Here is a 107,423-nt window from a genome sequence, read left to right on the forward strand (position 1 = left end):
CTGCCTCCTGCCCCCTCATTGCAGAAATGACCCCCAACGGAGGGGTGAGGGCACCTCTCTGAGCCTCAGTTTGCTCACCTGAAAAATGGATACTAACTAAGATTAGTGGCTGTATGGGGATTCCGGGTAGGGAATGACTTCTCCGAGGGATCCAGGACTAAGAGGCCACCAGAGGAAGCTCTCTGGCAGCTGTCTCTCCACTCTTGCATCGCTGGCCATCAGTGGCTTTGTTTCTTCTCCAAGTGGAGGAGGATGGCAGCTGGTCTGGCTGTGGAAGGCAGCAGGGACCAGGGGCCTGCTCGCTAGTCAAGGGAACTTTGTAAGTTTCCATCATTGAACCCTTTCCCTCATCCTCTGGATTTTCTCCTTTTTCTAGTCCCCCTCTCCCCCAAAATGAAAAAAACTTCATTATCTTTCATGATTATTAATATTTACATGTAAAAAAAAATGCAAACACACAAAGAGAAAAAAGTAAAAAGATATTTGCCGGGGCGCCTGGGTGGCGCAGTCGGTTAAGCGTCCGACTTCAGCCAGGTCACGATCTCGCGGTCCGTGAGTTCGAGCCCCGCGTCAGGCTCTGGGCTGATGGCTCGGAGCCTGGAGCCTGTTTCCGATTCTGTGTCTCCCTCTCTCTCTGCCCCTCCCCCGTTCATGCTCTGTCTCTCTCTGTCCCAAAAATAAATTAAAAAAAAAAAAAAAAAAAAAGATATTTGCCATTATCTCACCATGGACAGATGATCACGCCCGACATTTTTTTAATCTCCCTTTTTCACTTAACTATTGCAGACATGGTTCATGTTAATGAACTTAAGTCAAGGTCATCATCATGTGTACCATGGACTAAACAGCACAGACTTGGCAGAGAAAGACAAATATCCTACGACTTCACTCATATGAGGACTTTAAGACACAAAACAGATGAACATAAGGGAAGGGAAGAAAAAGAATTTAAAAACAGGGAGGGGGACAAAACAGAAGAGACTCTTAAATATAGAGAACAAACTGAGGGTTACGGGAGGGGTTGTGGGAGGGGGGGATGGGCTCAATGGGGGAGGGGCGCTAAGGAATCTACTCCTGAAATCACTGTTGCACTAGATGCTAACTAACTTGGATGTAAATTAAAAAATAATAATAAATTTAAAAAAAAAAACAGCATAGACTTGAGACCCAGTCAGCCTATGTCTAAAGTCCTTCTCCTCTATGCAATCTTCACCCTTCTATACCTGCTTCCTCAGCTGTAAGAGGGGAATGATCGCAGCGGCTGCCTCATAGGGTTGTCGTGGTGACCAAGTGAGTTATTACCTGGCACGCTGTTGCCAACCACTTTCTGTTCGCTGCACTTACTCTGCACTACGGTGATATGGATGGACTGTGATGGTCTTAACCCGTCTCTAAATCTGAGCACTTTTCATTAAGATACACAAGCTGTCTTTGCACCTCTGCCCGAGTGTTTTCTCACAGTCAATTACTCGAGGTAAACTTGTTGGTCCAAGGGTATGCAATTTTTCAAATTTCGTCCCCAAGAAACTCTGTGCGAATTTACATTCTCGCCAAAAACATGAGGAGTGTCCATTTCTCCTCATCCCCGCTCACACCGAGCACTATCATTTTTGGGTTTTGTTTTTTACTTGATCCAGTGGAGTGTCAATGTTTCCTGGGCTTTTAAAATTACTCGTCCGCATCAAGCTGCCCGTAGCTCCCCTGGCCACCTTGCTAGCTGACCTTCAGCTCCGTTCGTTCACTCAACAAATATTGATTGAGTACCTACCACGTGCCAGACCCAGTTAGAGAGCTGGGCTGCAGCAGAGAATGACAAATCACCTACCTCATGAGATGGCCAAGGAGTAGGCGAGCCACTGCATGCTAAGTGTTTAGCAACTGCCTGCTTTAGCACCCGGGAAGCTATACTATATAAGTGAGACCTTTATAAATAAACACAGAATAGACATTTTGTAAATGTATAAATGATATTGCATCACTGTATATATAACATTCATTATCATTATACATAAAACGATAATATCAAGTATTATCATTATCATGTTTAGCCACAGGACCTAAGAAGTCACTTCTCTCTCTCCCTCAGTCTGCTCATCTATAAATGTCTGCCCAAGAGAATTTTAAATGGTCGTTTTGGGGTTTTGGTTTATTTATTTTGAGCGAGAGAGGGGCGCAGGGTGCGCAGGGGAGAGGCAGAGAGAGAGGGGGAAAGAGAAAATCCCAAACAGGCTCCACACTCTCAGCACAGAACCCGACTCACAAACCGTGAGATCAAGACCTGAGCTGGAATCAGGAGTTGGATGCTTAACTAACTGAGCCACCCAAGTGCCCCCAAAACAGTTGTTTAAACACATACTTGCATACAAATGTGAAAAGCAGGGGTTCTTAAACTTGTGTGCCTATCTTAATCAACTGGAGAGATTATGAAAACACAGAATGCTGGGCCCAGCCCCAGAGTTGCTGATTCAGTGAGGTCTGGTGGAACCTGAGCCTCTGCATTTCTAACAAGTGTCCATGGGCTCTCGATGCCTCCGTCCAGCAGTCATGCTCTGACGGCCACTCTCTGGGAGCTCTAAGGATGAAGGAGAGAGTGAATATTGATGAGCTAGTAGCCGTTCCCATCACAGATGGGAAGGGGCCCTGATCTGTGTCCCACGAAGGACCGCTCACAGCATTAAGACCTTCCAAGGCTTTGCCTTTGCAAACTTCCTCCACATCCTCTATATAAATATATGAAAATGCATCTGCATATCATGGAAAATTAAACTCTTTGCTATAAAATAAAATTTGGAAGGGTGTTTTATGATGGTGCTTCTGAAATCATTTGGCCATAGGTGAGTCCCTCAACCTCTGACTGATTTCTAAGCAATCAGCATTCATCTTACTTTATGGGAAATCCTTACAAAGTGAGAAAATCTAAGCCCCATGTTTTCCACTGTCCTGAAAATTGTATGGACATTAGATTTAATGATGAAGAGGTTGAGTCTAATGTTACACTTTGTGGACCTTTAATTAAACATTTATTGGGGCACCTGGATGGCTCAGTCAGTTGAGCGTCGACTTCGGCTCAGGTCATGATCTCATGGTTCGTGGCTTCGAGCCCTGCGTCGGGCTCTGTGCTGACAGCTTGCTCAGAGCCTGGGGCCTGCTTCAGATTCTGTGTCTCCTTCTCTCTCTGCCCCTCCCCTGCTAGCTCTCTGTCTCTCTCTCTGTCTCTCAAAAATAAATAAACATTTTTAAAAAATTAATAAAAACACATTTATTAATATTGGTTTTGCAGGGCTTTAAAAAATGTTTTGGATGCAATTAAAAAAAAAAATTAGGTCTTGGGGCGCCTGGGTGGCTCAATCGGTTGAGCATCAGACTTCAGCTCAGGGCAGGATCCCGCAGTTCAGGGGTTCAAGCCCCACAAGGGACTCGCTGCTGTCAGCACAGAGTCTGCTTGGATCCTCTGTCCCCCGTTTCTCTGGCCCTCCCCTGCTCTCTCACTCTCTCTCTTAAAAATAAATAAACATAAAAAAATCTAGGTCTCAAATATAAATGAAGGCCCTTGAAATAGTCCTAATCCTTAGGCTTGGTGCCAAAGAAGTTTGCCAAACAAAGTGGAAGCTCTCCTGAAGATCCTGGACATGGACCCTGGAGAGGCTCCCCCACCTGGAAATCACTGCAGGGCTGTCACAGGGGAGGGAGCAGCTCGAAACGGAGTCAGGGCAGGAACTGCCAGGAAACTGGTTTCTCGTCTCAGCCTCAGGAAGCTGGTGAGAGCTGCCAGCACAGGGCCTGTCCTGACCGGGGGAGGAGCCACTGGGAATGGCAACAGAGACACCTCTGTAGGTTAGGATGGGCTGGGTTCTGCTGCAGCAACAAATGATCTCCAAATCATCATTGGTCATATCAACAAAGAGTTCTTTCTGATGCCATGTGTCCACCGTGGGTCATCTAGAAGCTCTAATCCACATGGCCCACACTCCTGCCAGCCTGAAGCCACAACCCCCACGCGGGCCACTGTCCCCCTCCCAGCGGAGAGAAAAAAGAGATCTGTCGCTAATCGTGCATCAACCGTTACCGCTTCCGCTGGGAAATAGCATGTGTCACTTCTCCTCACGTTGGACAAAGGTACTCTCCTTGACGAAGTTCTCCTCAGGCTCCTCTGAGTTCTCTTTTGACTAGGGCATGACTTTTGGATTTCTGTGCTCCTCTTTGCATTGTCCAATTTGGGCAAGGATCTTGCTGATTCAGTCTAGCCAGAATCCGCCCTCCTCCCATCACCTCCTTATCTTAAGGGAGTTCCTCAAAGTCCTCCACCGTCATCCAGGGGTGTCTCATCACCTTGGCCCGTCTCCGGCTAAAATCTCATTTGACCAGAATCCCCTCCTGACATTTCTTTTCCTAATTTTTCATCCACTAGCCCCACCCTACTCCTTGGTTATAAATCTAACTTTTCTGAGTTCTGAGTTGAGCCCAGTTTCCCTCCCCCACTGCAAAACCCCACTGCAGTGGTCCCTATACTTACCCTGATTGACCCTCTTTTTTTTTTATTTATTTTTGAGAGACAGAGAAAGAGCATGAGTGGAGGTGGAACAGAGAGAGGGAGACACAGAATCCGAAGCAGGCTCCAGGCTCTGAGCCTGACGTGGGGCTCGAACTCATGAACCCAGGAACCCACCAACCGGGAGATCATGACCTGGGCGGAAGTCAGATGCTTAACCGACTGAGCCACCCAGGCGCCCCCTGATTGGCCCTCTTGACTAAAGCCCACCTTACCACTCTTAAACAACCATCAGAATGAGTCGTTTTCCCATTGGCCAGAGGAGGTCACGTGACCAATCCTGCCCTGCATAGAAGGGGAGGAGAGTTCTCCAGCAAGTAGCTCTGTTCCCTTGTGAATAATAATGCCATCCACCACTTTCCTTTGGAAGGGGAACCTGGGACAACCATCTGTAAAGCAGACCCCATCCAGACAGTGGTCTTGTCCACTGTTAATGTAAGATATTCTTGTTTAAAGAGGTGCATGCTTAAGTATTTAGAGGTGAAAAGTTACAAGACCACAGGAGTGGGTTTCAGGTGAGGACTGACCATCAAACTCACTGTGCCCAACGGCTCACCCAGCCCCTCAGTTTCTTAGAAAGGACATGGAACAGGAAAAGTGGACTTCACAAACAGCTTTCTTTTGTCCTTAATTTTTGCAATGGGGCATGTTCTAGCTGTAGGCAACTTCAACAAAGGGAAGCCACTGGCTCTGGGGTCCCTTGCTAGTCAAGTTGCCCTGTAAAGGTTAAGAGGCTCCTTCCTATTCTTCGGTAAAGCTACAGTCAATTACACGTTATGCCAGGAATAACCCTACAAGACAAGTACAGCAAGTGAGGAGCATTCTTGGGTCCGTTTACCAGCACAGGACAGGTCCTGCAGGAACGCCGTCTACGTGCAGACCAAAAATCCATTCTTTTTTTTTTTTTTTTTAATTTTCTTTTAACGTTTATTCATTTTTGAGACAGAGCATGAGCCGGTAAGGGGCAGAGAGAGAGAGAGAGAGAGAGAGAGAGAGAGAGAGGGAGACACAGAATCTGAAGCAGGCTCCAGGCTCTGAGCTGTCAGCACAGAGGCCGACGCGGGGCTTGAACTCACGAACTGCGAGATCATGACCTGAGCCGAAGTGGGACGCTCAACTGACTGGGCCACCCAGGGGCTCCCCAAAAATCCATTCTTGAGGCTGGAGGAGGGAGTCCCAGTTCAGCTTTGACAGCTTTCCCTCTAGCCATGATCTCTGCGCCTTCTTTTGAAGTGCTTTGGCCAAAAAGTTAAATAGGACAAACTGGGAACTACTGTTGAATCCAGGGAATGAGAAAGTGCTAACCAAGCTGTTCTTCCAATGGGTCTACGGTTGAAAATTTTCATTGCAGGAAACAGAAAAAGTAAAATCTAAAATGGAGAAATTCACCTCTTGCTTGTTTCCTGTGTGGTTTACTTGTCAATTAATTCTGCCTGTTTAAGTCTTCCTGCTCTCACATCACAGCACGGATCTCCCCTTTAGTGAAGTCGCCCTCGGGCTCCCGACTGTTGATTGGATCCTAGGATCCAACCCTCCCGGCAATCCAAATGCTAATTCTTCCGGAAGCACATGCCATCGGACCCTTTCTGTTGGCTTCCTTCAGTTGCAGGGCACACAAAACACCACCCACCCACACACACACACACACACACACACACACACACACACACACACACACTACCTTCAACCCGCCCCCTCCCTCCCCAAAGGGAAACTTTCCCACATAAGCAAATTGTCCTAGATTCTACTTCAGTCAAGTTTTGCGCCAGAGACCAGATGAGTCCAGGCCCCCATTTTTCTCTCCCCACCACTCGCTTTTCATCCGTAGTGTTGCTTCCACTCGTAGACAGCTCATCAGACGGTGGTTAACAGCTTCTGGAGCTGTCTCCTTCCAGAAAGACATTCAGCAGCCTCTGCGCTCGCATTCGCCGCCAAAGTCCCAGGCTCACTCTGATTGGACAGGCTCGGTCACAGTCCCACCCCCTGAGCCAATCAGTTAAGCCAGGGAATATTAGCCCTGATTGGCCTACCCTGAGTCACATGCCCCACACCTGGATCTAGGGTGGAGTCAGCAGGGGCAAAGAGCCCTAGGAATGGAGGCTTGGGAGGGGACGACTGGGTGTGGCTGGATTCTGGAAGGTGGGGTTAGAGGCAGCTGTGGGAGATGAGAGTCGAGAGGGAGTTGACTTGGTGACCAGGTCCCAACCCACTTCAGAGGACATTTGGATCTTAGTTGGTTCTGAGTACTTCAACCTGTAAGTCCCCACAGTGATTTTTTTGGACACAGTGTGCGCTTGGCTGGTTGGCCGGATTTTTTTTTCTTCTCCCCCAAGTATTAATTAACCTGTTTTCCTCACGCTCAGCCCAGACCATGTCTGGAGCCAGCACTGGCTGGGTGTCGTAGTTCACAAAGTGACCACGAGGTGGAGATAGAGAGGCGAGAAACCTGTCGCTAGTCTTCGGTTTTTGTTTACTTCCTAGTGAAGTATAAAATACATATAGAAAAGTGCATCTTACAGATTCAGTTCAATGAATTCTCACAAACAGAGAAAATGAATGTAGCCAGCATTCAATCATCTCAAGAGGCAGAATAGAATATGATCAACACCTCCGGAGCCTCCCTCTTGCCGTCTGCCAACCCACTCCTCCCTCCGCGTGCAAAGATCACCACTGTCCTGACTCACAGAGCCCTCTGTTCATCAATCTTTCTTGTTTTGTCATTTACACCCAAACAGTCATACCGTGTGTGCTCCTTTGGGTCTGGCCTTTTCATTCAACATTCGTTTGTGAGCTTTATCCACATGTCATGTGTAGTTGTATTTTTTTTTAATGTTTATTTATTTTTGAGAGACAGGGTGTCAGTGGGGGAGGGCAGAAAGAGACAGAATCGGAAGCAGGCTCCAGGCTCTGAGCTGTCAGCGCAGAACCCGATCTGCACTTGAACTCAAGAACTGTGAGATCATGGCCTGAGCCAAAGTCAGACACTTAACCGACTGAGCCACCCGGGCGCCCCAGTTTTATTTTATTTTTTTTTTGTCAAGTAAATGCTACCCCCAAAGAGGGACTCCAAATCACAACCCCGAGATCAAGAGTCACATGCTCCACCGAGTGAGCCACCCAGACACCCCTGTAGTTGTATTTTTGAATGAACACAGTTCATTATGGTTCTGTAGTTCCCACATGGCTTGTCCTTTCTGTTGTTGATGGGCGTTTGGGTAATTTCCGGTTTGGGGCCATTAGGCGTAACGCTGTTATGAATCTTTCACTTCACGGAGACTATATGTATTTTTGTTGGGTGTATACCGGTGAATGAGATTGTTGGACCGTTGGTTATATAAATATTTGTTTAGCATTGGCAGCTACTGCCAAGCTGCCTCCAACACAGTTGAGCTGATTTACATGCCCATCCGTGGTGCAACAGTGTTCCAGTTACACAGGTATTTTCTGTCTTTTCCATTGTGGCCATTCAAATCCGTTAGGCTTTTTTTTTTTTTTTTTTTTACTTTATTTATTTACTTTAAGAGAAAGAGAGACAGCGAGGGAGGGGCAGGCACAGAGGGAGAGAAAGAGAATCCCAAGCAGGCTCTGCACTGTCAGCGCAGAACCCGGACACGGGGCTCGATCCCTCGAACCACAAAGATCAAAACCTAAGCCAAAATCAAGTCGGACACTTAACTGAGCCAACCGAGGCGCCCCTTAACAGCTTTATTAGGTATAGCTGATATACTGTAACGTTCACAAGTCAATGATCTTTGGTAAATTTGTGGAGTTGTGTAATCACCATCATGAACCAAGTATCGAAATTTCCTTCACTCCAAAAAAGATCTCTCATGTCCTTTTTAGCTTGGGTTTTAACCTCCTTGTTTTCAACAGCCTTTAGGCATTTCCTTGGTTCCAGGCACTTGGCTAAGCATATCAGTGATTTTAAAAATCAGTAAGAGATGGAAACCAATTTGACAATAAATTTCATGAAAAAATAAAAATAAAAAAAATAAATAAATAAAAAATAAAAATCAGTAAGACCTGGTCCTTGCAGCCTAGGGAGAGACAGACATGGAATCCAATTACTGTGATTCAGGGCAAGCACAGAGCACCATGGCATGTGTAGTGACCCAGAAAAGGTTGAGGGATCCCGATTGCACCTGGTGGGGATGACAGGGAAGGAGAATCAGCTTGGCCACCACCTGGGGGAAAATGTCCCTCCAAAGAGCTCAGCTTTCCGGGCCTTGCTTGGCGAACTTTCCCAACCAGGGGCTTGATTAGGGGACTCTGCCCTTTATACCCACAGCTTTCTGGGTTTCAGCTCAAGTCCACCTCCCCCACTAGACTGAGAACTCTTCAGGACGCGGGTCTTGGCTCACTCTTTCACTGTTGTCTTTAGGGCTTGACACAATGTCTAGCACATAGTAGGTGTTTGTATTAGCTTCGTGGGCTGCCATAACAAAATACCACAAACTGGGGGGCCTGAAACAACAGAAATTTATTCTTTTATGGTTCTGGAGGCTCAAAGTCAGAAGTCAAGGTGTGGGCAGGGTCCCTCTCCCTCTGAAGTCTCTAAGGCAGGATCCTTCTTGGCCTTTTTTTTTTTTTTTTTTTTTTTTTTTTTTTTTAACAACAACAACAAGAACAAGAAAATGATTTATGTGTAACACAGCCCAGTCTCCATCACTTGAGCAAGCATAGAGGTAGAAAAGAGTCACACTGAAGCATCATGTGGCTTAAGGCAGAACTTTATGCCTCCCCAAACAGCAAGCCCGTCTCCTCCCAGAGATCCATTCCAGAGCCAACCAAACACACAAACAGGCAAGCCCAGAATGAACTTGGGCCCGGGCCTCCACACGTCTCGCCTGCCCCACCGCCCTCCGAGCTTCCTTGGCTGCAGCCTTCCACCCTTCCAGCCCAACCAGGCCAGCCCCCAGCTCCTGTGACTGCTGGCAGTCCTCCGTTATCCTTGACTTGTAATGCATGTCTCCAACCTCCGCCTTGTCCTCAACATGGGAAACAAAGGCAAAAGAAAAAAAAATATGTGTACCATTTACAGCCCATTGACAAGCCCTTGAGACAGGCAGAGTGACCTTCCTCTGGGAGCTCAGCTGCCTCGATGATGACACTTTGCTAAGGGCAAAAGGCAATCCTAGCTTAACATTACCCTGACCTCCAGGATCCTATAGGTCTACTTTAACACATAAAAATTCCTTTGGTGGGGGGTCCCTAGGTGGCCCGGTCGGTTGGTCCTCTGATTCTTGAATTTGGCTCAGGTCATGCATGATCTCATGGTTTGTAGGATCCAGCCTCACGCCCGGCTCTGCGTTAACGGCGTGGAGCCTGGGATTCACTCTCTCCCCCTCACTCTGCCTCCCCTCTACTTGTGCACGTGCACTCTGTCTCCCGACCTCTCTCTCTAAATAAATAAATAAATAAGCATTTAAAAAATTCCTCTGGGGGGCACCTGGGTGGCTCAGTACTTGAGCGTCTGACTTTGGCTTGGATCCCCCAGCAAAGGATCCTCTGTCTCCCTTTCTCTCTGCACCTACCCCACTTATGCTTTCTCTCTCTCAAAATAAATAAATAAATAAACTTTAAACAATTTCATTTGGAAACTTCCTTTATCTCTACCCCCCGAGATATATGCTGGCAATCATCCGCCAAGCGTATGGCCCACTGATATCCGTCTGAAGGGTCTCATGACTAAGGCTGTATTAGACAGTAACGAACAACCTTTTCCTAACGACACCTGGGCCTCTCAAGGTCCCAGAAACCCTGCTTCCGAATTCCTTGGAGACTTAACGCTATCCCTAACCCCCTCCCAACTTAAAAGTGTATAATCAGTCTCTTCTCACAACCCCAGTGCCGCTCTTTCTGCCCACGGGTCCTGTCCCTGTTGCTTTAATAAAATCAGCTTTCTGTACTGAAGACGTTTCAAAAATTCTTTCTTTTCCATTTTCTCTGAACCCCAGCATTGCCACATCAGTCCTCACAAGGCATTTTCATGCTTGTGTCTTTGCATCCTTCTCTTGTTTTGAGGACACCAGCAATATTGACTTTAGGGCTCCCACCATCCCAGTATGACTTCATCTTAACTTAGAACACCTGTATTCTGAGGTTCCAGTTGGACATGAATGTGTGTGTGTGTGTGTGTGTGTGTGTGTGTGTGTGTGTGTAGGAGGGAGCACTATTCAACCCAATACAGCACTCAACAGGACTCTGCTGGAAATCCCATCCTGCGTGCTCTGAGCTGATGCTCCCCCAGGAACTTGCTGCTGACTCTGGTGTGACAGTCACTTTAGTGGGGTTGGGGAGGGGACTGTTCCAGGAATCTGTCAGACCATATGTCCTGCTCACAATGGTTTTCTGGGTGTTCAGTCTGTTTTCTCCTAGAATCATTCCCCCCAGTCCTGCTTCCAGACCAGCTCCCCATGGACGGCCAGGCCCTGGACGCAGTTACTACATCCCGCCTTCTGTCTCTCTCTCTTTTTTTTTTTTACTTCAAACATTAAAAAAAATATGCAAATAGTGCATGGTGATTTTTATAAACTAAAAAAACAATTGTTTTCCTTTTAACTCAAACATTTCGTTGTGTATTAAATAATACATGATGATATTTTTTAAACGTTTAGAAGTTTTTCATTTCTTTCCCTTTTCATTTCAAACATTTAAAAAATACACAAATTATTCACGGTGATGTTTTTTAACTTTTTCAAAAATTTATAGAATGCAGACAAATACCACAAAGAGTTAGCCAGCTGCTGACCTGGGTATCTGTCCTTCCCTTCTTTGTATTTAAAAAAAAATTTTTTTAATGTTGTTATTTATTTTTGAGAGAGAGAGACAGAGTGCCAGCAGGGGAGGGGCAGAGAGAGAGAGGGAGACACAGAATCTGAAGCAGGCTCCGGGCTCTGAGCTGTCAGCACAGACCCAACATAGGGCTCGAGGTCACGAACTATGAAGTGTGAACTGCGAGATCATGACCTGAGCTGAACTCAGAGGCCTCACTGACTGAGCCACCCAGGCGCCCCTGTCTTCCCCTTCTTAAATCTCCTGATTTTCAGCTGGTCAGCTGGTCACCTGAAAGAGAGACTACATTTCCCACTTTTCTGCTTCCCTGTGGCTAGGGTGGCCAATGGATGAGACATAAGTGTTACATGACAGTTTCTGGGAAGTTTTCTGAAAAGACAGCTCAAGGGTGCCCATCCTCGCTAACCCCCCCCCCCCCCCCCCCCCCGCCCCAAACACACACTTAGAAATGGGATGTGGAGGCGCCTGGGTGGCTCAGTCAGTTACACGTTTGACTTTGGCTCAGGTCATGATCTTGCAGCCTGTGGGTTTGAGCCCCACATTGGGCTCTGTGCTCAGAGCTTGGAGCCTGTTTCGGATTCTGTGTCTCCCTCTCTCTCTGCTCCTCCCCTGCTCTCTCTCTCTCTCAAAAATAAAGAAACATTAAAAAAAAATAAAAAAAAAATAGGATGTGGTGCTGGAGTGCCTTCTTGGAGCATGAGGACAGGGACATACCCTAGGGATGGGAAAACAGGAAGCTAAGTCAGCCTGAATCATCATTGTCTTTGGAGACACCATGGCAACCCTGGGCTGTCCACGCTCAGACTTATATGCATAAGAGAAACCAACTTCTTTCTTTCTTTTCTTTTTTTTTTTTTTTAAGATTTTATTTTTAAGCAATCTCTCCACCCAACCTGGGGCTCGAACTCACAACTCCGAGATCAAGTCACGTGCTCTACTGATGGAGCCAGCCAGGCACCCCACGGGTGTCCTCTTCTATCTTGTTCAAGCGTTTGTGTTTATTTCCTGTGGCCGCTGTAACAAATGGGTGGCTTAAAGCAACACGCATTTATCACCTCACAGTTTTGGAGGCTGGAAGCTTGAAATCAGTAGGGCTGGGCCAGAATCAAGGAGTCACCAGGGCCTCAGTCCCTCCAGAGGCTTTAAAGGAGAATTCGTTCCTCGTCTCTTCCGGGTTCCAGCCTTCCTCTGGTTGTGACTAGATCATCCCAATCTCTGCCTCCGTCTACACTGCCTTCTCTGTGTGCACGTCAACTCCCCCTCTGCTTCCTGGCCTACGAGGAGGAAATCCTTATCTCAAGACCCTTAACTTAATTACATTTGTGAAGACCCTTTCCCCGAATAAGGTAATACTTCCAAGGTTGGGGGGATTAAGACTTGATAGCTAGCGTTTGGGGGCCGTGGTCCGGCCAACTACGCCACTGTTATTCATGTCCCTAGTAGTTAGCACTGAAACAAAATCCTAGTAAACCGAGAAGGAGGCATGTGAAAGAGTGTTCTGGGCACCATTATTGGTTATAGCAAAAAAGATGGAAATGACTGCAGGGATCAGCTGATAACAGGAGAATGGACAAAGAAACTGCGGCCTGATATCATGGGATCTTACAGAGCAGTGAAGTAATGAAAGGCAGCTGCTGCTGCTACATTTATCAACATGGGTAAATCAGTCGCAGAAGTGTAGACTGAGCTCTGTGCTGGAGGTTGAGGGTCAAGAGAACACTGGACCGAGCCCTTCCCCATAGGAGTCTGCACTCCAGGGATGGACGGATCAAGAACTAATCATGGCAGCGCAGTGATTACACAATAGCAGCGTGCCCTGGGACCTCTGGTTGTGCTGCAGAAGAGTCAGCCCCAACTGGGAACTCAGGGAAAGCTTCACTGAGAAGGCTATTGAAGGATACCTAGGTTCGCGCCAGGTGGGCATGAGGGAAGGGCATTCAAAGCGGAGGGAGGGCCAAGTGCAAAGGCTTGGTGTATGAGAAGAGTGAAGGGAGAGAAGCCGTTGCAGTCAGGGTGCTGTCAGACTCAGGAGACAGGAATCCTGACAATAAAGGGGATTTATGGGATCAAGTGAAATGAGCTTCAGGAGGGGTTTGATCAAGCTCTGCCGTTTTGTCTGCTCTGCCCTTCTTCCTTACAATGGCTTCCTCCCTGACTGCCAGCAGTCACCAGGGCGACAACCTTCCTCATGCAATCTGGGGTGCAAAGGTGTTTCTGCAACCATGGGTAACGGTCCTGAGCTCAGCACCAAGTGGACTGCCTCCAAATCATCCCGGTGAGCAACTAATCTTTGTGTGCTGTGCACTTCCCTTCCCGACCCGTTCATTCTCCACCCTTCTCCCCGCATTGTTCTGAATCCTGGTAACTACATAGGTAAACACAGAAGCCAATGTGATCACATTTTTAGTGTGAAGCTGCCCTTCTTTTCGCATCTGATTTCTTTTATTATTTTTTTAATATTTATTTATTTATTTATTTTTAATTTTTTTAACGTTTTTATTTATTTTTGAGACAGGGAGAGACAGAGCATGAACAGGGGAGGGTCAGAGAGAGGGAGACACAGTATCCGAAACAGGCTCCAGGCTCTGAGCTGTCAGCACAGAGCCTGACGTGGGGCTCGAACTCACGGACCGCGAGATCATGACCTGAGCCGAAGTCGGCCGCCCAACCGACTGAGCCACCCAGGCGCCCCATAATGTTTATTTATTTTTGAGAGAGGGAGAGAGACAGAGCATGAGTGGGGGAGGGGCAGAGAGAGAGGGAGACACAGAATCGGAAGCAGGCTCCAGGCTCCGAGCTATCAGCACAGAGCCCAACATGGGGCTCAAACCCATGAACCATGAGATCATAACCTGAGCGAAAGTCAGACGCTTAACCAACTCAGCCACCCTGATGCCCCTTCGTATCCGATTTAAAAGACAACTACACAGGGGCACCTGGCTGGCTCAGTCAGAAGAGTGTGGAACTCATGATCTCAAGGTTGTGAGTTTGAGCCCCACGTCGGGTATAGAGGTTAGTAAAAAAGAAATAAATATTAAAAAAGACAACCACATAAAGCAATACTTACAAATCTATGTGGATGGGCACACAATGTATATTTACGTTGTGACAGTAACCGCGTAAAGAAGGGGAAGAATGGAGCTATATGGCAGCAAAGGTTTGGTGAACTATGTTTTGAAATGGACATTAACCTTGAAAGCATTATGTTAAGTGAAAGAAAACAGGCGCGGAAGGCAACATCATCTGTGATTTTCTTTCTTTTTTTTTTTTTTAATGTTTACTTTTGAGAGAGAGTGCCAGCAAGGGAGGGGCAGAGAGAGGGAGACAGAGGATCCAAAGCAGGCTCTGAGCTGATAGCAGTGATGCCGGCTCGAACTCGTGAACCGTGAGATCATGACCTGGACCTAAGTTGGGTGCTCAGCCGACTGAGCCACCCGGGTGCCCCTGTGATTTTCTTTGAGTCAAGAATCGGAGTAGGTGAATCTCTAGAAACAGCAAGTAGATCAGTGGTTACCAGAGGCGGAGGGGTGAGGAGAACGGGGCAGAGAGGGAAGGGGTGTGACTATTAACTCCTTTTGGGAGTGAAGAAAGTGCGCTGAAATTGGATGGGGGTGAGGGTGGCACAACCTTGTGAATTTACTAAAAACCACTGAACTGTACACATTAAAATAGTGAGCTTTAGGGGCACCTGGGCGGCCCAGTCGGTTCAGCATCCGACTTCGGCTCAAGTCATGATCTCACCCTTCGGGAGTTCGAACCCCCACATTGGGCTCTGTGCTGACAGCTCAGAGCCTCGAGCACAGATGCCGTGTCTCCCCCTCCCTCTGCCCCTTCCCCACTCACGCTCTGCCTCTCTCTCTCTCTCTCTCTCTCTCTCTCAAAAATAACCATTTAAAAAATAAAAAGTAAAATAAATAATTACAATAAAATAAAATAGCGAGTTTTATGGCAGGTGGGCTATATCTCAATTGAAAAAAAAAACAAACCACCCTCCTGTGTGCAGGAGTAGGAACGTACTCAGGGCGAGTGACAGAAAAAAACACAGACATCCGGCGTGGCTCACGCAAGGGTTGACCGTGAGTGCCGCTCAGAGCAGCAGCAAGGCGGCACAAAGTGAACTGTGTGAACAACGGTTGGAGGGTCAAGCTTTCTCGCAGATTCTGACTCTAAGGGTCTAGCCCAAGAAATCAGAATTTCTGTCGAGTTCCTCCGGCTGCTGGAGGTCCGGCCTCCTTCTGCAAGGTACTTCTGGTTATCTGTGGTTTCATGACAAAGCTTCATAAAACACAGAGGCATAAATCAATCTTTTAAACTGTCATGGTTCCGTGAGTTGATGGGGCTCAGCTGGGTGGTTTTCCCCTAGGATCTCGCCTATAGTTGCAGTCAGATGGTGGCTGGGGCTGGAATTTTCCAAAGGCTACTGGCTTTGGCTCACCTGTCCAGTATTTGGACCAGGATGGGCTCAACCCACCAGGGGCCGGTCAGGCCTTGACCTCTCTCCATGCAACCTTTCCTTGTGGCTAGCGTGGGCTTCCTTAGAGTAGCCTGACTTCTGATATTGGCCGCGGGCTCAGGGTGGGTGGGACAGGAAGGGGGAACCGCAAGATTCTTAAGGCCTGAGCCCAGAGACTGGCACATTATCATTTCTTGGTATTCTAGTGATCGAAGCAGCCACAGAGGCCACTCTAGTTCAAGGGAAGATAACATAACCCTAGTGAGACGGATTTTTAAAAGATCGGGGGCCATTTTTAATCCTCCAAAAATGTTCTGACAGATTCCCCAGGGAGGGCTCCCAGACACCCTAGTGAGCCTTCGTGAGAGTTTGAGTCCTTGTCACCAGTTTTGTTGTGGATCTAGTCGGTGAGATTTGGGTGGGCTTTCCTGGTTGAACTGTTTTTATGTAGGATTTGCGGATTTTGAAATACTATGCCATCACCCCCACCACCGTCATCCAAGACTCTTCCCTCTGGCTTTTAATTTGGATCTAATTTCTTCATTCCTGAGGTGATACAGGTCATGACCCAATGTGGGACCCGCAGGGCTCATAGAAACTGTAGGAATGTTCTGGCCAGTCAGGCCTTTTGCTGTATAACCTCAAGGGACTTGAACTTTCCAAGTTTCTTCCTTAGTGAACGCAAACACTCACTTTTGAGAAGATGCATTAAGCAACAGCAGGGGCGCCTGGGTGGCTCAGTCAGTTGAGCGTCTGACTTGATTTCCGCTCAGGTCGTGATCTTGTGGTTCCCGAGTTCGAGCCTGGGTTGGGCTTTGTGCTGACGGTGCAGAGCCTGCTTGGGATTCCCTCTCTCTGCCCCTCCTCCACATGAATGTGCTCTCTCTCTCTCTCTCTCAATCTCTCTCTCTCTCTCAAAATAAATAAACTTTTAAAAGAATAGATATTTAAAAAAATAAGACAGTTGCTGACAGCTTCAAGAGAAAAACAAACATTGGAGGCGTGTGTGTGTGTGTGTGTGTGTGTGTGTGTGTGTTGCAAGTCAAGCCAATCTTTCTACAGTGGTTGGTAATATTTAACCAGAGTTGTACAACTGTTATTTTCTTTGGCCTGGAATTTCCCCCTCTGGGAATAAATTCCAAGGAAATCTATTCCCAAAGGGAAAACATGTAATTTCTCGGCAGCTGTTTTTAATAGCACTATCCATGATAAGAAGTAACTAGGAAAAAAAAACAAACAAACCTGACTAATAAAAAAGAAAATCTTGAAAAAGCAGAGGAAGTGAGCAAGATAGCAACAGAAAATGGAAGTGTAGGAAGTCAAAGGGTCAGTCCTTCCACGGAAGCACTCATTCACCAAAAACTGACAGAATCAATTTTTTTGGGGGGGCGGGGGGACTCTGGAATCCAATCAGGAGCTTACAGCAACCAGGAAGTTCTAGTGAAGGAAAAAAATTATTAAGTTTTAGTAAGAAAGGATTGTGTCCATTGGTAGATGGATGGATAAAGAGGTTGTGGAATGCATATACAATGGAATATTATTCAGTGACAAAAAAAGAACAAAATCGTGCCATTTGCAACAACGTGGAGGCAGCTAGAGAATATTATGCTAAGTGGAATAAGTCAGAGACAAACACCATATGACTTTTATTTCATTCATATGCAGAATTTAAGAAACAAAACAAATGAACAAAGGGAGAAAAAGAGACAAACCAAGAAACAGATCTTTAAAAAAAATTTTTTTAACGTTTATTCATTTTTGAGAAACAGAGGCAAGTGAGGGAGGGGCAGGGAGGGATGTGTGTGTGTGTGGTGGGGGGGGGGGGGGGGGGCGGAGACACAGAATCCAAAGCAGGCTCCAGGCTCTGAGCTGTCAGCACAGAGCCCGATGCGGGACTTGAACCCATGAACCTGAGAACATGACCTGAGCTGAAGTCAGACACTCAACCGACTGAGCCACCCAGGGGCCCCGAGAAAGGTTTTTCTTCTTCTTTTTCTTGGCTCCAGGAAGTTATGGAAATCTTTGTCTACTGAGATAACAGAACACGGTGTTCAGTGATGATACATGGCAAGGAATACAGTTTTGGCAAAATATTTTGAAAAAATCTCTGTCTCTCTGTCTCTCTCTGTCTCTGTCTCTCTCTCTCTCTAGCACACACACACACACACACACACACAGAAAATATCATCCCTCGGCAATCAAGAACAACAAGCCCTGGAGAAAGGGGAAAATCTGATATTCAGAGTTACCATATTATAATATTCAAAATATCCAGTTTTCAACAAAAAATGACAAGGAATGCAAAGAAACAAAAATGTGTGTCCCATTCACAGGGAAAAAAATTAAGAGAAAACTGTCCAGATATTGAACTTATTAGACAAATACTTTAAAAAAAATTTTTTTAACGTTTATTTATTTTTGAGACAGAGAGAGACACAGCATGAACGGGGGAGGGGCAGAGAGAGAGGGAGACACAGAATCGGAAGCAGGCTCCAGGCTCTGAGCCATCAGCCCAGAGCCCGACGCGGGGCTCGAACTTGTGGACCGCGAGATCGTGACCTGAGCTGAAGTCGGACGCTCAACCGACTGAGCCACCCAGGCGCCCCAGAACTTATTAGACAAATACTTTAAATGAATTTTCTTAAGTATGCTCAAAAAGCTAAAGAAATCAAGGAGAACAATATTTGAACCAATAGAGAATATTAAGAAAAAGGTAGAAATGATAAAAAGGAGCCATATCAAATACTGGAACTAAAGAGTACAATAGTTGAAAAAAAAATATTCACTAGGGGGTTCAAAGGGAGAGTTGAGCAGGTAAAAGAAAGAATCCACAAACCTAAAGGTAGAACCATTCAAATTAGGGGTGCCTGGGTGGCTCAGTCGGTTGAGCATCTGACTTTGACTCAGGTCATGATCTCGCAGTTTGTGAGTTCGAGCCCCGCATCGGGCTCTGTGCTGACAGCATGAAGCCTGGAGCCTGCTTGGGATTCTGTGTCTCCTCTCTCTGCCCCTTCCCCACTCATGCTCTGTCTCTCTGTCTCTCAAAAATGAATAAACGTTAAAAAAAATTAAAAGAAAAAGTTCTAGAGAGTCAATATTCTCTCTCTCTCTTTTTTTTTTTTAAAGAACAATTCAAATTATCCAGTCTGAAGAACCGAGAAACAATGATGAAAGAGGGCTTAAGAGATGTGGGGGACATCACTTAATATACCAATATATGCATTATGAGAACCCCAGAAGAAAGAAAGAAAGGAAGAGGCAAAGGAATATTTGAAACAATTAAGGCCAAACACTTCCAATATCTGATGAAAACATAAGTCTGCATATTGAAACACTCGAAGAAGTACCAGTATTAAAAATCCAAAGAGATCCACAAAAAGATACGGTAATCAAATTTTCAAAAGACAAATACGAGGGAGAGGATTTGGGAGATATAGTGTAGTAACAAGCATCAAGCCTGTCTCCCCCCACCCCAGACAAGAATTGCACTGGCAGATTCACAAGATGTGTAACTCTTTTGGGACTTCAGAGTCTGCGGAAGGCTTGTAACTTCCGAGGAAAGGCTTGGACAGAAAAGAGTGATGGGGTGCCTGGGTGGCTCAGTTGGTTGAGCGTCTGACTTCAGCTCAGGTCATGATTTCGTAGTTCGTGAGTTCAAGCCCCACATGGGCTCTCTGCTGTTAGAGCGGAGCCTGCTTTAGCTGTTGTGTCACTCCCTCTTCCTGACCCTCCCCTGATCATGTGCTCTCTCTCAAAAATAAATACAATGTTTTAAAAAATTAAAAAATATATATACAAAAAGAAAAGAGTGATTAATCTCAGTCAAGTTTAGGTCTTAGCAGAGTAGTAGTACTCAGTCCCTGCCCATCAGCACCATGGCAGGCAGGATGCTGTAAGTCTGCTTTAATATATAAAAATTCACTTTGGGGGATGCGTGGATGGTTCAGTCAGTTAAGCATCTGACTCTTGATTTCGGCTCAGGTCATAATCTCACAGCTGTGGGATCGAGCCCTGCGTCGGGCTCTGTGCAGAGCACGGAGCCTGCTTGGGATTCTCTCCCTCTCCCTTTACTCCTCACACTCTCTTTCTCTCTCCCCAAAAAATAAATAAATAAACTTAAAAAAAAAGAATATTGATGCAAAAATTCCCAATAAAATACAAATACTAAAAAAGCAAATTCAGCAGCATATGAAAAGGATGCTACACCGTGACCATCAGGATTTATTTCTGACATGCAACGAGATCGACATACAGAAATTTATCCGTGTGATATACCACATCAGCAAAATGAAGGAAAACCCCACATGGTCATCTCAGTCGATGCAGAAAAAACATTTGACAAAACTAAGTACCTTTTCATTACAAAAAAGAAAACACACTAGGAAAACTAGGAAGAGAAGGAAACTCCCTCACCATAATAATGGGCATATTACGAAAGAGAATCTTGAAATAATAAGACAGTAGTGATGGATCCTATACAAGGGGTACCAATAAATTAACTGCTGATTTCTCCTAAGAAACATGGATGCCAAAAGGTGGCGGGAGAATATACTTAAAGTACTGAAAAGGGGAAAAAAATACCTTTCAACTAAGAAAACAATATCTGGCAAAATCACTCCTTAAAAATGAAGGAGAAATTAAGACATTTCTGCATAAACAAAATACAGGACTTTCATAAATTAATAGGTAAGTATAAAAACCAGTATTATGTTTTTGGTTTGCAACTCTTCTTTGGGTATCTCATATTATTCAATTTTTTTTAACATGTCTTTATTTTTGAGACAGACAGAGCATGAACGGGGGAAGGGCAGAGAGAGAGAGAGAGAGGGAGACAGAGAATCTGAAACAGACTCCAGGCTCTGAGCTGTCAGCACAGAGCCCGACACGGGGCTCAAACTCACGGACCACGACGTCATGACCTGAGCCGAAGTTGGACACTTAACCGACTGAGCCACCAAGGAGTCCCAGGTATCTCGTATTACTTAAAGGGTAAATGCCTCTAGGGGTCTGGGGGCGCAGTCAGTTGAGTGACTGACTTGATTTTGACTCAGGTCATGATCCCGGGGGCGGGGGGGGGGGGGGGGGATCTAGCCCTGTGTCAGTCTCCACGTTGGGCGTAGAGCCTACTTAAGATTCTCTCTCTCTCCCTCCCTCTCTGCCCCTCCCCCCTCAAAAAAATCTTAAAAGGTAAAAATAATGACGAATCTATGTTAATGAGCATCTCGTAAAAGATGCGACTTGTGGCAGTAACAACCTGAAAACGGTGAGACAGAGCTGTCTAGATCAGATGCAAAGCTTTTATATGCCACTGTTGCTAAGCTGATAACAATTCAAACTAGACTGTTATAAATGTAGGGTGTTACTGTAATGCCCAGGTAACCACGAAGCAAATAACTGCAAAGAAAATGAGGAGGGAATCAAAATGGTACATTAGGAAAAAAAACCAAATGCAAAAAAAAAAAAAAAAAAGGCAGGATTTGAGGATTTGAGACTTAAATATGACATAAACAGAAAATAGCATAGTGGCAAAAGTAAGTCCTTCTTGGGGTGCCTGGCTGGCTCAGTCAGTGGGGCATGTGACTCTTGATCTCGGGGTTGTGAATTTGAGCCCCATGCTGGGTGTAGACATTACTTAAAAGAAAATCATTTTAAAAAGATTTAAAGTAGATACTTCTTTAACAGTAATGTAAATGGATTAAATCTTTAAATGTAAATGGACTAACACAGCAATCAAAAAACAGGCTGGCAGAATAAATTTTTTATTCTTTATCTCATCTCATCTCATCTCATCTCATCTCATCTCATCTCATCTCTTCTCATCTTATCTTATCTTTGACAGACAGAGAGATAGTGAGCAGGGGAGAGGGGCAGAGGGAGAAAGAGAGAATCCTGAGCAGGCTTCATGCTCAGTCTCAATCCCACGACCCGAGCTGAAATCAAGAGTTGAATGCTCAGCCAACTGAGCCACCCAGAATAAATTTTTTAAAACATAATTCAACTCAATACCACCTATAGGAGACTTTAGGCTCAAAGACTCTGATAGGTTGAAAGTGGAAGGATAGAAAAAGAGATTCCGTGTAAGTAGTAACTAAAAGAGAGCTGAGGTAGCTATAAAAATACCAAGTAAATAAAGCCTATGAAAAAATTACCAGAAGAGACAAAAGGGAGTTATATAATAATAAAATGATTAATTCACTAGGAAGATATAACAACTACAAATATATATGCACCATCATCAGATCTTCAAAATATATGAACCAAACAATGAGAGAATCAAAGGGAGACACACACACAGAGCTCTCCAGGGGTGCCTGGGTGGCTCAGTCGGTTAAGCGTCTGACTTGGTTCAGGTCATGATCTCACAGATCATGAGTTCGAGCCCCCCATCGGGCCCTGTGCTGACAGCTCGGAGCCTAGAGCCTGTTTGAATTCTGTGTCTTCCTCTCTCTCTCTCTGCCCCTCCCCTGCTTGTGCTCTGTCTCTCTCTCAAAAATAAATAAAACATTAAAAAAAAAAAAAAGACAGCTCTCCAAAAATAGTTAGGTACTTGAACACACCCAACTTCCCATGATGGATAGAAAACCAAGACATAAGATCAATAAGGAAGTGGAGGACTTGAACAATTTTATAAACCAACTGGACCTAACAGACATACACAGGACACTCCCTCAACAAAAGCAGCAAATGTGTTCCTCTCAAGTTCAAAAAAATGACATTTTCCAGGACAGACCATATGATAAGCCTCAATATAGGCCTCAGTAGATTTTAAAAAAAAATTTTTAACATTTATTTTATTTTTGAGACAGAGAGAGACAGAGCATGAACAGGGGAGGGGCAGAGAGAGAGGGAGACACAGAATCTGAAACAGGCTCCAGGCTCTGAGCAGTCAGCACAGAGCCCGACGCGGGGCTTGAACTCATGGACCGTGACCTGAACCGAAGTTGGACGCTTAAGCGACTGAGCCACCCAGGCACCCCAGGCCTCAGTAGATTTAAACAGACTGCAATCATACAATGTATCTTTCCCAACCACAATACCAGAGCTAGAAATCAATCAGAGAAGAAAAACTGAAAAAGGCACAAATATGTAGAAATTCAAAAACACACTCCTAAACATGCAAGGGACCAAAGAAGAAAGCACAATGACTAGAAAATAGGGGCGTCTATTTGAGAGGCACCTGGGTGGCTCAGGCAGTTGAGCGCCGGACTCTTGATTTCAGCTCAGGTCATGATCCCAGGGTCGTGGGATTGAGCCCTGCCTCGGGCTCCGCACTGAGTATGGAGCCTACTTAGGATTCTCTCTCTCGCTCTCCCCACCACCCTCTCCCCCACTCTCTGTCTCCGTCTCTGTCTCTCTCTCTAAAAAAGAAAAAAAAAAGAAAAGAAAAGAAAATACTTTGAGAAGAAAGTTGAAAACACAACATAGCAAAACTTACGGCATGCAGTAAAGACAGTAATCAGAGGGCTATTTGTATCCGTAAAAGTCTTTATTAAAAAAGGGAAAAAGGTGGGTCTCCTGGGTGGCTCAGTTGGTTAAGCTTCCAACTTCAGCTCAGATCAAGATCTTACTGTTCTTGAGTTTGAGCCCCGCATCAGGCTCTGTGCTGACAGCTCAGAGCCGGGAGCCTGCTTCGGATTCTGTGTCTCCTTCTCTCTTTGCCGCTCCCCCACTCGTTCTCTCTCTCTCTCTCTCTCTCTCTCTCTCTCTCTCTCTTAAAAATAAATAAATAATACAAAGAGCGGAAGCCTAAGTCTCACAGAAAGAAGAAAATACACATTAGGAACATAAATAAAAATAAAAAACTGGAAAAGCAAGTGGATCAGTGAAACCAAAAGTTGGTTCTTTGAAAAGAGCACCGAAATTAACCAACCTTTAGCAAGATTGACCAAAAGAAAAGATGCAAATAAGTAAAATCGGAAATAAAAGTGAGGACATTACAAACATCCGTCCATCAATACAGTCAGTAGGAGAATACCACAAATATTATTGCAGCCAATAAACTAGGCAGCCTTGATGAATTGGGAAAAATTCCCAGAGACACACATATTAACAAAATTGACTGTAAAAATTGAAAATCTCAACAGACCGATAACTACTAAAGAGATTGAATCAGTAATCAAAAACCTCCCAACGATGAAAAGTCTGGGACCAAATGGCTTCACGGGTGCATTGTGCCAAACAGTTAAAGAATTAGCATTAAACATTTTTCAAACTCTTCCAAAATATAGAGGCGGAGGAAACGTTACCTAACTGATTCTATGAGGCCAGCATTTCCCCATCAAATCCAGTCGGATATACCCACAAACAAAAAACAAAAACACCAAAAGAAAACAAAAACCCCCACAAAAACCAAAACCAAAACCAAGACCAATCCCAAAAACAAAAAACCCTGAAAAAACTACAAAGCAAAATCCTGTGGCTGTAGATGCAAAACTTCTTGACAGAAAACTGGCAAACTGAATCCAACATCATGTGAAAATGACTACACACTATGAACCTGAGGGATTTAGCCCAAGAATACAATGGTGGTTCATCATAAGAAAATTAAGCGATGTGGGACACCGGGGGGGGGGGGGGGGGTTCAGTCGGTTAAGCGTCCGACTTCAGCTCAGGTCATCATCTCGCGGCTCGTGGGTTCGAGTCCCACATCAGACTCTGTGCTGACAGCTCAAAGCCTGGAGCCCACTTAAGATTCTGTGTCTCCCTCTCTCTTTGCCCCTCTCCCGGTCCCGCTCTCTCTCTCTTTCTCTCTCTCTTAAAAATAAATAAACTTGGGGTGCCTGGGTGGCTCAGTCGGTTAAGCGTCCAACTTCGGCTCAGGTCATGATCTCACGGTCCGTGAGTTCGAGCCCCGCGTCGGGCTCTGTGCTGACAGCTCAGAGCCCGGAGCCTGTTTCAGATTCTGTGTCTCCCTCTCTCTGACCCTCCCCCGTTCATGCTCTGTCTCTCTCTGTGTCAAAAATAAATAAACATTAAAAAAAAAATTAAAAAAAATTAAAATTAAAATTAAAAAATAAATAAATAAATAAAAATAAATAAATAAACTTAGGGGAAAAAAGGACTGAGGGGTGCCTGGCTCGCTCAGTCAATAGAATATGTGACTCTTGACCTCTGAGTTGTGAGTTTGAGCCCCGCATTGGGTGTAGATTACAAAAAAAAAAAAAAAAAAAAAAGGTGGAAGAGTGATTGCCAGAATTGGGCAGAGAGCAGAATGGAGAGTGTATTTTTTTTTCTTTTTTTTTTTTCTTGAGAGAGACAGTGCATGTGCACGCATAAGTGAGTAGGTGAGCAGAGGAGGGGACAGAAGGAGAGGGAGAGAGAAACCCTTAAGCAGGTTCCACTCCCAGTGAGGAGCCTGACACAGGGCTCTATCTCAGGGCCATGAGATCATGACCCGATGAGCCACCCAGGCGACCCAGAGAGTGTATTTTATTTATTTATTTACAATTTTTTTCAATGTTTTATTTATTTTTGAGAGAGCTCAAGCAGGGGAGGAGTAGAGAGAGGGGGACAGAGGATCGGAAGCAGGCTCTTCGCTAACAGCATCAGGGAGCCCGATGTGGGGCTTGAACTCACGAACCAAGAGGTCATGACCTGAGCGAAGGTCACCGCCTGACCAACTGAGCCACCCAGGCGCCCCAAAGAGAGTGTATTTTATAATTTAAAAAATGTATATTTGGTCCTTGTCTCCAGTTTCTGACGCAGGGTTCCTACCTCCCTTGGGATTTCATGGTGGTAGGAGCATCTTCGGTCCTATTGAGGCCACACTTGGTGGGTCCCCTGACAGCACTGGAATGGAGGCCGGTTCCCTGAAAAACCGAGGCATGATTAGAGGAAGGCTTTCGGCCTCAACCCCCAATCTCCACAGAGGCGAGAAGGGCTGGAGACCGAAGGACTCACCAAGGCCGGTGATTTCATCAGCGTAATGAAACCTCCATAGAAACCCGTAAACAACCCTCTTCGGAGAGTTGCTGAGGTGGTGACCACACAGATGTGCTGGAAGGGTGACATGGCCAGGGTGGGCACGGGAACTCCATGACGCCTCCCGCTCCTCGACCTGCACATCTCTTCTACTTGGCTGTTCCCGAATTACATCCTTCATCGTAAATGGGTACCAGTAAGTAAAGAGGCTCCCTAAGTCCTGTGAATCATTCCATCAAATTACTGGACTTGAGGTAAGGGCTGTGGGAACTCCTGGTTTACAGCCGGTTGGTCAGAAGGACAAGTGACATCCTGGAACTTGTGACTGGTGTCTCCAGTTGGGGGCGGTCTTCTAGGACGGAGCCCTCAACCTGTGGGGTCTGCACAAACTCCGGGCCGTGTCAGAATCGCAATAAATTGTAGGGTACCCAGTTGGTGGCTAGAGGGCTGGAGAATTGTTTGGTGTGGAGAAAACCCACACGTTTGGTGTCAGAAGTGGAGGGAATGGAAACATTTCAGGGGGAGTTAAGAGCTGCACAGTTTCAGTCTGGGACGTCACAAAAGGCCTGGAAATCTGTAGTGGGGACAGGTGCACAACAATATGAATGTATTTGATGGCACTAAATATACACTTAAAAAGGGTTAAAATGTTAATTTTGTGTTCTGCACGTTTTACCACAAGGAAAAAAGTATTTAGAAAATCTGAGTGTGATCGCGTATGAATGAAAAGGAAGAAAAGAGCGGCGGTGCAGTGAGGCAATCAGACGTCATCTGCACTGAGTCATCAAAATCAATGTCACTGATGAGAGACAGACGCGCATCATTCCCCTCCTGATGCAATGCCCCAAGAAGCACTCAACATCACTTACACAGGGCATTCTGGCAGAGAATGCTTAACCAGAACCTAATAATGAAAAAACAGACAGACACAAAACAAGGACAATTCTAATGAAAAAAAGAAAGAAGCGGGGGCACCTGGGTGGCTCGGTCGGTTGAGCGTCCGACTTCGGCTCAGGTCATGATCTCACCGCTCATCGGTTCGAGCCCCGTGTTGGGCTCTGTGCTGACAGCTGGGGGCCTGGAGCCTGCTTTGGATTCTGTGTCTTCCTCTTCTCTCTGCCCCTCCCCTGCCTACACTCTGCCTCTCTCTCTCTCTCAAAAATAAATAAACATTAAAAAAAAAAAAAAGAAAATTATAAGGAAGAGAAAATATATTTATAGTTCTGTACTGTATTTATTGAAAAAATATTTTTTAATTATTTTTAATTAATTAAAAAGCATGAGCCCATGCTGCTCAAACCCATATATTGTCAAGGGTCAAATATAAATATATATATATACATATATATATATGTATATATATAATTATCATATATTATAGTTCTATATTATTATAATTGTATTGTATATATTTATGTGGTTACATTATAAAACTATGTTTGGCTTTAATACATAATATACAATCATATATATTATATACTAGATTATATTAAATTAGTACAGGCATGTTATAGCTATATTATATATATTAAAGCTATAATATATAATTATATACATTATAATTATTTTATGTTATAATATGTTATTATTAAAGCTATAATATATAATTATATTATAATAATTATTAGATGTTATACTACATCAATATATATAATAGTATATATTATAGTTGTATTATTATGTATTAAAGCTAATGGGGCAAAATGTTAGCAATTTGAAATTATGGGTAAAGGAAAGGACACACAAATGTCCTATTATTCTGACTCTTGGAAATTTTCTGTAAATTAGAAATTATTTACAAATAAAATATTTTTATTTTTATTATGTACTTATTCATTTATTTACTTTTAAGTAAACTCTACCCCCAACATGGGGCTCAAACTCACCACCCCAAGATCAACAGTCACATGCGCTGCCAATTGAGCCATCCAGGTGCCCCTACAGATAAAATATTTTTCAATTATCTGTACACTGATACAGTTTTCATCACGGATTCATTCTGTCACTCCAACAGTAACTACTGAGTGTGTAGGCCCTGTGTCAGGCGCTAAGAATTCCGTTGAACAGTCCCAGCTCCTGCCTTGAGGAATGCCATATCTTAGCGGATATTAACAACACATTACATACCTAAGTATCCCAGTGGAATTATGGTACCCAGGTGGCTCCTAGTCTGTTTGATCTTTTTCTTGCTACATTTTTCCCGTCCCAGGATGCAGCTGTAATATTTATTAGCTGTTGACCTTGCCTAAGTTACTATCTCTCCATTTCGGTTTTCTCATCTCTAAATACTGAATAAAAAATAGGCCTACCTCATAGGGTTGTTATAAGTTTAAATGAGTTGATGCATGTACAGTCTTTAAATAGCTTCAGACACAGAGTCAACAGTATAAATGTGTCCTTTAAAAACAAAGGAAAAACTTAAAAAAAAATTTTTTTTAATATTTATTCATTTTGGAGAGAGAGAGCACAAGCAGGGCAGGGACAGAGAGAGGGAGATGCAGAATCCGAAGCAGACTCCAGGCTCCGAGCTGTCAGCCCAGAGCCTGGTGCGGGGCTCAAACCCACAGACCATGAGATCATGACCTGAGCCAAAGTGGGAAGCTCAACTGACTGAGGGGCCCCTGGATAATTTCTCTTAATAGCAATGATCTCCTAATTGGTCAATTGTCACTTGCCCCTTCTCCCATCTGTCCTCCACAGCCGAGTGATTTATTTTCAAAATGCCAGGCAGCCGAGTTCCATCTCTGCTGAAGGTCCGATCATTGCCTTCTTGCTCTGACATGGAAGTCCCACATTCATCGCCTCCTGGCCCCCACTGTGTAGCAGGAAGTTGCCTGGAGCAGACGCTGTCCACAGCTCTCAGGATGAGCTCCGATTGGTCCACTTATAGACAACACATGAGATAAGCTGACTCGATCAAAATGAATCCAAGAGTTCTGAGAGATTGTTGGGGGACCAGAAGTTCTCTCTCTTGCTTTTCATTGTGTGGTATATGGATGGGGTTTCTGGATGGAGAAACTTTTGGGGATGATATTTATCTTCATTATTTTAATTGTGCTGATTGATTTATGGATGACATATATCAAAATTTATCAAATTGTACACTGTGAATATGCACAGTTTATTATATGTCATTTATACCCCAGTTAAGGGTTTTGTTTTTTTGTAATGGAAGAAGATCTCAACGGGCACTTCCCCAACAAAGATACATAGAAGGCAAGTAAACATATGAAAAGATGTTCAACCTCATGAGTCAGTAGGAAGACAAAAACAAGAATGACAGTAACATTTCTTTACTCTTGTAGAATGGCTTAAAAAAAAACACTGACAAAACCAAATCCAGTAGATTACCCCCCTTATCCATGATTTTACTTTCCGTGGTTTCAGTTACCCAGAGACTGGGTCAACCTCTGTCCAGAAGCAGATAGATGACTCTCCTTCCTCTGTATCCTATCCTCCTCCTGACATATGGTAGCTAACACTGCATCACAATGCCCTGTGTCATCCACCTTACATCATCTCATCACATAGACATGTTATCATAAGCAGGGTGAATACAATACAGTGACATATTTTGAGAGAGAGAGAGACCACATTCACATAGTTTTATTATAGTACATTATTATTCTATTTTATCAGTAGTAATTGTTAAAAAAAATTTTTTTAGTGTTTTATTTATTTTTGAGACAGAGAGAGACAGAGCATGAGCAGGGGAGGGGCAGAGAGAGAGGGAGACACAGAATCCGAAGCAGGCTCCAGGCTCCGAGCTGTCAGCACAGAGCCCGATGCGAGGCTCGAACTCACAAACCGCGAGATCGTGACCTGAGCCAAAGTCGGACGCTTAACTGACTGAGCCACCCAGGCACCCCGAGTAGTAATTGTTGTTAATCTCTTACCGTGCCTAGTTTATAAATTAAACTTTATCATAGGTATGTATGTTTAGGAAGAAACATAGGGGGTGGTACTGTCTGTGGCTTTAGGCATCCACTGGGTCTTGGAACAGATTCCCTGGGGACAAGGAGGAGACTTAGAGATGAGAATGTGGAATAATTATAACTCTCAGATGTTTTTGATGGGAGTGCAAATTTATACAGCCACTTTGGAAACCATGTTGGCAGTTAACTATAAAGTTACACATACACTTACCATAATAGCCGGCCATCCTGTTCCCAGACATTTATATGAGTGAAATGAAAATATGGTCACCCAAAACCTGCAAATGGATGTTTATAGCAGTTTTGTTTGTAACAGTAAAAGATTGGGTGCTAGGGGCGCCTGGGTGGCTCAGTCGGTTAAGCGGCCGACTTCGGCTCAGGTCACGATCTCGCGGTCCGTGAGTTCGAGCCCCGCGTCGGGCTCTGTGCTGACAGCTCGGAGCCCAGAGCCTGTTTCAGATGCCGTGTCTCCCTCTCTCTCTGACCCTCCCCCGTTCATGCTCTGTCTCCCTCTGTCTCAAAAATAAATAAACGTTAAAAAAAAATTAAAAAAAAAAAGATTGGGTGCTAATTCTGACCTATGTGTTTTCTGCACTTGTTGTGATGATTATTTTTTTTTCACCTTTATTCTATCAATATGGTGAATCGCATTGATTGTTATTCAGATATTGCAATATACTTTGCATTTCTGGTATAAATCCCACTTGATGAAATATATGAGCATTTTTATATTTTTCTGGATTTAGTTTGTTAAGATTTCATTAAGGATTTTTGCATCTCTGTCCACGAGGGGTATTGGTCTGTAGTTTTCTTTTCTTCTAATGATTTTTGTCAGGTTTTTGTAATAAATAATGCTGGGCTCATAAAATGTGTTGAAAGGTGTTTACTACTTCTCTATTTTTCTGAAAGACTTTGTATAGAATTGGCATTATTTCTCTCTTAAATTTTTCATAGGTAGGAAAACTATTTGTGCCTGGAGTTTTATTTGTAGGAACTTCGTAAAAATATGAATTCACATTCTTTACTTGATATAAGGTTATTCATAATTTCTATTTCTTCGAAGTCAGTTTTGATAATGTGTGCCTTTCGAAGACTCTGTCCATTTTATTTAATTCTCTTATTATTCTTTCAGTGCTTTTATGATATGTAGGGCTGTCTCTACTTTTTCCATTCTGATAGTAGTAATTTATATCTTCTCTCTTATTTCCTTGATTATTCCAGCTAGAGTCTCATCAAGTTTATTGATTTTTCTCAAGCTTTTGATTTCATTGATTTCCCTTCTCACTATATTCATGTATTTCTTTAAATGGTTGAGCACAATTATGAAAGCTGTTTTAATATTCTTATCTGCTAGATTCAACACCTCTGTCATTTCTGCATCTGTTTCTATTCATTTATGGGTTTTCCTCGTTATGGGTCACATTTTTCTGCTTCTTGGCTTGTCCGCTAACTTTTGATTGGATACAGGATGCTGTAGATGTTATTTGTTGAGTAGCTAGACTTTGTTGTCTTCTTTTATTTTTTTTATTTTTTATTTTTTATTTTTTTCAACGTTTATTTATTTTTGGGACAGAGAGAGACAGAGCATGAACGGGGGAGGGGCAGAGAGAGAGGGAGACACAGAATCTGAAACAGGCTCCAGGCTCTGAGCCATCAGCCCAGAGCCTGATGCGGGGCTCGAACTCACGGACCGTGAGATCGTGACCTGGTTGAAGTCGGACGCTTAACCGACTGCGCCACCCAGGCGCCTCTGTTGTCTTCTTTTAAAGGTGTGGACTTTGTTCCAGGGGCGCCTGGGTAGCTCAGTTGGTTGAGCGTCCAACTTCAGCTCAGGTCATGATCTCATGGTTTGTGAGTTCGAGCTCCACATCAGGCTCTGTGTTGACAGCTCAGAGCCTGGAGCCTGCTTTGGTTTCTGTGTTTCCCTCTCTCTCTCTCTCTCTCTCTCTCTCTCTGCCCTGCCCTGTTTGTGCTCTGTCTCTCTCTCTCAAAAATAAATAAACATTTAAAAAAATTAAAAAACAATTTAAAGGCGTTGGACTTTGTTCTGGAAGACAGTTAAGTTCCTTCTGGATCTGTTTGATCTCCTTGAGACTTCTCCTGAAAGTTTTTTTTAGGGGTGCCTGAGTGGCTCAGTCGGTTAAGCATCTGACTCTTGCTTGCACCTCAGGTCATGATTTAATGGTTTGTGGGATCAAGTCCCACATTGGGCCCTGCACTGACAGCATGGAGCCTGCTTGGGATTCTCTTTCTCCTCTCTCTCCACCCCTACCTCCCCTCACGTTCTCTCTCTCAAAATAAGTAAATAAACTTTTTAAAAGTTTTTTTTTTAATTTCAAAATAATTGCAATTCACAGGAAATTTCAAAGGTAGTACAAAGAGGGCCTATGTACCCTTCACCAGGTTTCTCCCATGGCTTCATCTTCCATAACTACAGTACAATACCAAATCAGGACATTTACATTGATAAAATATGTGTGTATAGTTCAATGCCATTTTATCACGTGTATAGATTCATGTAATTATCATCACAATCAAAACAAAACCATTCCATAAAGTTCTGTCTCATTGTGCCCCTTCATAGTTCATGCCCCAACCCCACTCTGGCAATGAGCAATTTGTTCTCCATTTCTCTACTTATGTCATTTCAAGAATGTCATATAAATGGAATCATACAGTATGTAACCTTTGAGACTATCTTTTTTCACGTAGCATCGTGCCCTTGAGATCCATCCAACAGCTCAGTACCATATACGTCGCTGGCTAGTATTCCATGGTATGGATGTTTGTTTAACCATTTAAGCAAGCCGTAACTATATTTTTATTTACATTTTTTATTTTTTAATTTTAATTTTTATTTTTTTAAATTTTATTTTTGGGACAGAGAGAGAGACAGAGCATGAACGGGGGAGGGGCAGAGAGAGAGGGAGACACAGAATCAGAAACAGGCTCCAGGCTCTGAGCCATCAGCCCAGAGCCTGACGCGGGGCTCGAACTCACGGACCGCGAGATCGTGACCTGGCTGAAGTCGGACGCTTAACCGACTGCGCCACCCAGGCGCCCCTATTTACATTTTTTAAAATGTTCCGTTTTGTTACAGTTCTTTTTCTTACAAGTCTACTGTTTAATCTCTCAGGATTAAAAAAAAAAAAAGAAAAACCTATTATTAGGATTCTAAAGAATTACACAACAAAGGAATGTCAAGAGGAGGGCACAATTGCCCCATTCTCTGGGAATACATCAGCTATTTCAGCTTAACCCCTGAACAAAACGAAATACATTGTTTATTTTTTCTAAGTGACATAATGTCCCATCGCTATCTTCATCTGACCTTATAACTTCCAAACAAAAAGCTTCATCTTAAGCTTGGTAAAAAACTTTTAACAGGATGATAGCCTGCCTCAATATGTAGTGTGTATCTTAGGGGACACATTTTTAAATGATTATAACACAGGAATAAAGCTATTAACAATGAAGTCGTCAATTCAGAATCTGGAATATTCAGTCCAAGGACTTTCCCTCAAAATCTTCATCCCTTGTTTGCCTCTATCTGTATTCTCTTTTTGGCAACTGAATCAGTGCCTTGAGACCAAAAGGATATTTCTTTTCATCACAGTAGATTACATGTTATTTAGTGTTCGGCTCCTGTTGTCTTGCTTGCGTTTTCTTTCCTTTTTTCAAAATTTTATTTAACATTTATTCATTTTTGAGAGACAGAGTGAGTGGGGGAGGGGCAGAGAGAGAGGAAGACACAGAATCTGAAGCAGGTTCCAGGCTCTGAGCTGTCAGCACAGAGCCCGGTGAGGGGCTCGAACTTAGGGATTGTGAGATCATGACCTGAGCCGAAGTCCGAAGCTCAACCGAATGAGCCACCCGGGGGGGGGGGGGGGGGGGCCCAATTGCTTGTGATTTCTATTTGCTCCTTCTTTCTCATGTTGGCCTTTCAAAACACTCCTTCTATGAGGAGTCTGAAATTTTCTTCTACCTTTTCTCTTCTTTTCACCTCCTTGATCATCTCCTTGTTCAGAATCAGAGACTCCACGTGACCCCTGTGTTAGCTGAAATTCTGCCTTTTGATTCAACTTTTGTGTTTCCCTCTGGGCTGTCCAGCTCTTTTCTTGGTTATCTTTTTCCTTCTGACCCTCTTCGTCCTTTTTAAGCTGCTTTTTAGGTTATCATATCACTCTCTGAAGGACGAGGTTATTTTACCATTTTGGATCGGCCTCTTGGTTTTAGAATCTTGACTTGTGTAAATAGGGGATTGGAAAAACGAAAAGCTCACGTGACAGCTGGTTTAACCATTCACCTGATGAAGGTCATTTGAGTTGTTTCCGGTTTGGGTGTATAACAAATAAAGCTGCTATGAACGCATACATAGAGGTTATGGGGACTAAAGTTTTCATTTCTCTGGGTAAGTGCCCAGGAGTATGATTGCTAGGTGATATGGAATGTGTATGTTTACTTTGTTAAGACACTGACAAACTATTTTCCAGAGGGTACCATTTTATATCTCTACCAGTAACGTATGAGATCCAGTCCCTTAGCTTCTTCTCCAGCATTTGGCATTAGCCTTATTTTTATTTCTTTATTTGTTTTTAAGTAGGCTCCATGCTGGGAACGGAGCCCAACACAGGGCTTGAACTCACCACCCTGAGATCAAGACCTGAGCTGAAATCAAGAGTCTGACGCTTAACCAACTGAAACACCCAGGTGCCCCAGCACTGGTTTTCTTATTTTTGGCCATTCAGATTGCTATGGAACGAACTGTGTCATTCCTCCTTCCCCCACCCCAAATTCATAGCTTGGGTGCCTAACCCACAATTTGACTGTATTTGGAGATAGGGTCCTTAGGAGGTAATTAAGGGTAAGTGAGGGCACAAAGGTGGGGCTTCGATCCAATAGGATTAGTGTCCTTATGAGAAGAGATACCAGGACACAGTAAGAAGGGAACCATATACAAGCCAGGAAGAGGGCCCTTACCAGAAACCAAAAGGGGGATTCTGGTTAAATTGACCAGGCCAGGGTGATCGGACATCATCAAGGACGGTGGATAAGGAATGCAACCAGATATGGGGGGTGGGGGGAGGTTCTGTTTAAATTGCCCTAGCTGAATTCTTCCTAAAATTGGACAAATACAGAAGTCCAAAAAGAGTAGCTGAAAAGAAGGTCAGGGAGTGTGACTGGAGTTTGGTCAGGAGAACATATTTGTCTGTTCTTTTCCCTATACCGTGCAGCCCCTTGGTTTTTATTATTTGTTGAGCCCTTATAATGTGTCATGTACAGCTTTAAGTGTTTTAGATATGCTTATTAATCCTCTTGTCAGGCAGATATGATTATCTCCACTTCAAAGTTGCCGAAGATGGAACTCCCGTGAACTGACTGGTCTAGGACTCCAAACATGGAGAGTTCGAACCCTGGCGCGTCTGGGTGGCTCAGTGGGTTAAGCCTGGGACTTTGGCTCAGGTCAGGACCTCCCCATTCTGAGTTTGAGACCCGCCTTGGGTTCTGTGCTGACAGTTCAGAGCCTGGAGCCTGCTTGGGATTGTGTCTCCCTCTCTCTCTGCCCCTTCCCCACTCACGCTCTGTCTCTCTCTCTCAAAATTAAACATTAAAAAAAAAAAAAAAAAAAAATTCAAACCCACATTTGTACTAGTTAAATGATTAAATGAACACTGCTAAACTGTAAATAGGACAATGTAAATGTCAAATATAAGCCACAAAATTCACCCCTAATCTTACGGCCTACCCTAATTAACAGGGAAAGGCCCTCCGCTGTCGCCCAGGAATCCCCCCTTCCCCTAGCCTGCAGCCAGAGACAAGTGGAACAGCCGCGCCCCGCAGCCTTTCCCTGCCGGGCGCGGACGGGAAGCCCCGCCCACCGCTCCGTTGCAGCCAATAGCGCCTGCGCCTTTGGGGCGGGGCCGCAGCTCTGATTGGGCACTTCTGGGGGCGGGGCCGGGCCGGGAGCTGAGGGCACCGACTGGTGTGCGAGTCGCGGCGCGCCAAGTTCTGGGTTCCGGACTCACACGCAGGTGTCACGTGGCGGGCACACTGCCAGGCGCGGGTCGGCGGGTCTCCGAGTGGCAGCGGCGGCAGCAGCGTGGGGCCTTGGGGTCGCCCGGCCGGTGTGCGGGACACCGCTCCGGTAGGTGGGCGGCTTTGGGTGCCAGGACCTTGGTGTGCCCAACGCTCTCGGGGCGCTTTGTTGTGTGCGCCTTTCCGCCCCGCTAACCCCCGGCGGCTCTGAGAAGCCGGAAAAGGTGAGGAGCGCTTTACTAGTGCCTGGCATGAGGGGTGGGACGGCGGCGAGCCCGGATGCCCGGTCTCTGGTCACTGGTGGGCTCGGCCTTTGACACAGATGCGACGGCTTATTGCTGTTAGAGGAGTCGCTCCCTGCTGAGCAGTTTTCTCGTAGAGCATTTTAAATTTAAGCGCAGCCCTTCACCTCGCTACAGTATGCTCTCAACAGCGCTGCAAGCGAGTGCTATCACGTGGCCCATTTTACAGATGAGGAAGGTGAGGCTCGAAGAGAAGAGCCGACTTAGGCGCGACCTTGCAGATAGCAAAATGGCAGAGCCTGGAATCAAACGGAAGCTCTCAAAGGCTGTGCGTTCAACCAACCGTTGCATATATGGCCTGCTCTGCTTTTGGAGTGTGAACAGATCCCCGCGGGGGAGAGGCTGCGCCTGTTGTCTGCAGTCTGTCACCCCCTGTTCTAGGAGACAAACGTTGCACTGTAGGATTCTTGGCCTGGTGCCCTGTGCTTCAAGGTCCTGGAAGTTAAGTGACCCTTGGTCCGCTGAGACCAGCACAAACATGTGTCTTTAGGCAGTTGCTAGACTGGAAACACCAGTTCAGGTTCTTACGGAATCACATTTTAAATTTCTTACTTGAGGGAACACACACTGGAGGTGGGCAGCTTGTGCTTTCATTTAGAGTGCAGTGTTCTGGGAACATGCTTCGGAACTAAAGGTAAACCCGAGTTCAGATTCAGGCTCTTATCTCTGTAGGACTTTACACCACTTAGCTCTCTTAGCCTCAGTTTCCTTCTCTATAAAGTAGGAAACACAGAATCTGTGTGTGGGACATCCAGATGGCATTCAACAGGGTAGTTCCCTCAGGAGACTTCTGGCTGGTTCCACTTGCAAAGGTCCAGGGAAGATTTGTAGGCGTGGGGAGGCTGAGGACCTTGGCAAGTAAATTCACTTACCGGGTCTGTTTCCGTGGGGTTGAGGCGAGGCTCGTGCTACGCGTGCAGAGTGCTATTTCCCCAACAGAAATATCCAGCACTTGATGATAGTAACGGCTGCAGTGGGCTGTGTTCTCCAGGGGTGCTCAGCCCAGGTTCCTGAGTGGTGACAAAGTGGGGGCCCTAAGGACCCCAGGTTTCTTGAATAACCATAGTAGCTGGTAGGTTTCAGTACTTTGTGCCTGGCCTGTTCTATGTGCTCTATGTAGGTCTTGTAGCTCATTTAACTCTCCCTCCCAGTTCAGGACTGTCTTCACTCCTGTGTTTTATACGAGGGGACTGAGAAACACAGGTGTCAGTTACTGGGGTTGCACGTTAGGAAGAGGAGAGCAGGATTTGAACCCGGCAGGCTGCCTTCAGCACAGTTTCCTCGGGTGTGGGTGGGGAGTGGGAGAACTGGAGGGGTCTGGCTTGTGAGATGTCTGCCACCTGCTCTTACATACCCTTGACCTCCCCCAGATGGGTTTCTGTAGTTGTTACTTTCAGATTTCACAGATGGATTGAGGAAATGGCTTAAGACCCGATTTCTAGGACCCAGTTTGAAACTTGTACTGTCAAGGTGAAGAATCTGTTCTCCCGTCCCTGCTCTCACCCTTGGTTCTCCAGTCTCATCTCTTGGGCCCCTGCTTTGTTCCCCCAGCTTCAGCCACAAGGGCCTGATTTCTGGCCCTTCACAAGTCAAATTTCTTACCATTTTAGGGCTTTTGCACTAAAGGCGGTAAGGGGAGGAACACTTTCAGAGGGTAAGGTGTTTGTTCTAATCCCAGATCTCCTAAGCTTGGCTCCTTCGCACTTGAGATCTCAGCTCAGGCGCCTTCCACAGTCTAAGTCCTTATAGTCCTTCTAAGTCCTCATAGCAGTCATCACCAGCTGAGATTATCTTGTGTATTTCTTGTTTCCACGTTTATTAGTCTGCTCCTCATAGGAGCAGACTAATTGACTCATTGACCCGCGTATTCTTAGTTCCTAGCTCAGTGCCTGGGACACAGGAGTTGCTCCATAAATATTTGTTGCAGGAATGAATGAACTAATTGCAGGCTAATAACAGGAGTAGGGTAGATCTCTTCAACATCAAAAGCTTGTTTTGAACTAAACATAGGATTAACCAGATGATCCAGCATTCCACTTTGGGTCTAGACGCGAAAGGATTGAAAGTGGGGACTTGGTATTTGTTCATGTTCATGGCACACGACAGCATCACTTAACGGTAGCCAAAAGGTGGAAGCAACCCAAGTGTCAGTGATGGATGAATGGATAAACTATATACTGTGTGGCATCTATATACAGTGGAATATTATCCAGACTTAAAAGGGAAGGAAATTCCCACATGTGCCGCAACACGGGTGAACTTTGAAGACCTTGCACTACGTGAAATAAGCCAGACAGAAAAGGGCAAGTGTGTGGTTTCGTTTACCGAGGTAATCGAAATAGTCAAATTCATAGAAATGGAATAATTGTGACCACCATCTTGGAGAGGTGTTCAGTGGGTACCCAGAACTGCAGTTTGGGATGATGAAAAAGTTCTGGAGATGGATGTGGACGTGGTTGCACAACAAAGTCCGTGTATTTAATGCCGCTGAATTGCACTTAAAAGTGGTTAAAACAGGGGCGTTTTGGTGGCTCAGTCGGTTGAGTGTGACTGTTGATTTTGGCGTCAGTCATGATCTCACCCCGAGTTGGGCTCCGTGCTAAAGGTGGAGCCTGCTTGGGATTCTCTCTCCCTCTCTCTGTCTGCCTCTCCCCTGCTTGCTTGCTCTCTCTTGCAAGCTGTCTCTCTCTAAAAAAAAAACATTAAAATAAATTTTTTTAGAGGGGCCCTTGGGTGGCCCAGGAGGTCAAGCATCTGAGTTCCACTCAGGTCATGATCTCGCAGCCCACAGGTTCAAGCCCCATGTTGCACCCTGTGCTGACAGCTCAGAGCCTGGAGCCTGCTTCAGATTCTGTGTCTCCCTCTCTCTCTGACCCTCCCCGACTCGCAGTTTGTCTCTCTCAAAAATAAATAAACATTAAAAAATATATTTTTAGAGAGAAAGCATGGGGGCGGGGTGGGGAGAAGGTGGGGCAGAGAGAGAGAGAGACACAGAATCCTGCTCCGGGCTCTGAGCTGTCAGCACGGAGCCCAACGGGGGGCTCGAATTCACGAGCAGTGAGATCATGACCTGAGCCCAAGTCGGCCGCTTAACCGACTGAGTCACCCAGGCACCCCAATAAACATTTTAAAAAATGGTTAAAATGGCATAGAAAGACAAATACCAGGGGCGCCTGGGTGGCTCAGTCGGTTAAGCGGCCGACTTCGGCTCAGGTCATGATCTCGCGGTCCGTGAGTTCGAGCCCCACGTCGGGCTCTGTGCTGACCGCTCAGAGCCTGGAGCCTGTTTCGGATTCTGTGCCTCCCTCTCTCTGACCCTCCCCCGTTCATGCTCTGTCTCTGTCTCAAAAATAAATAAACGTTAAAAAAATTTTAAATAAAAATTATTTTAATTACAAAATGGTTAAAATGGTAAATCTTATGTATATTTTATCAGTTAAAAAAATGAGGAAAAAGTTCAAGGTATATTATTTTTCAGCCAACCTCCAAACCTCAAGAAAATATGCTCTTTTCTAAAATACGTGTCTTTTCTAAATATAATATTAGCTTAAAAAGGATGACCTTCCCTCCGCATCTTAAAAGAGGGATCTCTTTCTTGTTTTATCAACTATCTGGTCCTCCCCGGTCAAGTTGACACATAAATTAGCTATTTACATTCAAGATCTTTGTCTTCCTTACTGTAATTCAGATTGCCTCAGGATATAGTAGGTCTAATTGACTTCAAAGATACCACAGATGAGATCTATAGTAGGTGTAATTGATTTAATTGAAACAAAACAAAGAATCTTGATCTCTCTCTGTTTGAATAAAGCATTCAAACTTCTTCACGGTTAAAAGAAAAGGCTTAGTTTGGACTCAAGAGTATGGGTTTAAGAAGGGTGTGGATTAAGTACCCCATGTGGGGGATGGCTTGATCCTGAGTGGTATAGGATACAGGTGGGTGGGCAGTGACAGCTGGAGGGCAGGGCCACACGTGCAGCCCCACCGCCCCCCACAGCTACAGAGGTAACTGACTTGGAATTAGCATCTTCCGGTAAGGAAAAGATTTGAAGTGAGGGCACGGGGCTGCCAGGTGGTCTGCTGAAGGGAAGCCAGTGAGAGCAGCGATGCGGGTGGGGACTTTTTGTTCTTTGTCCTGAGCACAATGGACCTGAACTCCTTTCCCAGAATGAGTGTAGATCTGACCTGCCTCGGAGGAGGGGGGCCCCAAATGGACTTTAGTTATTTGGCGGTTGAGCAATAGTTTCTCTGTGTTGCTTGCCTGCCACCCCTCGAGTCCTTTTTAACCTTGAGTAGTCAATATGTAAAAGAAGCTTTTCTCTTCCAGATTCTAGGACCAGAGGGCCTATTTTGACTCTTGTGCTGTTTTTGGTGGGTTTACCACCTGCCAAGGGCATGTGTGTTGACCCGATGCAGAGGGTCTTGGGTTGCTGGCCGTGCTTGAGTGCGGGGATCAGCACAGAGAAGCCCTCCCTGGACACTGGTGCCCAAACCATCCCTTCACGTGGCTTATTTCTAATCCCCTGGTGCTTGGGTTAAAATAATGACTGATTTGAAAGCCCAGTTAGGAATTTCCTGGTTAACAATTACTGGTAGTTTCTTCTTGCTGGCTCTCCTGGAGGTTAGGGACGATCCCTGTGATTTGGGACTCCTGTTTTATTTAGCAGGAATGTTTGTCTAGCAAATGAGAGCGTGTGTGAGCTTGCATAGGAAAACTACACTCTTCTGCTACATGCCCCTGTCTCTCTCCCCCTGCTACCACCCTCCTGACACCAGATGCATGGGTTTTCCACACATCAGCAATTCTGTGACACTGGTGGTGGTGGTGGGGGGGGGGGGGGGTCCTACAGTTCAATTCAGTTCTGATGCTAATTGGAGTTAGTGCAGACCCCACAGGTTAAGGGCTCAGTCCCAGAAGACTGCCCCCCCATCACAGATGTAGAAGGTCTCCAGGTTACCCACAACTTCTGTATGACCTGGCTACACATTGGAGGTTCCTGTGAACCACCCTCCTTGGATTTAGTCATTTCCTAAGCTCACAGAACTCGGAAACATTTGCTTACCTTTACCAGTTCATTCTATAATAAAAAATACCATAAGGGCAGGAAACAGATAAACAGCCAGATGAAGAGATACTTAGGGTAAGGTCTAGGAAGGTCCCAAGTGCAAGAACTTCTGTCCCCCTAGAGCTGGGGGTGCACCATCCTCCGGGTACGTGGATGTGTTCACCAGCGTGGAAGCTCCTTGGGCCCCATACTTTTGGAATTTTCACAGAGGCTTCCTCACCTCTGCCTGATCAATTACTAGCTCACTTTCTAGCAACTCTCCCCTCTCTGGAGAATGGGGAGTGGGATGGAAAATTCCAAGCTTCTGCTCATGGCTTGGTCTTTCTGGTGACCCGTCAGGAGCCCACCCAGAGTCACCTAAGTAGGACAAAGGCACTCATCCACCGCCCCGCCCCCGCCCCCCCATCACAAGGGTTTTAGGAGCAGAGATTAATTATCTATTTCTTATTATTTCACAGTACTCTCGGGAAACGGGCTCCCTCCTCCTGACTGGCTTTCTCCATCTAGACGTCCTCTAGATTTATCTCCACCGATAGGTCCCTGACCCAGCGGTCAGCCTTGTCCTCCGTGCCGTTTTCCTTGTTTTATCCAGCTGCACCCGTCTTGTCCGCTGCTGGGCTTCCCCACAAGGGGAGCCCCACGGAGGCAGGCCCAGTACCAACGCTGTCGTTGCCGCAGGGAAGGTCGTCGAGAAATACTTGGCAAATGAATGAACTGAAATCCAAACTTACCAAATGAATGGCAAAGTGCTGAAAAGCCGCCAACTATTGATTAAGGGAGCTTAGTTCCTGTGAATATTTACACTTTAATACTGGAGGATATCCTACTGCTCACAAATTCTCGTTCTTTGCAGAAACATAGGTTAAGAAACTTGCATTTTCCAGTCATTCATATATATATATTTTTTTAAGTTTATTTTTTTTAACTTTTTTTTAATGTTTATTTATTTTTGAGAGAGACTGAGTGTGAGTGGGGGAGGGAGAGAGAGAGAGAGAGAGGGAGACACAGAATCCAAAGCAGGTCCCAGGCTCTGAGCTGTCAGCACCGAGCCGACGCGGGGCTTGAACCTAGGAACTGCGAGATCATGACCTGAGTTGAGGTCAGACACTTAACCGACTGAGCCACCCAGGCGCCCCTATTTATTTATCTTTCAGAGAGAGAGAGTATAAGTGAGGGAAGGGTAGGGAGAGAAGGAGAGAGAATCCCAAGCAGGCTCCGCACTGTTAGCACAGAACCCATTGCGGGACTCGAACTCACAAACTGTGAGATCATGACCTTAGCTGAAAGCAAAAGTCAGACGCTTAACTGACTGAGCCACCAGGTGCCCCCTGGTCATCTATATTTTAATGGGATGCCATTTTTCTGCTGATTTTTCAGACGTGCAACTATGACCTGTAGTTTTTACTGGAGGGTTTATATTTAAGCAAGCATGTGCCTCAACTCATAGCTCCTGTAGGAACTCTGTGGGGTACTTAGAATGTATGTTTGGGGGTTTTGAGTCCGTCCTTCATGGCCAACCTGCTGTGTAGCCCAGGCTGAAATACTTTTCTAAGCCTCATTTTCATTACTTGAAAAATGGGAAGAAAAACACCAAAGTCAGCAATTCATTTGTTTGTTCAGGCATTTGGCAAATCTTCCTTCATGTATGGCTGTGCTGAGTTCTGGGTGGGGAATTAAAAAAAAAAAAAAAAAAGGTTAACAGTTCTTGCCTTCAAGGCACCTAGTTTAGGTGGGGAGATACCCTGTAACCAGGAAAAGTTTAGTTTTGAAGAGGGTCCTGGGCTCTCTCTAGGCTAGATCAGGCCTCATCGGGAGGGCGGGGAGTTCTCTCTGCTCACGGGCTAAGAAGCTGATGTCCACAGTTCAGAAAGGAACCACACAGTGGTTTTGCAATAGGATGTCTTCGTCTTTGTGTTTGCCAAGCAGTTCTGAGGGAAAGGCCATAGAGATGTCAGGACGTTGGCAACTTGGGAGAACCCACAGGTTGCCGTGAGCTTTGACTGAGTTTAATGCCGGCAGCGTTTCCATTTTTAGGCAACCTTGAACCGGTGCAATGACAACTCAAGTCAACGGGGCTCACAAGGATGCCGACCTGTGGTCCTCGCATGAGAAGATGTTGGCACAGCCCCTCAAAGACTGCGACACCGAGGTGAGATGTCTTCACTGATGCTCTGAAAGCGGAGGTGGGCACCGGGCTGGCTCAGCAGGAAGAGCATGCGACTCTTGATCTCGGGGTCATGAGTTCGAGCCCCATGTTGAGGGTAGAGATTACTTAAATAAATAAACCTTTAAACTTGTTTAAACAAATAAGCAGAGGCTCTTGTTTAATTCTCCAGCTCTACCCCTAAAGAAACCTTATTCGGGGACAGCTTTGCCATTAGTAGAAGAATGCCAGATTTAGAGGCAGTGGCTGAGAAAGTGGCTAAGAGTCCTCCCCTGTGGGTAAATACGGAGATTTCTGAGTTTCTGCAGAGTGCAGAGCACTGTGCTGGCTGCCCTGGAGGAAAGGGGCCTGGGAGGGGTCATTGAGATTTGGCCCTTTCCTTCCAGGCCAGGGGAGTATATGTAGACACTGAGAAGCATCTTTTGTGTATGTGTTTTTTTAACAGCTTTATACTCAAGAGATCATTCACTTCCCATACAAGTCACCCAGTGAAAGCACACACATCAGTGATTTTTAGTACGTTCACAGCCAATTTTAGACCACTTTTATCCCCCCAAAGAGAAACCTTGACCCCATGAGCAGTCACCCCCATGCCCCCCTCCCCCCCAAACTCCCCAACCCTCGGCCACCAGTGGTCTCCTTTCTGTCCATGTGGGTTTACCAAAGCAACTTTTATTTTATTTTATTTTATTTTATTTTATTTTATTTTATTTATTATTTTTTTTTTTTTTTTGCAACTTTTATTTTAAGGAAGGAGAGCAAGGAATATAGTTCAGGGAGGGAGAAACTTGGTGAAACATAGGGATAAAAATAATGAGATAGTGTAAAATTAAAAATCGGTGGGGTACTTTATTTATTGATTTTTAAGGTGGGAGACTTATTTTTTTTAAGTTTTATTTATGTATTTTGAGAAAGAGAGAGAGAGCACACGTGCACAGCTGGGGGAGGGGCAGAGAGATAGAAGGAGAGAGAGAGAATCTCAAGTGGGCTCCACACTCTTGGTGCAGAGCCCGAGGCGGGGCTTGAACTCATGAACCACGAGATCAAGACCTGAGCCAGAGTCAGCCACTTAACCAACTGAGCCCCCCAGGTGCCCCGGGATACTTATTTTAAAGATCATTTTCTCTCAATTTTGTTTCCCTTGATCCATTGTCTTCTAGTAATTCCTTCCTGAACGCTACAATCTGAGGAAGATCTCTCTATTCTTTAAGTTCTTTGGGAGTCTCCTCAGTCGAGTTGTTAGGGTTTATGGTCCGCTTTCGGGGGTAAAATGCAAATCTTTAATGGTGCCTCTTCGCTTTAAGAGGCTATTGCTTTGATCAGAGCAAAATGCTAACCTGAAATGTCCAGACTTTCACTGTCTCTCCTGATCTCCTCAGGTTTACGACATCATCAAGAAGGAGAGTAACCGGCAGAGGGTTGGGCTGGAGCTGATCGCCTCAGAGAATTTCGCCAGCCGAGCAGTTCTGGAGGCTCTGGGCTCTTGCTTAAATAACAAGTACTCTGAAGGGTACCCAGGGCAGAGGTATGTGACTGTCGCCGAAGGCCTGCTTCTGACACAGTGACGTGGGCTCCTGGGTCCGAACAGAGTCCAAACAATGTGGACATGTCAGAAGACAGCAAAGCACTCAACTGTGGGGATTTCTATTCCGCGCTGGTCCCGTCGTAACTCGTTTGCGATTCCCAGCATGTTTTAGTGCTGATATTCTTAGAACAGCTAGCTATACTCAGGGTCCTTTACCAGTCCCTGTGGGGGCTTTCTAGAATAACAGGCCAGTCCATAAGGAGTCTGGAGCTGCTGGGCCACTGTCGAGCCTCTAGAAAAAAAGGTCAGTGCCCTGAGTGGCACTGTGGAAGGTTGCTGCTCTGTGAGTGATTAAATCTGTACCGGGAGTGACCTGGAAGTGACAACTCAACCTGTCGTCGCTGCATGGAATGCTGGGTTTACCTGTGCCGTGATCTGAGAACCACAGGAAGTTATATTCATGTTTGGTTTTTTTAAAGTTTATTTATTTTGTGTGTGAGAGAGAGAGCTCACCACATGAGCAAGGGAGAGACGGAGAGAGAGAGGGAGACAGAGAGTTCCAAGCAGGCTCTGTGTTGTTAGCACAGAGCCCGACATGGGGCTCGAAACCACAAACCGTGAGATCATGACCTGAGCTGAAACCAAGAGTCAGGTGCTGAACTGACTGAGCCACCCAGGTGCCCCTCAATAACCGCTTTTTGACCACACTTGAGTTTATGCCATCGAGGTGACTCAGGGTGGGGCCCCTAGATGCGGAAAGACGAAACGGGAGATTAGACAAAACAACATGAAGAACACAGCTTAGATCCCAGGCCCAGATCAGGCTTCTGAATCCCCTGCCCCGAAAGCTGAATTTCCATGCGGAGCTGGGGACAGCATCTGGGAACAGCCCTGACGTTAACCAGAGTACTTGCTGGGTTTCATCGACCCTGAGCACTCACTTTTTCACATTTTCACATCTCTGAAACTAGGATGAAACTGACTGATGGCAAGCCATCGTTTAATTGAAAATTCTCGGCGGTTAGTAAGATAGCAGTTGCCTCATAACTGAGGGTGAAGTGCAGTGCTGTGTTCTAGGCATTGGGCTGAGCATGGCCTCGTTCGTGTTTGTGTGTCCTGCAGCCTGACTGCAAAGTCGCACTCTCACCCCCCCTCCAGATCAGGAGATGGACTTGGGTAGGTGAAGGAGGCTGCACCAAGGCCCGTGGTAAAGGGCACGATGAGGTTTGCACGCTCCAGATCTGGGTCTGCGTGTGGCTCATCTGTCTGAGGCAAGGCAGGAGGGGCGCCGGAGCCTCACCATGACCTTGAACGCCATCCTCATGGCTGCTCCCCTGGAAGATGGTTAATTGCCAAGTCCCTTTGCAGCCCTGACATTCCTGAAGGTCCTCAATGCTTCCCCAAGCATGGCCTGCTGTCCCTCAAGCTTGGGGAGACCGCACCCTTCTTTGGTGACAGAGAATGTGGGGCTGGAAGGGACCTTCCAGATTATTCAGCAAAGCCCCTTTCTGTTTCAAGACTTGTTCATCACAGCATCATTCACAATAGCCAAGAGGGGGGAGCATCCCAAGTGTCGGCGAATGGAGGAATGGATAAGCAAAATGTGGCATATCCATAATAAAATGTCCTCTTCAGCCTTAAAGAAGAAGAAAATCCTGTAAAGAAGAAGATGAACCAGGAGGACATTGTGCTAGATCACAGAGAAAAGGGAATGATGGTTACTAGCAGCTGCGGGGAGGGGGGTTGCTGCTCGTCCGGGTATAGAGTTTCAGTTTTGCAAGATGAGAAAGTTCTAGAGATCTGTTACACAGAACGGCAATATACCTAGCCGTGTGAAGTGCCTAACACCAGTAAACTGTGTGCCTAAAAATGGTTCAGATTTAAATTCTGTTACATGTCCTTTCCTGTGATGAAATTAGTATACATATTAAAAATTTTTAAGGTTGCTGTGACTGTCAGGTAGAGGTGTTACAAATGGTCTACTGAGTTATTACGATGAATATACAGATAAAAAAAATATGTGGTAAATTTTCATATGTAATTATGAAACAAGTATAATTTTATTAGAACTGCAAAAACAAAAAATATTCCACCCCCCCACCCCCACCCCCACCCCCAGCCCTTAGAAACCCCCTTTCCACATTTCTGTCGCTAGGACTCGGACTCCTCTCGGAACCTTCTATAAGGGAAAGCATACAGTTGTAACTGGCTTATTTCACTTAGCATAAGGGTAACGTCCTCAAGATTCATCCATGTAGCCTGCGTCAGAATTTCCTTCTAGGGGCACCTGGACTGAGCATCCGACTTCGGCTCAGGTCATGGTCTCGCAGTTTGTGAGTTCGAGCCCCGCGTTGGGCTCTCTGCTGTCAGTGCAGACTCCACTCTGGGTCCTCTGTCTCCCTCTCTCTGCCCCTCCCCCACTCTCAAAAATAAAGAAACATCAAAAAAACCCAAGGAATTTCCTTCTAGATGAGGTGATGCTTGCTCAGTCACACAGCCAGCTTGGCACGGAGAGGAGATGAGTGGTGTGGGGGCTCGGGGTACGTGCTCTTACTGCTTCTCTCTGCTTTTATTCTTCTGTCCCAGCCTGAAGCTTCTTTGGCCTCTGTACTGTGCACAGAGGTTGGGGGCCGGAGGGGGGCCTAAGTCTGCTTTCTCCCGCAGGTATTATGGCGGGACCGAGTTCATCGATGAGCTGGAGATCCTCTGTCAGAAGCGGGCGCTACAGGTCTATGATCTGGACCCCCAATGCTGGGGGGTCAATGTCCAGCCCTACTCAGGTAATTGCCTGGGCAGACCCCTGCCTGCCAGTCTCCCAGGGCCGCCTTTCACCCAAAGGAGTCTTAACAAGGACTCTGCCCACAGACGAAGTAAAAAACAGGATAAGCCCCGCCCGGGTCGGCGCATCTCTCTCTCTCCCTCAACCTTGGCGTCCACCTGACTCACCCTTCCTGAACACCTGTCCCTTATATTCGGGGGGGGGTTTGCTGCAGGGGACCCTCCGTGGCGCTGTGGGGGGTGCACAGTGGTGGTCAGGCCTGTTCTGTCCACTCCTGGTTGATGGCCTGCCTAGTGGCCAAGCTCTGGGGTCCTGCTTGGGGCCTCGTGGGCAGAAGTCACCATACCGCGTCTGGTCTCGTGTTCCAGGCTCCCCGGCAAACTTCGCCGTGTATACCGCGCTGGTGGAACCCCACGGGCGCATCATGGGCCTGGACCTGCCCGACGGGGGCCACCTGACCCACGGGTTCATGACAGACAAGAAGAAAATCTCTGCTACGTCCATCTTTTTTGAGTCTATGCCCTATAAGGTAAGAGGGGGGTCTCTCTCCATTAGCTCTGCTGTCCTTTGGCTCAGAAAGCCTCCAGTGTTTGGCTGCACCTGTAGGAACAGGCAGTCTGTTCGTCAGGCGCTAAAGGAAGTCCCCACCTTTTGCTGTCACCCCCCCTCCCCGCCCCCACAGCCCCAGCGGCTCCTCAGGCATCCAGGGGGCAGCTGAAGCACAGGGACACGGGTCAGGGAGGCGGCTGAAGAGAAGGCCCAGCTGCAGCCAGGGCCCCCGGGGACAGCCCTGCTCGGAACCCCCGGGGCAGCACCCCCCCGCGCCCCAGCCCAGGACGGTGGCTATCCTGGAACAGGGGGCCTGTGCACCCTGCCGCCCCTCACACACCTGTCAGCTAGCCACAGCCTGCACGAGCCACGTGCCCCGCGTGGGACTGGCGCGTATTCGAGGGGGGCCCTTGTCATTATAAATGGTTTGGTCGAACGGTGCATGGCACGCTCGTGGGCTCACGGTCGGTGATGGGGAGGAAAGCACTAACCAGCACGCGTGCCTGTGGGGTGGTCTGTGCACGTGGTGACTCTTCCTCCTGTCCCGGAGCCAATTCCTCGTGGCGTCCGCTGCCCAGCGGGCCGCTCCAGGCGGGTTCATGTGTCCCACGGCGAGCGAAGGTCACGGTGCCTCGTTATGCTCGGCTGAGTGTCAGACGCATGGAAGTCAAGCCAGTGTTTCATCTTGGCGTTTCGCGGTCTCTGTTGCTTGCCCTTGACTGTTCGCCGTGTGTTAGCCTTTGGCTCAGTCCTAGTCGTCGCACGGGTGCTTTTGGGGTGCAGGTGACGGTCCGCTTGTTTTCATGGAAAGCTGAGGTGTTTCGCACCAGGGGTGTCCTCATTGGCCAACAGTGGACAACCCCTCGAAGATGGATTTTGAAACGTGACAGGAGGAAGACAGTGCTCCGCCTTTGCGCATGGAACTCAAAAGCCAGTTTCTACAGTTTCTCTCCCTACGGAAAGAGCGGTGGCGGAGCGGAACCCCGGGCTGGTGTTCTGGTCTCATACGCGGCCTTAGGCAGCCTGACTCTTTAGCGTAATGTCCTCCATTACCCAAGAGGCTCTTCTGGGTGTTAGCGGGCTCAGCACCCCCGTCTCCGCGTCTTTGACACACACCGTGCAGGCTGTAGCCCCCTCTGTGGGTGGAGGGTAGAGGCTCCCCTGGTGGTGGGCCTGCAGGGGTGTAGAGAGGAGGGGCCTAGGAGCCTGGCCAGCTGTGGGCACCGGCCCTGTGCAGGGAGGAGGACACAGAACTGACTGGGCTCCAGCAGCAGCTGCCACGCCCCTCCCCTGCCCACCAGGCTGCCTCCCTGCCCAGCCTTTCCCAGCCCTGCCCTTGCCATGGGGCTCTCTCCCTCACCCTGGGGCTCTCTCCCACCCTTTGGCAGCCGCCTCACACGGGCCCAGGCATTTCATCTCTCCAGGGGGAAACAGCACCTTGAGCCTTCTGTCACCTCCTCTCTCCTCTGTGACCATTCCCCTCTCCAAACGTCCTAAGCTTCCTTCCTGTCCCTTTGCACCTCTCTGGCCCCTCAGAAGTTTCTTACAAATGCCTGTGAATTCTCCCTGGAGCTGTTTTATTGTCGAATGTTTAGGGTTTTGGTGTTTTTTTTAAGTTTATTTATTTATTTTGAAAGGAAGAGGGTGCAGACGTGGGAGGGGCAGAGAGAAAGGGAGAGAGAGAGAGAGAGAGAGAGAATGAGAGAGAGAGAGAATGAATCCCAAGCAGGCTCCTCATTGTCAGCACAGAGTCCGATGCACGGCTTGAAGCCACGAACTGTGAGATCATGACCTGAGCTGAAGTGTTGGAATGATTAGGGTTTTTAAAAAAAGGAAAACCTGGAGCACCTGGGTGGCTCAGTCGTTAAATGTCCATCTTTGGCTCAGGTCATGGTCTCACGGTTCGTGAGTTTGAGCCCCTCTCTGTGTCTCCTCTCTCTCTCTCCCCCTCCCCCCACTTACGCTCTGTGTCTCTCTCAAAAAAGAATAAACATTAAAAAAATTAAAAAGAGAAAAATGTTCTAGGGTGCCTGGGTGGCTCAGTCAGTTAAGCATCTGGTCCCACATCAAGCTGTGTTTTGATAGTTTGGGATTCTCTCTCTTTCTCTCTGCCCCTCCCTCCTGCTAGCATGTGTATTCAAGTGAGGTCGCTCTCTCTCTCTCTCTCTCTCTCTCTCTCTCTCTCTCTGTCTCAAAAATAAACACTTAAAAAAAGAGAAAAACCTTGTTAAAAAATCCTGCAAGTTCAAAGAGGAAAATGTGGGAGAATAGCAACACACTTTGGGGGGGGGGGTAATTCTCTTTTAAAATTTTTTTTAGAATTATGTCCATTTTTTTTTTTTTTTTTTTTTACTGTGGGTTGGCTGTTGATTTTCATCAAGGTAACAGTTTCTTTGCCAAGTTCAGGTGACAGAACCAGTTTATTCCATTTGAAACAAAACCTTCAGCCCGCCTGTCCAGAGGATGTCTCAGCTGCACACAACTTGCTGTAATCCTGTTTAATTGGAAGGGCTTTTTTCCTTTGGAAAGGGCGGCGGCCATCCCCGAGTCTCTCCCCCCACGGGGTAGGGGTGCAGAACCCAAGGCTTCTCTTACCACCTCCTCCCCAGAGAGCTCCCATGCCCCCTCCCCTAAAATCTTTCCCTTTGACTTGTACTTTCCCCTTGGCACAAATGATGTAACACAACTTTAAGACACTGAATTTACTAAGAACTGTGTCGCCAAGCAGGGCGCCTGGGTGGCTCAGTCGGTCGAGCAACCGACTTCGATTCGGGTCTCGATCTCGCCATCCCCTCCGTGAGTTCGAGCTCCACATCGGGCTCCCTGCTGTCGGCACAGAGCCTGTTTTGGATCCTCTGTCCCCCTCTCGCCGCCCCTCCCCGACTTGCTCTCAAAAATAAATATAAAAAAAAAGTTTTATGTTTCACATCCAGATGGGTCCATGGTTTATCTCAAATCGATTTCTGTGGGGGACCGTAGGGTGGGGGTCAGATAACACTCGTTTTTCCGGCTGACCTAGTGCCACTTACCGGAAGACCATTCTTTCCCTGCAGTGTTGCTGTTGTCATGGATCGGATTGACCCCCTGTCACAGGGCTTCTGTTTCTGGCCTTCTTCTGTTCTGTCAAACTGTCCTTCCACAAGCTCGTGCTGCCTTAATCACTGTAATTTTTTGTGTTTTAAAATTTCTTTCAGTAACGTTTTCCATGGAGGTCTGGTATACCTTTTGCTAGATATTTTATGGGTTTTGAAACTAATGTGATATTATTTAAAAAAAAATTTTTTTTTTACATTTATTTAATTTTGAGAGACAGAGCACGAACGGGGGAGGGGCAGAGAGAAGGAGACATAGAATCCAAAGCAGGCTCCAGGCTCTGAGCGGTCAGCACAGAGCCCGATGCGGGATTCGAACTCACGGACTGTGAGGTCATGACCTGAGCTGAAGTCGGACGCTTAACTGACTGAGCCACCCAGGCGCCCCAATAATATTATTTTTTAAATGTTTGCTTTTGGGGGGGGCAGGATGGGCAAAGAGAGAGGGAGTGAGAGGATCCCAGGTAGAATCCACGCTGTCAGTGCAGAGCCTGATTCGGGACTCCATCTCAGGAACTCTGAGGTCATGACCTGAGCTGAAATCAAGAGTCCAGAGGCTTAACCGACTGAGCCACCCAGGCGCCCTTAATATAACATTATTCTTATTAAAATTTCCTTCCCGATGTTTTGCTGCTTATATGGACGAATAGAACTGGTTTTTGGCTTTTGACCCCACATCCAGTGACCTTGCTAAATTCAATTACTAATTCTAATAGCTTGTCCCTAGAGGCTTGGATCTCCCAGGTAGGCGGTCATCGTGTCTGTGAGTAATGTCAGCTTTGTGCGTCTCCTAATCCTATGTCCTTATTTCTTCCTCTTGCCTCTGTGTACCTGGGACTAGAAGAGGTGTTAGCATCTCGTCTCATTCCCGAAGGTAACAGTGTCTTAGCACCTGCCCTGTGCGGTGCATGTTTGTGGCTCCTGTTTCACTCTGCAGTGGCGTTTTGGTTCCTTCTCCTTCCCGGAAGAACCCCGAGGCGGGGGCTCACTTTTCCTCTCGGGACCCCTCAGGGCATCCTGCCTCCATAGGCGATACCTGGTTGTCCACGCCACGTGCACAGGCCACATACACCGGTACCCCACCTTGCCCTCAAGTCACGCTCTGGGACGTCTTTCCTGTGTCCATGGTGGAGTGGAGCGAACAGCTTTGGGCAGGTGGAGGAAGTCATCTTACCCTTGAGAGTTGGCACGAGTCCCGGTGGGAGGGCAGGCACGGTGTGGTGGACGCAGCCCGAGCCTGCTGTCTCCGTGACATTCCACAGGTGAACCCAGACACTGGCTACATCAACTATGACCAACTGGAGGAAAATGCCCGCCTCTTCCACCCGAAGCTGATTATTGCAGGTGATGAGCTGGGGGGTAAAGGCACCGTATTTGTAGCAGCCCCCTTTGCCTATTACAAAATGAAGATGTGATGTTCCCCAGCTCGCTGCCTCTGCCTCGAATAGCCGGGCTTCTTGGGTCTAAGTATATTCTCTTCTTTCGGGACAAATATCTGTTTTGCCACCTTTAGTACTAGGTGGCAAAAGATCTGAGGCTGTTATCAGAGAAGCATCCAGAAATGTTAACTCCTGGAGCACTTGGCTAGCTCAGAGTACGTGGCTCAAGATCTCAGGGTCGTGAGTTCGAGCCCCGTGTTGGGTTGTAGAGATTACTTAAATAAATAAAAACTTTAGAAATGTGAATGCTTGACTAACTGATGGAGGAAATAACAATAGTTAGGGGCCATCCCAACCACCGTGAAGAGGCACGTGGCCTGAAGAGGCAGGTCAGAGTGGTTGCCTTCGGCACATAAGGATGTTTTTTTGTTTTTAATTTTTTTGTTAATGTTTATTTATTTTTGAGACAGAGACAGAGCGTGAGCAGGGGAGGGGCAGACAGAGAGGGAGACACAGAATCCGAAACAGGCTCCAGGCTCTGAACTGTCAGCACAGAGCCCGACATGGGGCTCGAACCCACGGACTGTGAGATCATGACCTGAGCCGGAGTCGGATTCTTAACCGACTTGGCCACCCAGGCACCCCCACAAGGATGTTTTTTGAGGGTGTTTTTCATTTCCGTTCTCGGGGGTTTTGGAGGGAGAAATCTCTAAGCTTTCGAATATGCCCATCGCGAGGCCCGCGTGCAGGCTTGCGCTCCGGGAGACTCTCAGCTGGCCGTGGGTATCTCTGACTCGACTTTGTCACCTTTGCCGTCTCAGGGACCAGCTGCTACTCCCGAAACCTGGATTACGCTCGACTGAGGAGGATCGCAGACGACAACGGGGCCTATCTCATGGCCGACATGGCGCACATCAGCGGGCTGGTGGCTGCCGGCATGGTGCCTTCCCCCTTTGAGCACTGCCACGTGGTGTCCACCACCACCCACAAAACCCTGCGAGGCTGCCGCGCCGGCATGATCTTCTACAGGAGAGGTATGCTCCGGGGCGTGGGGTACTGGCGGGCTGCTGGCGTTGGCCTTTCTCCTCTGGGGTGCATGCTCGGTTCGGGAAGCTAGGAAAACCCAGGGTCCCTTGAAGGGTCCCTTAAAGAGCTAGTTAGGGGGCACCTGGGTGGCTTAGTCGGTCAAGCGTCTGACTCTTGGTTCCGGCTTGGGTCACGATCCCACAGTTCGTGAGATCGAGCCCCACGTTGGGCTCTGCGCTAACTGCATAGAGCCTGCTTGGGATTCTCTCTCTCCCCCTTTCTCTTCCTGTCCCTCCCCACCTCTCTCTCTCTCTCAAAATAAATCAACTTAAACAAACAAACAAAAACTACTTAAGGAGGGGGCGATCAGTCTGCAGAAGAGATCTGGAAAGAAGCCCTGAGCACAGCTCTTACTTCATTCCTTGGGCATCTGGGTCCTGGAAAAGGAGGAAAGGTATTGTGCCGTGGGTCGACTAGTCTTGCCCACAAGGGGCAGGCACTGTAGCAAAAACAAGACATGCGAGGTTGGCCAGGGGCTACCAGAAGGCCTCGTGGTGCAGCGTCATTCTGGTGACCTCGCTGTGGTCCAGGACGCCTATCCCAGAGAAGGACTCACAGTAATCAAAGCGCAAGACGCTGATGTATAAACCATAGTTACCACTTTAGTCCTTTTAGTGAGGAATTTCTGTTGACTGCCTCCAACCCACATGTAAGCACTCCTTTTATTTGGGGATTCCCCGTGCTTGGGAAAACCAGACCTGTGATCAGATCATCTGGCCCATGATGAGACCGGATCCCCACACACCTGCAGAGAAACCAGCCCCTGGGTGACTGGGTCTCTCTCCCCTGCGGCCTCCTTGCCTAGCCCCCTGGCCAGGACTGGACACACCCATATGCCCGCTAGCGTTCTCAGGTCCTGCTGTCTCAGGACCTTCTTCGGTTGTACCCACGGTTCAAGGCAGGTGGCCAGTCCCACCTGCCTAGAAACTTCCTTTCTTCCCACTGAGCACTGATGTGATTTGCTGCACCTTGAGCAACTCCTGAATCTGCCACGGATGCCCTCTGTGATCCCGGGCTGCTTGTGCAGCCTCTCTGTGCCTCGTTTCCTCACCTCCAGAGAGGGGATCGTAATAATAGCACCCATCCCTTCAGACTACCTTTGGGAGGAGCACATGAATTAACCTTAATGTAAAGTGCCTCGCACGGTTCGTGGCTAACAAGCAGCTCTGTAGAGACAGTAGTTCCTACAACTGATGATTAACTTTGTTTCAGAAAGGAATCCTATTCCTTATTAGAGCCATTATCATATAATATACATCATTATATAAACGAGTCTTCTGTCCTTCAACATAGTCGTCTCGGAAGACTGCTCTCTTGGACACTTGAGGAAATACGCCCAAGCCACATTCTTCATTACGATCTCAGTGTGGGGAAATTTCCTTTTTTTTTTTTAATTGTATTTTTTTTAATGTTTATTTTTGAGAGACTGAGACACAGAGCACGAGCCAGGGAGGGGCAGAGAAAGAGGGAGACACAGACTCAGAAGCAGGCTCCAGGCTCTGAGCTGTCAGCACAGAGACAGACGCGGGGCTAGAACTCATGAGCTGTGAGATCATGACCTGAGCTAAGTCAGACACTTAACTGACTGAGTCACCCAGATGCCAGAGGAATGATGGGAGTTCGATCCTTAACAGTTCTTTTTTTTTTTTTTTTTTAATTAAGTAAGCTCCACGCCCAACATGGGGCTTGCACTCAGGACCCTTAGATCAAGAGCCGTATGCTGTACTGGCTGAGCCAGGCTGGCGCCCCTTTGTGGAGGGAAATTTCTGTCCTTTGATTTCATGTACAGAGGGTGGTCTGCCCCCGCTCCGGAAGCAAGGGGCCCCTCTGCTCTGTACCATCCGGCACTAGAGGCCAGGCTTGTGCTTAGCGCACTCTGGGTTTGAGTCTGGGTAGGGAGAAGACAGAGGGGACAGCCCGTCTCACGTTCCCATTCTGTTGTTTTTCTTCATCCAGGAGTGCGCAGCGTGGATCCCAAGACCGGCAAAGAGACGCTGTACAACCTGGAGTCGCTCATCAACTCTGCCGTGTTCCCGGGCCTGCAGGGAGGTCCCCACAACCACGCCATTGCTGGTAAAATGCCACCAAACCCCACCCGGAGCCCTTGGATGGCACCTGGGGCTGCGCCCTCATCCATGACAGCCCCACGCAAGCTAGGGGTCCTCCTAACTTTGCTCATCCGTGGCCCCTGGTTCCCACCTCACCTGTCCACCAAAAGTGTGTACCAGGACTTGCACATCGGGGAGAAACTAGAACATCTCTGTCCAGGAGATGCTAACGAGCGAGAAAAGGGAAACTGGCGACGGGTGTCAGGGACAAGGGGAGCGAGCGATGACCACTCCACACGTACGTCCACCCGTAGGCAGAACCGTGTTGGGTGAGCTTCTGTACAGTGGGTGTGGCCAGCTTTAAGAAATAACGGGGAGGGGCCCCTGGGTGGCTCGGTCGGTTGGGCATCTGACTTCGGCTCAGGTCACAATCTTGCAGTCCGTGAGTTCGAGCTCCGTGTCAGGCTCTGTGTAGACGGCTCAGAGCCTGGAGCCTGTTTCAGATTCTGTGTCTCCCTCTCCCTCTCTCTCTCTCTGACCCTCCCCTGTTCATGCTCTGTCTCTCTCTGTCTCAAAAATAAATAAACGTTAAAAAAAATTAAAAAAAAAAAAAAACAACGGGGAGGGGATTTAGCAACGAGAAAAAGGCACGGCAAAAGGAGTGGGCGATTAGCACCCAAACCCGGCAAGGGCACGTTGCCTGTCCGCTGACATCCTGACCCTTGCACTGCTGGCCTTGAGGCCGCGTGGGAAACGCCTGGGTCCGATGGCACGGTCACCCAGCAGGCTGTCATCGAGCCATTCCATTCCTGTACAGACAGCTTAGGAAATGTGTGATGATCAGAGTTATTCCAGTGTCGTCTTTGGAACCAAGCAGTTTGGCAGAGGAGCCCAGGACGAAGGCGTACGGTCTCCATCCCGAATGTCACTGGTGTTTCGAAGGAGGGGAGTGGGGGAAGCAAGGAGTGGTGAATTTTAGGCCCCTGGGAGCAGGGAGGGGGTGGGTCTCCACTGGTGTCTCCCCTTCTCCCTTTACACCTACAAACTCCACGTCCGTGGTCTCTTCAACTCTTGGGTGATGGGGTGACCCACCCTGCAGGCGCTCCGGGCCCCTTCCTGTCGTTTCCACCAACACCGATTAGAGGCTTCTGCGCCAGCGCTCAGGCACACGTCTTTTGCCTTCTCCTTCACCTTCTGTGCCCCCTTGAACAGCCCTTGGGATTGACCAAGGTGCCGGAGGAGTCTGGACGTGCAGGCAAACAGGTCTGCACCTCTCACCGGGCCTCTGATCTTTTCGGATCTGCGTGATCTGGCATCAGAGCAAAAGCTTTTTGGGGCAGCTGAGTGTTCATGTTCGCAAAGGACCGTAAAACCCATCTTGCTTAAGAACTGCTTTCCTGTGGTGATCTTACTAGCACAAGACTCCCAGGCCTGGAGAAAGGCTACCTCAAAAGCACCTCCTCAAAGAGGAGAGGCCTGTGGGTTCAGCTGGTTAATTGTAGCATTAAAAAACTACGTATCATCTGGTGGAGGGGGACTATGAACCCCCTCTTTGGTGATACTGAAAAGCAAGGAGGCCTGAGTGGAAGCAAGCGGTGTTCTTGGACTCCTGGTCGGTCTCTTGGTCCCCTCCTGCCTTCCTGACCCCTTCTCTCTTCCCGCCAGGGGTCGCCGTGGCCCTGAAACAAGCCATGACTCCGGAATTCCGGGTGTACCAGCGCCAGGTGGTGGCCAACTGCAGGGCTCTGGCTGAGACCTTGATGGAGCTGGGCTACAAAGTGGTAACAGGTACCAACAGAAAGTGCTGGACGGCCCCCCCACCGACCCCGGGACGGGGGTGCCCCTGCTCCTAGGGGTGGCACTTTAAACCTCGCACCTAGGCCTGGGCGCTGCAGCCACGGCTGTGCATCATCTGTCGCTGGCATGTGACGCGACGGGTCCTCAGGAGAGCTTTGTGGAAGGCCCACCTGAGGCTCAACCGAGAAAGGTTCGGTACCAGTGGTCACACGGCTGGTGGAAGGCACAGTCACAGCTTGGAACACAGCAGGCTCCCAGAGCAGTCTCCCCGGCGATGCCCCACGCCGTCCCACGGGGGTGTCTCCACTCACCCCCGAGGGCCCGGGTACAACAGGCCTTCCCAGTAGGAGTTCATGGCAGCATTCTATCCATGTCTGCTTGAATACAAAAGCTGGTGGTGCTGAGTAAGGCCCCCGTGAGATGGACCTTCCGGGTGAGGGCCCGCTCGGGGGGGTGCGGTCGCTTCTGTCCCTGCGCGTTTCACGGCTAGGACGGCATTTTTCTGGCAGACTTCTGCTCACAAGGCCGCTGTGGATGCTGCCAGTGGGGTGGTCTAGGGAAGCGAGTCCTGGTAGGCCACTGACTCGGGTGCCTACTCCCTGCCCGCGGCCCTTTACGGGGATTTCAGGCCCCGGCCTGAGGAGTGGGCTCCCCACTAGACTAGTCGTGAGCAGCAGAGCTGGGACAAACGCTGTCTCCTCAGCAGGTCTCGGGAGCACCCGTTTTCCGTTTCGCTTCACCTCCTCTTCCCTTTCTTTGTCCTTCATCCTCTGCCTCTTTCAGTTAGAAAGCCCTAGAAATCTCAGTGTGGGCTGCGACCTTCAGGGTCCCTTAGGTCACTCTGTCAGACATGGATGTGCACACCAATACCGCAGGCACCCTGTTAACATGCAGGTTGTGAAGGGGCGCCTGGGCGGCTCAGTCGGTTAAGCGTCCGACTTCAGCTCAGGTCATGATCTCCCGGTTCGTGGGTTCAAGCCCCGTGTCAGGCTCTGTGCTGACCTCTCAGAGCCTGGAGCCTGCTTCGGATGCTGTGTGTGTGTGTGTCTCTCTCTCTTTGCTCCTCCCCTGCTCCCTCTCTGTCTCTCAAAAATGAATAAACGTTAAAAAATTTTTAAAAGATACAGGTTGTGACTCGGCAGGTCTAGGTTGGTTGGGGGTGTTTGTATCCTGCATTTCCATCCAGCTGGCGTGGGACCCACACTTGGCACTACAAGGAGTTAGACCAATGTCCCTGTGGCTACAGACAGCAGACGGCAGCCCCTCAGCCCAGCGAGGCCCAAAGTCTCACGTCAATCTCGGGAGAGGTCTCCACTTTCCTGAGCTCCCAGGGCTGCCCCCACCCCCAGTTCACTCTCCTCTGAGGACACAGTGCAGATGGCCGAAGCAGATAGTGGCGACCGTAAGCCCAGGAGCCAGCGTTCGTGATAACCTGCTTTGTGCCTGGTATGGGCAAAGTGCTATACGTGGCACCTTATCTAAACTTGGCGACAGCCTCGTGAATTATCGCTCTTATTTTGCAAATGGGCGTCTGAGGTTCCCAGATGTTGAGCTGCCTAAAGCCACAGCAAGCGTGAGGGCGTGGTTTAATCTCTGGACTGTGGGGTCCCGCACCTTTGAAGTCATTGCTATTGTCCAAGTGAAGGGCCCGGGATTAATGAGATTTCAAAGTGGAAAGATCCAGGTGCTCGGAAGACCCCTGGTGGCCTTGGTCCAGTTCCAGAAAGTTCTAGTGGCCTCGATATCCTCATGTGTTGGGTCAGGGCGCTGGGCAGCCTAAGCTGGGAAAGCTACCGTTGGTTCCCCTCGGGCTCAAGGACCTGCTCCCAGTCACCAGGTACCCTTTGTAAACTATCACCTCTTAAGTCCTGGGGCATCTTTTGTTTAGCATGGGACTAAAGTCTCTCAGGACACGTGGTGGGGGTGCTCACCTTCCTCATCACATCTGCTTTAGCCTCCTTGATCCCTACCCTCATTTCTTAGGAAGAGAGATTCCTTCACCTGGGAGTCAGCTTTCCACATTCCTACATGTCCAACTTGGTTTCCAGGTGGTTCTGACAACCATTTGATCCTCGTGGATCTCCGTTCCAAAGGCACGGATGGTGGCAGGGCCGAGAAGGTACTAGAAGCCTGCTCTATAGCCTGCAACAAGAACACCTGTCCAGGTAAGAATCTTTGCTGGTCTTCTCTTCTGTACCGCTCCCGTCTTAGATTTCTTTTGGCCAGAGTTGTAGCCGATGATAGTTTGACTCTGGGGACAGACGTATCAAGGGATTTTCAAGGGGCACATACACCGTATGGCATGGGGCAAAATCCTGGCTCTCTTCTGGCCTGCTCCTTCTGATGCAGCTCTAACCCTGCCAGGCACAGAGAGGGAGGGACTGAGGTGGACTGCTCGGAGGGGCTACAGGCATTTGGAGAAGGGAAGCAGGGGCCTCTGGAACAGGCTGGGTTTCTCAGGGGGTTGTAAAAAGAATGTGGGTGATGCATCCCTCACTCACAAGGATGCTAGCCTCCCTTTTGGGAGGTCATGCCACCGAAGGCAACCTCCTTGCTGTTTCATCACAGTGGCCACAACGTGCGGCCGTCTCCTGTGCCTTTGTGCCCGCCTCTGGCATTTAAATCAGCAGTGCCCTGCTTCCGAGATACAGTGGGCACCCACAGGCCAGTTTTTTGGCCAGCTGTCTTCTTAAATGCACAGGGGTCAGTGGGGAGTTGGGTGCAGCCAAAGGACAGAGCCTGTTTGTCTTGAAGGTGACAAAAGCGCACTGCGCCCCAGCGGACTGCGTCTGGGGACTCCGGCACTGACATCCCGCGGATTTTTGGAAAAAGAGTTCCAAAAAGTGGCCCAGTTTATTCACAGAGGTAAGGAGAAAGGGTCAGAGGTTTGCCACTTTAGACTCTGTGTGTGTGTGTGTGTTTAGTTTCTGATTGTGGCTGAGCAGGGCTGAGCGCTGGGGACGAGACAGCAAAGATCACTTTAGCAGCCCATCTAGTCTGAGAGGCTTGTAACTTGTCCTGCCCAAGGAAGGGGGCACACGAGAATCCTTTCCGAGGGTGACGTGAACACCTAAGGCTGTCACGCCCCCGGGCCTCGGGAGTGTCTCCCGGGCCCAGTGGGGCTGCCACACTGGCACTGGGAGCCCACTGGGGACCCGTTCTGTCTCTTGCGGGCGCAGGGATAGAACTGACTCTGCAGATTCAGGACGACGTTGGTGCCAGAGCCACCCTGAAGGAGTTCAAGGAGAAACTGGCCGGGGACGAGAAGCACCAAAGGGCCATCAGGGCTCTCAGGGAGGAAGTGGAGAGCTTCGCGTCTCTCTTCCCTCTGCCTGGCCTGCCTGCCTTTTAGAGGAGCTGCCAGCCCCCACCTGCCCGTGGGCACCTGCCCGGCACCCGAGTGTCGGGACTGCACAGGGACCGCTTGCTCGAGGACCTGGTGCCCTCGTGGGGAGACAGGAGAGCTGCGCCACACGGGACCAGGCTGGGTCAACTTCATGCCCTCTGAGGGGGTTTCTTTTGGACTTTCCTCACATTATCTCCAGAAATCAAAATTCGTTTAAGACCCACTGTTAGTAATTCTGGGACAGGTTATTAAGGAGTTTAAATTTGATCCTTTCTCTCAGTTCTTCTGGAAAATGGCAATTATTTAGCCTGGGTCCGGGGCAGACGAGCGGAAAGACCCCAGTAGTTGCACTCGCCCTTCTCTGAGTTCCCGGGCTTCCTCCAGACTCTGCAGTACAGAAACACCCCAGTTCGGAGCTCCTAAAAGCTTCCTCTTCTTAATGTCTTGTTACGTGGCGGGCTGCTGCAGCACCGATTGATGACCGTTACAAATGAGAAGGCGAATCCTGAAGCCAGGTCCGGACAACCAGTATGGTGGGAGTTTCCCCGTGGCACTCAGGGTGTCGTGGAAACGGTCTCGTTCGCCCCCCACCCCCGGAGGGTACCAGGGCCCATCAGGTGTAAGCACCGGCTGAGGAGAGATGGCTTTCCTTCCCTGTGCCGGATAAGCAACTCCCCCCTGTAATCAGGAGACCAAGCGTCACCTTCCCAGAGAAACTTTATTTTTCACAGAGCCAAAGTGCAAAACATAGATGACCATTTTTAATAAGCACAATCGAATGTGTAACCACAGAGTGTCTACAAGAATCATAAGAGCTTTAAAAAATACAACCAATTTTTATATTTCAAAAATATCTGAACTCAAATAAATTAATTTCTTAAAAAGTACACTTCTCATACTATTTGTTTGGCATTTACTCCGGTTAAACTCTGGTGCGGCCAGACCCAGGAGCCGGCGTCACACGCGTGTTCGCAGTACTCGCGTGGTGACGACCACAGCTCACGTGGCGGTAGAGGACTCACGTTCACACGCGTGGACAAAGGGACATGCGGTAATAAAATAGCTTTCCCAAAATAACAAACACGAATTCATCACAGACTATGCTTTTCACCGCAGTCTTCAAAGGTGGTGCTTATATTAACCCGACCCGTGCAGCCAGCCAGCGTGGGGCAGTCGGTGGGTCCCGCCTGGAAGGCGCCCCTGGGGTCGAGGGTCCAGCACGTTACTGGCATCTATCCCAGCACAGGCGGGGACAACGGCTGCAGACTCCACAGGGTATGGGTGACACAGCAGTCCCCGTATCTCTGCCTCAGTTTGGGAGCCATCATGCTGCCGGGACAGTCTTCCTTTCGGGGGCCTGGCTCCTCCCCCGGCCAGGGCATCTCCAAGACCCTCCTGTGTAGCCTCCACTCTGGAGCTAGATAAGGACTCCCAGGAGGCGTGGGCTCCACACCAGTGGCTTAATTCACTGCAAAGTGCTCGTTCCACGCCCCCCCCACCCGCCGCCCCCCCCCCCCCCCACGCCTCCTTCTCCCCACTATGGTCATACCAAACCTGAACAGAGGAGGCTAGATTAGGTCAGTGCTCACAGCGTTCTCCTTTGGGGGCTCAGGAAAACTTGGGTGTGCTCGGACCTTATCAGCTGAGACTGGTTTTATTTCCGGCCAGAAGTAGCAATTTGATGCTTTCTCCTTTTTGCGGTCTGCTAATACTGTACCTCTTTTAAAGATTCCAGTTTTGTCACTTTCTGTCACAGTACTGGGGAAAAGCCAGAAAGCTAATTGGTTTGCTTCCAAAGCACAAACCAAGGCACTTTCTTCCGAGCTTTCTAGGGAGATGGGAAGTAAAACCGGATTGCTGGCTTGGGAGATCAGCTCCTCGGAAGATCATCCACACTCCCCGACGGGTTCCCTGCCGGCTGAGTGTTACCGCAGAGGAGAAGCTGACCTGCCTTGCAACAGCAGGTCCGGGGAGGTCGGGACATGCGTCTCGCACTGGCGGAAGTGGGCGGTCACCGTGCGCGCCGCTCCCAGCCTCCAGAAACATGTCGTTGAACTGTAGCAGCCCTGGCACTTGGGGTAGAAACTGTTGGACTTCCCAGGATTTGAGCTGGGATATGTCATTTGAGGTTGAAACCTACAATACCTTGACTATAGCAACGGAGAAGCAAAAAGCTAGATGGGAAATGACAGGTGGGCTGTCGCGGTTCATTTCCAAATGCCAGTGCAATCTGTGTAACTTCAGCCCTTGCAAGTCAATCATAGAAAAGTCACAATTTCTAACACCCCAAGATTCCACCGAATGGAGCAAGGTCCCTAGGGAAATGGTGAGGTGTGAGGCAACAGCTCAGGCCGGAGCGTCCCAAGGGCCACACGTGGGCTTCTAGAAACCACGACTGCGTAACTGCTAACCTTACCAGGCTGCTCTCAACCTGGATTGCTTGAGAAAGGGTGGCTGGGGGCAGGAGAGCGGTAACGGATTGGAAGTGAAGTTGAAATAAACTCAGCTTTGGTGCCTGGGCCTTCAAAATGAGTCAGGACTGACAAAGTCAAGGGGCATGGATGTCCTCTGTTTTCTGCAAAGTGTTTTCAGGATGTTTTATCTGAGGCAAACCTGAAACGAATATTTTTAAAGAGACAGCCCTGTCGCATAGAGCTCCCAGCCTTAAGATTTGCAGACGCGGGACTTCTAGTGGGTTCCGCTTCTCCAAAGTGGAGGGGGTCTGAGAAGGGCAGTCCCACAGTCTCAAGTGCCTGCCCACACTGGCTCAGTCCCTCTGCCACCTTAATATCCCTCTGGAAAGAAACATTCTTGGCATCAAGCAATCCTCAGAAACTGCCACACTGAAAAGCTAGGTTTTCACCAAAATTTGAAACTGGAGTCTAACTACTTGTCAGGGAAGAGAGCTTTCTTTCACGGAGGAACGACTCAAGGGAGACGCTCCTCACCCACTCTTTCTGAGGCTGGCCCCAGGACAGGGCACAGCCGTTCTGTTCACACCCGACTGGTCTCTTGCCTCAGAATCCTGGGGCCTCTGGAACCATCCTCGAGGCAGAGCTTCCAAGCAAGCACCCTCCAAAGTGACTTCTACTTCAGACTACCGTGTTGCATGGCCTTAGCTTCTAGAAGGCCAGATGTGACTGACCTTCTGCCTTGATCAGTTTCCCAGGTGACAGCAGTGTTAACTGTAGAGTCCGTGATGCTGTGGAACAGGATGAAAAGCAATGGTGGTGCCAACGATCGCTTTCAACTTTGTCAAACGGACCCCACAGACCCTTCTTTCCCTTGGAGATAAAGTGTCATAAGGTCATGTCCCTGGAGGCCTGAGTAGACAGCAGTGAGCCACCCGGTTAGAAAACAGAGCAGCATCTTGAACACGAGGGACACGGGAGGCGGCAACGAAGAGGGGAGCCCATGGAGAGAAACAGGCATCCTACGCAGCCTTCCCCACATGCAAACACACGCTTGACATTTAAAAGCTGCCAAAACATTCCTGGCGACTCTTCTGTGCGTGAACAAAGTAACGGGCACGGGTACAAAGAACACCCGTGAGATGTAGACAGACCGTCTACCTTAAAAGGTCCTCAGTCCCAGCCTCGGGAACGAAATCACACACCCTCTGCCAGGAATGTGGACCCTGACTGGAAGCCGGCGGCCAGGAGCCAACGGGCCACATCCTTGTGTGGAGGACCCGGGCGAGGAAGCGGCCACGGGAGGGATGTGACGCAAACCCCCCTTGGGTTCCCGCCTCCGCTACCTGACTCCGACGGTAGGCCACAAAGCTGACAGACCAGTCTCAACAGCAAGACCCCAACTACCCGGAACACGGCACCGGCAGGTGCACACACGCGTGCTCAGGAGCAACCGCCCGTGGCTGGTTCGGGTCTGTTTTATCACAATTTTCTTGGAACGAATTAAAAAGCAGAAATACTAAGAGTTCTCCCTAGTTGGAGGGAAAAAAAAAAAAAAAAAAGCAGCCATACAAAAAAAAAAAAAAAAGTGTAAAAACTTCAAGGTTGCAAGAAACTCTATCAAGAAACCAACAGCAACTGAGTAAGGAGCCTCAGGGGGGTCATGGAGGGTGAGTCGGGGATTGTCTCCTTCCCTGAAGGGAGGACTCACACGGGACGGGAGTGAGCTGCCGAGAGGTGAATGTACTTACGGGGGCCCGCATGGGGGCGGGAGTGAGCCGCAGTGAGGAGCATGTACTTGGGGGACCCACATGGGGACGGGAGCGAGCTGTGGTGAGGTAAGCACACCTGGGGGACCCGCGCGGGACGGAGTGAACAGTGGTGAGGTGCGTGTATCTGGAGGGCCCGCGTGGGGGCAGGAGTGAGCAGCGGTGAGGTGTGGGTATTCCAGGCCCGCGGGGGACAGATCCACGAAGACAGCCAGCCACACAAGGAGGCTCTCCTCCTTCCCGGGGGAGACCCTGCCCGCCCGGACCAAGCAGCCGGGTGGAACTGCGCCGTCACCGTGCCCACAAGACCCGCAAGAGGTAGTGAAGTGGTTGCAAAGGTTTGCTGTGGGTGGGGGACTGGGGTGTGACCTCGGCCGAGTGCCAGCATGTCTGCAGACCTTCCCCAAGAGGACAGCGTGGACTCGCTCCCAGAAAGGCTGGTGGGCTGGGCCCCAGAGGCCCGCCGGCTCTTCGTCACTTGCATGGGGGCGACGGCACCGTGGCCCCGGGCTCTCCAGCTGCGAGAGCAGCTCTCACTCACAAGCAGGGACTAGCGACTAACGCTAGTCCCTCCTGCTGACCCGGGGGAGCAAGGTGAGAGCCCCCCCCCCCCCCCAGGCACTTCTGTGCCTAGTGGGGAAGCGAGGACCAGACAGGGTGCTGCCCACTCTGCCTGCAGCCTCGGGGCGCAGGTCACGCGTCTGCCGCCACCCACCTGAGGCACGGCTGCCTCCCCTCCATGTCACTCATTCAGGGGCTTTCTCTGGGATGATGGGCTCTAGGGGGCCGAGTAAAAGACCCTAGCCGGGATCTGAATGGGGCAATGGATGTTCCGTTGTCCGGTTTCCCACCAAACCATTGCAGTTAACGGGGCGCTTCCCTTCATTTTGCGGCCCATGTGTCTGGGAGCTGAATGCGTAGCCTGCTCCTCCCGCGTGGGCTTCACCTTTCCACCCCTCACGCCCCCCACCCCCACCCCCCGCACCGTCAAAAGGGCGCTGGCTCTCTTCTGGCCCGGCTGCCAGTCCTCGGGGAGCCGAGCGCCCCCCCCCTCCTCGCCAGGGGGGCCGAGAGGCCTAGTGCCGTCCTTACCGACGCCTTCGGAGAGCCAGGCGCCCGCCTCTGCCAGGGTCCCGACTCCCACACCGCCCGAGGCCACGTGGGAACCAGCGCCGCCACCTTGGTTTCCTTCCCACTCAGGTCGCCAGCAGCCCAGACGGCTCAGAGGGCCGCCTGCTCGCGCCAACCCCTCCCCTCCCCGTACCCTGAGTCACAGGTCTTGGTCACAGTGGCTGGGACTGACCTCAGATTTTGTACAAAAAGCTGGGGACGTAGTCGAACCTGAGCGTGGGGTGGCCGGTCCCGGGAGGCTCCTGCACGTAGTGCAGCTTCAGCAGCTCAGCCAGGTACTGGACCACCTTCGTGTCTTCGTTCACCAGACCCAGGTTCAGCTTCAGGAAGCTCGCCCGGCGGCTGGCCAGCAGTTCCTCGGTCTCCCTGTCGTGGGCAGGCAGGTGCAGGTGGTGGCAAAAGGTGTAGAGGAAGGCCTTGGAGCAGAGCTGGGTGAGCACGCTCTGGACGTGCAGGTAGTAGGTGCTGCCCCGCTTGATGTGGGTGCGGTGGTCGGCCAGCCGGGGCACCAGGGCGCCTCTGTAGAGGGGGCAGCGCAGGGTTTTGCTGTCCAGGTCCAGGATGCTCGTGTAGCGGCTGTAGCGGCTCAGGGTGTGGAGGGTGCCGGCGCCGGCTGGGGACGTCACTCTGAAACACACAGGCCAACGTCAGGAGGAAAGACTCGGGGCGGGGCGGGGGAGTCTTCCCGCTTCCAGGCCGGCCTCCGCCGGCCAATACTCACTAGCTCTTTCTGGAAGGCAGATCTGATCATGATGCTCTTCAAAGGGCTCCTCGCCACCCCCGTGACCGAGTTCAAGTGCCCTGGCATGGCCCACGGGCCCTGCTTCCTGTTGGCCTCTGAGGCCCTATCTGTTACATCCACGACTTCCTTGTGGCCACGCCAAGCTTTCAGGAGGGCCTCAAAATCACCGGCCTTCGTGCTCTGCCCAGAATGCCCTTCCCTTCCATTGGTACTTGGTTTATGGCAATTCGAGCCTTACCCAGCCATCCCTGATCCCCTCCTCTGCTTCCCTGCTTTCTTTGCTTCGTGACCCTGGCCAAGTTCCTTAGCCCTTCAGAGCCCCCTCTGTAAAACAGAGATCACTGGTCCTGCCTCAAGCGGTCACCGCAGAGACAAAATGGGCTGTGCTTAGGAGAGTGCCTGGCCCTCAGTATTACCAGCCCAGCAATGATCAGCGTGGGGACTGCCATTTAGCTCTTGTCTCTCCCACTGGACAAGGCTTCTGCAGACCCAGGACCATCTGATTTGGCCTCCTGCCCCACTGCCCACTACTGTGCCCATACATCAGAGGCAGGCAAGGCTTGTTCAGTGAGGGAAGGGGTCAGAGTGATCAGCCCTAGTAGCTCTGTACAATCCTCTAGATCAGGGGCGCCTGGGGGGCTCAGTCAATTAAGCATCCGACTCTTGGTTTTGGCTCATGATCTCACGGTTTGTGAGTTCGAGCCCTGCGTCGGGCTCTGTGCTGACAGCTCGGAGCCTGGAGCCTGCTTTGGATTCTGTGTCTCCTTCTCTCTCTGCCCCTCCCCAACTTGTGTTCTGTCTCTCTGTGTCTCTCAAAATATAAATAAATGTAAAAAAAAAAAAAAAAAAAAAATTCTCTAGTTGAATTTTCCCAGAGAGTCACCCTGCAGTCTGGCAAATGTCTGCCTGACCAGAAATTTCATAGGCGGACACAGTTCTGGAATTCAGGGCTTGTGCCAGACCTGAGATACTGTGGACAAAGGGCTGACAATCACTCGGGACCAAGGTAACCTCCTATTTTTTCCTTCCTGGGTGCTGTCATCTCGTGTAGTTAACAGCATCTACTACATACCAGGCAGTGACCTAGGGGCTGAACAGGCAACGAAGAATGAGCCTGGTCAGCTGGGAAGAAAGGACAGGCACACGGTAGGTACACTGAGTAGAGATGTGGTCTGGGTCTCCACGGGGAGGCCCGGGGCCAGGAAAATCCTGGAAGAACGGCCTCGGAGCTGGGCCTTACAAGAAAGGTGGGCTCCGAGAACCTCAGGGGGCATCCAGATCATACAAGAACAGGACCACAGAGACGGGAAAACAGCCACATGGGCCATGTGTCGTGAAAACCACGAGGAGAGCAGTGGGGTGGGGACCCCATCACATAGGCGATGAAGAAGCAGGGCTTGCAGGTGGCTCACTGGCTTCTTGGGGACACCGCCTTCTCAGTCCACTCCTGAGGCACCCTTACCTCCCTCGGAATGGGGCCCAGGCCGCAGGCCAAATGCCTCTTCAACCTTGGCACATCCAGCCCCCCGAGGTTCTGCCACAGCAGAAAAAGCCAGGCCTCGCCCCCGTCTTCCTGTCCCTCATTCCAGCCACCTGTCCTGCTGGAACACCCTGCCTCGGCCCTGCCACTCCCAGGAGCTCTGACACCCCCACACCTACCCCTACCTACAGAGGCACCACTTTTTAAGAAGATGCTGCTCCTTCTAACTCTCCCTCCACCTGTTTCCCACGAAGCTCGTCAGGAGGCGAGCCGGCACGGAAAGAGGAAAAGCCCCAGGGCTTTGGGCCTCTGCTCCTCCCACACCTGTCTTAGGTTCATTACCGCCCATCCCAACACCGGAGGCAGCCTCTGGACACATGTGGACACTGAAGCCCAGAGAGGGGCCGTGGCTCACGCAAGGTCCCCCAGCTAGAAAGTGGCTGAGCCAGGACGCAACCAGGGCCTCTACCCGCCCCTCCACCCCCCCACAGCTAGCACTCTCTCCCGTGAGTACTGAGCTCTGTTTTTCAAACAGTCCAGCGCTTGTTCCTGCTACCTGGAAGCAATACAATTACCCCTCATTTTGATTTCAAATGGGAAACCAACGTGAGTATTTACCCATCTCGTATACCCACGTGTGATAGATCTGACAGACGAGCATTTCCAGGCAGAAAGCCTACTTCGGTGGAAAAAAAATCCAAGGGCGGTGAAACCGGCAGTTTTGGGGTGAGAGTCTTTAAAAACAGATTATCATCTGAGCTGATTTTGGCTGGAGTCAAAGCACCTGAGAGGGGACAGACCCTCCTGGGTCAGAGTTCTCGGATTCCAGATTAACCCAGCACGGGGGGATCGACCCCTGCCATTGCTGAGCAACCCATCCCTGGGCAGGAACTTCACGGCCACTCTTCTACTCCTCCTCTTGAATGCTGGCCCTCAGACGGGCCTCAATCTGCCTCGCGGTTTGAAGACTGCTTCTGCCTGCCGGGCTGACTCACCACCTCTCCGCAACTCTGAGCGTGTCCAAGGACAGGCTCCACACGGGGGCTCTGCGACATTCTGGATGCGCACCTTCCCCACAGCTGCACACGGTAAGCATCTTAAGCCCCACTCACAGACGTGTCCAACAAGCTTTGCGAACGGACGAGAAGAGAAGACTGGCCCAAATTCACACGGCGGACAGTGGCAGCGTCAGGACCTGAGCTCACAGCGCCCACTGTGTCCCTCCCTAACCACAAGGAACCACGACTCCTCGGGTTTTCATCTCAGAATGAGAATGAGAATTTCATTCTCGGAATTCATACTGGGTCGACTGCTCACCTCCCAGGATTTCTTTGGGTGAGCGGTGGCCAAACCAGTCCCCACTCCCGTGACGTGCCCCCTAGGGAACAAGGCCTCCGACCCCTGCCCACAGTATCTCGTACCAGAGCGGGACCCTCTGGAGGCAGACGCTGCCAATTCCCAGCATATGCGCACGTCCAGAAGGTCTGAGAAGCAGAGCAACGGGAGGCACGTCCCCCCCTAGGGAATGTCTGCAAAGCTCTCGCCTGTCACTTCTGATGGGTCCCTCGCCTTCACAGAGGGATGCTGAAAGGCTCTAGAGCCTGGCCGGGGAGGGCCACACTCAGCGGCCGCTGCCTTGGCCCGCCTGCTGTGAGTCGGTACGCGTCCCTGCGAGGTTATCCGAGAAAGGTTCACAGTGATCAGGTACAGACCTGACGCGATGGGCCCTTCCACACCTGCTGTCACGACCCAGGTCTCGTCAGCTCCGTGTGCAGATACAAACAGGCTCAGAGGTCAGGCTGACAGAGCGGTGACAGAGCTGGGGCTGGCGTGGGGGGCCCCATGAAGACAGCGCCTGTCCTATCACGGGGATGCACCATGGCTGACTCACCTTACAATTCTGGCAGCAGGCCGGGTGGCCGGCATTTAATAGCCGCCTATAAACTTTTGGCAAATGGTCATTCAGTGATCCAACCCTCTCATCTGCTCAGGAGGGAACAGAGCCTCGCGTGGAGGAGTGACCTGTGGCTAAATACTGGTAGAGCCGGCCCGGGACTCAGACCAACTCGAACCCTTTGCACCTCGGGGAGCCCGTCCGCCAGCTACTCTCTCGCACCCACAGACTTCATTACTGGATCACAGCAGGTGTTCCAAGGCAGACCAGCCTAGGCCTCAGAATCCTCAACACAGCACTCCAGCCAGGTACCCAAGAGAGCAGAGCTGGTGTAAGAGATGAACTTCTTTTGCCGTTCTGGCACATTCTAAGGAGGGAATTTCAGGGAAAGCAGAAAGGGCGACACTGTCCTGAGCCTGGTCCTGGATAAGCGGGCCGTCAATAAATTGATGTGCGTTTTAGATTCACCATCTTTAGAGGTGAATAAGTGGAAAGGTCAAAGGTTGGGGTGAAGGGGTCAGTTGGAGAAGAGGTGTGTTTAAGGGACACCGACACGTTATTCCACCAAGACAAGTAGCAAAGACAATCCATGAAAAGTCCTTCCCTTCCTGCAACAGATGGGTTAAACCCGAGCATAGGGCTGGCATCAGCCGAGGGACGGGATCCCGAGAGGAAGGACAAAGCCCACAAGGGCACCCAGTGCAGCCCTCTAACTCCTGATTCTGCATCCACAAGCAAGGACTCAACTCGGTGGTTTCCTGTGTGGCCCAAGGAGGGGACTGTTCCAGGTGTCTTGGCCATGTCATACCAAGTCCCCATGACACGCTGGCAAGCCCACCCTCCTGGTCACTCAAGCCGAACACCTCAAGCCTTCCCCAAGCACCACTGTCCCTCATTTCCCACACTTCACTAACCTGCCCCGTTGGTTTTCTTAGAACACACGATGCACTTGCTGTTGGAACTCTCCTCCCTGTTCAGCAAGGCTCTGGCCACCCGTCTCTGCTCCTGAACTATGAAGTCTTCCAGGGCAGCGTCCTTGCTCAGGTACCCCCAGATGGTACCCCAGCACCCGCCAGCGTGGCCAACGAGCCAAGTCAAGACGGGGAGACAACACTTGCTTGAATCTCGGCACCACGACCCCGGGGAAAGCCTAACGCAGCAAGGGTTAGAGTGAGGGCCGGGTGACTTCTGCAAGAGGAGCAAACAGGGCAACTCGGGACACGGCGACCTCACTGATACCGAGGACCTCAGCAGAAGGCAAGACGGAAAATCGGAACAAACGGTTGCTGACTGCAGCGGGGCAGAAATTCCTTTTGCTCTTTTCCATGTGACGTGGGAGGTGCAGGCTGCCTGCGTCAGCGCCTCTGTTTTACAGATGTGCAAAGTGGGCCGCTGGCAAGAGGATGAGGGCACACCCTGAGGGAAAGAGACCCTTACACCAGACAACTTGTCAAGCAGTATTTGGAAAAAAACAAAAGAGAGTCTACTAAACCTCCAGTAACTTGGAGAAATGAAAGAGCATTCAAACAGAGAAAGTAGGAATTGGGCCTTGCATTTCCTTATTATTTAAAAAAAAATTTTTTTTAATGTTTATTCATTTTTGAGAGACAGAGAGAGAAAGAGAGAGAGAGAGAGCACGCACAAGCAGGGGAGGGGCAGAGAGAGAGGGAAACACAGACTCCGTCCGAAGAAGGCTCCAGGCTCTGAGCTGTCAGCACAGAGCCCGAAGCAGGGCAGGAACTTTCGAGCCACCACGAGATCATGACCTGAGGCAAAGTCAGACACTTAACCAACTGAGCCACCCAAGCGCCCCTTGCATTTCCTTATTAAGACAGACTTCTAAGTTGGGGGGCGGGGGGGGGGGGAACAGCCTTCTAGGGTGAACAGGACAGTGGAGTAAAAGCCACTGGACCCCTCTGATGTCCCCGTCACCAGTGATGGCTGCCATCTTCTAGGAATACCACAGACCTTTCTCAGAAGCAGGTCTGCCAATCATTTATACCATAGTGTGAATTTGAGGATCATCAAGAACCTGAGATCTGGAAGTCAGCCGTCCCCCAACGCTTGCTGGTATACCAGATAAACTCCATGTCCTACTGAGTCAGAATCTCTTGGGGGATAGGGCCCAGAAATTCACGATCTAAACAAATTCCCCTAAATAATTCTGACCCGACAGGTTGCAGACCTCAGTTGGCAACCACTTAGGAACCGCAACCCCTCACGGGAGGGACAAGGAAAGAGAAGACCAGAGAAACGGAAGGACGTGCCCAAAGTTACAGAGTGAGTGCTGGGGGTCCGGTCTGGAAGCCAGGTCTCCCGATTCTGGCCCCACCACGCGGACGCGTTACCCTCACCCAGAGGGATGGATGTTCAAAACCTCGTCTCTAACTGGACAGGGCCCTTCCCCACCCCCGGTAAACAGTTACCTCTGCAGGCCGATCAGCTTCCACTTCTGAAAATCTGTGATGTGCAAAGGAGAGGAGACCCAGTGCTTCACCGGTTTGGCGTGACGGCTGTGGTTGGGGACAAAGATGGACAGCGCCGTCACGAGCTTCCTCACTATGGCCTCATCCTCCCCCAGGACCACAAGGGTCCTCCCGCTGAGCAGGGAGTAGATGGCTGGATGGGCAAAGGGGTACTGACGGATGAATTTTAAGGCGTTCTGGCCAGCCCTCTTTTTATGCCTCTCAGAAGAGGGCCCGGTGGGATGAGCAGAGGAGGGAGTCCTGTCTGAGCTGGTGGAGGCTATACTGCTCATATTACTGGTAGTGTCCGAGTAGTTGTCCAGGCTGGTCTTACTGACATCCCGGCTAGCCAGCAGGCGGCTCGGGTCCAGCTCAAAGGCAGGGAAGCCTTCAGAACTGTTGTCTTGGGAAGGGCTGGCGTTTTCCCCCGCAAAGTCCACATGGAACCCCTGGTCTTTCTGCCTGTAGCGCTGCGGGGGGCTGCTCACTACTCCGTCCGGGTCAGAGTGTGTGTGGGCTGGGGTGGAGAGGGGCACCGGCAGGCTGTCACTCTCCTTCCCAATGCAGCAGGAGGAGTCCGTCTGGGACAGGGTGTTTTCTAGGCTGCCCTCCTCTGCCTCGGCCAGCTCTGGCGGGCTGATGCTCGCCTGGAAGTGGATGGCTCCCTCGCTGTCATCTGCGTACGATTCTTCTTCGTTAATGGCACTTGGGTAGCTGGCCTTAAAGTCATCGGGGATGAGGGCCTCAGAGGGGCAGGTGCTGAGGACTTCGATGCTGTCCTCGCTGATGGTCCTGTGGCTGACTGCTTTGCTCCGGACCACCTGGGGGCTCAATGGCACCGTGAGGCTGGCCTGGCTGTCAGACTTAGACAGCACAGAGGTGGACTTCTCCGTGCCCAGAACCTCGATGCTTTCGCCACTGCTGACGCTCCCTTTCATATCCATATCCAGGCAGTCCAAGTTTTCCTGGGGGTCAAAACTGCTCAATTCTGTCACCTCCACTTCCTTGTACTCCTCATCCCCAAGTTCCTGCTCCATCTTGATCGGCACAGACTCCACACTGGACTTGTAAGAACCGACGCTGATGAACACTTGAGGAATCGGACACTCTTCCGGAGACCTGGAAGGCGGCCTGCCTGGACTGGGCTTAGGGGGCGCGCTCTCTTGTTTCTCTACCATTCTGTCGTCCCCCTCCACAAAATCTTCAAAGAGGAAGTTTGTTATGTGCTGTTGCTTTAGAAGCGCTCTGTCAATCTGGCTGGTCAGGAGGTAGCACAGGTCTCCTCTGAACATGTGCTCTATGTGGCTGAGCTGAGCCAGGGTCTGGGTGAAGTACTCCGTGTCACAGAGCTCTTCCAAGGTCTTCAGCTTCTTGTCAAAACACTTGGTGGACTTTGCTTTGATGAGTTTGGGGGTGTAGGCAGGTCTGCAGGCGTAAAGGTCCGCGTCAGCCGACTCATCCGGGTTAGAGGTAGTGGCTACCTGGTCGGCCTGATCCCGCGTGGGCTCTGTCTCCGCGGAACACAAGGCAGACCCCTTCGACTTCCGATGAGGGTATGAGCGGATCTGCTTCAGCAGATCTTGGTGTTCAATTATGGACTTCTCTACACTGGCCAGCTCGTTGGCTTTCTCAATTGCCTGAGATGAGTAAAAGCCCTTGTCGTTGGCCTTTTTCTGGATCTCCGTTTCGGTGTGCAGCACTGTCCTGGTGTAATCCAAGTCTTTCAGCTTTTTTTCAAGTTCTCCCGCAAATGCCTTCCTGTTGCCCGTCTTCAAGCACTCAGAAGCTTTGGAAAACTCGGCTGAGAGCTCCTGAAACTGCTGCATGATTTTGTGCTGGTCCGCTGAGATATAAGCCATGCAAAAGGGCCTCACAAAGCCCCGGGCCTCCAGGTCGTACAGGGTAAGGTGGTGCACGTAGGCAAAGGCTCCCTCCTTGGAGTCTCCCAGCACCACCTTGGAGTCCTCCACAAAGTTCAGCTTGGGGTAGGCAGAACCCGGGGGATGGCCCACAAAGGAGGCCTGGTAATCCACAGACATGATCCGCAAGGAGAAGTAATTGAGATCAAAAGTACCAAAAACTTTGGTGTCATTGGGGATGGTCAGCAAGGGTTGGGGGCCCACCTGCTCGGAGAACTCGGAAATAAGGATGAAGTCCCGAGAGAACTTGGCCCCGGACAGTTTGGACCATGGGTTGGCTCCTTGGCTGGCGAAGGGGAAGAGTGGCACCGAGTACTCCTCGGGCAAGGCGGGCTCATTGTAAGGCTCCTCCTCGTACTCCTCCTCTTTGGTGAAGGCCACCACGTCAGGGGCGCTGATCATATTTCCAGATGTATGGAGAGAACATTGAGAAGAAGTGAGAAAGAATGCGGGGTAATCAATGCAGGGAAGCCACGCCTCTGGAAGAGGAAGCAAAGTCCTTGCGGTCTTCTTTGCACCTTCAGGGGTACTAGGCTGTCTCTCGCACACTCGAAGGCTCGAACTCCCACAATCCCGTCAGAGATACAGCTAACTCTTCCAGAGCCCCGAGGGGCCTCATGAACTCCGCAGGTCCGGAAGACCGAGTAGGCGGGTTACCCTCCTTCTCCTCCTCCTCTGGCGAGGGCGTCCGGCGCAGGACACCTGCAGCGAGGTCACTCGCACACCCGAACCCGCCGCGACAGCAACAGCCCAGCCCTGAACCGGTGCCTAACGCGGGACTACGGGCCGCCGCAGGGGCCAGTCAAGCGCTGCCGCCCCCACGGCCCGAGGGCAGAAACCGTCGCGGCTCCTTGGACGCCACAACCTGGAGCAGGCTACCGCGGCGCCGCCATCTTGGCATCACATGACTCGCGGTGCCTTGCGCCGCGTGACCCGGAAGCGTCCGCGTAGACTTCCGAGCGGGAGAGAAAAGGATTGTGAGCGAACGACAGGTTTGGGCGGAACTTTCCAGCGGCCTCTCCCAAGGAGAATCGATTTACCAACCACTGTCGGGAAAGAAAGGAAGTGGGGCGGAGGAGCGGAAACGTACAAGGGGCCCCAGCGCGGGGTCGTCTGGGAGTTGTAGTTCGCGGTCCCGTGGCGCTCGCACCGGGCGGATGTAGCCCGAGAAGGCGGGCGGAAGCCGGAGGCCTAGGGGCGGGATTCCCTGTCGAGGCCGTGGGTCCGAAGCCCCGCGGGCTTAGGGGTGGTGGCCGGGACGCGGCAGGTGGCGCTGGCTGCTTTCGGGGGCCCCAGTTCCCTTAGGGTGGACGTCAGGTGGGCGTCACCTCTGGCTTTTCCAGCATGCTTGGGCACCCGGCGGGCGGCAGCGGGCGCGGGGCCTAGGGATGATCTTCCCTGTCGCCCGCTGCGCTCTCCGCTGGCTGCAACGGCCGGGAGCCAGGACCTTGTCCCGCGCTGCCATGGAGGTGGCCTTGCGAGGCGTGCGGAAAATTCTCTGTGTGGCCGAGAAAAACGACGCGGCCAAGGGGATCGCCGACCTGCTGTCCAACGGTCGCGTGAGGCGGGTAAGGAGGCGTATTTCCGATCAGCTGTGCGGGTGAGGGAGCTGTCCCGATCACCCAGCGGGACAGCGCGGCGAGCGCTGGGAATACAGACGGAGGCCGCTTCTCCCACTTCTGGGTCATTGCAGTGGCTTCCTGTCTTCTTTTCGGACTGGTAGGCATTTAGAAGTGAAGATGCTTCACCCATGTGCTTGAAAACCTTGGCTCCTCCTTGCGCACAGCAGCGGTTCCCAAACTAGTCTGATAATCGGTACTAGCTGGGACACTGGCTATTCTGTGGGTTTGGGGTGAGACCAGGGAAGGCTGTGTCTTAACAGTATTCCCTGTGATTTGAAATTTTAAGTTATTGGGAACCCCTGTTCACAGCACTTTAATTTGGCGGTCAAGCCCTGTCCCAGCATTCCCAGCTAACCTGGCTCTCCCCATCAACGGCGCATCCCCTGGGTTCTGCGGCCCCACTGGCTTTACAGTCTGTAAACGCCTATTAAGAGGGCAGTACTACCTAGGCTATGGAATTAGAGGGAACCGCTGCCCTATTCCTACTAGTACAAAGTCACTCCCGAGAGACAGGCAAGTAAGGGATGAAAATTTGTTCTGGACACACTGGAGGTGCAAAGGAAGGGAAAGGTAAAAGAATTTGTAAAAGGTGGCATGGAGATGATAAGAACTGATCAGGAAAATCTGTCAAATAAAAGTGGATTGCGAAATGGTTTTCTGGAGGCAGAAAGCAGAAGTTCCCTGCTCTTTTCTTCTTTCAAGATCTCAAGGTCCTTAGACCTCCATTTCTAGCTCGTGGAGAGTGGGAGCAAGAGCTGAGGTTGTGTCTGTAGAGTTCAGACCTCTGGCCCCTCACAGGGAGAACTCTGATAGCTTTCTCCCTAACCTTTCACTATTCAAATTCTGGGCAGCCAAAATGACTTTATAAAACACAAGTGTGACTCCAGTAATCTCCCACTTAAAACCCACATTGCTTATCTCAATTGATGCAGAACAAACATTTGATAAAAATGTAATCCCCTTCGTGATCTTACAGAATAGAAATCCTAAAGGAGCCACAAAGAACCATTGGTGCTAATAAATATGTTCAGCCAAGTTATGGGATACAAGATCAATGTACACAAATCAGTAGCAATGAACAATCTGGAAAGAAAATTTAAAAAAAAAACAATTCCATTTACAATAGCATTCAAAAGTACACTGAAAACTGCGACCTTCTTTATCTGGGTAGTTTTTTTCATGGTTTTATTTTTATATTCAGAAAGATGCATCTTAAAGAATTCCGTAGATTTAGTGGCAGCAGTATGGGAGTTCCTACAGATTACTTAGAGAAGGGACTTTTTTTTTTTTTTTTAGAGTGGACAGCACTGCAAAAAAGATCACAAAAGCAGGGGCTCCTGGGTAACTCAGCTGATTGAGCATCTGACTCTTGATTTCTTTGGCTCAGGTCATGATCCCAGGGTCGTGGGATCAAGCCCCGCGTCAGGCTCCTGCGCTGAGCCTGGAGCTCGCTTGGGATTCTTTCTCTCTCCCTCTCTCTCTCTGCCCCTCTCCCCCGCTCACATGCTCTCTCTCTAAGATAAAAAGAGAAGGAGAGATCACAAAAGCTACATTCTTGATCTATCAACCGGGTGTTTTTTCTTTCCCCAGACTCCGAAACTGCTCTAAGTTTGGGGTATCCAGTTTCCCTGAGCACCTCACCCACACATGGGATCACACATAATTGTGTGGCAAGTTTGAAATGTCAGGAAAGACATTTCACATCCTCGAGGCTACCACTGGTAGAGGAGACTGCCTGGTGGAGCTCTGGTTGTGGGATCACACACATGTTATCGGACAAGTTATTTACCTGGAAAGGATCAGAACGGTGGTTTTAGACTGTTCCCAAGAGACACAAGGGACAATGGATGCGCCCCTCAGGAGTCACTTGGGACTGGACTGGGGAAACGTACCTGTAAAAGTACTTTTTTTTTTTTTTTTTTTAACGTTTATTTATTTTTGAGACAGAAAGAGACAGAGCATGAACGGGGGAGGGTCAGAGAGAGGGAGACACAGAATCTGAAACAGGCTCCAGGCTCTGAGCCGTCAGCACAGAGCCCGACGCGGGGCTCGAACCCACGGACCGTGAGATCATGACCTGAGCCGAAGTCGGCCGCCCGACCGACGGAGCCACCCAGGCGCCCCCCTGTAAAAGTACTTTTAATGCTGCTGTGGAGGACGGTGGGATCTATTCAGAGAGGGTCTGATTCATCCACGCTCGCAGCTAAAGAATTGCTTTATAGACTGGCTTCCAGTGCTGACTGGGGCTTGTAGGGTTACTGGATTTTAGAGCCAGAGGAGCACTTAGAGGTAACTTTATTCAAAAATAAATTGACGTTCAGAAAGGCGAGTGATTTGCCTGTGGTTTTACAGGCGCAGTTGTACAGCCAAAAAGTAGTAGAAGGATATGGGGAGGAGGGAGAAAGCGGGCAAGAGAATTCCATCCTAATCCTTTCTCTGCCTCTAATTTGTGACTTGACCTTGGACTCGTCCAGGCTCATCTATTCGTCGTTATATTAGCTGACCTCAGGGTTACCTTCTGGCATAAAAACTCCATGGACTGTCCCAAGCATGTGCTCGTAACTGTTTTGAGGAGCCTCTTGATAACTGGCCTTAGTAATTTAGCCTAGTTTTTATCTTTAGGAAATACTGTTATTTTTCAGTATGACCACTTATCGAGGTTCTGCTTGATCTTTAGGCCGAGGAGTCATTTGTTTTCAACGCAATTTATTTATTCTTGTTTTATGTTACAGAGGGAAGGATTGTCTAAATTCAACAAGATCTATGAATTTGATTATCATCTGTACGGCCAGGTAGGTGCTATCATATTTCTGTCCTGCAGCTGAAGTGTGCTGCTGTTAGATCCATGGGCCATTTTGGTATATGTTCCTCGAGTTTTTAGTTTTGGCTGTAAAAATAGAAGCTGTTAACTACAGGTTGCCGCTGAACTGCTTGTACCTTAAGAGTTATTTCAAGGGGCGCCCGGGTAGCTCAGTCGATTAAACGTCCAACTTCAGCTCAGGTCATGATCTTGTGGTTGGTGGGTTCATGCCCCATGTCGGCCTCTGTGCTGACACCTCAGAGCCTGGAGCCTGCTTTGATTCTGTGTCTCCCTCTCTGCCCCTCCCCAACCCACACTGTGTGTGTGTGTGTGTGTGTGTGTGTGTGTGTGTGTGTCTCGAAAATAAACATTAAAAAAAAAAGTTATTTGATCAAGAAGAACAAGCCTGGCCATCATAGAAGAAGTCACTATCTTTCAAGAATAATTGTTGAGACCTAAAGATCTCTGGTTACAAATGAGTATTTTGTAATTTATAAGGAAGTCTCTTTTTTTTTTAAATTTTTTCAACGTTTTTTATTTATTTTTGGGACAGAGAGAGACAGAGCATGAACGGGGGAGGGGCAGAGAGAGAGGGAGACACAGAATCGGAAACAGGCTCCAGGCTCCGAGCCATCAGCCCAGAGCCTGACGCGGGGCTCGAACTCACGGACCGCGAGATCGTGACCTGGCTGAAGTCGGACGCTTAACCGACTGCGCCACCCAGGCGCCCCAGGAAGTCTCTTTTTAATGAAATATGGTCCCTTCTCTTTATAACAAGAAAGAAACTAAAACACAGTAGTTTGAGGAAACTTTAAATCCTATAAAAGGCATCATGGTGCTAGAATTAGAACGGTCGTTAGTTTGGTATTCGGCTTCAAAGAGATGCATTTATGTTCATTTCTTCCCAACTAGGTTTTGTTTTGTTTTGTTTATAGACTTACTTTTTTTTAGAGCCATTTTAGGTTTTTGGAGCAAAATTGAGAGGGCGGTACAGAGATTTCCAATAGACCCCTGCCCCCACACATACACCCCCCCCCCACCATGATCAACATCAGATCACCAGAGCAATGCATTCTTTACCATCACAATTGTACCTACACTGACACATCATAATCACCCAAAGTCCCTAGTTTACATTAGGGTTCTCTCTTGGTGTTGTGCGTACCATGGGTTTGGACAAAAGTAGGACATGCATCCGTCATTACAGTATCATGCAGACTATTCCCACTGCCCTTAAAGTCCTCTGCACTCCATCTCTTCCTTCCTCTTCACCTCCCCCAACCCTCGGCAACCCCTTTTTTCTCTTTAACAGAAGTTCCTCCCTTTTATTTGAATGATGTGGCAAAATATAATTGCCGAAAGACTAACTCGAATTTTGTTATCCTTCAGAATGTTACCATGATAATGACTTCGGTTTCTGGACATTTGCTGGCTCATGATTTCCAGATGCAGTTCCGCAAATGGTCAGTACAATGCCTGGGGGAAGAACTTTCTGATTATTACAGTAAGTTGTGACATGCTGCCGGGATTTTGAGGCATGTTGATCTTACTATATAACTTCTAATACCCAGATGACTGTCTTTATCCATTTGGGCTGGTATAACAAAATGTCGTCAACCGTGGGGGGGGCTCATAAACAATAGAAATTGATTTTGCCTGGTTCTGGAGGCTGGAAGCAGGAGATCAGGGTACACGTAGACTGCTGACCTCTCACCACGTCCTCAGCTGATGGAAGGAGCGAGGGAGCTCTGTGCGTCTTCTTTTATCAGAGCATTAATCCCATTCATGAGGTACCACTCCCGTGACCTAATCGCCTCGCAGAGTCCCCACCTTCTAACACCATCACATTGGTATTAAGATTCCAGCATGTGAATTTTGAGGGGACAAACACCATGGAGACCACGGCAGTGACCTAAGGTTAACTGAACCATTGTGAATTTTTACCGTGTGTTGAGAACAAACAACCACTTTGAAGTGTTATTTTCCTTAGAATAGCCAGACCTATTTCATGTAGTCACTGTGTTACATTTATCCTATTGCAGACGTGCGTGAAAGGGCTCCAGAATTTCTTCTTAGCAGCTGCTGCTGTCACAGAAAGCAGAAAGTGCTCTGTGCAGAGGGTCATAGCCTTGCTTTTAATTCTCTGGCATTTTCACGTGGGACTTCTGTTGGGGATCCATCAGTGAGCTCACTGAGCAATTTTTTTCTTGTAAAAATGGAGGACTTTACATCCTGTGCTGAGGTTGGATGTTTTGTGTTTTCATCCTCTTTTCTAGGCACAGCTGCAATCCCCTTGTCCTCTTTGAAGCAGAAATTGAAAAGTACTGCCCAGAGAATTTTGTAGACATCAAGGTAGGATCTTTTGGAAGACATACAGCACTGGAGGAGTTGAACAGCTCCAGAGTGCAAAATAATTGAACAGTGACTTCTGTATTTTGAATGCATCAGAATTTAGAGATCGCATTTCCCACCAAACTTAGTGCCATGATTTTAAAAATGATTCCTACTCAGGGCACCTGGGTGGCTCAGTCGGTTAAGCGTCTGACTCTTGATTTCAGCTCAGGTCGTGATCTCATGGTTGGTGAGATCAAGCCCCAAGTCAGGTTCTGCACGGACAGCCTGCCTAGGATTCTCTTTCTCCCTCTCTCCCTCCGTTTCTCCCCCTCCCTGCCCCCTCAAAATAAATAAATAAACATTTAAAAATTCTTCCCACTCATCGTATAAATGAGGCCACTTACTTTTTATTTGTTTATTTTCAAAGAGTTTAGTTTTAAATAACGTCTCCACCAATGGAGAAGTCACAACCCCAAGATCAAGAGTCACAAGCTGTCCTAAAAATAAGCCTTTTTATTAGTAGTGGTTGTTTAAATAAATCCTAGGAATAACACTGTTAAATGATTAATTCTAAGTGATGAATCACTGAATTCTGTTCCCGAAACCCAATACGACGCTGTGTGTTAACTAATTAGAACCTAAGTAAAAAAAAAAACTTGACACGTTGAACAAGTTAAAAAACATTAATCCTAGCTTCCATCCCGAATTAGCATGGAGAGACAACAAAGTGTAAATGGTCACGTGACAGGCAAGTTATGAGTGCTCAGGGCACCTGTAGCAGTGGTCTGCTAGCTGGGAAACCTTCTTGGGGTGAAACTCAATTAGGGATCAGTTTCGTTTTTGACCAGGACGTGATCAGAACCACGAGAGTTACAAGTGTGTGTCAGAGCTGAGGTTTAGGCCTTGTCACACTAGGGCAGGTGCATTAAACCCTCCATCTTCTAGAAGCTCATTTTCGGGTCCGTGATTCTAAGCTGGAGGGTTGTGGTAGCAGCCTCCTCATCCTTACAGGTAGTAAGAGCAGTTTCCTCAGATCGCTCCCTCTCACCAAGGCGGCGCATTCCGATAACATCACTGATGTTCGGTTTGGTCACACGTCCTTAGCGTAGAGGTGTCACCTCATGGCGACTGCGCTCTCACCGCTCTTCCCTGGCTGGGAATTTCAGAAAACTCTGGAACGAGAGACCCGGCAGTGCCAGGCCCTGGTGATCTGGACCGACTGCGATAGAGAAGGGGAAAATATCGGGTTCGAGATTATCCACGTGTGCAGGGCTGGTAAGTGACGTGGCTTCCGGGTTTCCACACGCTGGGACCACAGAAGTAGATGGTTCCCCTGTGTGAGTGGGTCAAGGCTGAGTTCCTCCTTATAGACTCTCCCCGCTGGATCCGTCAGGCCTCACCAGCAGTGTGTCCAGAGCAAGTTACTGAACCCACGGGAGCCTCAGCCTTCTGGAAAGTCAGGCCAGTCTGACACAGTTCCTAGGGTGGCACGAGGACTAAAAGAGTTCCCGAGTGGCACAGACCCCACAGCCCAGGGCTTGTTTCGCGTCAGGTCCAAGTAGATTGCCAGCTGCTTGAGAGCAGGGACTTCTTATCATACCTTTTTTAAGTATAGATTGAATATTTGCAAGAGAACGCATATGCCGTATGGACAGTACAAAGAGTAATTCTAGAATGTTGTTCATCTGCTGTATTCTTTGTATGCTGCCTGAATATTAATAAATACTCACTGAGGTGAATTTAAATGCCTTCAACGGGGCTAATGATTGCAGGTAACTTAGCGGAAGTGATGCACAGGTCATTCTCAGGCTTCAGAGAGTGGACGGTTTCTATTTTCCCTGAGTGTTTCTGTGTTGAAAGCTGTAACGACTGCTGGGAATTTAAGTACGTTAACTTTCAGGGACAGTATGTATGTCCTATGTTATTTCCGTGCCAGGACATGAAATTCCCTTGTAGGACCTTCTAATTGACAACATTTTATTTTCCCTAAACGTCTAAGAGAATGAGTGAGATTAGAATCTTGAGAGGCTCATAAGGAGAATAGCTGAAATTCACTTAAATAGCTAAAATTCACACCACGGTTACTTCTGACAAAACTAAGCTTAGCGGTTATAGCAAAGTTTCCTTCTTAGGTGGCTAGCATACTGTTAATTTCACCTAATCAGAAAATTGGGTGCCTCACAACATCTCGAAATGGCTTATCTTTCATTCAAGGTGGTTTAAGAAAAACGAGCCCTTTATGATGGGAAGGCAGTGTGGTTTGACTTTGATCTTGGTGACTCTGTTCCACAGTGAAGCCCAGTCTGCCAGTGCTGAGAGCCCGTTTCTCTGAGATCACCCCCCGAGCCGTCCAGACGGCCTGTGAGAACCTGACCGAGCCCGATCCGAGAGTGAGCGATGCTGTGGACGTGAGGCAGGAGCTGGACCTGAGGATCGGTGAGCCACTGGCAAACTCCCCTGGGGGTCTGCGTGGCACATTGGGGGTTGGGTTATGAACCAAGAATGAGGCTTGTGTGTAGATACGCGCAGCTCGCTTTGATCTTACGGTCCACTGCTTTCTCCTTCCTTCCTTCCGTCCTCACTGCCTAGGAGCTGCCTTCACTAGGTTCCAGACCCTGAGGCTGCAGAGGATTTTTCCCGAGGTGTTAGCGGAGCAGCTGATCAGTTACGGCAGCTGCCAGTTCCCAACCCTGGGGTTCGTGGTAGAGAGGTTCAAAGCCATTCAGGCTTTTGTGCCAGAAGTCTTCCACAAAATTAAAGGTATGGCTGGGGGAGTTGTTTACGGTGTAGAACCTAAGGGCCTGGGAAGCACCAGGAGCAAAAATGGCACTAATTAAATGTGTGAGTTGTTTAGTCTTGCTGCCCTTCGTCCCACCCCATTACGATGCTCAGAATCCACTTGGTTTCCTGAATGGCCCATAATCCCAAAGCCATGTTTCCTATTCCTTTGGAATTTCAGTGCAATGTGCTTTCTTCTCTCTGTCCCATCATATGGCTTCTCTGAGTCATGGCCTTCCTGTTTGTCCCCGATACAGTAACTCATGACCACAAAGATGGTGTCGTAGAATTCAACTGGAAAAGGCATCGCCTCTTTAACCACACAGCTTGTCTTGTCCTCTATCAGCTGTGCATGGAGGTAAGAGATAGTTGGAATTTTAATGATCGAGGAAGACTGTTCTGGAAGTTCCCAGGCCACTCCTTCTGTGTTAGCAGAAGTGATCCTGCTCCCTTTTCCCACTGAACTGTAGCTTTCAGCTTGCATCTCAGGACCTCACTTTTAGGGAACCTGTAGGACGAACTCCGTGAAAATGGTACTAAACGATGTGAAACCACAGGAGCTGCAGACCTTTTAGATAAAGGCAGAAATTTTAAGAAATACATAGCTGAAATCTCTCCCTAAAGTAGAATGCTGTTAGCAGAGGTCACTCAGGATCCTCTAGACCTGTCTGGAACAGTAGACTCCTAGAGCTGAAAGGGGTTTGGACAGCATCTGGTCCAGCTCCCTCTTCCCCCGGTTAGATGAGATCTAGAAAGATGAAAGTCACAAACGAGCAAGTTAACTTCATCCAGGGGCAAATGCCAGGAAGGAAAAGTAGCGGGAAGGAACAGAGACCAGCCTGGGGGGGCAGGGAGGGGACCATTCTAGGCACGGTGGTCACGGAAGACCTCTCAGGGCCACATCTGAGTGAAGGCCAGAGTGATTAGCAGGAGACAGCCAGCCACAAGGGGGCCGGGGGGTGGGGGGGTAGAGAACACGTGTCAGTAGACAAGTAGAGAGAGCGGCCCATCAGAGGACCACAGGCCAGTCGGTGGCCGAGTTGCAACCCTCATACTGATCGTCCACCTTGTGGTGCTGCTGCTTTTCAGCCAGTGCCTGACTGCTGGCTTTAACCTGGAGGCTGCACACAGTGGTGCCTGAGAGAAACTCTGAGATCTCTACTTTGATGAGTCACATGTGCTCCCGGCTGTAGCGCCCCAGCAGGTTTATTAATTGATTTGGCGAAGGGGGACCGATGACCGGTGAGCACCGGCTGCGGTGCCAGACACGCTTTATGTTACACTATCCTGTTTAGTCCTGATAGCGCCCGTGAGGGTGGCGATCCTGTCCCCGCCTCACAGGTGAGGTGGGAGAGAGTGAAGTAATTTGTGCGCACTCTAGAGCCGGTAAGGGGCACAGCACAGCTAGCTTCTAGCGTACCTGACTCTCCAGCTCCTTCCGGAGACCACCCTGCGTCCAGGAGTCACTCTGTCCACGCCTCTGCCCTTTGACCCTAGAGGTCACGGAACTACCTGGCACATCTCTGACACTGCCCATTTACCCGTTCGAGAGAAGGAAACACCCCTGTTCGCTGGGGTGCCGTGAAGATGGTCTCCACATTGGGCTTTCCAGCTTGTGGTGTACGATTTCTCCTATTTCTAACTTGGTATCATCCTGCCGTTTTAAAATGTAACACCGTGCACGTGTAGGTAGGAAACAGTGCTTAGGAGATGCACAGGCTGTCGTGTTCCGCGGGCCCTGGAAGGCACCTTGGGGCTTGTGAAGTTGCCCCTCAAAGTCTCGGTTTGAGTGGGAAGGTGGTGAGGTCTCCACCACACCGCAGGCTTCGAGCCCACCTCGCTCGAGGTGCTGTCGTGGCTGGAGCAGGGGCCTCTGCTCGTGGTGAGTGTCCTCCAGAATGGTGAGCAAAGGCTACCGCAGGACAGCTAGAGAAGGTGCGCGAAGAGGTTAACGTGGCCTCTGCTTTTTTCTGGCTCCCTAGGATCCCAGGGCAACCGTGGTAGAGGTCAAGTCTAAGGCAAAGAGCAAGTGGAGGCCTCAAGCATTGGACACTGTGGTATGTTCCAGATGACTGCACCAGGCGCTCTGATTGCCTGGTGCTGGGACCAGGTTTCGACGGTGGCCGGTGGCACAAAGCATCACCCTTCACGAGGCCAAGCGGGAAAGCCCTTGGGGAGAACAGAAACCCCAAAACAGAGGCTGCTTAGTCTTTTCGTGCTTTTTTAAGTTAATAAATGCAACGTAGCTGCTTTGTGTGGGGTTTGGCAAACAGAAAGAGGAAGACACGTCCCCCGTCATCCTTACGTAATCTCTGATCCAATGTGAGCATCTCCTCTTCCTGTTTTTTCTCATACACGTGATTTTTACATTGTCGTGATTAGGATAGCTTGTCTTTTTCCGCCCGAGCATTTTTCTTTAACGTGTGCCTCATCTATGTAAACGTTTTTTTAAAATCTGTATTAAGAGCCTACCTTAGGACAGGGTTTCTCAACTTTTTAGACCCACGAAGAGCCACCCTGCTGGACACGAGTTGGAGTTAACTACCTTAGGAGTGCCCCTTCCCAGTCACCACCAGTCAGGACAATTCAGGGTACAGTTGCCGTCAGGATTCACCCTGGAGGTTGAACATACAGAACAAACAGGCTAAGAAACGCGTGGGGATTGGTGGGCAGTGTGGTCTTTACCTTGGGCGTGGCCCAGTGTGTATGTATGTGTGTGTGTGTGTGTGTGTGTGTGTGTGTGCGCGCGCACACACGCGCATGTGAGTGGTTTGTAGGAATGACAACGGGAGAGTTACAGACCGATTGCACAGGACAGGCATAAGTGTATTGGTCCTCACTGGTTAAATAGGCTTTGACATAGAGCCGCTGACATTGGTGGAATGTGACCAAGGGGAAGGACAACCGATTATCTCCCAGGAGTTTTTGAAGAATGGTATTCATCATCCAGAAGTTAGTAGGGCTCCAGTGGTTTTCCCAAAGTGTGGTTCCCAGACTGCCTGTATTAGAATCTGTGTATTGGCTTGCTGGTTTAAAAAAAAAAAAGCAGATTTCTGGCCTCTGTCCCAGCCCTCTTCTGTCAGAATCCCTAGTGCTCAGGGCCCAGGAATCTTTTCTCTTCCTAAGTGATTCTTGCTTGTGCCCATCAGAGCCTGAGAACCACTGGGTTGGAATCTTCTTCTGCCTGGCAGGCCCAGAAAGCTTTCTTTGCTACAGTCTTTCTCCCTCTGCATGACAGCAGCTGGAGTGACAGTGGCCAGACATTTGTGAACATGAGTTGTGTGGCTGTGTTGTGCCCTCTGACTCCCACACTGCACTCTAACTTGCCTATTGACACATTTAACAGGAGCTTGAGAAGCTGGCTTCTCGAAAGTTGAGAATAAATGCTAAAGAAACCATGAGGATTGCCGAAAAGCTCTACACTCAAGGGTAAATATTTGGGAATAGAATTTGGTGCATCTTTGTCAGGGTGAAGTATTTTATTTTGCTTCATTTTCTTTTAAAGATTTTATTTTTAAGTAATCTGTATACCCAACATGGGGCTCAAACTCACAATCTGAGATCAAGAGTTACATGCTCCACCCACTGAGCCAGGGTGAAAATATTTTAGAGCTTATGGGTAAATACAGACTGTCTAGATATCACCTGAGCTCTGAAGTAGAAGAATTTTGACATTGACTTTTCTGATAAGGAAAAGAGCCCGTTGAGTGAATTCACATCTCAGTGTTGACCTCTCAACAGTCCCCCCCGCCAGGGCCTTGGCAGGTGGCAGACCACACCTTTAGTAGTCGTTTGCCATCATAAATCATCGCGCTTCAGGGGTTGTGAACATCCCAGCACCATCCAGTGACAGTGTGGTCCATGCTGTGGACCGCTGTGGCAGCCACTCGCCACAGGTGACTATCAGGCACTTGAGATTTGGCTCGTGCGAATTAGGACGTGCTGGAAGTGTAAAATATGCTCTGGGTTTCGAAGACTTGTATGAAACAAAAGGATGTAAGTGATCTCGTTAATACCGTTTAAGTGGCTAGTAAAAAATGGTAAATTACATGTAGGGTCCACATGAGGGTTTGTTAGGCAGCATTACGCTTTCTATACCTGAAAAAAATTCGTAGGAGCACACTCTGTTGCTGCTCTCAAGGCCATGGCGGGTCACTGGCAGACCATTTGTAGATCGGGCCAGGGCTGTGTCCCAGCCACACGACGGCTGGCAGCCTGAGCCTACTGTCCCCGCCTGTGCTTCCCCTATCATTTATCTTGTGGCTTCTTGGGGCATCTCAGCAAGAGAGCCTGCTGTCTCTCACCCCATCAGGGGGTCCCATCCGAGAACTTTTGTCAACGTAGGTAAGCTAGGTTGCCTTCAGTTGCGTTGGCTAGCTCAGATGGGACATTGCAGGTGCCACCAGGTGCTTTCAATCGAATTCAGTTGTTTCTAGAGCAATTCTAGCAATTTCTTTTTCTATTCGTTTGCCTTTGTTTTAGGTACATCAGCTATCCTCGAACTGAGACAAACATCTTCCCCAAAGACTTAAACCTGACGGTGCTCGTAGAGCAACAGACCCCGGATCCACGTTGGGGGGCCTTTGCCCAGAGCATTCTAGAACGGGGCGGCCCTACTCCACGCAATGGGAACAAGTCTGACCAAGCTCACCCTCCCATCCACCCCACCAAATACACTAGCAGCTTGCAGGTTGGTTTCCCTAACTACTGCCTCCTAGAACCCAGGGGGAGGTGAAGGGTTAGCGGCACTTGAATTTACTCTGTGGGCTCTTACTTGAGGAACTGAGTGATTTTGAAATATCTCTCCATTTTAGCAAAGAAATGTCAGTGTCCGAATTCTGCTGCTTCAGTGTTCTGCTTGGTGTCCGTGAATCCCCGCCCCCAGAGCAGGCTCCGCTGTCCAGCCCACTTCCCGCTCTGTCAGACCCCCTGCAGCTTTGCCGAGCCCCCCACACGTGGACCAGGAGGTTCGCCTGCCCTGTGCCCTTGCACAACCCCCACGGAGCCTCCCACAGAATCGCTTGGCCTTCTTGGCCCCTCGTTAACTGGAGGAATCCGGCCCCCATCCTCCTCAGACTCGATGGGTTTCCATTGCCATCCTGACACTTGGACGCTGTGACACCGGCCTCTTGTCTTTGGTCCAGTGGTGGCTGCAGGGCTCTGCCGTGTGTCTTGCCTATTGTCCTTCCTCAGCTGGAGAATGAGCTCCAGGAGGGCCCTGAGGGCCAAGCTGGTTAGGCTTGTTTGACAGATGCAGGCTCGTTGCAGAGCTGAACCACATTTGGTCCTTGTTTCCTTTTTTTATTAACACGCATTGTTCTCTGGCCCTAAATGCAATACAGGTCCATTTTAGTTTAGAAAATTCAAAAGAATATGAGGAAGAAAAAAATTTAACCATTTTCTCATATGCCAACTTTTTTTTAATAGATGTTTGTTCATTTTTAAGAGAGAGTGTCAGAGCGAGGGAGGGGCAGAGAGAGGGGAAACAGAGGATCTGAAGCGGGCTCTGTGCTGACAGCAGAGAGCCCAGTGGGGGGCTCGAACTCAAACTGTGAGATCATGACCTGAGCTGAAGTCAGACGCTCAATCAACTAAGCCACCCAGGTGCTCCTGAAATATTTTAAAGTATGATATTTAATGATTGCATAGATGTACCATAATTTCTTTTGCCAAATCTATTTTTTTGTTGTTTATTTTTTTTTTGTTTTTGAGAGAGAGAGAGAGGGCACACGTGCACAAGCGGGAGAGAGGCACAGAGAAAGAGAATCTGAAGCAGGTTTCAGGTTTCAAGCTGTTAGCGCAGAGCCCGACATGGGGCTTGAACCCACGAACCGCAAGGTCATGACCGGAGCCAAAGTCGGATTGCCAGCCAACTGAGCCACCCTGCTCATCTGCAGGGTGCAAAATCACCCCTGCAGAAAGCACCCCTGCAAAACCTGTTTTTTAAGATTGCTTTCAACTTTCTGAGACATAATAACCATTGACTTTTGTGTAAATATCTGTGTGGACCTTTCGTTTCCTTTGGATCCATTCTTAGAATTATTGGCTATGAGTACGAGCATCTTACGGGCTTTGACAGATTGAGCCTCGCTCAGTCCTTGATTACTTCACTGGTAGAAAGTCCCATGAACCTTGTGAACGTGATGGTGTAGGGCTGCTGGCTGTAACTTTACTGTGTCTTGTATACAAGGGATCCCTTATTAGTTTATTATGTTTTTACCTTGTCTCCTCCCTTGGTGGGGTTTATGTCAAAAGAAGCACCTCTCAGTCTGGAAGGTAGGATGCCTTCCTTGCTTATCCTCACCTGATTAGGGTTGTGTCTAAGTCCACAGGCGCTCCGTGCTGCTGCGGGGGCTACGGGAGCCACGTGCCCTGTTTCATGTGGAACTTTGGGCCGGAAGGCGGCCTCGGCCACGTCAGACTACTGGTGGTGCTGCAATCCTTGAGAGGCTATCTTCTGGAGGGAGTTTCAGACCCTTTCTCTTTCTTCCTAGGGAGATGAGCAGCGACTGTATGAGTTCATCGTTCGTCATTTCCTGGCTTGCTGCTCCCAGGATGCTCAGGGGCAGGAGACCACTGTGGAGATCGACATCGCTCAGGAACGCTTCGTGGCCCACGGCCTCATGATTCTGGCCCGAAACTACCTGGATGTGTACCCATATGACCGCTGGAGTGACAAGGTACTAAAGCACAGGCCCGGCCGGAGGCCAGAGGCCACGTCTCACACCGTGGGCCTCGGGGAAAGGGGAAGACAGCCGTGTTCCCGACCCCAGTGCCGTCTGATGGAGCGGGGCCACGTTCTTTGAAATGGAAGTTGTCTTTTGCCTAAGTGCCACGCGGAACGATCTGACGCTTCTGCTGCTCTCCATAGACCCTCCCCGTCTACGAGAGAGGCTCCCGCTTTCAGCCCAGCACTGTGGAGATGGTGGACGGAGAGACCAGTCCCCCCCAGCTGCTCACCGAAGCCGACCTCATCGCCCTCATGGAAAAGCACGGCATTGGTCAGTAGCGGCTCCAGCGCCCTCCGTACGGGCCAGGCACCGTGTCTCTTCTGGTCTTTGCCACGGCTCTAACGTGGCCATTGTATTCTTCACCCCCTTTGTAGTGAAGTGAGGCTTAGAGAGGTTAAGAACCTTGGTCTGAGTAAGTCCGCACATGGTGCTGTCAACCACTGCTTTACAGCAGCCGAATGAGGACATCGATGTGTCCCAGGACTCGGGGGCGGTGCGCTGGGAGCACCCTGGCCAGGTCCTGTCCGTGGACTCAGGATATTTGGCCCACACAGGGATTCGCTTCTATTTTGAATAAGTTACCAACATTTAAGGCCTGAGAGATTCCACATAAAAAATCCGTGTCTTCATCTTGCGAGGCGTCGGGTCTGGCAGCCCGCCCCTTCGCGCCCAGAAATGGAATTGGAGTTGAATTGGAGTGGTGGCTGTCCCTTCCCCATCGCTCACACTTGGCTCTGCTCTCTGCTCGTTACCTGCCAGGCCCCTGCGGAGTCTGAGTTTGCTGCCCTGCGGCTAGCCACACGCGGCCGTACCCTTGGTGTTCCTTAAAGCATTCCTCGTAACAGTATGGGAACTGGAAATTAGGTTAAAAGGAAACTGGGCCAGAACTGGCTTTCCCGGGAAGCCCCGTGGCCCAAGGTTTACAGGTGGGTCCCTCGGGACAGATCTGCCACCCCTCGTCAGTTTTCGTCACGGCTCTGTGGATGGTCTCCGGCAAACCTAGTTCAGAGGGGCAGCGGCACGATGGAGAGGGAAGTGGATGGAGGGGAAGTGGGAGTTCCCTGGGCGTATTCCTGGGGCACAGCTGCCCGCCCTGGGGCACAGCCGCCTCACTACACAGTGGGTTTTGTAGTCCTGGGACTTAGGAAGGAGTGCCCTCCTGGAGTCCTCTGGCCATTGCTATACTGTCCGCAAAGTTGCAGGGTTCGCTAAAATTAAAGTTAGTTCACCCATCAGGATTCACTCATTAAAAATCTGGGGCTTCCACAGCTAGACGTTGGTCTAGGCCCCGGAGACACAGACAGGAATCAAGCCTGGTCATTCCATTCCCCCAAGGGCTCATCTAGCCGGAGAAAGAAATCAAAGCAACACTTAAGTCCAGCCCGATGGGCTCTGGCAGGGAGCGGGCAGGGGCCTCAAACCTCATAGGAAGGATTCCTGGCGAGTGAAGGCAAGCCAGGCACCGGCCGAGTCTGCAGGAGGACGGAGGCACAGGGAAGCACGTGGCACTGTGGCTGGGGGTGTGCGTGGAAGGTGAGGCTGGGAAAATGACTTGAGCCTGACTGCGGGGCCAGCGTTGCCTGCCTAACGAGCTCGGGTGTTGGCCTGTGGCTAGCAGAGCGCAGTTTAAGATTTCTGAGGAAAAGAGCAAAGACTTATTTTTTTATTTTTATTTCTTTTGAGAGAGAGTGAAGGAGGGGCAGAGAGAGAGAGGGAGGGAGAGAATCTCAAGCAGGCTCCACACTGTCAGTAGGGAGCCTGATGCGGGGCTCGATCTCACAAACTGAGATCACAACCTGAGCCGAAACCAAAAGTCGGCCACCCAGGCGCTCAAGAGAGCTACGTTTTTTAATATGTTACCAGCTTTTTAAAAAAAAAAAAAAAAAAAAAAAAAAAACCTAAAAATGTTACCAGCTTTATTGAGATATAATTCACATACCCCACGCTTGACTGATGTAAGACGTACAAATCAGCGTCCGGTATATTCACAAAAGCATGCAACCCTCCCCACAATTAAACTTAGAACGTTTTCATTGTCTCAGAAAGAAACCCCGTGCCCATTAGCAGTCACACCCCATCCTCCCTTCTCTCCAGTCCCTCCAGTCCCTCCAGTCCTGGGCAACCACTCCTCTTTCTGACTAGAACGATACGGCGTGTGGCCTTCTGTGACCGGCTTCTCCCACTTAGCGTGTTCTCAGGGGTCACCCACACTGTGGCGGGAATCAGCACTTCTTTCCCTCTTGGCTGGTGCTGTCCCGTTGTGCAGGTACACCCCGGTTTGTTTATCCATTCCTCAGTCGATGGACTTTTGGGTCCTTCCCGTTTGTCCCGGTGCACATTTGTGTCCAGGTTTGTGTGTGGACAGTTTTCGGTTCTCTAGGGTGGATAACCTAGCAGTAGAATTTCTGGGTCCTATGGTAACTCTGTGTTTACCTCTTGAGGAAGTTCTGGACTGTTTGCCGTGGCGGCTGCACCGTTTTACGCTCTGGGAGCAACGCTCGAGGCTTGAGGTTTCTCCGTGCCCTCGCCAACATTTGTGGTTATCGGTGCTTTTTGGTTATACCCATTCAAGTGGGCGTGAAGTGGTACCTCTGTGGTTTTGATTTGCATTTCTCTGATGCCAGAGCTACATTTGCAGAGAACCCTTTGGCCACAGCATAAAGAAGGGGTGGGTGGAGGAAGCAGCCAGAAAGGAGGAGACCGAGCACATTGCCCTGATGCGGATGACATGACGTGGGCTCCAGCCGTGGCTCTGCCACATGGAGCAGAGGACAAAGACGCAGGAGTTGTGAAGCTGACACTGACAGCTTAAGTGAGGAAGTGGATGCGAGGGAGAAGTGTGGTTTCTGCGTGGGCCGGAGGCGAAGGGAGATGTCTTACCGAGAATAAGAAGTCCAGGCAGAGGAAGGTGCCCGCAGGACCCGGGGGCGGGGGGGGGAAACGGTCTGCATCACCCCGAGTAACCAGGACTGGCTTTCAGGTACTGATGCCACTCATGCGGAGCACATCGAGACCATCAAAGCCCGGATGTACGTCGGGCTCACCCCGGACAAGCGGTTTCTGCCCGGGCATCTAGGCATGGGGCTTGTGGAAGGTAAGGAGGAGGAGCTCGCGGGGGTATTGGCGGAGCCGCGTAACTAAAGTCCCCGAAGGTGTCGCCCGGGGCCACGTAGAACACCGCTCTTGCCCCTGCAGGCTATGACTCCATGGGCTATGAGATGTCCAAGCCCAACCTCCGGGCTGAGCTGGAAGCTGATCTGAAGCTGATCTGTGAGGGGAAGAAGGACAAGTTGGTGGTTCTGAGGCAGCAAGTCCAGAAATACAAACAGGTTTTCGTTGAAGCAGTGGCCAAAGCAAAGAAGTGAGTCTGGGTCCGACTTGTGTGCGCACGCGGTCATTTGGCTCTGCCTCCTGGGCCGTAACCTCTCCCTGGGCAGCGGGAGCGGGTGGGGGTGATTCGGCAGAAACCGGGCGGCGCGCCTCCTTGCGCCTCGTGAAGTGTGCGCCGCGGGTGGTTAGATGTCCTCGGGCCAGTTCGTCACAGCCGGCGGTGTGCCTGGCAGGGCCGTCCCCATGCAGCTCCTTCCCCTTCGGGCTTTCCTCCCGAGGGTTCCCCTTCCCCTAGAGCTTCGCCAGCATACAAACGGTAATCGGAAAGACCTGGTCCCGTCGTGCCAGGCTGTTGGCGCCAGATAGAGACGCCATTCTCTTGATTTTAATTGTCCTGAGTTAACAGCAGCACAGCCGTGGGGCAGGAAACCTAGTGCTGGTGTAGGACACGTTTGCTCTGTGGAGTATTTCTTGGAGGTGGCCACGCAGCAAGCGGCACGTGTGCATGTTGTTAGACGCAAACCTGTTTTCTACCCCGTGCCAGTTTGGCAAAGAAGCGGATGAGCCAGGGCACCCGGCGGGCTCTGTCGGTAGACCATGTGACTCTTGATCTCAGGGTTGAGTTCGAGCCCCGTGTTAGGTGTAGAGATTACTTAAAAATAAAATCTTAAAAAAAGAGAAATGGATGAGCTAGTTTACTTATTTATTTTATTTATTTATTTTTTTTAACATTTATTTATTTTTGAGACAGAGAGAGACAGCATGAACAGGGGAGGGTCAGAGAGAGGGAGACACAGAATCTGAAACACGCTCCAGGCTCTGAGCTGTCAGCACAGAGCCCGACGCGGGGCTCGAACTCACAGCCCTCACGGACAGCGAGATCATGACCTGAGCTGAAGTCGGCCGCTTAACCAACTGAGCCACCCAGGCGCCCCTAGTTTATTTATTTTTAATGTTTATTCTTGACAGAGAGAGAGAGAGAGACAGGGCATGCGTGGGGGAGGGGCAGAGAGAGAGGGAGACACAGAATCGGAAGCAGGCTCCGGGCTCCGAGCTGTCAGCACAGAGCCCGACGCGGGGCTCGAACTCAAGGACCGCGAGATGATGACCTGAGCTGAAGTCAGACGCTCAACCAACTCAGCCACCCAGGGGCCCCAGGATGAGCTAATTTAAATGTAAATCCAGACAGACAGACACTTCTGGAGTGCATGCTAGGACCCTGTGCAGTTTTGTTTGGTGCGGGGCTGGTGACAAGGCAAAAGTACCTGCCTGTAGCTGGATCACTCCCGGGAGCTGCCAGGAGCCAGAGAGGAGCCAGGGCCGCTTGGCCAACACAGCTCCGTCTGCCTCCGTTCTCCGCATCAGGCCTGCGGCGAGCAGCCCGCCAGTTCCCCTGGTCACACTCATGCTGTGCGCACGTAAGAATATCGTAAATGTTTTGCTCTTTCTTCAGATTGGACGAGGCCTTATCCCAGTACTTTGGGGAAGGGGCAGAGGTGGCCCAGCAAGAAGCCATCTACCCAGCCATGCCAGAGCCCATCAAGAAGTGCCCGCAGTGCAACAAGGACATGGTCCTCAAGACCAAGAAGAGTGGCGGGTCAGTGCCAGACTTGTCCCCGCCGGTGCTCACCCAGCACTTGCTGGGTTGGCCATACAGCCCCCTGCAGGGCCCTGTCGTTTCACTTCTGTGTCTGTCTTTGTTTGTTTGTGTATTTATTTATTTATTTATTTATTTATTAATGTTTATTTTAGAGAGAGAGGGACCGAGTACTAGTGAGGGAGGGGCAGAGAGAGAGGGAGGCACAGAATCCGAAGCAGGCTCCAGGCTCTGAGCTGTCAGCACAGAGCCCGACACGGGGCTCGAACCCACAGGCCGCGAGATCATGACCCAAGCCAGAAGTCGGCCGCTTAACCGACTGAGGCACCCAGGCACCCCTCTGTGTCATTATTTAAAGGCAGGCGTGCTGCTGCCGGCCCCTGCACTAGGTATTGGAGGTAGAAGGCTAGCTGACAGGGACCCGGCCTTGGAGTCGTGACATGACCTGGGATCCAGAGGAGGTGGGGGATGACGGCAGATTTGCGTCCCTTGTGGATCAGACGCCGCCCACTCACCGTGTGGAGGACGGTGGAGAAGCATGAGCTGAGGACCCCGTTGGGTCTGAGTTCAAATCTCACTTCTGCCACACACAAGTGTTGTGCCCCAGAGCAGGTTACTTAACTACTAAGCGCCAATTTTCCATAAACCTGGGGCGGTGGGGTCTACTCTGGGAAGGGTGAGGGTTTGGCGTCATGGGTCAGAAGTCTAGTAGCGCAGGGCCTGACGTGTTAGAGATACTCAGCGGCACTGCTTTTCTTCTTCCGGTTTTGGCGCTGATTTGGACCTGGACGTGCCACATCCCTTCTCACTCTTAGTGCAGCAGTGGGTAGGCAGTTTGTCGCGAGGCTCCCCAAGCCGGCCCCGGGCCGCTGGCAGGTGTTCACAGCAGGAGTGGGGAATAGAGACGGTGGCCGTCATTTATCACGTGCCATCCCTATGGGGGGCACGATGCACGGTCCTCGACGTACATTCTGGACTCCGTAACCACACAGCAGGGTGGTGTTTTTACCTCAGTTTCGTACGGAGTGGAGGCTGAGGCTTCGTGGGCTGAAGCGACTTGTCTACAGCAGGCAGCCCTGGGGAGCGGGAAAGGCAGAATTTGATCCCAGGTCTTCGCGGCCCTTCATTCCTTCGCCCCCTTTGGGCTGCAGCCGTGTGCCTCCTCTGTGCTGCCTCGGGAGCGGGTGGCATCCCCGACTACTGACCCGTCACTGGCCTAGGCGAAGAGAAGGCCAGGCCGGCTCTCAGAAACCAGAGGCTAACGGGCCCAACTTGGCAGTGGGCAGCAGGTGCACGCATACGAGCCGGTGCTGGTATAGGCTTCGCCCAGTGCGGACTGCCACATGCGAGGGCTTATTAAGTGCTGTGCTGTGAACCCTGAAGTTCTCCGAGTGCTTGAGTCACGGGGGGGGGGGGGGGGGGGGGGGGGCGGGGGGGGTCTGGGGATTGTCTTGTGGAATTTACCGCTCCAGGGCTTATCTGACAGTTGCCGTTTCTCAGTGGATTAGCTGTTTGAATAATTGGGGTTTGGGGTTTGGTTAGTTTTCCCCTGGTCTGGTCGTACCCAGGCATGCTCAAAGGACATCGTAAACTGTGTGCACGTTGGCTAGTCCAGCCCTAAAGTTTCGTGGCTGGAAGCTGTAAGGAATTGTTGGCCAAGGGGCACCTGGCTGGCTCAGTCGGACGAGCACACAACTCTTGATCTCCGGGTCGCGAGTTTGAACCTGACGCTGGGTGTCGAGATTACTTAAATAGATAAAAACCTCAGAATGATGTGGTGCAGGTGTCCAGAGTAAAAGCTCTTCCATCAGACAGATAGGGTTCTATTCCCATCTCTCTTACTCACCGCATGTGCATCCTTGGGCAGGTTTCCAGACTGTTCCCCACCTCAGTTTGCCCCACTGTAAACTGAGCGTGTCAACGGTTTCCATCAGAATTGTCGTGTGGACAAGTTGGGGAAGGTCTGAGAGCACACAGCCCGGAACCTGAGCAGCACCTGAGCAGAACCCTCAGGTTGTGGCCTTGCTATGGCCCGGGTTGGTCAGTGGGTTGTTTTTTGGTTTTATTTATTTGTTTTGAGAGAGAGAGCGCGGGCATGCGTGCAAGAGCATGGGGGAGGGGGAGAGAGAATCCCAAGCAGGCTGTGTACTGACAGTGCAGAGCTCAACTCGGGGCTCGACCCCCCGAACTGTGAGATCAAGACCTGAGCTGAAACCAAGTCGGAAGCTTAACTGACGGAGCTCCCCAGGCACCCTGGTTTGGTGCTTCTAAAGAAAGCAGAGTCAGCAATACGTATTTCTTTTTTTCAGGAAGATGGGAGATAAATGCAGGCTAGTTTTTCTCATTTAGTACCAGCGACTGTGTATCCATTTACGTGTCCTTCAGGAAAATCAAGATCTCCCTTAATCGACTGAGGAAAAGTCTCCCTGCCAGATGGGCGACAGTCTAGGAATGTTTATTTCCTGCATGCAGTCTGGTGGCTCCTGCCTGACCCTGCTCCCTCTGCCCTCCAGGTTCTACCTCAGCTGCACCGGTTTCCCAGAATGCCGATCGGCCATGTGGTTCCCTGACTCTGTGCTGGAGGCCAGCAGGGATGGGACTGTGTGTCCGGTTTGTCAGCCGCACCCTGTTCACAGGTGAGCTGGCCCCTGAGTCGGCTGCAGGAAGAGCACAGGGGGGAGGGAATCTCCCGCGACTTTCATTCCTAGACCGCTGCGTGGCCGGGGGCGAATCGGTGCTCTCAGCAGCAGCTGGGTTGGCAGTCCTAAATCGGTCTGTGTCCCTTCCCTTTCCAGCTAGATTGCTGCCAAGTAGGGCATGGGGAAGAGAATATTCGTGTGTCGGCCGTGGCTTCCAGGCTCCTCCCAAAGGCCCAGAGCCCTCGTGTAGAACCGGTCCTCAGACCTTTTGGCCATAGGACCCCTTACACTGGTAAAAATCGTTGAGGAGCCCAAAGAGCTTTCGTTGTGGGTTAAGCTCATCAATAAGCTTACCAATTTAGATTAACTTATCTAATTAATTAACTTATCTAATTAACTTAGGTTAAGCTTATCGGTAAGCTTATCAATTTAGATTAACCATCTAAGTTAAAGTGGAGGCATTTAAAGACACATGTATTAATTTTACAATGCATACACTGCATACTGACATAAATGGCATGTTTTTACTTATTTCCAAAGCAGACCAAACAAAACAATGCATTGTTTTCCATTTCTCTAAGTCTAATGTCTGGCTTTAGATAGGACTCGGGCCTCTGCTCCCAGGCAGTGTGCTGGGCCCGTGGCATGGGCTGTGGCCTTTGGCAGAGTCACATGCCTACAGCAGGGAAGAATGACCGCTGTAACTTCCCAGCCTTGTAACAAAATACCTTGAAAGGGCCCGGGAGCCTCCAGGAGCCTGAGAGCTGCTGGTGTTACAGGAAGTGAACCTTTCAGAGACTTCTGTATTTTGGCGGTTAATTGGGATCTTAGATTTCCCCTGCCTCCCCCCCTGCCCTCGTGACAGCTGGACGGGCTAGCGGTTGGCAGGTGGCTGGCGTGAGCTCCTGGGGCCCCGAGGGGAGGCCCAGGGTGGGCGCAGCCCTTTTCGGACCAGAAGACTTATAGCTGGTGGTTCATGCTTTCACTCACCTTCTGGCCTCACTAGGTTGAAGTTCAAGTTTAAACGTGGCAGCCTTCCCCCGACCATGCCTCTGGAGTTTGTGGGCTGCGTCGGAGGATGTGATGAGACCCTGATGGAGCTTCTGGACCTAAGACTCTCACGGGGCGCCCCCAGAGCCAGCCAGCCAGCCAGCCAGCCCTCTAACCACCTGCAGGCTAGCCAGTCCCTGAACAGAATCGACAGCGCCCCTCGGGCCCTGCCACCACCCGCTGCCACTGGTGAAAGTGACTCTGTGACCTGCAACTGTGGCCAGGAAGCCGTGCTGCTCACTGTCCGGAAAGAGGGTCCCAACCAGGGCCGGCAATTTTATAAGTGCAACGGTGGCGGCTGCAACTTCTTCCTGTGGGCCGACAGCAGCCCCCCGGATGCAGGGGGGCCCCCCCCCTCGGCACCAAGACCCTCAGGTGGCTCGGCAGGACGCCCGCCTGGCCCGGGGCATCGCCGGGGTGGGTTTGGCAGACCCGGCGATGACAGCGGAGGGGGCACGTCGTGCCTGTGCAGCCAGCCCACCGTCACCCGGACGGTGCAGAAGGACGGGCCCAACAAGGGGCGCCAGTTCCACACATGCGCCAAGCCAAGAGAGCAGCAGTGCGGCTTCTTCCAGTGGGCGGACGAGAACGTGGCCCCAGGTGAGACGGGACGTGTAGCCCGGCCGGGGCTCTGCTGCAGTTCGCATGGCGTCCACCTCCTAGAGCAAGGGCGGCCCCTGAAGGGAGGGAGGGGCAGTGGTGGGGCAGGTGCGCGGGGTCTTCATGCCAAATTCAAGGCCGGCTGCAGCCCACAGAGCTGCCCACTGCGCACCCGGCACTACGCTAGACACGCTATCTGTGCGTCTTCCGCCCCCGTCAGCTCAGCACGTGCTCACACTTGTACAAACGGGGCAGCTGAGTCCCAGCGAACCGCCTCCGCTGGGGGTCGCACCGCAGCACAGCCCGAGGTCAGCCGGACCGCTCGGCTCTGCGCTCCTCTAGCCTCGGTAGGCTCACAAGGTCCTTGTCTTCAGCTGCGGAGCCTGGCCCTGGGGATGTCTAGGAACCTGCCCAGAGTTACATGGTTTGGGCCCGGTAACTGGGTCTGGTGAGAACCACCACCCAGACGTTGGAGCAAGGCAGATCACGCGCCCGGAGGCACTTGGAAGCGGTCCCGCCCACCCCAGTGCGCGGCAGAAGCTTAGTTGGTACCTGAGAATAGCCGAAAGGCCTGTTGTTGGACAGAGCTGGTCCCAAAGCCTAGCTATAGGACCTTGAACGAAGGGCCCGGCCTCACCGCCTCAGTTTCCTCGGTGAGCTGGGCACTTGCCTACCTTCCTTAGGGTTCCTGTCTCAGAAGAGTTTAGTTAAGTCTCAGACGGTGATTCTAACACACGTTGCCAGCTCTGCTTGTACAGGAAGAACCTAGAAGGCTGGGGAAGGTGCAGGGGTGGCTACCAGTGCCCGAGGAGGCTGGAGGCAGCCACTGCCACGACAGACTCGGTTTGCAGTGTGTGAGAGGTGGTCCAGGAAGTGGTGTCTGACGTCCAGGCCAGCTGACCAGTTGTCCCGGGTGACACAGGGTGGTCCAAACTAAGAGGCCCATTTGAGGGCTGGAGGAATCCAGAACTCCCGTTTCCTGGCACGGACGGTGGGGAGCAGGTTGTTGGTCATAGGCCTGCTGGGTTTCGCTGCTTCTCCAAGTGACCTCAGGCCAGTTGGCAGGATGTTGCTTCTGTAAAGAAGGCCTGTGTGAAGTGACAATAGTGCCCTCCTTATCAGGATAGTGATGGTGGGCCAAGGCCTTCAAGGACACAGGGTCCTTTAGGGAGTGGTGTCGGGGCAACGGAAGGGGGGGGACACACCGTGTGTGGCGAGGAGGGAAGGGAGCCTGGCCTGTGGGCGGACGCGACCATACAAAGGCCGGAGGGACGCCCCCCGCCCAATGCTGGGACCTGTATTTCTGGCCACTTCTGTGTGTCTGTTCCAAAGTCAGCCTTCCCCTGACTCTTCCCACAGGGAGTCTCGGAGTCCAGACCTGGCCAAGAGACAGGGGCAGAATCCAGGGGCCAGAGGCCAGAAGCAAAAGAGCCCGGGCCACTTCCTCAGACACGGGCTCCACGGCCAAGAAGCCCCGGAAATGCAGCGTTTGCCACCAGCCTGGACACACCCGTCCCTTCTGTCCTCAGAACACATGAGGCAGGGGAGGGGAGAGGGGGCCACGTCCTCACACCTGCCCCTTCCGTCTCAGGAATAAGCTGTTTTCACCGGGACCAGGCTGCCCTTCGCTGCCCTGGAGGCTTTGCGGAAAGTGGCGGCTTTTGGAGTCTCGCCGCCTGTCGTGCTCGGGAGTCCGGATCCGGACCGCTCTCTCGAGAAGTCCCGTCTCTGGTGGACAGTGGCTCCCCGCCTGGGCTTCTTGCTGCTGGCGCCACAAAGCATTTACCAGCGGGGTTGGTGCGTCCCGTGCTATGGCTCCAGGCAGCCTGGAAGGGGCTTCGCCCACAGACATTCTGAGAAGGGGATGGGAGTGGCTCTTGTTCTAGAATTGTGTCCGTAGAAGCGGCTCCCACAGCTCGTGTGCCTTAATAAAGAATTCCGTCCCTCTCTTCTGGTGGGTGTGGTGCAGTGTCCGGTGAACAGTGGCAGAAACGACAGACACAGACGCCAGCCAGTGCTCGGGGGGACCTCTCGCCTGTCTCTGGGCCCCTGCGCCTCTCTTCCCGGCCCCTGCCCGTCCTCCCTGTCCACACAGCAGGCAGCGAACCCAAGCGCTCCCAGCCCCACAAACGGCCTGCCCCGCAGAGCAGAGACACGATACGAGATTCCGGATGCTTCCACGCTTCGCGGAGGTGGCCGTGTCCCCGGTCTGTCTTTACAAAACCCTCTGAATGATACATAACCGTGTGGTTTGTTTCACTGGTTAGAAGATAAGCAGAAACGGGGTGTGAGTTGCCCAGAGTTGCAATGCTAGTAGGTGACGAAGTGAACTCCCCTTGGGTTTTGGACTCCTGGCCCTGTACCGTTCGGTTTGACTGACAACTCCGTTCCCTGCCTGGATGGCAGCGGGCAGCGTTTTTGTAAGAGCAGAGGGTGGCCCAGAGTTGCTCGTGGAGCCTCCGGGCGGCGGGGTGGGTCACGGCCCTGCTGTTGTGTTTTATTCCCCTCCCCCCAGCCCTCAGCAACACCAGTCAGCTTTCCATCTTGATGGTTTTCCGTGTCCTGAACATTTCTTATAAACGGAATCACAGAGCATGCGACTTTCTGTGGCTTCTTCGACTTAGCGCGTCGTCTGCCAGGTTCATCCACAAGCGTGTGTCAGTACTCGTGACCGGGTGATATTCCGTCATGTGGATGAACCACACTGTGTCCCTCCGGGCAGAAGTTGACGGACATTCGGTCCGTTTCCACATTTTGGCTCTCGTCAATAGCGTTACTATACGCTCAGGTACAAGATTTGAACATCGTGGGGTGCCCGGGTGGCTCCGTTGGTTAAGCATCCAACTCTGGATGTCAGGTCAGGTCCTGATCTCGGGGTCGCGAGTTTGAGCCCCACTTTAGGCTCCGCTCCGCGCATGAAGCCTACCTAAAAAAAAAAAAGACGCGACACCCTGTTCTCAATTCTTTGTGTGCACACCTGGGACTGGACCTGCCGGCTCTCCGGGTAATTCTGTGCAACCGCCAAGCGGTTTTCCACAGCAGCTGCCCCATTTTACGTTCCCGCCAACAGCGCACAAGGGAGTTCTCCGCATCCTCGCCAGCACGTATTCTCCTCCTTTGGATTACTATTTTATTACCCATCCTAATGGGTGTGAAGTGTTCCTGTGGTTTTGACGCGCATTTTCCGAACGGCCGTTGAAACACTACCGGGTTGGACTGTCCCCGGGTCAGACCTGGCTGGGGTGCTGACTCTCCACCAGCCTGCGGTGCCTCCCCGGACTTGTGCCCTAACTGCTGAGCCGGAGAAGCCTCGTCCGTAACAGGGTGATGGTACGCACCTGGGGGCTCTTTGGCGGGAGGGCAGAGCCAGGCCTGACTGGCTGCAGTGAGAACGTCACCAGCAGAACCCGCGGGGGAGTTTTCCAGGTCCCTTGATGGCCTGCTCAGGCTGGCAGCGTTCAGGCAACAAGAAATTGATCTGTCCCCCTCTAATGGTGCCTGGAAAGGTTTGGACCCCCGTATGGACCCCCACGTACAGCTTGTGCGGTGCAGGGCCGAGGCGAAGACCACCCCAGCTCGCTGAGTCCTGGTTGCAGCTGAGCACTGGGCCAGGCGGATCACGCGCCGTGTTAATCGGCTTCCCAGCCTCCCTGCGAGGCAGCGCCTGCTGCCCGTCTGATGGTGGAGATCGCGGCCCGGATGGGGACCTGCTTACCCCTAGAAGCTGTCAAGCAGGAGTTGAAGTCGGCTGCCATGCCTGCACCTCGGAGCTCTGGGAGAGTCCACACTGTTCTCCACGCTGCGGGGCGAGCCGCCTGCCGCCCCTCGGAGGAGAGGAAGCCTGGCTGATACCGCGCACACCTCCCCGTCAGCTGGTCTGCCTGCCCCGGGCTCACAGAATCCATCTCTGATGCTTCCTGGTCTTAGAGCAGCTGGAAACTACAGATAAGTCCCCTTCCCCGCCCCCCGCCGCTCCACGCGTGCCGGGCACACTGGGCACCAGCTCCTGGGACAGCGGCAGGAGACGCTGCAGCCCTTTGGGGTGAATCACAGCCCACGCTCCCCCCAGGAACACGTCAGCGGCTCAGACCCCGGGATCGCGTGTGGTGTTCGAGTTCCCGGGACTAGAATACAAAGTGGTGCAGGTTCAGCGGGCGCCCCAGGTGGTACCACTCTTCCCCCCTGGCCGTCCCTTCCCGGGTCAGATGTGTGCGGCCCATCCCCGCCTCAGACTGCCGTGTTCATGGTGGGGGAGCGGGGCTCCGGGTTGCGAGGTCACGACTGAAGGAGCTGGAGAGTCTGGCTTCCCACCGGCCTGAAGGTGCGGCCCGATGGACTGTGCTGTCCCAGGAAATTGGCAGGAGTGCAGAAAGGACGCACAACAGCGTCCCGGGAGCCCGTCTTTGGGGTACAATTCTGGGCTTCGTCCGCTACAGCCTTAGCGTCCTCAACAAAGCGAGTGCAATCAAATGGTCGTGTTGCTGGGGTTTGCTTGTTTGTTTTTTTTTTTAAATAACTTTTTCTGATTACAAAAGAAAAATTGACTTCTGAAAAATGTAAATGCGTAAGACATATATGCGATGTGCCAGGTTGAAGGCCTCCGTTTTAGGGTGAACAGGCCAGAGGTGGAGCAGTGGCCTTGGCCTACAGGCTGCTGGGTGGGCAGCTCCAGCCCCCACCCCTGGGCCCCAGTGCCCTTTTGGGCCCCGCCAGCCACATAAATCTGAAGGGGAAGGGCCCTTTGCCACCAAAGCTCGAGAAGTGCCTTCCTCACGTGCCTCGTAAGCTAGCTCAGAGGCAATTCTCGAGGTAGATTCTGGCTCGTGAAGGAACCAGGTGGCCCCTCAGCTGACACTGAAGTGACAGCTTCTCGGCGCGGTCCAGGTAGGTGTGGAGAGCCACAGACAGCCGGCACGGCTGGTGGGAGCGTGCATCTCCCAAGTCGTGAAGTCTGCTGGAAGGAGGTTGGGAGCCGCCGCGATGGGGCAGAGGCGCGGGCGTGGGCGTGGGCCCCGGGCTTCCGCCTCCCCGACGCAGACACTCGCCCTTCCTGCCCGGCCGGCCGGTGTCAGCTCGGTGCTCTGGGCCAGTTTTCCGGCCCGCTGACCCACGTCCTTCCAGAATGCAGTTTGGCCGGATCCTTCAGGGTCTGAACACTGAATGCTTTGCACTCCCAGGAATGTCCTGTGCCACAGTTTGTGTGCACAGAGACTTTCTTCAGGGTTTGTTGTTGTTGTTGTTTAATGTTTTTTATTTATTTTTGAGAGACAGAGCGAGAGAGCAAGCAGGGGAGGGACAGAGGGAAACACAGAGTCCGAAGCAGGCTCCAGGCTCTGAGCTGTCAGCACAGAGCCTGACACGGGGCTCCAACCCACGAACCGTGAGATCATGACCCGAGCTGAAGGACGCTTAACTGACTGAGCCACTCAGGCACCCCAGGGTTTATTGTTTTTTAAGTACAATTATCCCCCCGCTTATGGGTGGGGGATACGTCCCAAGACCCCCCCCGCAGTGGATGCCTAAAACTGCAGATAGTACCAAACCCTATATACTCTGAGTTTTACTATGCCTTTTCCCAGAATACACGAGAAAGTTGGAGAAAGTCCAATTTATAAATTAGGCACAGGAGGAAATTCACAATAACTTATAATAGAACAACTATAACAATATATCGTAATAAAAGAGATGTGAATGTGGCCTCTCTCTCCCTCTCAAAATACCGTATGGCACTTGTACCCACCCTTCCTGTGAGGATATGAGATGCCAAAATGCGTGATGAAGGGAGGTGAATGGCGTGGACCTTGTGACCTAGCGCCAGGCTGCTATTGACACGACGATACATCAGGAGGGTCATCTGCTTCTGGTCCGCAGTCGACCAGGCAGAACTGAAACCGCGGAAAGCGAAACCATGGGTAAGGGGGAAACTACCGTCATCGCGAAGATTGGAACAGCTGGACAGGTCGGCTCTAGGGAATGAAAGGCAGCCCCACTTGGTAGACTGTTCTGCAGCTAAGCGTTTCCTGAAGAGGAGTGCAGACAAGTGGATTTACCAAAAGGATACGTTTTATGTACAGTAAGATTTATTCTGGACTCAGGGTGGAAGGGGTGTCGGTGACATGTTTTAAATCAGCAAGTTTCTATTTGCTGTTTGGGGGGGGGGGCTGTTTTTTGTTTTTTATCTGCATCGGCGATTCTCTCTGAGCAGGTAGCATCTCTGCTGTGCCACAGTCATCAGAGCTCCTGGCTTTGGGTCACATGGTAAAAAGCTAAGTCAAGGACACAGATTGCCTGCTCTTGCCACCGTGGCCAGAGTCTAAATATTAAGACATTTAGACCCTGGGCTGAGCCCACAAGTGGCTCAGACAGACTTGGCGTGGCCCTTGCGTTAAAGGGGTGCGTGAAACTGATCAGCAACCGCTCTGGGCTGGTCCAGCACACAAGGTCCTGAAAAGGCTCTTAGCAAAATGATGATTTGTTTCCAGTTCTCTGGCCAGCAGCTGAAAGTCCCAGACACTAACCTTGGGTAAGTGATGTAGCCACGAGCACCTCCTTTCTCTCTTTTTTTTAATTCATCCTGGGTTTTTCTTGCTGAAATCATAGCGGGAGAATTTCTCAGAGCTACCTGAAGCACGGGGCTTCCACAGAGGGCACCACGTGGTGGGGTTTGATCATCTACGAAGAGGGGCTCTGGACTCAGCTGGCTTCCAGACTGCTGCCCCCGGCTGTGCCCATCCAGCCCTCCATGGGCGTCCTGAGGAGCACGGCTTGGTCAGACACAGGCCTGGCACCTGGAGCCCCTTGCTGTGTCGGTGGGGAGGCGGCAGGGGCCAACAGTCTGGTTCCTATGTTAGCCAAGCCCCGTGCTAACACCACTCCAGCAGTTACTCCGGGCACCTGCCTGAGAAGTTGGTATTACGTAATTTACTTTACCAACAAGAATACCAAGGCCCAGCCTCTGTCTGCCTCCAGGCTGCTCCCTTGCCAACACCCGGCTGCCATTACGGCAGCTCAAAGCTCCCTGTGCACCGGTTCCCAAGCCAAGTGACCCGAGTGGACCTTGGCTAAGCCAGTCTCCCGCCCTCTGACCCTCACCACAGCCTCTCCGTGGAGCCATCCAGCTGTCTGAAGGCCCGTGGCAGGGCCCTCGTGACCTTCAGAGGCAGCCCACGGTCCCACATCCAGAGGTCCAGGCATCTCGTCTATTCCATGTGCAGGCTCTCAGACGAGAGGGGACGTTGATCCTGCTCCTTGTCCTGTACTCCCGGTTCAAAGGGGTGGGTTCGCCTCAGGAAACACACCAAGATGGGAA

The 107,423-nt window shown here is 50.2% G+C and overlaps 3 protein-coding genes across 3 annotated transcripts; 2 read left to right on the forward strand and 1 right to left on the reverse strand.

The window, feature by feature from the left end:
• Positions 1–35,622: 35,622 nt before the first annotated feature.
• Positions 35,623–61,709, forward strand: SHMT1 (serine hydroxymethyltransferase 1). Its single transcript, XM_060647125.3, has 12 exons — positions 35,623–35,913; positions 43,092–43,206; positions 44,601–44,746; positions 47,411–47,526; positions 47,894–48,054; positions 52,429–52,510; positions 53,367–53,579; positions 55,588–55,704; positions 57,345–57,467; positions 59,525–59,641; positions 60,231–60,341; positions 60,656–61,709. Exons 2-12 carry the CDS (start codon positions 43,111–43,113, stop codon positions 60,826–60,828), a joined length of 1,455 nt encoding a protein of 484 aa, XP_060503108.2. The 5' UTR covers positions 35,623–35,913; positions 43,092–43,110; the 3' UTR covers positions 60,829–61,709.
• Positions 61,522–75,554, reverse strand: SMCR8 (SMCR8-C9orf72 complex subunit). The gene is made up of 2 exons (XM_060647119.3): positions 72,676–75,554; positions 61,522–66,760 (listed from the first exon to the last, which is right to left on the reverse strand). Exons 1-2 carry the CDS (start codon positions 75,033–75,035, stop codon positions 66,307–66,309), a joined length of 2,814 nt encoding a protein of 937 aa, XP_060503102.2. The 5' UTR covers positions 75,036–75,554; the 3' UTR covers positions 61,522–66,306.
• Positions 75,555–75,686: 132 nt separating this feature from the next.
• Positions 75,687–102,064, forward strand: TOP3A (DNA topoisomerase III alpha). Its single transcript, XM_060647116.3, has 19 exons — positions 75,687–76,201; positions 78,988–79,047; positions 80,445–80,518; positions 81,332–81,407; positions 82,556–82,664; positions 83,682–83,825; positions 83,979–84,149; positions 84,425–84,525; positions 86,150–86,224; positions 87,514–87,596; positions 88,650–88,857; positions 90,662–90,847; positions 91,039–91,168; positions 93,879–93,992; positions 94,094–94,259; positions 95,682–95,825; positions 98,339–98,461; positions 99,471–100,114; positions 101,474–102,064. The coding sequence occupies exons 1-19, from the start codon at positions 76,022–76,024 to the stop codon at positions 101,650–101,652; spliced, it is 2,967 nt and encodes a 988-aa protein (XP_060503099.3). The 5' UTR covers positions 75,687–76,021; the 3' UTR covers positions 101,653–102,064.
• Positions 102,065–107,423: the final 5,359 nt, after the last annotated feature.

This window comes from Panthera onca, chromosome E1, assembly GCF_046562875.1.
Source record: "Panthera onca isolate mPanOnc1 chromosome E1, mPanOnc1 haplotype 2, whole genome shotgun sequence".
In the NCBI taxonomy this organism is placed as follows: domain Eukaryota; kingdom Metazoa; phylum Chordata; class Mammalia; order Carnivora; family Felidae; genus Panthera; species Panthera onca.

Excerpts from the sequence above, each read along its gene's own strand:
- SMCR8 (XM_060647119.3), bottom strand. The coding sequence starts at position 75,035 with ATGATCAGCGCCCCTGACGTGGTGGCCTTCACCAAAGAGGAGGAGTAC. Across the intron at positions 66,761-72,675 it reads AAGCTGATCGGCCTGCAGAG|AGTGACGTCCCCAGCCGGCG; the intron begins GTAACTGTTTAC and ends TGTGTGTTTCAG.
- TOP3A (XM_060647116.3), top strand. The coding sequence starts at position 76,022 with ATGATCTTCCCTGTCGCCCGCTGCGCTCTCCGCTGGCTGCAACGGCCG. Across the intron at positions 82,665-83,681 it reads TATCCACGTGTGCAGGGCTG|TGAAGCCCAGTCTGCCAGTG; the intron begins GTAAGTGACGTG and ends TCTGTTCCACAG. Across the intron at positions 98,462-99,470 it reads CAGCCGCACCCTGTTCACAG|GTTGAAGTTCAAGTTTAAAC; the intron begins GTGAGCTGGCCC and ends TGGCCTCACTAG.
- SHMT1 (XM_060647125.3), top strand. The coding sequence starts at position 43,111 with ATGACAACTCAAGTCAACGGGGCTCACAAGGATGCCGACCTGTGGTCC. Across the intron at positions 43,207-44,600 it reads TCAAAGACTGCGACACCGAG|GTTTACGACATCATCAAGAA; the intron begins GTGAGATGTCTT and ends TGATCTCCTCAG. Across the intron at positions 55,705-57,344 it reads CCACAACCACGCCATTGCTG|GGGTCGCCGTGGCCCTGAAA; the intron begins GTAAAATGCCAC and ends TCTTCCCGCCAG.